The sequence below is a fragment of the Euprymna scolopes genome, chromosome 1, assembly GCF_053919585.1.
Source record: "Euprymna scolopes isolate OS-2025 chromosome 1, ASM5391958v1, whole genome shotgun sequence".
In the NCBI taxonomy this organism is placed as follows: Eukaryota; Metazoa; Mollusca; class Cephalopoda; order Sepiida; family Sepiolidae; genus Euprymna; species Euprymna scolopes.
The window spans coordinates 97,497,843-97,642,021 of NC_136482.1; the positions used below are offsets into that span (position 1 = coordinate 97,497,843).

At 34.7% G+C, this 144,179-nt stretch overlaps 5 protein-coding genes across 6 annotated transcripts in view; 2 read left to right on the forward strand and 3 right to left on the reverse strand.

The window, feature by feature from the left end:
- Window positions 1–23,840: 23,840 nt before the first annotated feature.
- On the forward strand, window positions 23,841–29,630 carry LOC145255554 (uncharacterized). Its single transcript, XM_080114038.1, has 2 exons — window positions 23,841–25,482; window positions 26,040–29,630. The coding sequence occupies exon 2, from the start codon at window positions 26,272–26,274 to the stop codon at window positions 27,958–27,960; it is 1,689 nt and encodes a 562-aa protein (XP_079970164.1). The 5' UTR covers window positions 23,841–25,482; window positions 26,040–26,271; the 3' UTR covers window positions 27,961–29,630.
- A 736-nt stretch (window positions 29,631–30,366) lies between these two features.
- On the forward strand, window positions 30,367–30,969 carry LOC145280884 (uncharacterized). Its single transcript, XM_080132183.1, has one exon. The coding sequence runs from the start codon at window positions 30,367–30,369 to the stop codon at window positions 30,967–30,969; it is 603 nt and encodes a 200-aa protein (XP_079988309.1).
- A 16,593-nt stretch (window positions 30,970–47,562) lies between these two features.
- Window positions 47,563–95,941, reverse strand: LOC145255615 (uncharacterized). 2 transcript variants are annotated; one of them, XM_080114241.1, is made up of 11 exons: window positions 95,815–95,941; window positions 85,301–85,439; window positions 82,176–82,331; window positions 79,609–79,760; window positions 71,256–71,350; window positions 65,491–65,716; window positions 63,843–63,928; window positions 59,911–60,103; window positions 57,467–57,542; window positions 55,873–56,250; window positions 47,563–48,327 (listed from the first exon to the last, which is right to left on the reverse strand). In XM_080114241.1, the coding sequence occupies exons 1-11, from the start codon at window positions 95,860–95,862 to the stop codon at window positions 48,116–48,118; spliced, it is 1,761 nt and encodes a 586-aa protein (XP_079970367.1). In that variant the 5' UTR covers window positions 95,863–95,941; the 3' UTR covers window positions 47,563–48,115. The 2 variants fall into 2 exon arrangements, with proteins under 2 accessions (XP_079970367.1, XP_079970293.1); XM_080114167.1 differs by having other exon boundaries at window positions 95,718–95,840.
- Window positions 95,942–108,063: 12,122 nt separating this feature from the next.
- Window positions 108,064–111,259, reverse strand: LOC145280900 (uncharacterized). Its single transcript, XM_080132185.1, has 2 exons — window positions 110,591–111,259; window positions 108,064–110,463 (listed from the first exon to the last, which is right to left on the reverse strand). The coding sequence occupies exons 1-2, from the start codon at window positions 111,257–111,259 to the stop codon at window positions 108,064–108,066; spliced, it is 3,069 nt and encodes a 1,022-aa protein (XP_079988311.1).
- Window positions 111,260–121,780: 10,521 nt separating this feature from the next.
- LOC145255820 (ileal sodium/bile acid cotransporter-like) overlaps window positions 121,781–144,179 on the reverse strand; it is a 65,919-nt gene continuing 43,520 nt past the window's right edge. The window contains exons 2-3 of the mRNA XM_080114573.1: window positions 141,524–141,695; window positions 121,781–131,962 (exon numbers count right to left, since the gene is read on the reverse strand). Coding sequence (XP_079970699.1) covers window positions 131,319–131,962; window positions 141,524–141,695 — 816 coding nt within the window. The 3' untranslated portion in view covers window positions 121,781–131,318. The remainder of the gene's footprint in view (window positions 131,963–141,523; window positions 141,696–144,179) is intronic.

Here is a 144,179-nt window from a genome sequence, read left to right on the forward strand (position 1 = left end):
CAGCTTGTTACGGACAGTTCCAGTTACGCTGTTGGAGCAGCACTTCATCAAATGATTGACAATCAACCAATTCCTATTGGATTCTTTTCAAAAAAGTTATCACAAACTCAACAAAAATATTCTACCTTTGACAGAGAATTGCTAGCTGCTTATTTAGCAGTCTTGTATTTTAAACATCAGGTGGAAGGCAGAAACTTGTTGTTATTAACAAATCATAAACCGCTCTGCAGCGCCTTTAAAAGGCAAACACCTTTAAAATCTGATAGACAACAGCGTCACCTTTGTTTCTTGAGTGAATATGTGACTGATATTTCACACATAAAAGGTTCACAGAACATTGTAGCTGATTGCTTATCGCGACCAGCGTATGCAATCACAATTGATATTTGTGACTTACAGGAGATGGCTAATCACCAAACCACTGATGAAGAAACGAAAACTCTATGTGATCAACTGAAGCCGTATCAGATTAATGAACATAATACAATCCTATGTGACGTGTCATTACCTTTTCCACAACCTTTTTTCACACAAAAGCTCCGAAAATCTGTTTTTGACAGTTTACACAACTTGTCACACCCTGGAATTGCTGCTTAAACTAAAATGATAACTTCCAGATATTTTTGGCCCAAAATGGCCAAGTCAATAAAGGAATGGTGCAAGGAATGTCAGCATTGCCAACAAGCAAAGATAAACAAACATACAAAAAGTGACGTGCATCCGTTTGAATTGCCATCCAGCAGATTTCAAACTGTGCACATTGACATTGTTGGCCCTCTACCAACAGTCAAGAGCAAAACAGACCCGTATTTCTCTCCCTATCGTTATTTATTAACATGCATCGATAGAAATACGAGATGGGTAGAGGCTTGTCCATTGACCGAAATAACTGCAGCGTCAGTATCATAGTCAGGTTCCTAATGTAATTTTGTGGGAACTTTTTGGAGATTTGCAAATCTATACATTTTTGGAAAGGTTTTGGTCTCAGGAATCAGAAAATCAATGTTTGCATTTGCCCAGATGCGTATATGGCGGCCATATTGGATTTACAAAATGGCCGCCATAAGATGTACATTTTTGAATATTGCGGCTGAAAAACTGATTTTAACTGCTAAACCTACATTTTCAGGGCCAGGGAAACCAATGGCGGTGGTTATAAAATTTTCCCAGATGTGTATATGGCAGCCATATTGGAATTTACAAAATGGCCGCTGTAAAATGTACGTTTTTTTAATATCTTCGCCTCTAAATAAGTCGGCACACTGATTTTAACTGCTAAACCTACATTTTCAGGGTCATAGAATCCAATGGTGGTAGTTATAAAGCAACAACATCTTTAACATTAACCTTTAGATGCATAACTGGGTTCAAACTGATGTGGTGTTGTTTTATTGCAATATCTTTGTAATAAAAAATATGTATCATTTATAAATTCATATTTCAGCTGTTCCTAAAAAATCTTGCTTTTATATCACTAATTCAAATTGTTAATTTACCTCTGATACTTTGAGAACTTGTAGTTTTTGTATTGCTATTCTAACATTACTGTAATTCTCTCTTTGTTTGTAGGTGAGGCATGAGTGATGAGTCGCAAAGTAGAGAGGAAGCATGTCAAACCAAGGAGTCCATTAACTGGAAGCAGTGCATTCTCTGCCAGTCTGATGATAAAAAGAAAGTCTTGGTGCAACATCCTCGATTAGAGTCCTATGGGCTCGTACTGCAAGTAATTCTAGAGAGGGCTAGTTTGAATGATGGGGACTATATCCAAATCCAAAGGCGATTGCAGAACTGCACACCAGAAACATTGTGTGAAGAGAGGGCGGTCTGGCATCGCTCATGTCATTTGAGTGCAACTAACAAAGTTGAAATACAACGTGCAAGAGATCGCATCGCACACGCTTTAGCTACAGGACACTACACTGCCAAAAAGCCTGGGCAGAAAAGAGGAATTACAGAAGAGGCTGTTCCAGACACCTCTACATCTGGTTCTGCATTGCCATTCACACGATCACATACAAGTCCACTGGATAAGAAAGAGTGCTTCTTCTGCCAACAGGACAATGGCCAACAACTGTGCCAGATCAGGACTGAGAATGCAGGTAAAACTCTCAAAGATGCTGTGGAAAGGTCCCATAATCCTGCACTGAAAACTAGGCTGAACACCTGCATATCACCAGGTGATGCACATGCAATTGATGCCCTGTACCACAAAGCTTGCTGGACCCAAAATGTGTTCCATGCTCTTCAAGATACTAACACTAGAAAAACTGCTGAAGAACCCTTTCTACAAAAGGCAAGTCTGCTTGAGCTGATAAATCTTATTGATGTAGAAACAAAAAACAAAGCATACCTTGGGATGGATGATATTGAAACGACTTATGTTAATATGCTTGGTTTGGAAGTTTTTGAAGGTCATGTACCTGTATTCAGTAGAAAATGGCTGAAAGAAAGGATCCTTACTTATTTGCCACACCTGAAGTCTGTTCGACCAAACATAAGGAAGCCAACTGTCCTCTACTCCCCAGATGCATGTGAAGAGGACATGGTTAATACCTCAATGACAACTGGTAAGGAGGACAACAGCATGAAGACATTCTACAAAGCAGCACAGGTGATAAGGAAAAGCATTGTAACCTTCAAAGAGCCCAAGGAAAGAAATGTCATGCAGGTATCTAGTGACAATAATGATGTTCCAGCTGAATTATACACCTTAATCCATTGGATAATGGTTGGGCCTGCTGAAAAGCTGGAAACTGTAAAGAGAACTAAAGATGTTGACCGAGCAACACTGACGGTGAGCCAGAATATCATGTACGTGTTCAAATCCAGTAAACAGGTAAGGTACAAGCCAAGCAATGAATCAGCACACACTACAAGCGAGCTCTCCATGCCCATATCTACTCATACATAGCACTCTATGAAATGGCTCTGGAGGTGTTCTTCAAGGACAACTCACAATTGAAAGATGTGTGCCTGACGGCAGCAGAAGGAGTAGAAGCTGCCTGCTCTGAGGATAAAGACACGAAGGCTGAATCCGTGAAGCAAGCAAACAGCACCCTTCAGGAAGCCTTGACCACTGCTGAGGTCATCACAGCATTTAAAAAATGGAAGGAACAGAAATCCCAGAATGCAATGTTCAAGGCCATGATGAGGTACCTAGATTGGGTGGAAGCAATTCTGTTCTTTGTAGCAGCAACTCGAAATGCTGACCTGGAACTCCATCTGCAAGCTGGAGAAGCACTTAGCAAACTGTTCTTTGCCATGGACCGCATCAAGTATAAGCGACTCTGGCCAAGATACATTGCAGATATGCATGACTTGAGAAGCAATCACCCTCATACATGGGAGGAATTACAAGCAGGCAATATATTAGTCACGGAAAGTGTCATTCCCTTCGTGTCTGTTGGGGCAGACCATGCATGTGAACACCTGAACAAACTGATGAAGACTAGCTCTGGCATAATAGGCATCTCCAACAATGCCAATGCCAGACAGAGATTTTTTCTGGCCACACCAGAACTTTCACGTCTGTCAAAAGAGTTCAAGAGTCAGTTTGGCATGGAAGCTGACAGAATCACAGAGCATCATGAGCTTGGACCAAGTGCAGTCAAGAGGGCACATGGTACAGTCGACAAGATCAAGGAAGCCTTGCTCAGCCATGGAAACCCCTTTACCACTAAAGTAGAAAAGCTGTACAATGTGATCACTAATGCCTACATCCCAGATGAGTATGTACCACATATCTTGAATATTGATGTCACTGGACAGAAGTTGTATAAGGATTACGTGTCAGAACGGATCAATGGAGATGTCAGCCTCTGGGCCCCTGTGAAGAAAGAGAACAACAAGATGTTCCTTTCTGGGAACAAGAAGATTACAGTGAAACTCAGAGACAATACTGTGGATCTGAAGGAGACCAAGGACCTGTTTGCAAAGCTGATGGTACTTGCCAGGTCAAGCCGAGACATCAACCAGAAAGAGGCCATAGGAAACCATGAATTCACTCTGACACCAAGAGCACTGTTTGCCCCTGATGGAACAATGCTGCCATGCTACAACAAGTCCAAGTTAATCCATCTACTTGAGAAGCTGACAAGAGAAGACATGACCCATGAAGACCAGTCACCTCAAGCTGGAAATTCTACCCACCAAGATGCAACGTATACAGGATTTACAGAGCCCACATCTACTGATCAGCCAAGTCGGAAGATAGCACTGGTGGATGGCATGGTGCTTGTGCAGAAGCTGAGCAAGAAACCAGCGACTCTAGTGACACTCAAGGATCTGAGTAGCTGCTTCAATGACAGACTGATGCAACTAACACGAGATTATGATGAAATCATCCTCGTTTTTGACACGTACCGAGCAGATTCTCTGAAAAGTGCAACCAGAGAAAAACGAAGACAAGGAAAAGCTTCTGTTCAGTATCAAGTCAGAGATGACACTAACATCAAACACATCCCAATGAGGAGGTTCCTCTCCCATGATAAGACGAAGGCTGATCTGACTGACTATCTTGCTGCCCAAACTCTAGAGTATAACAAGGGATCATCCAAGCTGATCATCATATCTGCTTTTGGATACACTAAGAGCAACAGAGACCTGGTCTTTGAAGTAAATAACCATGAGGAAGCAGACACGCTGCTTATCCACCAGGCTGTGCTGGCTTCACAGCGAAACCCACCTGATGCACAGTTAGTATTTTTCTCTCCAGATACGGACGTTTTAGTGCTAGTCACAGCAAACTATGACCTATTGCTGAAAAACACGTCCATTTCTATGTCCTCTTGTGTTATACAAATTGAACCACTGTGGCGAGCTCTAGGTAAAGAAAGAGCAAAGGCTTTGCCAGCCTTCCATGCGTTCACTGGGACCGACAACACAGGAAGGTTCTCTCGTATATGCAAGACAACCTGGCTACAGATCTACCTCAAAGCAGACTCAGATGTTGTCAATGCTCTGCAAATGCTTATGGATGAAGCAGAAGTGACAGATGGAATGCTGTCAAAACTGGAATCCTTTGTATGTGCAGCTTACTCGCCAAAAGGGATCAACATAAAAACAATCCCTGAACTGCGATGGCATCTGTTCTGCAAGCATAGGGCAGAAAGTGACAGGCTCCCTCCAACACCTGGAGCTCTAAAGCAGCATATTTTAAGAGTCCATGTCCAAGCAAGGGTATGGGCACAAGCAACCATTGCTCTGCAGATTTCACAACTGGATCCCCTGGAAAATGGGTACTTCAAAGATTTGGATGGCACCCTAAAATCAACGACCACAGAGGTCCTCCCAGCCCCTAAGGCCATTCTTGAGATGATCACATGCAAATGTATATTTGACTGTTCTTCTGGCAGATGCTCCTGCAGGTCTAAAGACTTAGCTTGTACTGATATGTGTCGGTGCAGCAGCCAGTGCGAAAACGATGAAGATTCCCAAGCTGTGATGTATGAAAGTGATGTTGATGATGATGTTGATTATTATACATAGACTATGATCAAACATCTAATTATGTTTAAGATGGTTGCACAAACATTCAAAGTTTACAGTTAAAAGGCATTTCAATAAAAATAATTTTCTGACTAACTGCCAGGGTTGTTAAGTTTTTACTCATATGTTGGATTATGTGTTTCAAAAGGGGGGTGGGGTATAAAAGATAAAATGATAACGTGGACCATTGACTTCCTTGACACTGAAAATGTAGGTTTAGCAGTTAAAATCATTGTTCCAACTTATTTAGAGGCCGCGGTATTACAAAACATACATTTGACGGCAGCCATTTTGTAAAATTCCAATATGGCTGCCATATATACATATGGGAAAATTTTATAACTACCACCAGTGGCTTCCTGGACCCTGAAAATGTAGGTTTAGCAGTTAAAATCAGTGTTCCAGCGTATTTAGAAGCCAAGATATTACAAAACGTACATTTTACGGCGGCCATTTTGTAAATCCAATATGGCCGCCATATAGGCATCTGGGCAAATGCAAACATTGGTTTTCTGATTCCTTAGACAATAACCTTTCCAAAAATGTATAGATTTGCAAATCTCCAAAAAGTTCCCACAAACGTTAAAATTGTGCCATTAGGAACCTGACTATCAACTGCTTTTGTTGATCTGTGGATATCGCGATTTGGTGTGCCCCCTCCATGTCGTTACAGACAGAGGTAGCCAATTCGAGTCTGAGCTGTTCTCAGAACTGTCTAAAATTATAGGGTTCCATAGGCTGAGAACGACTTCGTACCATCCTCAAGCAAACGGAATGATCGAGCGAGCACACAGAACATTAAAGACAGCAATCATTGCCAGAAGAGAATCTTGGTTGTCTGCTCTTCCTCTAGTTCTTCTAGGTATCAGGATTACACCCAACGATTCCAATTATTCACCATTTACTGCAGTTACGGGTGCTAATGCACAGATACCTAGATTGTTAATCGATGCGTACGAGGATGCAAACATTGATATAACAGATGCTCACATAAAAGCCCTAGCTGAGGAAATGCAGAAATTTGACACAGACGGCTTATCCAGTGGACACCTCCATTCTTTACCTACTGTGTACATTCCTAAGAATCTTCAAATTTGTGACAGCGTCTGGTTCAGAACTGACCTCAAGTATGTGAAGAATTTTAACTGCCTTGGTAGTAAAGTTAATTCAAGTAGAACTTTGGATGAGGAAATTGTCAATAGAATTGCAAAAGCATCTAGCGCATTTGGCAAATTACATCACCGTCTTTGGAATTACAGGGGTATTTGTATCGAGACCAAAATCCAAATGTACAAAGCTATCATCCTCACTACTTTTCTGTATGAATCAGAGTTCTGGACCCTGTATCGTAGACAGATTCAGCAGCTGGATGTCTTTCACAGGGGATGTCTCCGAGCAATCTATGGATCCAACGCTGACCTAATGATGTGTTACATTGATGGAATTGAGAGCTTCCTCATGAGGGCACAGTTACGATGGTTATGTTGTATGGATGCTAGATGTTTGAATTTCAAAAATTCTCATGTACAGTCAGCTTGAAGGTGGTCAACGGAATGTTGGCCGACCATTGCTTAGGTTTAAGGATAAGCTGAAATGTAATCTTGCAGCTGATTTTGAGAATGCTGCCTCAGACTGTAAGGTTTGAAAGAGTGCAATTTACACTGGAATAAAGAATTTCTCTGTATCCAACATCGTTAAGCTGTGAGAAACAAGAGAAAGGAATAGAGCTTCAGAGGGTGTCAGAGCAACATGCACTCTTCATCCACACTCTTGTCCAGTCTGTGGTTTTCGTTCCATTTCATTAGCAGGTCTTAAATGTCACTCTAGATTCAAACACAAGGTTCATTAAATGGTCATCGGAGCCTCATACGTCAAAACACGACGGGAGAATCCATCATATATATATAACAGGATTATTTGCCATAAAAACTTATTTTGAGAAATATGTATATGAATTTACTGTTGTGACTCGGTCTTTCTTTATTGCTCTCACCCTTCCCTTTCTTTAGAGCAGACAACTTGTGACCCTTCACCGCTAACACCGAGAACTGGCCTTTCTCGCTTTTGCCATGGGTTGACAGCCTCGACGGTTTAACTGCTATCGCCTCCACTTTTCTGTCCTCAACGTCAGACCTCCGCTGTAAGTTTTATCCTTTATTTCGTTTCTACATTGGGACTTTGATTAATTCCTTACTTTCTATTTCGTTAGTATTTCGGACTTATTCAATTTCATAAGTTGCCCAGGAGGACGTTTTTACCGAGGATCTAACACGAATAAGAGACAAGAGAGAACTTTTTCAAGGACAGCCCCTCAAAAGCCTCAGCCCCTTCTTGGATGACTGTGGCCCTCTGTGAGTTGGAGCCATTCGCGCAGCCGGATTTTGGATTATCGGCGGCAAGAGGTGCGTAAGTAAATCCATCAACCATTGTGTTATGTACTGAAAAAACCAAACCCAGAAGATGGCCGACCTTCCTACTGATCACTTCCTGATCAACCCTCCTTTTACTAGCATCGGCCTAGATGTTTCTGGCCTCAGGACAATTTCCACATGCTGAACAAGGGGTGGCTTTGTCAACAGCAAACGTTGGGCAGTGATATTCATATGCATGGGTAAGACTTAAAACACTCTAGACAATGGAACATGTGGTCTTTACAGGATGGAACATTTACCGTATATACTTGTGTATAAGTTGATGTGCATTTTAAGACCAAAAATAATGACATTTCAGGTATTATTTGTGTATAAGTCGACTGTAGATTTTAGACAAGTTAAATGGTCCATCTCATCGCTCTTTCTTGCACAAATAATTTCCTTTTTGGTGTTTTTTGTAAGACATATTATAAATTGTTTCTTGGCGTCTGTGAGCGATAATATGTGCATTTACGTAAGTGTGGTCTATTCAATTTCCATATACAGAACTAACCTGCTGCACAGTTACATGCAACGAACGCAAATGTTGCTAATCAGACATTCTGATAATGACATGCTCTACATTTCAGGCGCAGTTACTGTTTTTAGATATAATTTATGTCTTGTACCATTATAACGTAAATAAATGTATTGCACGAGCCGTAATATACGTAATACGATATGAACACATGTGTTCAGTGCCATTAATAAATAGTTGTCATTCAATTGTTAAAACTTGTTGAACTTAAGGGAGAACAACATACCATAAACACTACATTTCCTAACCTACTACGAAAAAAGTCATATCATCACTGAATACATCATATCAAACTTGGGTCTATAGAGAGCTATTCCAGTTATTATTAAGCCTCCCACTGAAAAATCACGCATGTGCTTATATGCTGGCAAACACATTGCAGTGAGGTTTGGAAGGAGTGCAATTAATTACTAGGATTACCAGTATATACCGAGTGTACAAACAAAATGGCATTTTCTATGTTATGATCGAGCGCTGAGTTACTCTTTACTCAAAAACATTACCTATGTATGTTGACCTCCAAAACAATCACCTTAAAATCATATACCAGGAAATTCGACTGATACACAAGTATATACGGTAAATATTTCTAAAAAATAACTTTTTAAAGCAAATAATCCTGTTTTTTCCTAGCAACAATTTAAAAAATATTGTATTTCAATTTTTTTTTGATTATGAAAATGAAGATTTTTCTTAATTAAATTCAGTAAAAAAATATAATTCTTCAACATAAATGAAGTGCATATTTTTTTTATAAGTAGATAAACATTTTACATTGACTAAATGAACAATTGAAATGAAAGTAATCACAATCACGTACATCTTATCGGTGGAGCTTTAGAATACACTGGCTGCCTCCATGTAGAGAATAAAAGTCCCTAAACGGGGTTACCTGTTGACCGTGGGTGGGTGGGTGCTCGTAATGCCTAAAGGTGAAATCCCGGTAGTTCAGCAGATCATGTTCAAGGTGATATAAGAGCAGGAGCTACAACACACTACTTTGGCCCTTACCTTGGCTAAGACAGGCGGTTGGATAGGCTCGATCCAATCAATAGGATGGTCATGTCTTGTTATGGATTACCGCAAATTAAACAACCATGTGGACGTATACATGGCACAGGCGGATGTGTGTTCACAAAAGCTCAGAGACTGGCAGGGGAAGGGGTCCAACGTGTCAGTTTGGACTTGAGAAAGGCCTACCTTCAGGTACATGTGCACTGTTCTTTATGGCCATTCCAAACCATAGTTGTAAAGGGGGAGAGATACTGCCTGACTAGGATAGGATTTGGACTTAACGTAGCACCATCCGTTATGCAAGCAATTGTGGAGGCTGTTTTGTCCAAAGATGTAACTGTTCAAAAAGCAGAAAAGAATAATGTAACATGGGTGAAAGACGCACTGCGCAGGGCCTTTGCACTTGACCCATGTGAGGCATACAAAGCTTTCCAGCCTGTTCGGAGGAGTTCTGAGCCAGACGCCGAAATAGCTTGAAGCAGAATGTTCTATTTTCAGTTCTTTCTTCTTACTGTCCCTTTCTTCCTGACCTCGATTCGCGATACTGAGTATTTCCCTTCTTCCCCCTCTTTCTGAAACGAGCAACATGAAATCTCTTTCACCAATCAAAGCAAATGAAAAAAATACTACTGCCACAAAGAAAATCCAATGTCTTTTATCTCCGTGGGGGCACAAACTAATGCAAATGAGTACAAACCGGATTTCCTGTACCATTACGCAGGTGGAGTGTCATTTGTGTATTAGATGTAATAGCGTTTGTCATACATTGTCTATATATCTAGAACTAAATTAAACAAACAGCAAGATTATACAATCATGCTCCCCACACATATATATATATATATACAATTTATAGGAGATTAGAACAATAGTCTAAAGAGCAAAGTGTATTTTAATGTAATAGTAAAATTACTAGTTTAATTAAAATACAGGGAAAGAAAAGGTGCTCGTTGTAATTTAGATATATAATAAGCTCGATAGGTAAATATCCTAGAGCTAATTTAATATTTAGTAATGTGATTGATAATTTAAAAATCAAATTATAATTGAATTAAAAATCCGTTTCATAAGAAGGAACAACAACAAAATCAATTATTTGTACGATCGTTTTGGAAAACAATGTTTTTATTGTGGTAGACATCAAGTTACGGACAATAATTATTACATACAGTTTTTTATTAAACAAGGTTTCCTCATCAGCAAATATTGGAAAGGGTTTTTATTAAATGTAAAAGACACCATAAATAAACTTAGCATTAAAGTAAGGCAGATGTATCTGGAAAAAATTAAAATAAAGGTATGGATTTAAAACTTGATAAGAAAATTAATATGTATAACCAGCTTAATTACAAGTATAAATATATTTATACAGAACTTGAGATGGAAAGCCTACCATTTCGATAATCACCAAAATGATGCCATAGAACTAATATATCACCAACCTGGAGAAATGGAAAAAACAACATCAGACAGGACGATGAACAGAGAAAAGCATCCAAATACTACAGACTAAAAACATATAAAAACCCTAAAAGGAACAAGGACACTGAGAAATTCTCTACCTATATAAGAGCCAGGTACGTCCAAGGATGGAATACTGTTGCCACATCTGGGCAGGAGCTGCTAGAAAGGACTTGTCCTGCCTTGATAGAGTTCAAAATAGACTTCGTAGCCTCGTAGGAGATGTCCTTTTCTCCTCCTTGCAACCTCTATCTCACAGAAGAGATGTTGCGAGTTTGTCTCTGATGTATCGTTATTTTCATGGAAAGTGTTCGACTGAGCTTCAATCTTTGGTCCCCCCTCGCCAAACTTTCACAAGAAACACTCGTCTAGCTGTAAACACTATCAATAATTTCCCCCACTCTTTATCTGTGCCTAAACCTAAACGTAGATTCCATGAACAAAGCTTCTTTCTTAGAACTGCACGCCTGTGGAATTGTCTTCCGTTTTCCTGCTTTCCGGCTGACTACAATATGGTTGTGTTCAAGTCTAAAGTAAATAAGTTCTTGATGAGCCGTTCCATATAAGTTATTAAATTTACCAAATTTTCATTACTAATGATTACTATATTGACCAATTTCTACTGTACACTCTTTAACCCTTATCCTTGAGTGGCCTCTGGGCCTTGATAATGTGGTGATGCCTTTGTAAAAAAAAAAAAAAAAAAAAAAAAATTTGAAAATGATTTGATCGACCTGATTAAAAGTATTAAATTTAAGAAAAACAAAAAATATGTCACTCCAACCCTTAAAAAAATAAATAAATTTTCAAAATCTATTTCTAAAAGCCACCAAAATAAACTGATAGTACCGGCGGATAAAACTAGGAATTTTTACACAATGGACTATATACAGTATAAAAATCTAATATATAAGGAACTTAATAAAAATTACAAAACAACAAATAAATCAGCACTAAATAGAATAAATAATAACGCAAAAAACATTTTAACTAAAGTTAAAATAGATAAATACACGGAAATAACGGTACCAGGTACCCCGAGATTTACTTTAAAAGACCACAAACACAGCTTTAATACTAACCCTACTATTAGACTCATTTGCCCCTCAAAATCAGATATAGGACTAGTTAGTAAAAACATATTAGATAGAATTATCCCCAAAATTAAATCTATAATAAAATACCCACTATGGCAATCTTCCAACCAAGTAATCGACTAGTTTTCTAACATTCAAAATAAGAATAACGTTACATTTCTTTCTTTTGATATTGAATCATATTACCAATCTATATCACCTATCCTACTAAATAAATCTCTATTAATGGCACGAAAATTAACTAACTCAAGACGAAATTAAAGTAATACTTGTAGCTAGAGAGTCTTTAATTACTTTTGATAATAAGTATTGGACCAGGAAAAATACCCCTAACCACTTCAACATTTTAATGGGCTCTACAGATTCGGCTCAGGTCACCGATCTAGTTGGCCTTTTCCTTTTAAATGAAATTCATTGTATACTCCACAAACAGTTCAAACTTGAAGGAGGACTATACAGAGATGATGCACTTTTTGTAACTAACTCTACAAATAATAATTACGAAAAAGCAATTAAAGCTCTACATAAATTATTTAAAAATTATGGACAGTATAAAAATCGACCCTAATAAAAAAATTGTTAATTTCTTAGACATAACCTTAAATCTTGAGAATTCTACCTTTGAATCCCATCATAAACCTAACCAAGCTCTACTATATATCCACAATGAATCGAACCACCCTAAATCAATATTAAAATCAATAGTTCCCCATATCGCTTTAAGAATTTCTAGACTGTCTTCTACTAAAACCATATTTATCAAAAATGAAAAATATTACAATGAAGCCCTTAAAAACTCGGGATACAATCCGCAAATTAAATTCATAAATAAAAATGATAGAAACATAAACTGCATAGAAAATAAACCTATTAAGAGCGTAATAACATATAATATGGCATATATCTATTTATAAAAGTGAACGTGCCTGAGTGTGTGCCTGTGTACATTTCCCGATGCAATAAGTGTCAATTTTAAGTCTACAGACTCAAAATTTGATATACGGGGTACTGAGATTTGGGAAAATCTTTGTAATTCGTTTTCAGCTAGAAATTTGGCTGTTAAGGGGTCAAAGTTCAATGATTTGACCTTTGAGAACTCTACCAAACTCCTCCGCTAATTTTGGGTATAAACAATTGAAATTTTAGATATAGATTCCTTGGACATGGATCTAACTTAATAACTTGATTTGAGCCCAAAGCAATAAATGTTAAGGGAGTCATAAAAGGGGTAAAAAAAAAAAATTGACCGTTTTTTTATTTTATTTGCTCAACATACACCTCCAAACACCCGGGCAATGCTGGGCTGAAATGCAAGTGTGTATATCAGGGGCAGCAGTTACTGGGGCACTATGTTGGGATCCAGGCAGCAAGATGTCAGTTCACGTCACACCTGAACCTCTGCACGCCAGTACAGCTGGGGAAGCAGGGACCCGGAATGGAATTCCAGAGTCTAGCGGTTCCGGGGAAGAAACTACCGGAGTAGAAAGATCTTCCACATCTAGGCATCTCCACCGTGCGGGGGCGGGATTCAGCTGCCTGTCGGGCCTGTCGAGGGTGTCTATGTCATGGGGACACAAGTGTCTTCAGTTCGTCAGAGCATTCACCATTAAAATACTTGTAGAACAGGCAGAGGGATGCAATGTTTCGTTGATGGGACAGAGGCTGAAGCTTAGATACCAGTTCAGGGCCCATCAAATTGGCGACTCCTTTGAACCCCGTCCAGTAACTGCTGCCCCTGATGGTGGCCCCCTGCACCACAGTGGCAATGTGCCTTGTTTGCAGTGAAAATGTAATTAAAAAAAAAAAAAAAATGTGTATATAGGTCATGTCATGGTACCATGTAACCCAGTACTACCAGCCTCATGGTTGGGTCACCGGCGACTAAACTGGTTCCCCCACCAAACTTGTTTGGTGAGAAGGGCGGCTAGTCTCCCTGAAGGATTAAAAACAAGACCTTCCAAAGGGTGAATGAACCCTTTTTCTGGGTCAGCGGCCAACTAGCACCATGCGCGTTTGTGTGTGTATGTATGTGTGTGTTGGGGTGGAGAAGGTTCCCGTAAGCCGTGGTGAAGGCAACCTTTTTAGGAGAAGCAAATCTCTGATATAAAAAAAAAAACAAAGTGGGAGACCAGTACCCGCATTAAGCTGGTCTGCAGTTTAACTTGTTGCTGGCTATCTTGCTCTTGCTTGTTGCTAGATCTCAACATTTTGAACCGAGAGAGAGACTTAGCTGTTGTACAAAGCTAAGATTCTGTAAAATCATCTGTGTATAGATACTCCCTCAAGCATTTGTCTATTAAAATGGTCCTGTGGCGATGGAAGTCATTTTTGGGTTCATGGACTTTAAGTGTCTGAGGGAGTGGCACTCGTCTGACAAGACGTTGCAATCATCATATATATATATATATATATATTGTAATACATTTATTAAAATGTATAATAAATTATTTTATTGATTTTTAGCCGAGAGGAGATATATTTTCAGTATATTTTATTCACTGTATCATTTTGGTACCGAGAGGAGATATATTTTCAGTATTTTTATTCACTATCATTTTCGCGCCGAGGATTCAATTCACGTCTGCTTGGTCACATTTTGTAAACAAAACAGAAGAAAAAAAAATGGGAGGAGGAGGCCTGCGAACAGGAGGAGAAGGGAGAGACAGATACTGTGAACGAAGAGTGTAAAAGGAAAGAGAAAAGAAAGATAGAGAGAAATAAACCGTATATAGAGAGAGAAACTGTGTAGAGAAAGAGAGAGATAGATTGTATATAGAGAGAGGGGCCTGAAAAAAGTTGTCAGCAGGCAGTGGAGCCTCGCGCTTCAAAGTGATAAGACGTAAGTCAGCGAAGGTCGGATTGGCGAAGCCAGCGAAAGGGAATGACGTGGTAGCGGGTCGCGGAGGTAAATATCAACGACGTCAACCGTTGATCAGCGGTCAAAGTTAGAATATTGACCGAATAAAAGAATGAACCCAATGAAGGAAGGAATCATAGATCAGTGAAACTGTTACTGTAAATCAAGGACTTGGATGAGCTTCGGAAAACAAATACTTGAAGTAGTTAACACGCACGCGCGTAATGAAACATAAATAATCCGAAGGACAAAAATATGAAAATTAACCTGCGCGCGCGTAATCAAACATAAACAATTTACAGGAAAAAAAATATATATATATATATATATATATAAATAAAAAAAAAAAAAAAGAGACGAAAGAAAGGTTGCATTTCCAAGGACACTTGTTACCCCCTTCAGCCGGTCGGTTGAGACGATCGTCGACCTCAGAACTCTTCCACTCCAATTACGGCAGCCTGAAAACGACCCGACTCTGGCGGTTTGCAGTTCACTATTTTCGTTCTTCCAGTGACCACTGCCGGTGATAATTCTTAGCCGTTTTAATGTTGCTGATATGGGGTAGTGACAGAATTATCAATTGATCGTCTAAATTTATACTCTGGACCTGTCGTTGTGTACTCACTTACCGGCGAACATCGCCGATAAGAGAGCCGTGGATTTTAGTGTGGTGAAAAAGGAAATTAAAATGATTCCACACACGAATAAACAATTAATCTGGGTTTATTCACAATAATAATGGTCTAATAATATTTCAGAGTTTGAAGGAAGTTGGCTGTAGCTATTTTAAAACGGTAGCTTGTGACTCGAGTTCGGATAAGTTTTTCGGCCATAGGAGATACGTGTTTTAAGTCAAAAGCCCTCTCTGCCCGACTTTAACACCATCTGAATTCGCCAAAATCGAATTCTCTCTTCTCTTCTCTTTTTTTTCTCTTCTCCCCTCTGTTTACTGTGTTCGAGGAATATATACATATCCATCAATGCCCTTTAAACATCACGAGTTTGTATTTGTTTACAACAAGAAAACCTGCCTGTCATCAGCTTTCAAACCTTGTTTTCTAAAATAAACAACCGCCTATCATTTCATCTCGAATTCTGTGTTTCAAAATAAACAGCCAGCTCACTCCAAACTCTGACCGTTACAACAATAAGTATCTCTTGACATACTTTTTCATTGTCTGTTCTAACCAAAGAGTCATTTGATCGTCCTTTTTTTTCGTTCTTTTGGCTCTTTCTCTATAACGGCATATCAACCCCATAACTTGGTTACACACTAATGTGTATATAGGTCATGTCATGGTACCATGAGTTTTCAATCAAAACTTTCATTCCTCCAACATCTCTCTTTCTCACCCTGTATCTAATTGAGGAGACGATTTCTTGTTTTATGTGAACATTGACTGTTGATATATTTTTCTCTCGGTAGAATTTGATTCATTAAATCATTTCATTTAGTTAGGCATATTTAATTTTCTTGAATTGAATTGAATTTTATTTTATTATATAAATAAAAGTTTGTTAATTTTTTGATGATATTTGTCCTCGTTATTTCTTATCTGATTTCGTTGTCCAGTACATTTCATTTTATTGTTGTCTTCGGGACGGTTGTTCCATTCCCTTAACGCATTATCAAGGAACCTGGGAAACTTTTTTTTTTTTATATATTTCGTTACGTCACCCATCTCTACCGTCCCCAGTAGGATTGGGATACGTCGTAACAATATATATATATGCGAGTCTGTTAATTTTATCTTCATGTGTTGCAAAAAAATGAGTTTGAAACAAACTTTATTTAAAAAAAAAAAAAAAGTGCAAGCGTCTTTAAATAACTTTCAGTTGGACTGTCTTGTCAATTCGTACGTTGTTTTGTTTGGAAAATTATATGCAAGTCTGTTAATTTTATCTTCATGTGTTGCAAAAAAATGAGTTTGAAACAAACTTTATTTAAAAAAAAAAAAAAAAAAAAATCCAAGCAGGGAGGAAAAGGGACAAAAATGGTCCAATCGCTGATCACTTACTTACTATTTGTGACTTTTGGACTATTTATTCGTGCGTATTTTGCATGTGTGTATGTGTGTGTATATACGTATATGTGTGCCTCTACGTGATTACATTTGTATGTCTGTGCGCATGCACATGTATGTTGGCGTACGTCTATGTACGCATGTGTTTATTTCCATGTGTATGCGGGGTGGAGGGGGCTCCCGTAAGCCGTGGTGAAGGCAACCCCTCTAGGAGAATCAAATCTCTGAGTTAAAAAGCATAAGGCGGGAGACCAGTACCCGCATTAAGCTGGTCTGCAGTTTGACTTGTTGCTGACTATCTTGCTCTTGCTTGTTGCTGGATGTCAACATTTTGAATCGAGAGAGATTTAGCTGTCGTACAAAGCTAAAACTCTGTAACACCATCAGCTACAAATACTCCCTCAGGCTATAAGAAAAAAAGAAACGGTCCTATTGCGACGGAAAAGTTGTGACGCGTGTAGGTCTGAAATACTGGAAGCATGTAGTAATTGATCTGCCATTATTATATGTATCTATGTATATATATATAGGTGTATGTATGTTTATGTACATGTGTATGTGTGTATATCTATGTTTATATGTATGTATATGTGTGTTTGTGTGTATGTGTGCATGTATGTATATGGGCGTGTGTATGTGTATTTATGCATTTGTGTATGTATGTGTGTATATGTATGTATGTGTGTATGAGTGCATATTTACGTACATGTATGTATATGTAGGTAAGTGTGTGTGTGTATATATGTATGTGCGTGTGTGTACGTATGGATGGATGTATGTATGTATATGTGTTTATGTATTTGTAGGTGTGTATGTATGAATATCTGTATGTATGAGTGCATATTTACATACGTGTACGTATATGTAGGTAAGTGTGTGTGTATATATGTATGTGCGTATGTGTACGTATGGATGTATGTATGTATATGTGTATGTATGCATGTGTATCTGTATACGTATGTATGTGTATTCATGGTGTATGTACATATATGTGTATGTTTACAGATATGTGTGTATCTGAATATATGTATATTTGCGTTTAAATATATATATATATATGTGTGTATGCATGCCAATGACCGTCTTGTGTATGTTTATGTATAAGTATATCTATGTATGCATATATGTAATGTGTATGTATGTATGCATATATGTGGGTTATTTGTATGTGTGTATGTGCATATGTGTATGCATGCATGCATGTATATATATATATATGTATATATACCAGTGACCGTCTTCAGTGTCATGTCTGCTTGTGAATTTTTTTTTTTCGGCAGGACTAAAGTTAAGGTTATCTTCGGGCTCATGGACTTTCAGTACCTGAGGGAGTGGCACTCGTCTGACAAGACGTTGCAATCATCATCATCATCATATATATATATATATATAGAGATACACACACACACACACACACACACACACACACACACACACACTTTCATACAACCCACAGCACTGGACTGATCATGACCGAACCTGACATGATGATGGTCTCCAACCAAGAGATGGTGCCCAATTATTTTTTTAAGTCAAGGTCAAAAGTTAAAATCATTATGTGCAACTCTTACAATATCTACTTATTGCAAGGGTGCCCACAAAGCAGGTACCCGAGTGTACAGCAAAGTCCTGCACAAAGCACTGGTATCTTTGCTAGTTATACAATAAACTGATTTAGTAAATGGTCAATCCACTTGACGGACAACGAACCGAACATGACTGTGAAACATTTTTGTAAAAAATGAAGTTTAGAAATAAATGAAGAAACATTAATGTTTTGGTCTGCCAAAGAGTGAAGTATACCATATCCCTCCTGTATCCCTGTTGTGTTAGAGCCCCCCCACTCCAACACCACTCTTATAGGGCTCCAACGTGAGTGGGGAGCAGGAGGAATGAAAGAAAATTAATATTAAAACGCGCAAAAACAAAGATTATACTCCGAAGTGTCGGATTCTTCCAATTCAGACTATGAAAGCAAAAATAATAATAATTCAAACTTCTCACTTTCATGGTGATGGAAATATCGAAATTTTGGCCCCAACGGTCAACTCTATCTAGCTGGTTTCCTGTATGGAGGGGCCCCCCAAAAAAAAGTGACATTTTAACGTTAAATACTATGTAATTCTTATAATTTAAAATAGATTTTAATGTTATTTATACATAATAGAAAAAACGCTTAGTCATGTCACGTGATGTGACGTCAGCTCGGTTTAATGGCGGCTGTTAATACATACATTAACCGCCTTCGAAGGGTAACTTGATATTATAACCCAGATTTAAATATTCATTTTCGAGTCAAAAAATTTGTACCAACCTAATTATCGCATTTCAAAACGTAAAATCCCAAATTTACACGAAAATTGAAAGGGGGTAGAAATAAAATTATGAGTGATTGAAATTTTTTACTGACGAGGATCGAGTTGCTATATACTGTCCTTACGTCAACATAATATTTACTGATAAGTTTTTTTTTTTTACTTTCATTTACAATATTTGTTTATATCACTTATTGATAAAATCAACTGCAACTTTTTTTTTTGCTTATGCAGAAATGCTATTTTATAATACATTTTTCATGCACTCGGTTTCACATCGCTTTTATGATCAAAATAATCTATTAATCAAAATACTTATTTTACTAATAAAACGGCCCTTACATTAAGTCATTCGCTAAAAGTTATTTTTTTTAGTTTTAGTTACTTTGTTAAAATCAGTTTTACATTTTTTTTTCGCTAAACATAACTCATTGGGTAACTCAAACATCGTTACTTGTTCGTAAGTATTTTTGTTGCTACGATATTTTCAATTTTTTTTATTTCTATTTATTTACATTTCTTATTTCTTACATAAACCGACCAATTTTGCTGGACACTTATGACGTAAAACCACATTGTTTGTTTTTTTATTGAAACAAAAAACTATCCTGTCCCTATTTCATTTTACATACATGTTAATTAGTTAAAAAAAAAAAAAAAGAAAAGAAAAAAAAGAAAGAAAAATAAAAAACACTTGACTTCTCTATGTAAACAATATCTCACTGAACGGTCTCACCTGCTTCAAATGCCTCACTTACTTGGAAACCAGACGGAGGTCCAGGTCAAAAAAAAAAAAAAAACAGGAATAACAATGACGAAATATTTACAGCGGAGGAACCACCACCACTCCTGTTACTAAACGCACCCATGGTAATAGAAGCTGAAGGATCAAAGCCAAACTTCTTCACTTTCAATATCACTTATGAAATGGACGTGCACTTACTATACGAACAATTTGAACATCCGCAGACAATAATAACATGCTCAAGTACTGCTCTTAAACAAACAATGACAATGAAAGACGAAAGAATACCAGTTAACCTATTGACCCAACCCAACCGACACTTAACAGGGACAACTGTCAAACCACGAGTACATGCCACGACAAACCACTTCCAAAAGGATGCTGGTATCATGTCAGACCAAATGACTTCACGATACATCAATGGATAAACAGATTGTAAATGGACAGTTCAAGACCTACTTGACCTTTATGACGCCGATCCCAACGAAAAGCTCAATATAAACCCACCAAATATTCAACCAGCACCAGACAGATTTCACTGCCGAACGAATCCACGTCCATCGAATCTCCAACGAACAAAACACATTTCCCGTACGAAAGACGATCACCAAAAAATGACAACCAAACTAGCCACGTTCAGATTTGCTGAAAACAGCGAAGAACCTAAGTATCAGCAGTTCAACCAGGTGTATGTAACAGCACTGCAGGAAACTTCATTAAAAGAATACAATTGGGTCTATAGATTTAGATACCATGACGAACATCACTGGGACGTCCCAAATCTAGAACTAAAACCTAGTGAAGTGTTACGTTGCAACAAGCCAGACAACAATAATGAACATTAGATAAACATTTTGAACGGACACCCATGTATGGTCATATACGACAACGGATGCAAGAAGATACAAGGAAGGCAACATTTTCATATTGCCTCTTTCCATGACCGCCACCCCGCAGAACTATACGCATTCAAAGAGTTAAAAAAAGGTTTAATGGAAGCTGGAGACCACAACGTGATCACGACATACATGAAAGCCGAACAGGCTAAAACTCTGTTCGGATACGCAAGTTACTTATCACAATCGAACCAGGGCAAACAACTAATATGTATCAACAACATAACCACAAAAAATGTGGTTTGATATAATTAACAATAATCAGCATGTTATTACTTGACGACCACACACAAATGGCCTAAAAACATTGATACAGTTCGGGCCAAAAAATATAAATTTATCAAGCAAATTTCCGAGCACTGTCCAGGAAGAGATATTTCAGACCTGGTACATTTCTGTGAAGGAGCGAGATCCCAATATCAACGGGATTTTCAGTACATCATAGAGAACACGCAGTCAATAAATAAACTCATACAAGGTCAACAATAAAGAAATCAACATCCCCCCTGGAGAAAGATTAAAAACAAAACTGAGTATTTTTGCAACCTAGAAGGCAACCTGTACTGGCCGTTAAAAGAATCCTTGGGTATTTACGAAACATGGTGTAATCACCACCGACTAGGACAAAAACAAATCGTAAATTACGGAGGAATGAGATGTCGAGATCAGGACGCGTTCACTTTTGCCAATTGCGTAGATCGAGCCTTGATTTACACCGATGAAATGCAGTTCTACAGTCATAATGTAGACCAGGAAAGAGTAATTCTAGAAGGCGGAACTACGCACGTGAACATAAAAAACAATCCGGAACGTCTCATGAGAAGAACGCCGTGTATAAACACATCAAATACGGATCCATGGTTGACGATACCAGCAGAAGAACCTAATCTAAAGGCGCATATATACTGTCAGTGTCTGAATGAACGCAGGGACTTTAACTCTTTGCTGTCCTCAGGGTTTGTGGAACTCTTCTATGAACTGGGGCTTACATAGCGTTTGTGTTTTCTTCTATTACTAATCTACTTTAACATATACTACCACAATTTACAAAATCCCATGGTAAAATTAAAATACTGGGGAGCAAAAAAGCTTACCCCACACATGTGGATAATACTCTGGAAAAGCTATATACAACAATGGGAAACAAAATCGTACGACATAGACCAAGAAGTGTCCAATACCATCACCAAAAAACCACGAACCGTTGGAGGACGATTTCAACTCACCAGTAAGAAAGATACACAAAATTTCCCCAACACCAACAACACCAACACAACCAGACATAATAACAATTGCAGACACACAGGACGATGAAGCAGCAGAAAAAGGCAACGATCCACCTAGTTAGAACCAGCCAGGAGGTTGTTACAGCAGACAAACACAACCAAGTCCATGTGTAGTAGAAGAATACGACGAAGACGGGCAAGAAATACACAACAACAAAGTTTTTAGCATGATGCATGCAAGCACGGTATTATGTGCATGAATATATAGTATATATTATTTCACCGGCGGCGATGAAAAGTGGAGAAATTAAAACATCGGTGGCGATGAAGTAGGCGAAACAATATCACAGTAAGTACAAACAGGCGAAACTATAACAACAGTAAGTGAATGTTTATAATATAAATGATTTCACCGGTCTATGTATATATATATATGTATGTATTTAGAAGCACCTTCTGGCTCCGGCGGTCCCACCTTATTCTATTATATTCTCAGTCTTTCTACCTATATAAATATATAAATTTATTATTCAAACAAAAAAACAAATGAAGGAAATAAAAATAATATATCTCCACCAATGACCCCACCCCACCCCATCCTGATCTGATGTTGTCTGTGACTGGACTCTCATTATGACTGTTTTATTATTTTCATTTCCTTGATTTGTTTTTTTGTTTGAATAATAAATTTATATATTTTAACGTTATTTATTTGGTGTCCGACCTTTTTCATTCCCTGCCATCTTTATTATTAAACGTGAATGTTATCGGATAGTCCATGACGATTCCACTGATTCGAAACTTGGGAAATGCCATGCGGTTGTGATATTATTACGGCCGGCAAAATTCCACACTTTTTCTTTTTCTTACGACGTGTATTTGGGTATAGAATTTCTTGCGAAATTCCTAACCCCTAGGCTAGACCCGGAATACGTCACATGGGGGCTCGCCGGTGAATCAGTACTTACCAAGCACATAGGGGACCACTGTAAGGTTAGTTACACAAGGAATAAGTGTAACCCACCACCCTTGCTTGAATAATTATCCTCATTGGAACTCCCAGACATTATACATGAAAAAAAAAAAAAGGCAGGATGGCGGACATCGATGAATTCATAGAAAACCCATCCCCAGATAAGTTACATAGGTTTAAGAAGGATGAGCTGATTATAATAGGGAAAAAGCTAGGCCTAGAGGTTAGAGGGGCTACGAGGAAAAACCACTTGATAAGAGTGATAGCTGAACACATGGTGGATAACGACATCTTCCAAGAAGAAACGTTGGAAGAATTACCAGCGGAGAAGATGACCATGACACCTGCCGAAGTCGAGTTAGAGAAAATAAGGATAATGGCGAAGATGGAGATAGAAAAAGCTCGAATCAAGCAGGAGCTGAGAATGAGCGAACTAAATATAGCTCATCAGCCACGAGGAGATAGAAATAAGTTCAACATGACGAAACAGGTGCGCCTAGTCCCAAAATTTGTAGAGAAAGAAGTCGATGATTACTTCGCACACTTTGAGAGGACCGCCCTAAACATGAACTGGCCGAGAGAATGCTGGGCAATGCTTTTACAGACAGCGTTGAGCGGTAAGGTCCAAAAGACATATGCAGCACTTCCAGCAGAAGACTGCGCCGACTATGAAATAGTAAAGGCAGCCATCTTAAAAGGATATGAGCTGGTCCCACAAGCTTATCAACAGAAGTTTAGAAACTTTAGAAAAAGCGAGAGACAAACATATGTAGAATTCACTAAGCTAAAAGAGAGAGGGTAACTTTGACAGACTGAAACAACTCATATTAATTGAGGAATTTCAGAACTGCATACCCGAGGACATGAGGATGCACCTAGCCGACAAAAAGGCTGAAACAGCGCTCGATATAGCCATGTCATCTGATGAGTATGTATTAATTCACAAGAGGAGCCGCGTGAAACCCCAGGGACTTACGCATTTACAGACCAGAGAGCGTTGTACGAGCAACGACAATCCACGGAACCCCGTTAGGAACTCTCCCTACCCAACCAACCGACCGGTACTAGGACGAGAAGCGAGACCCATAATATGCTTTAAATGTGGAAAGCCGGATCATGTAGCTATAAAATGCCAGGTAAAACGATTCAATGAAATGAATCAAAACATTTCAAGCAAACAACAAGGGGCGATATCCCAGGGAGTAGATAAAACATATAAACCTTTCATGTCTAGAGGACACATAGCCAGGGATAGCGAGAGTAGAAGGGAACCCATCGATATCCTCAGGGACACGGGTGCATCCCAATCCCTAGTGAAGAGAACACAGATGCCCAAGGGAGCAACGAGAGCGATAGGTAGATCAATCACATTAAAGGGTATAGGAAATAAAACATTGACAGTCCCGTTATTTAAGGTCCACATAATATCAGACTGGTATTCGGGAGAAGCTACAGCAGTCGAATGGTTACATTGAGAGAAAATGAAGACGAACAGGAAAGAGAAAATCGCTTAGTTGATAACAGAACACGACGAGAACGTTTGCTTGCAAACAGAAATCGCAATGCTTGACAAAGAGAGACTGAACATCCAGCTGATAAAACATCACGTTTGATTGCTAGTAGCAGTCGAATGGCTACATTGAGAGAAAATGAAGATGAACAGGAAAAAGAAAATCGCTTAGTTTCTAATAGGACACGTATGGCTACATCGAAAGAAAATGAAGACAAAGAGGAAAGAGAAAATCGCTTAGTTGCTATCAGGACACGAATGGGATAATAAGAGAAAATGAAAACAAACAGGAAAGAGAAAATCGATTACTTGCTAATAGAACTCGTATGGCTCCGTTGAGACAAACTGAAGATGAACAAGAAAGACAAACTCGATTAATGGCTAACAGGAGCCAGATGTCTACAATAAGATTGAATCAAAGTTTAGACGAATCTCAGGATCTTTCATTTAATATGCATATTGATATTGTTACACTAAGATCACAAGAAACAACAGAAAGAGAGCAAGATGTGACAATGGCTGCTGAAACCTCTCACTCAATAATCAGAAATTCAAGAAATATTAATTGGCTGATAGAAGCATTTTCATATGATTCACATAAAGAATACAGCTGTGATCCCAATGTTAGAATTGGACATATGAATATCATTTGTCAACATTGTTCTGCCAAGAAGTGGCCTGCTGAAAGACATGGACTATGTTGCTTGGGAGGGAAAATCCATCTTCCTAAAATACAAAATCCTCCAGAATTTTCCAGAAACCTACTCACACATGACACAGCAAAAGCAAAACAATTCCGACAAAATCTTCCAAAATACAATTCATCTTTTCAAATGACATCTTTTGGAGCTGGTAGAAACCTCACAGACTTTGGATTCTTAACAACTTACAAAATCCAAGGTCAATGTTATCATTTAATGGGTGATCTGTTTCCATTACCTGAACATTCGCATGAATTTGTACAAGTTTATTTTATGGGTGGTAATCAAACAGAAGCCGAACAAAGATGCACTAACGTTCAAGGTGGACTGGAATTGGACATTATTATGGAGTTACAGGACCTTTTGCATGGACACCATAAATATGTTAGGATTTTGAAATATGCTCTGGAATGCATGCAGCATATGGAAAATCCAAAAATCATCATAAGAGCAGACAAGCGCCCATCTGGAGAACATGAACGGAGATACAATGCACCTGTGATAGATGAAATTGCAATCTTAATGGTGGATGAGGAACATGAGCATAGAGACATTATTTTGCAATTACGAAGTGGACAATTGCGACGTATTGCTGAGACTCAGAGAGCCTATGATGCACTTCAATACCCACTTATTTTCTGGAATGGTCAAGATGGTTATCATTTTCAGCTATGTCAAAGAAACCCATTAACAGGTCTGAATACTAATCGATTAGCTACAGCAAAATGTTTTTATTCATTTCTTTTCATGGTTAGACGGCTGTAATCATATTTTATCTTTAAAGGAGGTGACCAGTCAATTCATGGTGGACATGTATGCGAAAATAGAAATGGAAAGATTACACTGGGCTGCATCAAAAATGCAACATCCATGACAATATCCTCTTCTAGACCAATTTTTCGTGCTGATCACGATGGTAGTAGTCATTTTGCTCATAAGGTTCTAGTTTATGTGTTACAGCGTCATATACTGCGTCGTATATTAATATACCTTTTTTGTTGCAGATCAATTAAAGAATGGCACGGACTTGCAAAAACCACCCCAACTCATTTTGCTACATCTGCGGAAATTACACACTTTCAAGACAGAAGCGCAAAATCACTTCTACAGTGAAACAACTCTATCGTGCCTACTTTGGCATCGAACTTGGACATCAGGATAAACCATGGGCGCCACACATTGCTTGTGTGAAGTGTTTCGCTGGTTTATGCCACTGGAATAAAGGAAACCGAAAATCAATGCCATTTGGAATACCAGTGGTTTGGCGGGAACCTACGAATCACCATGATGACTGCTATTTTTGTATGGTGAAACCACTGGGAAGGAATGGTATAAGTTTGAAATACATTAAATACCCAAACATTCCGTCAGTTATGCGACCAGTACCACATAGTGATGTTGTTCCTGTGCCAAGACCTCCTGAGATTCTAGAACGTACCAGTGCAAGTGACTCTACATGTGATGACAGTGAAAATCAGGATGTTTATGAAGATATCAGTGGGACCTCTGAGAAAAGCCCTCAGTTATTTGAACAGAGTGAGCTGGATGACCTTGTACGAAATCTTGGTCTGTCAAAAGAATCTGCACAGTTGTTAGGTTCAAGGTTAAAAGAGAAAAATCTTTTGGCACGTAATACACACTTTGCACAGTATCGGCATCGAGAGCAGGAATTCGTGCAGTACTTTACCAAGTCCGATGACATGGTATATTGCCACGATGTTTCAGGTCTTGTAGAACACATGGGTAAAGAATACCATCGTGAAGAATGGAGGCTCTTTATAGATTCCTCCACCAGAAGTCTAAAAGCTGTGCTACTTTTTAATGGTAAAAACGTAGCATCATTGCCCATTGCTCATTCTGTTACCCTGAAAGAAACCTATGATACCATGTCACTTCTTCTTAACAACATACAATATCAAGATCACAACTGGCTTCTCTGTGGTGACCTAAAAGTTCTGACCATTTTGTTAGGAATGCAGGGGGGCTACACAAAATACCCATGCTTTTTGTGCTTGTGGGACAGCCGTGCATATTCCGTACATTACCGACAAAGGGAATGGCCACAATGGACGGAATTTGTTCCTGGCCGCCATAACGCCAAAACACTACCACTTGTACCACCAGAGAAGGTGCTTCTGCCTCCCCTTCACATAAAGCTGGGGTTGATGAAATATTTTGTGAAATCACTTGCGAAAGATGGAGAAGGGTTTAAATACCTTTCCAATAAATTCCCTCTTGTCAGTGATGCTAAAGTACAAGCTGGCATATTTGTTGGACCACAGATTCGTGAACTTATGTCTGATACCGGATTTAATGAAGCACTGACACCTCGTGAAAGAAGAGCTTGGGAATGTTTTAAGTTAGTTGTGACAGGGTTTTTAGGAAACAGAAAATCTGATGACTACAAGGAACGGGTTGAGAATATGCTTCAAGCATACAAGACTGCTGGCACACGCATGAGCATCAAAATACATTTCCTGCACAGTCACCTTGACTACTTTCCTGCTAATTTGGGTGAATACAGTGAGGAACAGGGAGAGAGGTTCCATCAGGATCTATCCGATATGGAGCGCCGCTATCAAGGCAATTGGAGTGTGACCATGATGGCTGATTTCTGCTGGTCTCTTCAAAGAAGCTGGACAACATCTCCTGCAAGGCCAGCACACAAGAGAATATCGCGAAAGCGTGCATTTCAAGGGGAATAGCTGCTTTCTAACTTCAAATTGGATGCATTCTTTACAATGAATCTGATAAATATTGTGCTAACTGTTACAAAAAAATGAGAACCTCCTTAAAAAAATGGGTATGCTTTATGCGTTTACTATGCGAAACTGCAATGAAAAATGTTAATAACATTTCTGTTGCAAATTTTTTTTTTTCCAAATGCAGCCCAGTGTTAGGGTTCATACGAAGAAATAAAAAAAAAATTAAGAGTTGATGAATATATACACCTAAGAGATGCTATAAATTCTGATGGTGATCATACAAATATTGGGCAGCCAATTATCTTGCCTTCAACCTATACAAGAGGACCACGATGTATGCATCAACGAACTCAGGATGTAATGGCTTATATCAGAAAATTTGGTCGTGCTGATCTTTTCATTACATTTACCTGTAATCCCAAGTGGACTGAAATCAAAGATTAACTTTTTCAATGCCAAACAGCCAAAGATCGCCATGACTTAATTGCTCGGGTATTTCATGAAAAGCTAAAAAAGTTTCTCTGTGTTATATCACATATCCCTTCATATTTACGAATACTCCAGAAAGCAGCAGCAGCTGCGACAGTCAATAATGGTGACGCTAAGACAAAGATGTTTATCGAGTCAATACAAATGAACTCAATAAATACACACAATAATTTCAAAGCCCATTCTCTCACATACACACATCAATAGAATAGCTCGCACATCGCTTCAACCAAGAAAACCGCCAGATAAGACTGCACAACAAAAGAGAAAACCAAAATGTAAAACACAAGCATCACAGCAAACGCAACTTAGACAGCATATTAATGCAAATAAATATTACACAAAACACTGCAACAATTCAACACCAACTAGGTTACATTCATAACTTTTTCAGCTTTAAATAAATATAACACATGCATACATTCACCAAACAGACGATTCCCTACAACGCATCGAGACACAATAAACAAACAATTAAAAAAGCTAATTTTAAATTTGCCCTTTTGTCTTCAACTACATCCGTGCCACCATTATAAAAACATTAATCTTCTCAATAAGAGGACGGGAGGCTAATGTGTGCAACACTATCCGCTCGCGTTATCAACAACAAGCAGTCATCGCCGCCACCGTCACCACCAACTACTGTGAACCACATTGTAATCACCGCTCTATCAACAAGTAGTCACCACCAACTACTGTTAACCACGTTGTGAACACCGCTCTATCAACAACAAGTAGTCATCGCCGCCGCCGTCACCACCAACTACTGTGAACTGCGTCGTGAACACCGCTCTATCAACAACAAGTAGTCATCGCCGCCGCCGTCACTAACAACTACTGTGAACTGCGTCGTGAACACCGCTCTATCAACAAGTAGTCATTGCCGCCGCCGCCGTCACCAACAACTACTGTGAACCACGTCGTGAACACCGCTCTATCAACAACAAGTAGTCATCGCCGCCGCCACCAACAACTACTGTGAACCACGTCGTGAACACCGCTCTATCAACAACAAGTAGTCATCGCCGCCGCCGTCACCACCAACTACTGTGAACCACGTTGTGAACACTGCTCTATCAACAACAAGTAGTCATCGCCGCCGCCGTCACCACCAACTACTGTGAACTGCATCGTGAACACCGCTCTATCAGCAACAAGTAATCATCGCCCCTGCCGTCATCACCAACTACTGTGAACTGCGTTGTGAACACAGCTCTATCAACAACAACAACAACAAGCCGCCGCCGTCACCAACATCCTGACAAGCCAGCAGTATCTTTTCACGATCATTTAACTTAAATAAACGTTTAAACTTAACCCCATACGTTTGTCAATTTCTTGCTTCCATATGCTCAGTTCTGTTTATAACACCTGGCTTATCAAAGGAAAAATTTTTGGTGAATTAAATGCTTGCATGACCACAATTGAGTGGCAAAAGAGAGGACTTCCTCACTCCCACACCCTGATTTGGTGCAAAGAAAACATTAGAGGAGATGACATAGACAAAATTATTTCAGCTGAGCTGCTAGATGAAACTGCTGATCCAGATCTTTTTGATATCATCAAAACATAACTAACCCATGGACCATGTGGAGTACTCAAGCCATCATCACCATGTATGCAAGATCGCAAATGTTCTAAAAAGTATCTCAAGCCTTTCATTGCAGAAACACAGACGGATTACAATGGATATCCTCTTTATCGCAGGCGAACACCCGAACACGGAGGCCACTCAACGACCTTAGTTGTTAGAGGACAAGTAATAAATGTGGATAATCGATGGGTAGTGCCATATAATAGTTTACTATGTAAAACCATGACGGCACACATCAATGTGGAATATTGCAGTTCGATCAAAGCAAAGCATAACAAAATATATCAACAAGGGTAGTGATATGGCTACTTTTAGAATTGGTGATGGAGCTGAAAGAGATGAAATCAAAATTTATCAGACAGGCCGTTACATCTCCAGTAACGAAGCAAGCACATGCTTTAGCTCAGACACCACCACAAACTACACTTACTGCGTTTTTTTGCCTTTGCCAAGAAGATGATTTTGCCAGATCACTTTTATATATAGAAATCCCTACTTATTATACGTGGAGTAAGCAAAAACAATGGGTTCGTCGTAAGCAAGGACGTATTATTCCAGGACATGATATCAAAGCGTCCAATGCTATTAGTCGTGCTTATATTGTGCACCCAAATAATAGTTTTTATTTACGACTACTTCTCCATACTGTTCGTGGACCAACATCCTTTGAGGATCTCCGAACATTTCAAGGTGTACTGTGTTCAACATACCACGAAGTATGTGCATCACATGGACTTTTGAAAGATGATGAACATTGGCAAAAAACCTTACAAGAAACATCAGTTTCCCGAGTAGCCAGTCAAATTAGACAGTTATTCGCAATTATGCTGACAGCCTGTGAGATTGAGGCAACTATATTTGCTGTGGGAGAAATTCAAACCCGATATGTCCAAAGATTATCTTCATCAAACCCGACTGCAAAATGAAAATATGGCAATTGCATTTTCACCTGAAATTTATTATCTATATCTCAGTGACCTATCCTGTCGAGTCCAGGCACTTAACCGTACATTAACTACATGTGGAATGCGGAGCCTGACAGACTAATGAATGTAAATTACAGAATACAACAGGAGACCTCTTACGATCATGAAGCATGTGATCACTTCATCAACCAAAATGAACAGAGACTTGTGGACGAACAAAGAAATATTTACGAAAACATTTTGGAAAGTATCAATAATGATCAAAGTATAACATTCTTTATTGATGCTCCTGGTGGAACTGGCAAGAACTTCTTATTGAACTTGCTTCTTGCAAAAGTTCGCCTCACAAACAATATTGCACTTGCAGTCGCATCAAGTGGGATTGCAGCAACACTTTTAGATGGTGGTAGAACAGCATACTCTATGTTCTCTCTACCACTAGATGTTACACGAGAAGAAAAACCGGTTTAGAACATAAAAAAAAGAATCTTCAAAGGCCAGATTACTACAAAGTTGTAAGTTGATAATCTGGGATGAAGCAACAATGAGCCACAAAAAAGCAATGGAAGCAGTAGACTCTACGCTAAAGGACTTAAAAGGTAATACAAAAATCATGGGAGGAGTAACTTTGGTTTTGGCTGGTGACTTCAGACAAACCCTTCCACTTGTTCCCAGAGTTACTCAAGCCAATCAGATTAATCCATGTCTTAAAAAGTCCTATTTATGGCATCATGTTAGAACAATGAACCTAACCCTTAATATGCAAGTACATTTATATGCTGATTCTGCTGTTGGTGAATTTGCCACTAAACTTTTACAAGTGGGAAATGGCCTCCAGGAAAAGGATTCCTCTAATCAAATTCAGTTGCCCTTTCAAACACTTTAAACTGAAGAAGAATTGATAGCAAGAGTATTTGCAGACCTTGATAATCGACATACGGATATCCAATGGCTCTGTGAACGAGCTCTTTTAGCATCAAAAAATGAATCTGTGTATGAAATGAATATCAAACTTTTATACAGATTACCTGGAGAAATTAAATTATATACTTCAGTTGATACCATCTGTTCGCAGGAAGAGATTGTAAACTATCCGACAGAGTTTCTGAATAGTTTACAGCCAGCAGGGACTCCTCCACATGCCCTGTTGCTGAAGCCTGGTGCAACAATCATGCTACTTCGTAATGTTGATCCACTGAAACTCTGCAATGGCACAAGGCTCATCATAAAAAGTATGATGGCCCATGTCTTGGAAGCAACAATCATGCAAGAAAATATGCAGGAGTTAACTGCTTCATCCCAAGAATACCAATGAAACCAACAAACTTACCATTTGATTTTGAACGTCTACAATTTCCTGTAAAACTCAGCTTCGCTATGACTATAAATAAATCTTAAGGACAATGACTTAAAGTTGTTGGACTCAATTTATCAAACCCAGTCTTCTCACATGGACAGCTCTATGTTGGTCTTTCAAGAGTTGGAAACCCGGATGGTCTCTTTATTCTGGCACCATATGGAAAAACGAACAATATTGCTTATGCTGAGGCATTAATTTGAACATTTACATTGATAGGCGAATTTATAAATAGAATTCTCACTACACCAAATGTTCCTACATTTTAGAGATGAAAATTTTAGGGTGTTGCCTTACCATCTAAATATTTTATTGATTTTTATATTTGCATTTAGAAATCAACAAAAAAGAAAACCAATTCCATTAGAGTCCACCAAATTTCCTATCATGATCAACGCTTTAAAGTGACGATGGGAACGATTAATAGTAATTTTCACATTTCAATTAAGTCAAAAAGCTCATCTTTTGGTATTTAAAAATCAGTTTTTTGTATTACATTTTCATAATTAATTGGATGTTTTTGTGATTTTCAGATTTGAATTTAATAGACACAAGAAAAGAAAACCAATCCCATTAGAGTCCACCAAATTTCCTATCAAGATCTACGTTTTAAAGTGACGTTTTGAGGATTTGCAGAATTGAATGTAGTAACTCTGAGCAAATGAGAAGCTTTCTTACATAAGTATAACTTATAAAGATTATTCGTTTCGATGTATGAATGCTTAGATTTTACCTATTCTATGAAAGGATAATCAATTTGATATCTTTGAACATATTACTAAAATTCTTCAAGATAATTTTTCTATTTAAAAAGAAATTGCATATAAACCGGTTTCCTTTTAAACATTTATGCCATGTTTTTTTTATAAAATATCTTTATATTCTATATATCATATTCCATATGCTAATTTCCACTTTCTCTTCCAGCTTTTATATGATTAATAGAAAGTCATACTTCACTAACATTTATATATAATTATAGCATATGTAGTAAATAATAAAGGCTAAAGATTTCTAAAGTCATATGATGGTTATATTAATTTCAATATAATTTATTTTATGACTTTTCCCCCCCTTGTGTGTAGTGAGTGAAAACATTTTATAAAGTTTGTGGATGTTTTTATTTGACTTTTCTAATTTAAACCAATTATATTTAGTTATTTTTTTTTTCTAACCAAAGAGTGCTTCTTTAAATCCAGGAAAAAGCCTTTTACTTCACATATTTAAATCTTTCTCTCAGAATCCTCACTAAATAATATCAGATGAATGTTTAATGAAACAAATTGAAATTGTACTTTTTAGCAATGGCTGAGAACTGGTACTAATATTATAAATTTTAATTTTCACTAAACAATCTCGATGCTGGCATATGGTAAGTTCACTGAACAATCTACACAATACAAACTGAACCTTTTTTCATTGCTTTTTACACTAACACTAACACCCGATTAAGTTTTAGTTTTGTTTTGCAAAGCTGGTTTACTTCAGTTTATATTGTGTACTATAAACAGAAATTCAAAGTTAGGAGTGATTTCAACTCTATTACATCACTGGTTCAGATTTTGATTACAAAATAGTAATGAGATATTGCTGTAAACGTTTAATTTCTTTCATATTTTAAGCAGGAAAAACTTTGTTGGTAAGTATAACATTTTTGCCACAGCATTTTGGTTATTATCACTCTTGGATTGGAACAATGTATTCTCTAATTTCATCTTTAATTTCACTCCATTACAGAACTCTTTTTCTACTCAAACAAAAAAGTTTAGAATTATACTTCTTTTTAATTTAACATTGTTCAGCATGAACTTTTCTAATTTTACAAAGAGGAAATTTTCATAGTAAGCTTTTTACCTTGTATGAAATGCTTTTGAGATTATATTGATTTGCTATTTATTTACTAGCGTTTTCTCATTTACAATTTTGACTAGATTAATAAGAAGCAAACCAGATCATTGTACAGTCCACTGAAATTTCTATATGAGCAACATTTTTACATAGCTATAGGAAAATTTTAGGGTAAGTTTCTTACCTATTTCATCAAACAACCATTCTCTTATTTATATAAAAAAAAAATGAGGATCTTGGAATTACATTGATTTATTTACTATTTTTAAAATTTTTTTTTTCTATATATACCTTTGGTTTAATACATAATTCACTTTTATCTAATTTTATTATTTTATTTTTTTTGTACAGAAAATAACATTCTACCAAGAATTTATACTCAAACGGAAAACTTCTCTGAGCAGTGTTTTGACATGAGTAGTGGATTTCTTCATAAGTTAAAACAATGTGTGTGAAATTTTTGAAGAATAAAGTTTCTTTTTTGGTTTTTGTGTTTTTCTGTTAGGGTGGTGCAGGGGATCCAGGGAGTGCTTTTTGAAAAACAGAGATGTACTTTTTTGTAACGGGTATCAGAGAAAAGTCTGGTAATTATTCCATAAATTTCAATTTTCACTAAACAAACTCGATGCTGACATATGATGACTAATTCTATGGAACACAATACAAACTGAACTTTTTCTTTGCTTTTTACACTAACCCTAAATTTAGTTTTATTTTGCAACAACGTTGGTTTACTTCAGTTTATATTGGGCAGAATAAGCAGAAATTGCAATTGCTTTTACCATTTAAAGTTAAGTGATTTTAATACAATTACATTACTCGTGCAAATTTCTGGATACCTATTCCTAAGAAGCAAAACTAGAGCACTCTTCGGGGGTGGATTTTGACGATGACAATCACCAAGACATGACAAACCTTTCATTACTTTTATAGTTTGAAAAGAAAAAAAGCTCCACAACATTTTGGTTATCACAACTCGTGGATTTTAAAAACATTTTCTAATTTAATCTTCTATTTCAGACAATCTGATTCTGTTTTCCTAATTAAATAATTAAGTGACTTTTACTTCTTAATATAATCAGTGTACTTTGAATTTTGTTTTTAATTATTTTATATAACTATAGCCAAAATATTGTGTTAATCAAAATGAGGAATTTTGTTGTTTTTTTTACTAAAATGTCACATTTGAACAAAATGATTTTGTGATTGACATCATCAAGTGGTGCAGATCCTTTTTTTTTAGGCATTGTTAATTTTATGTCAAAAATCCTTCTTTAATATTATTAACATAATAAAAGTGCATTGAAATAAAATCTCTAATTCAAATATGACTTTGTTTATTTATTTATTTTTATTTTTTTTTTTCATTAGATTTTTCCTTGGAAGTGATAAATTCTGGATAAAAAATCAATTTTAGGGTATTGATAGACAAACAAGTTCATTACCCTTTTTGACGAATTCATGTTTCTGGCTTCAGTCAATTATTTGAAAAAACTCTGGTGCGATAAACTAGCTGAATCTCAGTAGTTGCTAAATTTGTATTCAATTCTCTAGATAGAGCAGATATGTTATAATTTAATAATGTAGAAACCAGTCTATAAGCTTGTAGGAGTGAACCTAAGTGACCTCAGGCCACATACTACTACCATGAAGAAAAGACATTGTTTCTTTAATCCTCTCTTTCTCTAAAAGAACTCAACTAACCAAGATACCCAAAAATCTATTCCCTTTTCTCTTCTGCTGTTGCTGCCCGCTCACCCACACTCTCTCTCTTTGACCGATGATTGACCTAAAAAGGATTGGACAGTCTCCAGGCTTCTACGTTGTCCTGCGAAGAGCAGACACAGAATTCTAAAAGTATGTAAAAACTAAGAAAATAAAATATTCCTCTCAATATTTGTATCAACTTTGTCAGTTATAACAACCAATAAACAAATATTACAAGCTATATATAGTAATACAATCCTTTTTAAGTGATTTAGGCAAAATCTTTTGTTGCTTATTACTTGATTGAGGAAGCTCACTGCAAATGGATTTCTAACATCTTTTTTAAATCAATGAATGAAGTGAAAGTAATTGCTCTAAGGGACATAACTATGTATCGAACCGGATACGAAACAATATATAAAAGAGCTACCATTTTAAGGTAGGATCGTCTTGTCTTGTTTGCAGTCTAGTCTTACATTTTAGTCTGGCAGTCTTGCCCTGCAGCCTTGCGTTCTACAAGTCTCGCATCTTATATTCTACAAGTGTACTCCGGTTAACCAAGCTTCCCAGAGACGAGCATTTAGCTCTCACACGCTAAGTTCCTTTTTCTTTATCTTCATTTACATTTATCTAACTTCAAAAACAAGTAGCCATTTTGTATTTGCATTATTGCGAAGTACTAATAAACCTTCTTTTTGTTACGCATCCCACTCGGCGTATTTTGTCATATTATTATATACCATTGAAACAGGATATAACAGTTTGCGAACGAAGACGATTCTTTATCTCTTAACAGAGATAAATTACCGTATTAAAAGGACTGTGTACTATTCAATGATTTTTTGACAAAAATTTACAAGGATTTTGTTACTGAACTATCATTAGGATCACGTGCAACAAAGAACTATTCGAGTTTTCCTACATAAAGTAGTGGACATTACAGATTTCTCCGATAAGAACTCACGGAAAGGTAATAAAATTGTACTTGAAAGATATTGTCATAACAAATTCAAGGTAAAGTGAACTTTATTTATATTTTTGACAAAAAAATATTTGGAAAACGCAAACTGAATTCGAACCTGGCACCATAGGATTACGAGTTTTTCGAAAGAAAAGAAAGAACTCTTACAATTCTTTTTCTCTAAACAAAACAGAGACTATTGTTATAATTTTTTTTTTTTCACGTGCAACCGTATTTTTGTTGAAAAACAGTTTGTAGAATCATTGTTGTAAATTTTGGAAAGACATTTTTTAAGCTAAAATGAAACAATTGGCTGAGTTGACGAAGGTGCTAACTCTTAGCATTCAGGAACAGTCAAAAATGACAACAATTCTTAGTGCAACAACAGCTACAACAACAGCAAGAAATGACACAAAATACTTTAGAGGCACAACAAGAACAAAAATACTTCACCGCCAAATGTTGACTCAACAAAAGAATTTGGAAAAATTAATTCAAACCTTGACAACTAAGAAACAAATGAATTTTTCTGCAGAGGGTATTTCAAACTCTTTGTCGGAATTTCACTACTCTCCCGATACTGGCGTTACATTTCCAGCATACTATAGAAGGTATGAAACATTTTTTATAAAGATATGTTCGGACTGGACCGACGAAGAAAAAGTTACGCTGTTACTTCAAAAACTGGGTACTGACGAAACACCAAATATGCTAACTTAATTTTACCCCAAAAACCAGAAGAAGTAACCTTTGAAGAGACAATTAATACTTTATCTAGAATATTTGATAAAAGATAGACTCTCAATATAAATGTTTAAATTTACAGAAATCAGAATCTGAAGATTATCTAGAGTATGATTGTACTGTAAATAGTTTATGTGAATCATTTAAATTAAATAAAATTTCTGCAGATTTATTTAAATGTTTAATCTTTGTGCAGGGACTCACAGCACCAAGGGACAAAGATATCAGATTCTGGATCCTGACAATTATGGAATCGGACCCAAATATAACTTTACAAAATGTTACCGAAGAATGTCAACGTCTCATTAATATCAAGAGAGACAACACCCGCATTGAAGAAAAAAGCGTTTACAAGGTATAACATGTAAAAAGGCAAAGGACCTGTAGAACGTACAAGACCCAAGAACAAAAGACCCCCAGAATGCACAAGGACCAAAATTGTGAATGCTGAGGAAGTACGAGACACACCAAAAAGACCTGCTGGTCCAGGAATAGGATATGTTACGAATGTGGATTCAGAGGCCACAAGGCAACGTACTGTGACCAGAAGAAAAAGCGAAGGACCGACAAAGTGAATGCGCAAGTATGTCGATGTTCACATAACTGGACATCCTGTAACATTACTCCTGGATAGTGGTGCGGACATCAGCATCATAGATGAAGATATCTGGAGAAGGATCGGTCGACCTGAACTAATGGAAACTAGCAAGATGGTGAAGAGCGTGTGCGGCAAAAAGTTGGAATTCAAAGGAGAACTGAGGTGCAACGTGAAATCTGGTGGTCAGACACACAAGTCCAAAGTGTACGTGGTACCAGGAAGGAACACAAGTCTATTTGGAGTGGATTGGTTTGTCCTGTTTAACTTATGGGAACGATCAGTTAGTTCTTTTTGTAATAGGTTGAATACAGAGAAATTGAACAAAGTGGAAGGCTTCCTGGCGATGTAAAAGCAGAATTCCCAAGAGTTTTTGCCAAAGGATTTGGACACTGTGTGAAAATAGAAGACAAATTTTGAAGTGCAGAAAGATGTACCCCAGTGTTCAGACCTAAAAGAGATGTACCTTTTTCATCGATGGACGCAATCGAGAAGGAGTTGAAGAGACTTCAACAGTTAGATGTCATTAAAAAAGTTGACCATACGGATTGGGCCAGCCCGACTGTATATGTGAAGAAAAAGAATAACAAAATCAGTCTGTGCTGATTTCTCAACAGGCCTGAATGATTGTTTAAAGGACCACAATTATCCCCCTTCCATCGGCAGAAGATCTATTCTCAAAACTAAACGGAGGAAAAAATTTTTCCCAAGATAGACCTCTCGGACACGTACTTGCAAATCAAGGTCAATGATGAATGCTCAAAGTACCTGTGCATTAACACGCATAAGGGTATCTTCAAGCTAAAGATGCTTCCTTTTGGCTTAAAGGTTGCCGCTGCTCTCTTCCAACAGATAATGGATATGATGCTCGCAGGGTTGGAATTTGCAATGGTATACCTTGACGATGTCTTAATAAAGAGCAGTAATTTGCAAGAGCACAAGAAGCACGTCAGCGAAGTACTTAAGAGAATAGAGGTTTTTGGTTTCAGATTGAGTCCAGAGAAATGCAATTTCTTCATGGAAAGGATCAAATACCTGGGTCAAATAATTGACGAAGGGCAGATCCACAACGGACCAAAGCAATCGAAAAGATGCCTGCCTCAGACTCACTACCAAAACTAATCATATTTGGGATTGGTACAATATTATGCGATATACATCCCTAATGTGCATAATTTGAGAGCTTCTCTTCAGCTACTAAAAAAAGGCAGTAGATAGAATTGGACAAAGGAATGTGAATCTGCTTTCCACAAAATTAAGAAATGTCTACTGTCAGATCTGGGATTAGCGCATTTGGATCCAGAAAAGGAGATGGTACTAGCAACAGACGCCAGTGATTACGGAGTTGGTGCTGCATTACTTCATAAGTATGAGGATGGAACAACAAAAGCAATCGCTCACACGTCAAGAACTTTGATTGCAGCTGAGAAAAACTACAGCCAGATTGAAAAGGAGGCTCTCTCGATAATATTTGGAGTCAAAAAGTTTAACAGTTTTCTTCATGGACGAAACTTCATATTACAGACGGATCATAAACCGTTAATCACAATATTTGGATCGAAGAAAGACATTCCTACGCATATTGCAAACCGACTACAGCAATGGGCTGTAACTCTCTTAAACTATCAGTTTAAGATGGAGCATGTGTCATCAAAAAAGCTAGGACATGCGGATGCACTGTCAAGGTTGATTCAAAAAAGAAATGAAAGTTTCGAAGAGACGGTAATTGCAGCTCTTAAAGATGAAAGCAAATGCTCAAATTCAATGTGCAATATGATCCGTGACCTCCCGGTAACTCTATAAGAGATTAAAAGAGAAGCTGAAAAAGATGTTTTCATAAAGAAAATGAAAAATCAAGTAGGACGGACGGAAAGAAATAAAAAAGTAGGACAAATTACACCTTTTTCCATTTACGAAGATGTACTCATGTATCCTGATAGAATCGTAATTCCACAGGTATTACGAAGAAAAATGCTAAAGGAATATCACACAGGTCATCCTGGCATTTCAAGGATGAAATCCCTACTTAGAGGTTACGTGTATTGGACTGGTATTGATAAAGAGGTGGAAAACTGTGTCAAAGTGTGCAAAGGATGTCAGTTAGCAGCCCAAGATCCTTCGGTAAAAACGGCTCCATGGCTGAAGATGGACTTGCCCTGGTCACGTCTGCATATTGATTATGCCGGACCCCTAAATGTTTTTTTTTTTACTTAATTGTAGTGGACTCTTTCTCCAAATGGCCAGAGATGTTCAAGATCCGACATCCAACATCAAGGAACACTGTAAGTGCACTTGACAAAATTTTCAGCCGGTTTGGTGTACCAAAGACCATAGTGAATGACAATGGTACAGCATTCACAGATTACGAATTTAAAGAATTCTGCAACTCACTGGATATACAACACATCAAGACACCTATTTACCATCCTAGGTCGAATGGGTTGGCATTAAAGAAAAACATGAACATTGACACAGATGAGCGAACAATACAAACATTTCTAGCGATTTACAGAGTAACCCCGAATCCAAACAATAATGTAAATTCATCCCCTGCAGAACTTATGTTCGCCAGAAAAATTAGATCTATTTTCGATAGACTCCTACCGGATAAAAAGAAAGTTGCTAGAAAAGAAAACTTTAATGTAAAGTGCTATTCCTCAGGAGATAAAGTTTATTTTAAAAATTTTCAAAATGGGAAAAATCATTGGGTGGACGGTATCATTAAGAAAAGAATTGGGAACATGGTCTATATTATTCAAGGCCCAAGTTTTATCGGTAAAAGACATATTAATCAAATCCGTTCCAGAATTTTGGAAAATACAGAGGAAATCCCAATGGAAACGTTGTGTGACACATTTGACATTCCAAAACCGGTGCGTATACACGGCCCATGCATGTATCCCCTGAGCCTACAATACGGGTTGGACGTAATTCTTTACCGCAGGAAACTCTGACCAAAAGGAAAAGCACACGTAAAAGGAAAGTAGTCAGGCGTTTAAGCCCTGATCCTAAACAGAAGCGGTATTAAAGCTAAAATTGGGAAGATTTGAGCTTCAGGGGGAGGTGTTATAAGGAACATACCTACGTATTGAACCGGATACAAAACAGTATATAAAAAAGCTACCATTTAAAGGTAGGATCGTCTTGTCTTGTTTGCAGTCTAGTCTTACGTTTTAGTCTTGCAGTCTTGCCCTGCAGCCTTGCGTCCTACCAGTCTCGCATCTTACACTCTACAAGTGTACTCCGGTTAACCAAGCTTCCCAGGGACGAGCGTTTAGCTCTCACACGCTAAGTTCCTTTTTCTTTATCTTCATTTACATTTATCTAACTTCAAAAGCAAGTAGCCATTTTGTATTTATATTATTGCGAAGTACTAATAAACCTTCTTTTTGTTACGCATCCCACTCGGCATATTCTGTCATATTATTATATACCGTTGAACCAGGATATAACAGTAATTGAGAATATAAAATAGATATACATTGTTACAATTTTCACCTGTTATAGTTCTGATGGTCCCAGGCAACACCGGGTACCTGTGTTATAAAGATAAATAGGAAAAACATAGAAATACAAAAAATGAAATCGCAAACATGTATCTAACCTAACCTTAATTTTTTTATTTCTTTCAATTTATAAAAACAAAACAAAAAAACAGAATAACTAAAAACAGTGTGTTTGTAAAAGAATTGAGGAATGCTTGACTAACCTTTCCTGATTTTCATCAGCTGTTGAGTGAGCCAGAGTGAACTTCAGACGACAAATATCGAAAAATTAGCCAGAAACATGAATTCATTCACCCTCAACTGGGCAGTTTTATAGAAGGAGTGGTCGGTTTTTGCAAGTCATCTTTTCTTTTCAAGTTTGCTTAATTTCAACGTTCTCAACTTCCAGTGGGGCGGTGGAGACATCGACAAATGCATCACGTTTTTTTTTCCTACTTCGTACCCCCCCGCTTTCTGTTTTCTTTTTTTACTTCAATTATTCTTAGGTTTTCATTAACAACCACACACCTACAAACACTTGGGCAACGCCGGGTACCCCGCCCCCCCAGTCTACATATATAAAAGCAAAAATGTGTATGTTTGTATGTCTCGCAAAAACTTTTGACAGAGGCGATGGATTTTCACAAGATCAGTATCATTTTGAAGCTTGACATCTTGGACGACAAATATCGAAAAATTGGCCAAAAACATTAATTCCTTCACCCTAAACTGGACCCTTTTCTACAAAGAGGGGTAGCAAAAAGATCGTTCCTTCATTTTCTCTCCTACTGCTACTACGACAATGACGTCATGTTTGACCTAGAAAACGTTGATGTTAGTCGAAACCACCTGTGGTCTTTTTAAAAGTTTAATTTTGTCTGTGCTCAGTTGTATGTCTCTTTGGGGTGGGGGTAACAGTGTCAGACTTTTTTTCCGCCTTAGCCTCGAGCCTACCTCCCTACCCAAACTTTTTTGTTCTCTTTTACACCTCCAAACACCCGGGCAACGTTTTTTTGTTTTTTTTTAAATTTAAACAGGGTTATTACTTCGCTTATTCTTTAGTTTACCCCCCCCCCCACCACCACAGACACACACACTTATAAATACGCTGTCATCAGTTGTTATCTTAAGATTGCAAGTTGAAAAGGGGTTATTTATGCCATTTTTTTCTGCTTTTCGCCATTCATTTTTTTTTTTTACGTTCGTTCGCTGTTTTTGGTTTTTCCAATTTTTTTAACATCATGTTTTTTTTATATATATAAAATTCCCTACTCAGATCTTAAAACCCACACGGATACATACACAACAGAAAAATGGGAAGATTACTAGAACGTATTTGTCAACAACAAATACAAAATAATGCAAAAAAATGAGAAAGCAAGGAACTAAACAGGAAAGAAGTCACTAGTCATACACATTTAACCCACTTATACCTTGAGAAAAGAAAATCATTTGGATACCAAACCACACTCACAATTAAACACATTGCAATAAGTTTACATTATATTCACATATTTTGCCCGCTAAACGCAGAAATTATAATAAGAGACTTGTTAGCACATGTTCTCCTATTTTGAGATTACATTATAAATTTCAAACAAAGAGTCAGAAGTTCCCAGACAGAGAGGAAAAGGCCAGTTTTTCAAACTAGTAAGCAGGGTAAACAATGGGTGAAAGAAAAAAACAGGCCCTTGCCAACACAGCAGTGGATTTCAACAATGAGAAAAAAGGGTTGATTATCATGTCTCACTACAGGCATCATAGTTTGCTTTAAATTTCAGAGAAGAAATTGTGTGAAAGACAAATAATTACAAGGTCATTTCTTTGGTGAAAAAGAGAACTGCATAGATGTAAGTCACCCAATTATGTCATGGACAAAATTAACTCAGGAACATTTACAGGATATCAATTTCTTGTTCACCTACATCTCTGTACATCTAAATTGGGACTATAGGGGGAGGGGTCATTAAAGCCTACACAAATGTAGCTTTCTTAAGGTAACGATACAACCAGTATTATTAAAAAACATCCCAGAACATTTTCTAGCTACATAAAAAAAAAAAAAAAAACTTGTGTAAACAATATAATCCCCAAACCAAATAAAAACTGCTGCTAGATGATAAGTTGATAAACATAAAGGGCACCAGAACCCTAAAACGCATTAGCCGTATGAAAACAAGTTAAGGCTTTAATCATCAAATTTTTTGAAACCATGAAAGCTTCTTGAAACTTGATCATATATCCTTCAGATATTTACCCCTAACTTGGAAAAAAGTATAACTTATTTTTAACCAACGTGTTCACAATATTTTTGTAAGTTTATTTTTGATAAGTGGGACAAAAATTAAAAACTGAGCCTAATATTAGAAGACAGAAAAAAAAAACAGCTTATTTATCCAGTCAATGAATAATAAATGAGATTATTTCATGACTTCATATTGTAGGTTTTCAAATTGTAATCTGAATCAACTAAAAATTTCTAATAAATTATGTTAATATTAATTAATTAGATCGCGTTTGTTATTTTGTGTGTCATGCTTACATACAAATGACTCGACTCGTTTAATTGTTATGGACTTCCATTTCTAGTAGTAATTTTATCAAGAATTCTTCATACATTTTGGTTTCGATTATCACTGAAGAAACTGAAGTATATATATATAAAAAGATAAATAAAATAATTAACCAATGAAAAAAAAAAAAAAAAAAAACTTTATAAATTGTTCAAAACCAGTTAGATTAATTAACTGATGATGAATCCTGAAGGATTGGAAAGTACTCAGACTTATGATAAATATGGTGATTACATCAGCCAGTTTCTGCCAGAAGTGAAGACTGTTATTCGGAAGTTGGAAAGGATCAAAAATAGAATTAATAGACAAAAACGTCTATTTTATTTAATGAAATATATATATGTATGTTTTTTTTTTCATAAGTTTTGGTTTCAGTTCAAGTTGATGCACCCAAGTCATATGGATATATTTTTTTTATTTTTGAAATTGCAACTTTATAAAATATAAAAATCAATAGAACATTAACTCTAATAATATATATGAAATCTGCAAGAATTAAAATATCATATTTAAGCATACTTTACGACCGGGCTATGCCAGGCATCCGTGCTAACTTATATAAATACTTTTGCAGTTTTAACAAAAGAGTTATATCAGAGCATCTCAATTTACGTTGAACATTTACAGAATGCCAATATTAATATGTTACATATGAAGGAGTCCCACTAGTTTAATTAATAGCAGACAAATAACATTTTTGGTAAAAGCTGTTATACTTTAAATATTGGTTTTGTACGAGTAAGTATATATATATATTTTTTGTGTCTGTAGACAATAAATTGTGTTTAACCCGTAGATGGAACGTTGACAGGTACAACTACTCCAGATCACAATGGACCAGAAAGTAACGGTAGCTATAAAGTGACTCCACGTTTTCCCAAATTAGGGTCTTAACACTGTATGACATTTTGTGTCACATCACAGACACTCGAGTAAAGAATGAGATAGTGTAGTTTATATGAATGAGCATTAGAAGATAAAAACAAAAAGAAAAAAAAAGAAAAAAAAGGGAGTCAGGGAAAATTGATTTTAAATAATACGGTAGAATGTAGTAAACAAATACCTTGGTCATAAATGTATGAGGCAGTCTAGTGTCATGTCCAAGATGATCAAAGATTATTTAGAGAGATTTGAGGAAAAAAAAAAAAAAAAAAGATCAAGTATGAATTCGGCACCCGGGTTCTGTAAACTCATAAAAGGAATGGGTTTAGCACAACACCATATGACATCACTCAAATCACAGACATTTTCAAACAAAGAGAAATGTGTATATTTTCAAATTGACAATTCCCTGAATAATATTTTTTCTATTAAAAAAAAATTTCAGAAAAACAACATACTTTCTTACAAAAAATTAACACTTAACTTTTTTAACTTCAAAAATTTAAAGTACAAAAATTATTTTTTTCTCAGCCTACCTCAACTATATTATATTCAAACTGATTTACGAACAATTTATAGCTTTTTAGGGATTAAAAAGTAAACTTGGTACTAGTACAGTTTGCGAACTGGACATATCTAAGCATCCACTCAGGTTTGTCCGGAACTTGACGGAAAAAGCCAGATTATGCCGAGCATCACCAAGCAAATCTTACAAATGCTACCAAAATAGAAAATAACAAAATTCATCAGATATTAATTACAATTTAAAAAAACAAAAAAAAAATAAGAAGAAATAGAAAATGTAGAAATAAAAAAAAAAACAACAAAGAAAAGTATTTTTAATATCTTTTTCATGCAATAAAAATATAAGAGGCTTCATTTTTTTTTTTTTTTAATAAAAGTTAATTACTAGAACATTTTTTCTATGTTTGTACAAGATTTTTGTACTAAATGGAAACACTTTTTTTTGTTTCAAGACTTTTGGGATGGGGTAAACAACCGGTTATTTCGGTGTTTCATTAAAGTAAACTGTCATAGGAGGGCAGGTAGACTGTAGCACATCAGCAGCAGATGATGGCAAAGAGGGCTGAGAAGAGTAAGCAGAAATGAAAGGAAACTCCCTAACCGGGTAGCTTTTTGTGATGCAGTTTAATATGAAGACAAATGGATTATTTCCAAATTTTTGTCTCAACATAGCTAAAAAAAAAAAAAAAAAATAGTTGTCAAAAAGCCCCCAGCTGGTTCTCCATTCTTTCCTGTTGGGTTGTTTGACCCCATTCCACATTTGCTCTACATAATTTGTGCTAGTCTTCACGTCTAGATGAACGCGATACAGACTGCGGTTCACCACTAGGTGGTTAAACCCTTTTACATCCATTTTGCTGTATGCCTTCCAACAGTTTGATATGACCATGGTTCCCAGCAGAATATATATTTTTTTTTTATAGGAAGGAAGGTTTTGGCATTGCAATTTCGTACAGTGATCAAGAAACCCTTCTCGATGGGGTTATATCTATCAAAGACCCAGAGCAGTGCAAAGAGTCTGCCGACATTATATTTTCGCTTGTTGAAGACAGATTCGTCTATCTCCACTGTATGGCCCAGGTCTTTGATCTACTGAGAATTCCTAAGGAAATAATCCTAGCAAATGTCTCTTATGAAGTTCTTCCAATCTGCAACAGTGTGTCCAGAGTCCACCCCCACATACTCTCATCATGTTTTTCTTTGTGATCATCTCTTGTACCTACAGGCGTATTATCTTTATGATTTGACCAACTTTCAGGCCAGACTGTTTGAAGAACATGCCCGTTCGCAACAAGGTCCATTTTTGGCATTCTGTGTTTGTGCACCGTCAGGCGAAATCATCGGTAAGAGAGGCTCGCTTTTCAAGGATGCATTTTACGCCACAAGTCCTGCAACTCATTTCATGTGCTAGTAACTTTTGTTAACAATAGTTTACAACTTGTCCAGGCATCTATAAGTGCTTGTCAAGGACGGTTAGATTTGTTGTAGTGTTATGGCATATGATTTACATGGAATAACAAATTTCCTGTTTTTTTTTTTAAATTATCTTCCAATATTTATCCAAAAGTTGTCTGGAACTTTCATGGCTTTTCATTGGGTATTTGCGTTTGCTGCCGCTTTCTGATTAGCTGATCTGGTTAACTATTGCTGATTTCTATTAGGTTCAAAGCAAACAAACCTAGGCAGACACCAAGATACATCCAAGTTTGCAAACTGCACTAGTACCGTAAACTTTTTGCTTGAAAATTTGTTTCTTTAAGGAAAGAATGTATGAAAGGGAATATAAATGTGTAAAATAATTAACAGAAAGCTACATTTTCAGTTTTGCCAATCAATTTAAATTTATTTTTGGTGCTAAAATACGAAAGTACTTGTCATGTTGCAGTGTTTTGTCCCATTATCTTTAAAAAAAATTGTTTTTTTATTTTTTTTTTTTAATACAAAAGATTACTTATTACTTGTTTAATATTTAGAATTAACTTCGTTAAATTTAAAAAGCATCATAATTCTCAGTTCCCGTATTTTGTCCTTTAGTTCTCACATTTCAGGAGCGATATTTTTGACAAAAGAGGAAAAATTACTTTTTTTCAGGGTCCGAATCTATGCATCAAAAACTTGTTAACTAGTTTTTGATCTTGAAATAACATTTTTTATCTTCTTATATTAGATAATGTCTTGCTTTGTCTGGGACGATTTCCATTTTAAAAAACAAAAAGGAGGTGTTTATATTTTGTGCAAAATAAAACTTAAAGGTTTTGGATGTTTTTTCTATAACAAAAATGTTATAGAGATTAAGTCAATTGAAATCTACATTTTTATTTTTCAATTGGCAACATTTGAGGGACTTTAAATATGGTGTCATGCTAAAATCATTCCCTTCAACTGCTAACATAAAAGGGTTCTGAAAATGCCCTAGGTCTAACAATTCCAAACATTTGAGGGGATAGTTAAAAATTATTTTCAAATTCATCATACATCATAACAGAGATCAAATTGTTGACTGTCTGCACAAACATTAGCGTGTAATTCTATCACATCAAGAGGAAATCTTTCTGCACATAAAGGACATGCTGCACTCTCATCTTCAAGTTCTAAATTAAATTGCACATCATTTTCTGTAGAACTACTCGGACTTGTTACCTGAGAGATTGTAGTTATATCCCTTGAATCAGCAGAGGGATCTGAAACAGACAAAACATTAACATTACATAAAAAAAAAAAAAAAGATTTTAAATGTTAATACTTAGCATTTTGTTTAGTATTTATCAATAAATTTTAGCCAATTTTCTGAAATTATTAAAATCATTTAAGGAATAATCAAGACAAACTTTAATATATCCATTTTTTTTGTTTTAGATTCATTTTTTATGTTTGAAATTATAAATTAGATTTCTAATATTATCAAAGTCAAGCTCACTCCATTGACCATAAGCAGCTAATTTCCTCTGGAATAAATGCAAGGCAAATCCATACTTAGATAATTTGTTTGATACACGTTTTAAAATCTTACAATACATATTTAAGATTTAATGGTTAGAAAAACCAAACGAGTGTGAAATTGTTTTTAATAAATATTGCTATTTATTAAAAACTAGCTGTACCCGGCCATGCTTTGCTGTGGCTCAGTCTGATTAATGCAGGTATCAGACCGATTTGTATTGCACACACACACACACACACACACACACACACACAACTGTTGTTGTCGCAAACTTACAGTACTTTGGTCTGCAATAATATTATATAGAAAATATAATTTTATTTTATTTATTTTTTTGTCAAAATTTTCGAATAATAAAATATTCATCTTCAGGAAATTAGAGAGTTGTTCTTTTGTTTTGTTCTTTTTTCCCTTCTTTTTTTCCTCTTGTATGCCATGGCATGACTTTAGATGTTTAAAGTTAAGTCAAAATGATGTTTATACGTTCAATTACAGTTTTTGGCATCCAATTTCCTGAAGATGCATATTTTATTATTGAGAAAATTTGAAAAAAAAAAAAATTTTCATTTATAATGAATAGCAATATTTATTAAAAAATAATTTCAATTTCACACCGTTAAATCCTTAAATTATTATTGAGTGTTTGAAACAGTGTATTTCCTTTTCTTACATGTTAATATATTTGCTACCAAAAGTATAATACTGCTGAAATTCTTGTTTCCTTTTTGTGTTTTAATTACCAATCAATCCTTTTTATTTCCAGATAATTTACCTAGTTGTTAGCACTGTAACAAAATTGACTTCTTCCACCTCCTTTTTCTTTTGTACTGTGCTACTTTCACTTATAGATACTTGTGCAGTTTGCAGATCATGCTATCCTTTAAATATGAATTTCAAGTTAAATTCAATTTTATGGTATCTTTTGTTTACATTACATTTTATACAATAATTAACAAAGCCCTTTCCTCCCCATGTTAAAAATGGCTTTCTAAGTAGCTATTATTTCAGTGCGGTCCATAAATGCACAAGTACTAACCTATGATCCTCTCCTCCTTTCTCTCTCCCTTAGCAAAAGGGCGCCATATCCTGCATGTCATAGACCTGGTAAACAGTCTTATGACATGCAGTATAGGTGGCCATTAGGAGCCATCTATAGTATCTGACCTAACTGAATAGTTAATTGTTGGTATTGACCGTTTTATACCCTCCAAGAAATTCTAGCAAAAGCCCAACAGTCAGCCGTGGTTCATCCCAGGGTGTGCTGCTGCCATTGCTCACAGAAATCATTATTTCCATTGTTTCCAACGTAATAGATGTTGTGAAACCAAAGACACTTTTAGGACTGCCAACAACCATTGTAAGAGAAAAATAAAAAATGAAAGAGATCCGTATGCTCAGTACATCAAGTTTAAAGTAGCTGAGCAGCGGCTTGGTTTCCACTAGCTTTGACAAATAACAAAGTCGTGGACAGAAATGTGTCCTCTATCCCTACCATCATCAATGGACCTGAAGTAATTTTGTCAGCATCTGACAAGGCAAAACTTTTTGTCAAGAACTTTTTTCTTTTTTTTTTTTTTTTTACATAGGCATCACCACTTATCAAGGCTAAGAGGCCACTCAAGGATAAGGGTTAAAGAGTGTACAGTAGAAATTGGACAATATAGTAATCATTAGTAATGAAAATTTGGTAAATTTGATAACTTATATAGAACGGCTCATCAAGAACTTATTTACTTTAGACTTAAACACAACCATATTGTAGTCAGCCGGAAAGCAGGAAAACGGAAGACAATTCCACAGGCGTGCAGTTCTAAGAAAGAAGCTTTGTTCATGGAATCTACGTTTAGGTTTAGCCACAGATAAAGAGTGGGGGGAATTATTGATAGTGTACAGCTAGACGAGTGTTTCTTGTGAAAGTTTGGCGAGGGGGGACCATAAATTGAAGCTCAGTTGAACACCTTCCATGAAAATAACGATACATCAGAGACAAACTCGCAACATCTCTTCTGTGAGATAGAGGTTGCAAGGAAGAGAAAAGGACATCTCCTACGAGGCCACGAAGTCTATTTTGAACTTTATCAAGGCAGGACAAGTCCTTTCTAGCAGCTCCTGCCCAGATGTGGCAACAATATTCCATCCTTAGACGTACCTGGCTCTTATATAGATAGAGAATAGCATCAGCAGTGAGATATTTACCGGATCGATAGAAAGATCCCACCATTTTTCCAGCGGCCTTGGCAACAGATTTGATGTACGTGTTGCATTTAAGATCAGGAGTAAAGGTCAAGCCCAGAAGCTTGTCAAAACTTGAGGCCTCCTGAAGACGAGAGCCATTCATTTTAATTGATGCCAGATGTGGATCAGAATGTTGATGATGTAAAGAGAGAAGCTTGGTTTTAGATGCATTAAAAGTAACCAGCCACTCCTTTCCCCTATTGTACTACGTGCTCAAGATCAGAGGAGAGAGAATTGGAGAGAACTTGGTCGTTTACTGTCTTAGATGTGCTACCATAAATGGTAGCGTCGTCAGCATAAATGTCTACAAATGATGTAAGGATGTGATTTGGAAGATCATTAATGTAGATCAGGAAAAGAGTTGGGCCCAGGATGGACCCTTGAGGGACACAGGCATTAATACTGTGAGCTTCTGATTTTTGCCCCTCAACTACTACTCTTATGAACCTATCAGAAAGAAATGATTTAATAATTGAGAAGACATTTCCAGCAATACCATAGCTAGAGATCTTATGAAGTAAACCTTTATGCCATACCCTATCAAAGGCCTTAGATATGTCAAGAGCAATTGCCCTAGAAAGGTGGCCTCCGTCGAGAGATTTGCTAATCCTATGAGATATAACTGTAAGCACATCTGCTGTAGATCTAGCAGAACGGAAACCATATTGAGTGTCACTAAGAAGGTTATTTTTGTTGAGATGGTTGATTACTTCTGTATTTAACACAGATTCCAACAACTTACTCATGACGCACAGGAGACTTATTGGCCTGTACTGAGAGGGGGATGAGTGATCACCTGAATTCTTAAATACAGGGCATACTGATGAAATTTTCCAGGGAGATGGGAAACTATTCTCCTTAAGACAACGTTTAAACAGTTTTGTAAGTATGGGCGCTAGTTCTGGTTGAAGTTTTTTGAGTACTATAATTGGAATACCGTCAGGGCCAGTTGCTTTACTGGACTCAAGGTTTCTGATTAGCTTGGCAACATCACGTACAGATATACGTATATCACATAGCGTGTTTTCTGATACAGGAGGAAATATTGGGGGTTGGTGGCCTTGGTCGCAAAGGGTAGAATTAGCTGCAAAATTCTTGACAAAGAGTTTGGCTTTGTCTGATGCTGACGAGATTACCTCAGGACCATTGATAATAGTTGGGATGGAGCACACGCTTCTGTTCAGGATTCTGTTTGCTATTTGCCAAAACTGGTGGGAACCAAGCCGCTGCTCAGCTACTTTGGACTTAACAGATTGAGCATACAACTCTCTAGCGTTCTTTATTACTTTCTTACAATGGTTGCTGGCAGTCCTGAAAGCGGCTTTAGTCTCAGTACATCTATTACGTTTTAAACAATGGAAAAAGTGATTTCTGTGCGCAATGGCAGCAGCACATTCTGGAGAGAACCATGGCTGGCTGTTAGGTTTTTGCTGAAACTTTTTCGAGGGTATGAAACGGTCAATACCTACAATTAACCATTCCGTCAGGTCTAATACTATAGAGGACACATCCTTTTTAAACATGGAATGCAGACGTAGATCAGATATAAATGTACGGAAGCTATCCCAGTCAGCCTTAGTGTATCGATATACTGTACGATGGAGCGGTACATCTGAGGACTTATTACATTTCATTTTTATCTTAATTGATACAACAGAGTGGTCGGAAGATCCAAGAGGCGACAGAACAGAAACTGAACATAGTTCAGGGCAAGTTGTGAGAAAAAGGTCTAGTAGGCTCGCATACTGGCCGTCATTGTCGGGCACACGGGTGGGTTCCTGAACAATCTGAGTGAGGTCATAGGCAATGGAGAAATCATGACAGAACCTCCCCTCATCATCGGTCTTGTTTGAGTGGGTCAACCATTCGACGTTGTGAACATTGAAGTCTCCACATACGTCGTGAATGTTAGCTGAAGGATAAGCAGATAGGACTTGGTCAATTTTCTCAGATATGCTTTGAAAGATAGTAACTCCGCTGTTGTGGGGGCGATAGAGAGTAAATATAAATGCAGTAGTGTGAGCTAAAGCAACCCGGAAACACATATAGGGTAAGTTAGGATCTTCTCTGGAGATGTCCCTACCATATGGAAAGCTATCTTTAATATAGACACATATTCCATGCCCATGGCGATCTTGGGGGTCAGATTTAGAAGTTAGAGTATCCTTTAATTGCGAACTCTTCTAGGGAAATAGCCTGTCCAATGCCAGTTTCACTTAAAAATAAAAGGTCTGGTTTAGTCTTCTGTAATTGGGTTTCAACCTCTGGAAGGTTAGAACGTAGACCCCTGATGTTGGAGAAGGAGACATGGTAGTAGGGGTCTACGTTGGAAGTTGGAGAACCGGGTTTAATCGGGTATTTTTTTGCAGCAAATTCTAACCGCTCGTATTTTGTCTGAAAACACACTATACAACATACAAATATCTCTACATGATGTTGCCAAGCTTATCAAAAACCTTGATCCCAGTAAATCAACTGGTCTCGATGGTATTCCTGTCATAGTGCTCAAAAAGCTTCAACTGGAACTAGCTCTCATACTTACAAAGCTGTTTAAACATTGCCTAAAGGAGAAATGCTTCCCAACACCCTGGAAAACTTCCTCAGTCTGCACCGTATTTATAAATTATGGAGATTGGTCATTTCTCTCTGAGTACAGACCAATCAGTCTACTGTGCATCTAAGTAAGTTGCTAGAATCTGTGATAAACAGAAAAGCCATTAACCACCTCAGCAAAAATAACATGCTGTGACATGCAATACGGTTTCCTTTCTGTGAGATCTACAGCTGATGTACTAACTGTTATATCACATAGGATTAGTGAATCTCTCAACAGGGGCTTCATTTTTAGAGCAATAGCTCTTGACATATCATGATAGAATATGATATAAAGGTCTACTTCACAAGATCACCAGTTATGGAATAGCTGGAAATGTCCTCTCCATTATTAAATCTTTTCTCTCTGATAGGCTTATAATAGTAGTTGTTGATAGGCAGAAATCAGAAGCTCATAGTATTAATGCTGGAGTCCCTCAAGGTTCCACCCTGGATCCAACTCTCTGATCTGCATCAATGATCTCCCGAATCACATTCATAGACATTTATGCAGATGACAATCTATGGCAACACTTCAAAGGCCAATAATGACCAAGATCTTTTTGATTCTATCTTTTTGATTGAGAACATGGTGCAATGGGGAAAAAGGTGTCAGGTTAATTTTAATACATCAAGCTTCTCTCCTTTCCTCATAATCGCTCTGACATCTATCATGCTCCAATTGAAATGAATGGATATCATTTTGAAAAAACCCATATCTTGATAAGCATGTGAGACCGACCTTCACTCCTGATCTGAAATGGAACACATGCATCAAATATGTTGCCAAGATCATTGGAAAAATGGTTGGATCACTACCGCTTCAGAAGGTATCTCACTACTGCCAATGCTTGTGTAAGAGCCAGGTGCCACAGCAGGGCAGGAGTTGCTTGGCGCACCCTATCCAGCCTTGATAGCGTTCAAAACCAGCTTCAAAACCTAGTAGGTGATGCCCTTTTCTCTTCTCTGCAACCTCTTTCCCCACAGAAGAGACTTGGCGAGCCTGTTTCTGGTCTATCATTATTTTTATAACAAGTGCTCAACTGAACTCCCATCTTACTAAACTTTCATAAAAAACAAACAAAACAAAAAAAAAACACCCTACTAGCTACAACAACTATATACGATTTTCCCCACTCTCTATCTGTGCCTAAATCTAAATCCAGACTCCATGAATAAAGCTCCTTTCCCAGAACTGACTGTCTGTGGAATACTGTTCCGCTGGCCTGCTTCCCGTTTGAATACAAAATAGTAACCTTCAAACCCAATGTAAACAAGTTTCTGTTGAGGCGTCCCTATAAATAATCAAATTCTACCTAATTTACACTATTAACAACCACCTTCTATTCATTAACCCCTATCCTTGTGGCCTTCAGGCCTTGATAAGTGGTGGCTCCCAAGTAAATATGAAAAAGAATTTACAAGTGGTATTATTGACATTTTTTTTTTTAATACTACAGCATTCTCCACTATGATCTACTTCTGATACACAGGATACTTCACACACACTTTGTATGATTTCAAGCAGGATATTGTTTGAAGCTTTTATCAACACTTTTCAAGAATTTCATGTCGGTGACCATTTTTCTCTGTAATTGGAGTTGATGTAGCAGTAAACAGCAAAATGCATCATTTTGAAATCTGAACAAAGTCAAGAGTATTGGCTAAACTCCAATGCCCTTTGCTCCATATTGATAATGGAGGTAGTCTAGCTATTCGAAACCTCACCCAAAACCAAATCAACTTATCATCCACAAGCATGTTATAAAAAATCTCCTTCCCACTAAATCCAAATCAACCTATCATCCATAAGCATATTATAAAAATCTCCTTCCCACCAAAATTACTGGGTGTTCATCCGAATCTCACCTCTACTTAATATAAAAGTTCGCTGGTGATATGAATTTTTTTCCACATATTTTGTTCATGTATATTTATCATCTTCCAATACTTGGTTTACATCCTGAGAAAGTTGAGTGCAGATCTCATCTCTATAGGTTTAAGGTGTCCCCCTACCTTTAGGTGGTTGTTTGAGAGTTTCTTTTATTTAGGAGAGAAGGTGAAAGCAAGATATAGCTATAAGAAACCTGAATATCATCTTTCTCAACCTCACCTGTTTTTCACAAACATATGAAAAAACTCTCCTTCCTACTATAATTACTGGGAGGTTATCTGGACCCCACCTCTAGGTAGTATTGAAGTATTCTAAAGGTTTTCTTTCAGTGGCCTTGGAGGTATACACTTTTTTCTCCATGTTATTATGTAACTTCATCTCACAATTCTTGCTCTATGTTCCAGGAATTTTGGGTGCAAATCTCATCTATTCACTGTTTTTCTAAATTTCCTTTTTTTTTTTTGTGCTGCAACATATTGTATCGTATCAAAGTTAAAATTGTGATATTGTGCCAACTCTAGACCACATAAGGTTTTAAATAAAAATTAAAAATAATAACATTACCTTTTAATATGTTCGTTTTGAAAAAGGTTGGATCAGACGGAGGAAAAGATTTATCATCATCAGCAGATTCGTCTGAAGTGTCATTAAAATAGTCAACAACATTTCTTTTCTTGCTTTCTTTTGCCGTGCATGATTGATTGTTATTATTAGGACATTTCTTGTCCTCGGATTTTTGGAAATGTCTGCCATGCGAGTCCATTGTTGGGGGTTCGACTCTTTTTCGTTTTGCTTGTTGTTGTTCATCTGAGATTTCCTCATGAGTTTGGGAAGTTCCAGAAAATATTTTGTTGATGTGATCGCTGACCTGACCAACAAATATTTTACGTTCTTCTTTACTGAGTTTCCGTTTTTTTTTCTTTTCAAATTTGTGCCGTAAATCTTAAAAATAAAAAAGATCAGTAAAATATAAGGAAAAAAATGTTATGATGATTAATACTTTTTAATTTGTATAGCGAAAAACTCAGAGTAGATAAATGTACTGTTTCACAACGGAATTGTTAAAATTTCTTACCTCATAAGTAATTAAAAAAGGACAAAAAAAAATTATTTTAAGTTTTAATAGAAGTAAACAAGTAGTTTGTTTTGTGGTAACAGTTTGGAGAGACAGAAAAATAAGTGACCATGATTAGCATGTGCCCACTGTAAGGAAATAGATGCATGCAAACCTAGAATAATTTAGATACAAGACAATGATGATTAGACAAATTTAGGCACTCTGGGAGTCCAAAATGGCAGAATAAAGAGAACATATTTTTTGCTTAAGAGATTTTTGTTTTGGACACTACATTGCTCATGCTTTGTCATTGATAAAAAGAGGAGCTGCTGCTTATGCGAAGAGCAAACATATTTGTTGTTAATAAAGAGAACAAAATAATCCAGTTCGAGTGTGTCTTTTAACTCTAAATAATTTACATAACTGAAGTAGGAATTAATTGCTGCATCATGTAAATTTTGTATCTTCCAGTCTTTTATTTAAGGTTTTCAACATTTTAGCACTTTTGAATTGAAGGAGTCAAACATCCATCTTAAAAAATAAATTGTCAAGGAAGATAACTCAATCTAACTAAATTTTAACTTTTCTTGCAAAATGTTTATATTCTCAAACTATTACTTCCTGTTGTTACGGTGCCAAGAGACAGAAAAATAAGCGACTACAATTAGCATCTGCCCACTGTAAGGAAACGCGAACCTAGAATCATTTGAGAAAAGGCGAGGGCAAATATGCCAATTTAGATGCTGTTGGAAGTCTGAAATAAACTATAAAAGAAAATGGATTTTGCTTTGCTTGAGGGACTTTTTATTTTGGACACCACATCGTTTACATATGTTTTGGTGTTGGTGAAAAACAAAGGACTGTTATTGCTTATGTAAAGAACAAACGGCGTTGGTGAAGAGATCAAAATAATCTAGCTTGTGTGTGTGTGTTTTCTTTCAACTCGAAATAATTTATGTGACTGAAATAGAAATTACTTATATATATCTTTCAATCAAATAAATTATAAAAATATCTTTCAATAACCTGCACAGCATACAATTAGAATTTTATTTATTGCAATTAGGGATTGTTATTTCGAGATGTAGTCATTTTTCTTACCTGCAACTGTAAGAGATTCTAAATCTTCAGGTTTAATGTCAAGTTTAAAGAGGAATGTATCAATTTCTTCTTGAATCTGGTAAAAAAGATTTAAAAAATAAAAGAAAATATGAGATTTCATACATAGTGTATAATCAAAAAACATTTAGTTACATGTTCATGAATCAAATGTTTAATAGCCAGTGTCTATCCATACGTGTCCAATTAAATCATAACAATGACATCGTCTGAATTTGAAGATTCTATCGTTGACATTGGTTTCCCTGATCTATTTCTATTCAGGATTCTTTTTAAAAAAAGACATCAAGTACTTACGGGAGGGACCACATGAAGGTTGCAAACATCCTAAATGAAAGCGTTTTTTGTGGAATGAACTGGATTCAAACTTGAGGACACCCAGGTCATTAGTCCATGTAGTTAAGTACTGACTAGAGACTAATTTGCAGTTGATATAATTTCCTATTTGAGGTTAGAATGTTATGTGTATACATCGGAAATAACCTAAAATAACCTTTGCAGCTGATAATAAAAAAAAACATTTTTATAGGAAGTAAACAAAGTTTTATGAAGGAACATTATGTTGAATTTTTTAAATGACGATTGATAATTTGTATTATTTGTAATGGTGTTCTCAACTTGAGTGTTATTTTCACATTTCAGACAACAAAGAAGGTTGGAGGTTACATCAATTAAATTGTTGTGAAAAACAAACAAACAAAAAATGAAAAGAAAAGAAAAGAAAACACGAGATGAGAATAGTATTCTGAATAATCCAATTCATGGAGTGACATTAAAAACACCTTAGTCTTAACACCTCCATCTCCAGGAGTATCATAGTTGTTTTTTTAACCAAATAACAGTGTAATTTCTCCTTGCAGATATTGAAATCTTTTGACTAATAATTTTATAACTTGAATCTCATATGTGTCACACTACAAATTATAAAATCAGGAAAAATTTCTTTTTACAGTTGATACTAAGTCTTCTACCTAATGACAAATCAAACTTTGATTCTTACTAGCCAAACTTTCATCAACCACATTATTTTTAATAGACTAATGTATTTCTCTACATTTTATGCAAAAAAAAAAGAAATAAAAGAAAAAAAGAAAAAAAAAAAGAAAAACTTAATTCGATCCAGAAATTTTCTAAATTCTTAAAATAGTCATCTAATAAGAATAAAAAAAAAAAGGAATCAATTCTTTTTTTTTCAGACATAGTGATAGAATGAATGTAAAAATATTTACAAAAAACATAATGGATCCTGGATATACCTAGTTTTTAATATAACAGAATCATTTGGGAATTATTCTTGGACACTCATGTTGGATTTCAATATAATTGATTTGCAATTTTATAAATTGAACACAAGTAAAAATTGATTCATTGAAAAATATAAGGAGACAACAGTTATTAAACAATAAACATCCTTTGGTTTTTCATTGCTAGAAAATGAATCAGAGCTGTATATTTAAGTTAATAGGTTTGTCTATCTGGATTTTCCGTGTGTGAACATTATTAATCTATTTCACAATAATCATTAGTTATTATTGCTTGTTCCTCAGATTTTATGTTACATGGTTTTCTTTTCTAAATGACTATTAGAAAGGTCCCTTAGGACTGAGTCCAGTGCTACCAGACTAGGCTGTCTGGATACTGGTTTTTCTGGCATAAAATGCACCGGACATTGCTGTTATCGGTTTTTTTCCCCCCTTTCCCTTTGCAATTATGCTCTGCAATTTTAAAAAGTTGAAAACCGTGTATCTTGAGTGTAGTACTAGAAATGCCATCATTATCTTTAATATAATTATTATTCATAATAATGCATATTGTCACATCTTCTGATTTATTAGTTTTATGTAAAGACTATTTAGTTTACAAAGATAATTATTTTTTTTTGTCAAAAATGAGATAGAAATGTTATATTTCTTTGAACAAAATCAAGCAATGAAAAAAATTGTCATATTTAACATCAGTTTAACATGTGTTTTGGATGCTGGCATGTAGAAACTGAATTCCAAACTAATCTATCTTTATCATTTCCACCATCTTACCCTTCTCCTGACTTTTGTGCCATCAGCTAGAATTGAAACCAAAACATTTAGCACTCTAGCCGCATTTGTTACCATTTAAGCTAACCTGACAGAAACCACTTTTAGCTATGATTAGTTTATGCAAACTAATAGAAATGTCGGTAAGTTGAAATGAACATTTTGCATTTCAACTTGCCGACAAAAAGATTTTACTTATTCTTGGTGTACAATTACTATTTCCTGTTTATTTCAGTGTTATATGACCAGTAGTTTAAGATTTTAGCAATTAAATATTTACACTCAGACAGACACACATACATACATACATACATACATACATACATACATACATACATACATACATGCATCTATTTACATCCAAACAATAAACTAAAAAAAATTCTAACTTACTGGTAGACTTTCTTTTTGGGCTTTCATTTCAGAAAAAAACATTGAATTCCGAGAAGACTTTGGACTAGGTTCATAGCGATTGATGGGAGCATACTTTCCAGCATTATCCTGGGCCATCATTAACATTTGAGCTGTCCTGGATAAACCTTCAAGTTGATCAGTGTTACCATACATGTGCTGACCACTGCCTGGACTGAATAGAAAAAAACAAAAAAACATTTTAACCATCCAAAAAAAAAAAATACGCTTGCAGCATTTCACAAAATTGGGTTAGGCAACAATGACAACTTGAAATAAACTAAATTTTTAATCGTACACAACTTTTCTAATTTGACTAAACTGTTTTTTATTTTTTCATAAATACTAAACTTTTATGTTTTTGTTGTATTGACAGTTTTATCACGTTTCATGTATATAATTTTCAAATTATTTAATGCTGAAACAAATTGATTTATTGAATTCGACTGGTTGAGAACAAGTAGACATTTTTCAAAGGCAGAGGGAATGCAGATCTGCTAGAATTTGAACTCTACATATTCGATTTTATAGGAATCGAATCGTTGAATGTTTGAGTTAAAGAAAAAGAAGAATGATTTTCAGATCATCACTTTTACCGTGTCGAAGCACACGTAACAAAAATCTGTTTTGTTCCCTTTTCAACGTTATCGCAAACAAGCTTCCTTTAATTAATACCAGATTGCAAAGTACACTGTACTGACGTCGAGTCGACAAAAAAGAATCATTCCCTACTGAAGAAATGCTGGCTTTTTATATTGTCAAACCCGACCGCATTTCAATTTGCATAAGACACGTTTTTATGTCTCGTGTCAGTCAGGTTTTAAGTTTAAGACTTTTTCTCTTTCTTTTCTTAAGCAAATGACACCCGTGCGAACCATGCACACTACAATTTTCCTTGCAGTGATGGTATTCATTGTCAAACATGAATTTATTTATAGATCATGGAAAGATGTCTAAACTACACTAGATAAAACTAACCAAGAACTTTCCTTTCTTAGAATGACAAATATCAAACTGAATTTCTGTGAACATAGTTTCTTTTTAAGAAATTTCTTTATGTGGAACATGTCTTCACATTTGATTTGCTGAGGCTTAACAATTTATCTGTCAACAAACACTTACAAATGATCCTGAGAAGTTATCAAGATTTATTCATTCTGTTACATTAGCTGGAGTGAGCCTTTACAACAATATTGTCATTGTCTTTATAGTGAGTTTGTTAACTTACGAGTGTTATGTGTTGTGATATGTGATTTGTCGGTTTATCGATAGGATTTAAGCAAGAGACGAACACTGTTGTTAGTGGGAATACTAGCCAAGACATAACTAATCTACCTTTCATGCATTCTGAAAGCAAATATGGATATTTCATTTATTCCTGCTGGGTTCCTTTTCAGATTTGGCACACTTTGTATATGACTACATTTGTTAAGTCGCCCATTTCTGATTTCCACGGATATCACTGTCCAAAAACCCTGTCTGTTCGCTAACGTGTTGCGTATCGAACTGATCTCTCTCGTAACTAAACTGTCATGTTTCAAAATCTCTTTTCCATTACGTCATCACTACACATAGCCTAAAGATCCTTGCCAGTTTTTTTTTTTTTTTTTTCCACATATTTTTGTTTATATTATCGTTAGCTTAAATTCCATCTATTAAGTTAACGTTCCTGGGAACTATTAAATGTAAAATATTTCAACTTCACCTTTTGCATCGATAACTTTTTTTCTTATCAACACAATTACTATCATAATAATAGACTGTTTTACTTTCCAATGTTTTCCAGTAGACTAACAACATAACATTTCTAATCATTTTAAATCTTCTCATAATATTCATCATTTAACTAACAATCTCATTAACCTTATCCTTGGGTAGCTTTTAGTCTTGATAAATAGCGACTCATTAGTAAAAGAAAAAAGTAGCATTGATTATATATAAGTGATCATGTCTATGTGTCTAAGTAATGGTCTCTACAAACTTCCTGTCAATTTTTGGTCTACAGACTTGAAACCTGATATATAGGGAAGTAAAAATAGCTACTAAGGGGGGGTCAAAATTGATAAAATTGGCAGCTATAAGTTAGCTTAAAGTGTTTCTTTACGCATGTGAAAATTAACATTTATACATATTATTTGGATTCATCAGACTACTGTTGAACTACTGAATCCAAATAATACAAATAACCAATCCTTATCTTAAAAATTCAGTAACGTAATACATTAATATCAGTAAATATTTAGAGTTTTGATATTCATCTGTTGCTGGCTCAGATGGTAAGAAATAAGGCTAGAAAGCTATATGTTTTGGTTTCAATTCTAGCTGATGGCACCCAAGTCTTATTACGACTATATATTGAGTACAATAATCAGTAGAATATTGATTCTGTAATAAGAAATATGAAATCTGCATAAATTAAAATATATTTAAGTGTTTTACAACCCCGCCATGCCAGGCGCCAACTACTATATATTGGATACAATATCATAATCCATAGAGAATTGGCTCTACAATAATACAAAATTTGCATAAATTAAAATATAATATTTAAGTGTATTTTGCAACCAGGCAACACTGGGTAGCCTGCTAGTTTACTTATATTTGTAATGGCTAATTTTAAAAACAAATCTTTGTATTTTAGCAACATATGCAAAATATAAAACCAATTATAGTAAGGATTTTGGGAAATGAATACTTAAGGTTGCTTGAGAAATGAATAGGTACTTATGCAGAGAATGAGGTTTTTCTTTGTTATTGTAATGAAATTCGAAAATTGAAACATTGAATTTCAAGTTAAACCAATGGTATCTACTGAATTGTCACAGTAATGAGAATATCCAAAAATTACGAAAAACTATACGATGGAAAATTAATTATTGATAAAAATGGTTTCTGAAGACAATTAACAAAAAAGTTAGTTTAGCAAAATTAAGAAACTGGAGAGTTCTAATTGCAACAAGGGAGGGGGGGGGGGGCGAGAGGAACATTTTCTGCAAACTGAAAATTTTTGGCCAATTAAGCAAAATTTAATTTTCATTGTCTTCGAAAACCGTTTTCATTAATAATTAATTTTCTACCTACATGATTTGTCGTAGGGTCTACGAAATGAATACCATGATTTACTGTTAGGTGCTAGAATCTTTCTCCTACTTTGCTGTAATGCCTTCTAGCAGTCAAGATATGATCATGGTCTATGACAGAATATACTTCTTTATTATGGGAAGGAGGGTTTCAGCATTACGGTTTGGTACTGTTACTAGGAAACACACCTAGGTGGGGGCATATCCTCTGAAGATCCAGAGTGGTTTGAGGAGCCTCTCAACATTATACTTTCTTCTGTTAAAGAACGATTCATCCATCTTTACAGTGTGTCTGGGCCTCTGATATGCCAGGGATTCCTAAGGAAGTTCTTTTTGTAAATGTCTTGTAGGAAATTTTTCCAATCAGTTACAGTGTGTATTGAATCAATGTCACACTCTCGCTGTAAATTTTGAATAGTTGCAATGTTGTGGGACCATATGTATTCATATTATTTTTATTATTTTTCCAATTTCAAGATGCAACTTGGGGGGGGGGGAGAAGAGAGGTGCATTGTCTACATTGCACATTTAAAACTAATATTTTTGTTCAAATTTATTTTTATTGGCTACACACATACACACACACAACACATTTGTATTGTCAGTTGGGGCAGTGATTTTCATTGGCTGAACATTTCACTGTATTCCAGCAGTTTACATAAGCTGACAGAATATACAAACGCAAAATCCAGTAAAAACAGGTCATCCTCCGAATAGGTATCAATGAATACTTTAATGTTGCCTGAGAAACAAATATGTAAATGTTTCATGAGAAACAAATATTAACATGCTGTATGAGGGAAGAGACAAAACTTTCCCAGAAGGAAAAAATACCTTTTTGCTTGGTTTCCTTTAGAAAGAGAATTCTTTGGTGTCTTTTGTTTTGATTTTATATTTTCTTCAATTTTTTCATCTTTAATCTAGAAAATACAAAATTGAATATGGATTTATATGAGAAAAACCAAAATTTTAAAACAAAATAAAATTGTGGCGGTGGGGGGGGGGGCACTGATAATCTGCAAATGGTTCACATTTGACCAAACACAAGTTTCCATTATTTAATGACAACACCAAAAATAATAATATTGCCAGCGTCTTCATCCAACTTTATTTTATTGTACTTATAACTTAAAAAAAAAAGACACCACCAATCTGACACCATCTATTATATATAGATGCTTATACAGAATTCCCCTAACGAAAAAAAAATAAGGAAAATCTATATTATACCATGTGATGAAAAGAAAATATCATACACCAAAAATCATGTAAACCAATCAACTAGTTATACTTTTAAATAAGAAAATACAAATTTTATGGATAAATTATAAATGATGATGTTGCAATGCCATCTTGAAAACAGTCTTAAGGAATCAAGATTTTAGAAAGCCAATCTTAATTTGTGGAGGGGGAGATCATTGGTAAAACTCATTCACTTAAAAATTGTAATCTTTATAAAAAATAAAACTATTTGATCCATTTATGTAACTTTTGGTAAAGTGATCCCCACTTTCCAGGCCATTAAAACTTTCTGAAGCAGTTAACAAAAAAAAATTTTATTATAGAAAATATAAGGGGGAGGGGGCATGCTCTTGAAAAAAATATACAAGTCCATATATCCTCCCTCCAACTATGAATTAAGTAGTAGGGTAGACTAGACTCAGGCATTGGTTGTGCAACTAGTCTAGAAGGAAAACTCAGAAATAAACATCAAATTTGTTTCCAGTCCTCCTGGATTTGTCTTTGCCCTTGGATTCAACCAATGCAGGCTTAGAAGAAATGTGATTGGGGGATTACATAAAAATCTTCACTATAAACTCCAAGTATATGTACCGTTATAGGTGAACAATATGTGAAACTTCTGAAACAAACTGTATTTACTTTTTCATTTATTTTAGATTTTACTGGCTAGCCTTAATAGGTCGCACTAAACACTACAATTCTTTTACTTTTCATTAATTATCATAAAATTTGTAAGGGTAAATTCTTGGAAGTGATTCTGACTCGAGTAGAACTACGTCTTCTTTTGAAACTCAGACATCATTGCACTAGGTACTAAATAGGTTCTTGATCTGGTCCTTCACATGTACGTATAAAAAGATTCCCCCAACACAAGTGCTTCACACTACCTCAGTCATGGCATTAATCCTGACTTTGGCGAATTTAAAGATGGGATGGGAGGAAGAAAATGGATTTTTTTTTATATTTATAGTAACTGAGAAAAAGATTCTATATTTTGATAAAAAAAAAATTACTTTTATAAAATCTTCCATAAAAAATATGTACATAAACATAAATTAAAAAAAAAACATATGAACAATCAGTAAAAAAAAAAAAAACATGAACAATCAGTAAAAAAAAAACAAAAAAAAACATATGAACAATCAGTAAAAAAAAACAAAAAACATATGAACAATCAGTAAAAAAAAAAAAAAAAAACATATGAACAATCAGTAAAAAAAAACAAAAAAAAAAAACATACCAATGGGCTTTGGTTGTTAGCTATCAATTCAGCAAAAAAGGATTTTTTTGCGGAGGATTTTGGACTCGATCTCAGATTTTTCCCAGGAGTATACTTTCCTATATTCTCCTGAGCAGCCTTAAGAATGTGAGCCGTCCTTGATAGACCTTCAATACAATAAGTGCCACTGTCTGAAGTTGAAGCTATTTTGAGCAGTTGAGTTTCTAAATGCTTGTCAGATACAGGACTGAAAAAAAAAAAAAGTATTAAAATTTAAAATATTTTTATCCTTATTAAACAGAAAAATTAAAAGTAGAATGTTTCTCAATCTGAGAACAAAAATATAAATACTCACTCTTTAAAAGTCAATCAATTTCTGAAACTGTGATATAAAATATATTAATACTTCAGATAGTTAAAAAAAAAAAAAATTAGAAAAAAAAAAAAAATCACAAGAAAATTTTTATATTTGAAATTAAGTTCAAAATTTAATCCCTCAGAATTTTTGAGATAAGAACTGATAGTTTGCATTATTCGAACTACTATTCTCATTTTAGTTGTATTTTTGTAACCACCAACTCTTCAGATACAAATTTGGGAAGCTTTGCGTCGAACTTAACTTGTATAGAATTTCTAATTAAAAGAAACAAAAAAGGAAAAATTCGAAGTTACACTGTTGAAACAGAATAAAAACACCAAAAATGAGATTAGCAGTTCGAATGATACAAAATTTCAGTTAGTGATAATTACACAACAAGGATAATGATAATTACATAACAAGGATAATTACATAACAAATTGATAAAAGCACTCAAAAACGATGCAAACACAAATAAAATATGAAATTGATCCTTAAAGCATGGTATATGAAAATTAAATCAGAGTACATAAACAAAAATACAAATACATAACAGTTAAGTAACAGAGCTGGAGTGTAAGTGAAAAAAAAAAATTAGAATTGGTCTCTTTGTTTTGCCTTAGTCTGAAAATAGACAGATAAACTTAGATACAATAAAAAAAATGTTTGATTTTTATAATACTGAGTTTAAATGATTCTTACACAAGATAAGCTATTTAGCACTACAACTTATTTGAAAAAAGTAATCAAATTACAAAATCTATATAAAAGGCAAAATGTGATCATTTCATGTATGTCTCGCAAAGGCTTTTTTCGCCGGCATTTTCGAGGGGGTTACTATATTTTAGAACTTTTTATATACCGTCTGAATAATAATATCTACGATTTGCGAACGTGCGTCACGTCTAGATTTATTTACATCGACTTTTATAAGATTCGCGCTATTTTGCTGTGTCACCTGTTTGTTCGGCTTTTTAGTATAAATACAGTGAAACTAAATTCAAACGGTTCGTGTTCTCGGCCTTCGCGCCGAAACGTCCAGAAAGCTTTTGATCAATGTGGAGTTTCTCCTTATATCAGACAATTGCTATTCGATTTGGACAATGCCCTTTAAATGGGATGGGGAGCTGCTTTCCCCCCCACCATCATCTTGGGGGAGCGAAAACTAAAAATATTGCCACGTCATCGTAACGCTCCTGCGATGACCTCATTAAGCGGCTACCTGTCAATCAAACCTATTTGACTCACTTTATAACCCTTAACTTAACACGCTCACCAATTTCTCTCACTCGTGGCCGAGATGGTTAAGTGGTTGGCTTTTGTTTTCCACCTCTGCGTCAAGGCTTCCGGGTTCAATCCCACCTCCCGACCAAAACTATTTCTTTTTCTTTTACACCTTTAAACACCCGAGCAACGTTTTTTTTTCTTTTAATTTAAACAGGGTTATTACTTCGCTTATTCTTTATTCCCCCCCCCCACACCATACACACAGCGTTGTTATCTTAAGATTTCCCCGTTGTGTTCATATAAATTATTATTGCTCAACACAGAATTGTTTTCATGCAAATTGTTTTTCCATATCCAATATCACTCACAAAAGATCTTTATTTCTCTTCATTTTTTTCTCTTTTTACTGTAAATAGTGATTTATAACATTAAAGAAAATGATTTTACTCAAATATATAATATTGAGTTAAATCGCCTGTTAAGTATCAAAGCTAACTCTAAAAAAGTCACAACTGGCTCCTTAGACCATCACTTGTTCATTCTGTGAGATTGTATTCATAAAATATCAAACACCAATCAAAATGTTTATTAAATAATTTATATATTTTGCTTATATTCGCTATTATGTTTAATCATAACACGAATAATAAACAGATTAACTAAATACAATAAAAAAGTTCTGGACCAGTTTTAGGATGAGTTAAACATGGACCACCATGTCTAATACTACCTATTCATAATTCATGTGCTGATCAAAATGCTATACAAAACAATATTTTTTCAAAAAAATATTCCAGAAATCATTATATACACACACACACATATATATATATATATATATATATATATATATATATCTTGATCAGAGAAAAAGTACTAGTTTAACAGGGAATTCTTATTGCCTATAAATAATATTTGTAGTAAATTAGTGTAATAAAGTGGCATTTGACTTAAGTCACTCTTTAATAAGATAAATATAAACGAGTCTCAAACTTCTTCTTACAGTAATTATTAAAACTGCCTTAATACACATACATACACACATCAATAATATAAATCTCATCTGTCTGTTTAAATGTATGCTTGCCTAAAACTTTTGACATAAGCGACAGATTTTCATGAAATCGGTATTGTTTTGAAGCTCAACCCTTCGGACAACAAATATAAAAACATTGACTAAAAACTAATTACTTCACCCATAACTGGGCACTTTTCTACAGGGAGATGTCGCTTTTTTAGCAGATATTTTCAAAAGTTATCCCCTCTTTTCGATTGACTAGCCTTAATTTAAACCTACATCTCACTTCCGGTTTGGCAATGGGCGCAACAGCAAAGACGTCATGTTTTTTTTTTTTGTGTGTGTGTGTGGGGGGGGGGTCACATTCTTTTCCTCCTTCACGTTACAGGTTCAAGCCTGCCTGCCTACTACCACATTTTTCTTTTTTTTTTTTGCTCAACACAAACCTCCAAACACCTGGGCAACCAGGCTAGTATATATATAAGGGCCTTTTGGATCCTTAAAAAAATACAGCAGTTGCTAATAATTTACCTGTAGCATGTAATAGAAACAAATTGTAATTGGAATTATTTCAATTACAATATACAATTAATTTTAAGAAATCGTTTATGGTTTTTTAGTTCTCTCCCACCGCAAGAACTAGACACCAAAGTCAGAAAGTGGGATTGAGAAATCAGCACCCCTCAAGGAGAGGCACAAAAAGTGCCTGGATAGCTTCGTCGGCATTCCCTTGGTAAGGGCGCCTCAGGCGCTTAGCAATAAACTAACCCCTTCTCAAAGAGAGATGGCAAGGCTTCGGAGGATGGACCTCCTAGAACTACACAAAACTAAACTCCCACCATAAAATCAACAGGAACTGGATCATTACAGGTATGGTCTAATCTGCATTGATTTTGAGGGCCCAAAGATTAAGAAATAGTTTAATGTTCATTGTAAACACATGTACTTGATTACACATTAGGCAAAATAGAGAAATGGCTAAACCTTATTTTTTATTAAGAACTTAAGTCCACACTTCTTTTTTAGAGTATTAAGGAGAAATGTCACCATAATAATCACATTCTTAGATGGAATTATTTGCAGAATGAATAAAGGGACCATGCATGGTCCCCTGTGAGTGCACACTGATTGAGGCATAAAAAATGACTAAGTTCAGCATCCCCCAACACCATACCCTATTTAGGCCGTCAAATCCTGGTGAAAATGAACAAACGGTGCAGTTTTAGGCCTTAACATATGTACACTTGAGTTCTGCACCATGCAAAAAAAAAAAGAAACGATTAAGTTCATCATTTGCCCCCAACCCCTATTTAGCTCCAAAAGTCCCCAAGGCCTTAATCTATTTAAATTTGAGTTTAGTACAATGCAAAACTGCTAAATAGACATACACAAAAATTTTTGGACAAGTATGGTAAAATAGTCCCAAAAATAGTGTTTTTATTAGCCCTAAAAGAGCCCCTGGGGCACACCCAAGAGTTATCACGAAGTATAGACAAGCAAAATTATATAGAAATCAGTCAGCAAGTTTTATAAAAATCTAAGGCATCAATTTTATTTTTAATAAGCACAAAAGTGTCAATTTTAGCCATTTTAACCCAAAAGGTACTGCTAGGGGGACAACCGGAGTTTTCCCCAGAAAATTTGTTCTGTTACTTTTTTTTTACTCATATCATGTTTAATGTTTGTGCAAAACTTTAAAAAAATTCCAAGGCATAGTTATTGAGAACAGTGCGGACAGGGCGAATTTATATATATATATATGTTAATAATACAATCTAGTATCAATTTGTCAGATGCTTTTCTATTTGAAAGACTAACACACACAAACACACATGCATATCTCTTATGTTAAAATGAGAAATTCTATTTGTTATTTTTTTTAAATACTAAGCCATGTGAGCAACTTTAAATTTACCTAAGTGGCCATAGACGTCACTAATGATCAAAAAGCTAAAGATTTTACTACTTATTAGAAATGAATAGTTTATTTTGTTTTTTATTTGTTTTGTCTGAGTAATATAAAAAAATGGAAAAAAAAAAAAAGAACATTATTATTTTTGAATACTGTTTTTTTTGTATGTGTAAGTTGAAAGAAAAAACTCAAAGTCCGTATTACCAAAGTAAAGTAACATTTTTATTGATTCCTTACGTTATATATAACAGCCCAATGTTAGCAGTTTTAGCTTAGATTCAAAAATGGGCTCCATTTTAGTTTGAAAAGTCATAGAGTTCAAAATCTGTAGCAAACAGATGGCTAATGTGACAAGAAAGAGATCAAAGGTTTAGTGAGTTGTTCGTTTTTTGGAAAGTTAGAACATATGACAGTTTTGTTCTTAGGGGCAAAGGAACAAGAATGCGTTTAAAGATGTAGCCCATCAAATTTTAAGACTTCTGCCTCCCCAACCTGACAAAGATGTAGAAGTTAGTGAAGAGACGCGGCAAGCATCTCCATAAACTGAACTGTATCAAAAAGCGCAGAATTACTTTGCATTTCCATTATTGTGGGTTACAAAAAAAAAAAATTCCTTTACAGAGAGAGAATTGGTAGAAAAGGCAACAGTGCAGCCACTAGTCAGCTCGAGAGACTCATAGCCACTAAGGTACATCACATGCATGCATATTTGTAATGAACATTGCTAGATGTGAAAATGCCACGCATATTCATAAAGAATATTTTTGTTGGTATGAAAATATAGTTGCTTGAATGAATATATAATAGGGTTAAAAAATATAGAACCCTAACATTGTGTAACTACATTTGTTGTAAAACCAAAAGAGTGTGAAGTAAACAACGTCCTGTTAAAAATTATAAACATTTATGTGTGAACACCAACCATTATATTATATTTATGTCTATCTTTGTTGGTTAGTGTCTCGCTAAGGGAGAACCAAGGGAGCATAGATTACGATAGCTGACCTGTCGAAAAGAACAGAGGCAGATTCTAACTTTTTTAATCTTATTTTCTTTCCATGCTTGCACATTGAACGTTTGGCCTTTACATTAGTTTGTTATTTTGTTTTTGTAACTTGTATGTTCATTTAGGGTCAATCATTTTTGTGTGCACCTGTACTCGTCTGGCAGAAGACTGACGGCCTCGCTCGATCCCTGTTCTGAATAAAACATAAGTTTGGAAAAAAATAAATAACTATATATTAGTGAATTATAAAACAGACAAAAAATACCTTTGCAATTTTTTTCCTTTAAAAAAGTGATCTTGAATTTTTTCATTCATTGATTTTGAATTCTCTTCGCATTTTATTTCTCTGTTGTTCAATAACTAAATTGGAGAAAAAATTTAAATAAACTTCCTTAAAAATGTTAAACAAAAAAAAAAATAGATGATAAAACAAGTCAATATATGTCAAACAGTTTTAAACTTTTGTATGTGTCATTAGTAGATGCAACTGATAAAATTATTTGAACAATCCATCCATTCATATTTCAATAGAGTTTAAACAATAACATAATACACATTAAAATATCAAATTGTTATTTGCAAACTAGTAGACACACCCAGCATTGTTTGAGAAGGAATAAGGACCCTGATGCAGACTCCTTTCTGACATTTCCTATAATTTTCAATTTTTAAACATTTTTGCTCAGTCAAATTAACTTTAAACTAATTTCTTGATTTTTTTGTTTGAATGAAAGAACAATTTTTCTGATCCCCTGTAGTGATCCCAAATAAATCATATTAGAGTTATTTTTTGTTTACCATAACCTACTCTGAAGAATACTAAATCAGAATATGTAAGGTTTACAAGTGTACCTTAGGTAGTTTTTATGTTTTAGCTGGACAGAGAAAAGGCAATGATCCTTTATATAATAGATACTATTAATATTGGAATAAACATTTAATTTTTCTCATCTCTAAAATAATAATGAAGTATAAATGTCAACCCTAAGTTTATGGCCATTGGTAATAATATTTGCTTCCCTACGAAAGCAAATTAGACACAAGGTCGTTTTTAATGTGGGGGAAAACCAGCTCCCCAAAAATGGAGGCACTCTGGCAGTGTCCAAATAAATAGTAATTGTCTCAGTATGAAGGGTTTCCCCTACATTGACCAAGGACCAATTACTGAAGTGAAGCATCAAAAAACATACTACACTTTGATCTTTGTGGGAAACAGGTAAGCTCCCCGAGGTCAATTTTTTCTTTTTTTAACACTGAGTTTGTATGACCAAAAAATTTATTTTCTTATTTAAAAATTAAAATGCATACCAAAAGTATAAATATTAAAACGTAAAATATTATTCCTCTTTCAAGGAAAAAACTATATATTTATTAGAATTATAATTTAAATATAAATTGAGTAAGCATAGCAAATAAAATAATTTTTAAACGAGAATTTAGAAAGATACAGACACGATCTCTGCGTTTATTTAAGTTTTGTAAAATAAAAAATAAATCTGTACCTACAGTAAAAAATAAATAAAACTCCTATAATTTGAACACCCGCTTCGTTCAAATTAGAGGATGCTGTTCAGGTTTCATGTAAAAAAATGTGCTGCAGTTAACTTTAATTTTCTAAGAATTAAGAAATAGTAAATGAAATTCATTGCTATATTATACTTCAAGTATATATTAAGTTGAGTTTACGATATATTGCAAGTAAGAATTGTTAAATATTATTACCAGGAAAAAAAAAAACATTGAAAATAAATCTACTCTTACTTCTTCGTATTTATTACCTAAGTTATCATCTACAGAAATCATACATTTATGTAAAATACTTTCTTTTTTAGTTATTCATTGAATGAGTCTTATTGCAGTTTCTATTTTGATTGATTGAGCTCTCGGGCGCTACCATTGTATTCCGTAAGTGATCACGAAAATCTACAATTTCTTGGTTCTGTAGCTTCTTTATGATTATATCTCTTCTGAGTGACATTGCTTGCAAAACATAGTTGTCACTAAAGTAAGGACTTTTTTCTAAAAATTTTATAACCGTCTCCATAGACTTTTCTGCATTATCCCATAATATTGCTTCATCAGAGTGTTCTTGGTTATTTACATTAGGGTCAAGAGAATGGGAGCTATCGCTATTTTCATCACTATTACTGCCTTTAGGATATTAATCATAGTTTCCTCATCTTATTGCACCCACATTTCAACATCATTTGCATTAAGTAGTAATACACACGGACGAAAAAACGCTTTGGATAATCACAGATTTCAAGGTAGTTCTACTAAAATAGCCATATTTTTTAAACCAAAGAACTTCAAGTCTTCAAATTACTACTGTTTTGTTCGGAAATGAATATACTTTCAAATGAATTAATAAATATGAATGTACATTATATATTTTAAGAGTTTTGAGCAAATAAAGTGATAAAAATGTGAACGTCATAAAATGGCGTTTTCGGTAAGGTTTTGTAATGACCCCCCCCTGTTTTCTAAAGGTCCGTACCGTGATTGTATGAAGAATTTCGTCATGAAATTTGGAAATCAATAAGAAGAGGTGTTAATCTTAATACTGCCAAGTGTCCGAAATATTTTTGACCATTTCTTTTTTTGTTGTGTTAAAAATAAGACTTTAATATGCTGAGTATCGAACATTTTGAAAAAAAAATTCTTCAGACACCCAGTAGTAAGTAAATCAATCTTTTTACTATCTTTATCAATTAAAAGTATTATTTTATGTTGAGTAGGACCGCGGTAATTGATAATTTAAAAGGACCTACCCAAAAAAAAAAAATTGTTTCTATTTCTCGAATTTGGTAAAATGAAGTTAATATTACTAGAAGCAGCAGCAGCAGCTACATCCTGTAGAATCAGCCATAGCACAGTGTATAAACAAACACGCGTTCTTTAATTTTTATTCAAGAACGAATTAAGAAAAACAAAATGAAACAATGAAAATAATTAAGAAAAACAAAATGAAACAAAATGAAAACATAATGAAATATGAATATAAATGTTCTTATGTTTAATTAGAGCTATTTTGTTATCAGAATAACATTAGTTTAGAACTATTCGGTTTTCAGAATGTATAATAACAACAATCCCAACCAATTCGGCATTATGAATCTGTTGCAATTTCTCACATTTTTCGTCAAATTTAAAAACATGGTTAAAAAAAAAACAAAATAAACTTTTGTAGATATATAGCTTGCATGCACTTTTATTCTTTAAATTAGTTTTGAACAGCGAATTAAAACAATGTTTTACTGCGAACAGCCACAAATGTTTTTTTTTCAAAATCAAAATAAGTATCAAAATCTCGTTTATACATAGATTCGAAAAAGTTGTCAAAAAACAAATATATAACAAATAAATGTTATCAAAGGCAAGATAAGTTACTTTTCTACCTAACTGGATAATTTTCTAGTGTTTTTATTTAATGTAACATGTTTATTCAGCTCGAAAAACGTACAGTGTTTACCGATGTATTGGAAAATTAAAAATGGCGCCCGGCCCGACTCTCTTTGACACGGTAAGTTTGAGAAAAGGAGTTAAAAATTAAAAAAAAAAAACTATACAAAATACTGTTAAAAACTCACCGAATATATGTCAGCCTATGTCACGGTAACATATATTGAGCGAGTTTCTAGCAGTATTTTGTCTACTTTTTTATTTTTAACTCTTTTCCTCAAACTTACCGTTTCAAGAGAGTCGGGCGGCGGGCGCCATTTAAAATTTTCCAAAACATCGGTAAACACTGTTTTCAAGCTGAATAAACATGTTACATTAAATAAAAACACTAAAAAATTATCCAGTTAGGTAGAAAAGTAACTTGCTTTTGATAACATTTATTTGTTATATATTTGTTTTTTTGACAACTTTTTCGAATCTATTTGTATAGTAATACAAACCCTCAAAATCTATATCAATATTCTTGAAATTTTAAAAGCAGTTAGAAAACACATCAAACTACAATTAGGAAGCTTTTTATTTCGTTAATTTTTTTTCTACTTATTAAGCGAAAGATATTTTTACAACCTGCTCCAGCGTAGTATAAACGGCCTATGGAATTAACACCTTCAACCTCGAAAATAGAAATCAACAAATTTATGGAATTTTCTTTGAAATTTCGCAACGCAGTTTCTTATTAAATTAAAACTAAATATATAATATAAAGCCAATAATTATGAACCGCTTAAAGAAAATACACATAAAAATAAATTGGTTAACTGTCCTAAAATGCTAGAATGGCCAGGAAATGGTGAATTATTTTACATTAAATTTTTGTGAAACTAACCGCTCCCCCCTCTAATATTGTTTTTGTTAGCTTTGTCTCTGTCAAGTTTTCAGTATGTTCACACATAATTTTCCTTAGCCCTACAATTAATTCAAAGTCCGAATGGCAACCCTCCACATATTCTCATTGCATAGAAACCCTCTTAAAACTACACATAATCATCTTAAAAAAAAAAAAAAGCATGCATATTTTCCCATAGAAAAAAAAAACAGTTAACTGCCCTAAAATGCTAGAATGATCTGTAATAGGAAATTATTTTACATTCAATTCTAAAATAATTTGTTTATCTTTCATTAAAGTTTTTCATGGCATTTTATACATAATTTCCTAAAAAGGTAGAATCACATTTTGGAGGGGTGGTCAGAAGGAGTTGAGTGGAGTTAAACAGAAGGTGTTAATCTACAATAATACCAAAGAAATATTGCAATATATTCATTTTTAAATGGTCTTATGTTTAGATTTAAGTTTTTTGTACATAAAGCACATTACAATTCAACTTTGAGTTCTCCAACTTCTTTTCTGTTTATGGATACATGGCATTTTTAAGGAATTGCTGCATATTTATGCACATTTACTGCAGATTATTTGGAAACCATAAACTTTGGGAGATTTTCAGTTGCATATTCTGATTCCTTGTACAAAAATACACTTATACAGTAAATTTCATTTCTTAGTCTTGTGTTTTAACAAAGATATGACATTTTTACTGAAAAAGTAGTGTAAAAAATGTGACGAAACGCATATGGTCTTAAAGAGGGGAAAATATCCAAACGTGTGAGGCACAAAAATAGCCATAACTTCCTTAATTTTAATCAGATTTTAAAAATTTAAAAAGATTCTTTCTTAGCTCATCAAGCTCTTTCTATGCATACCAATATTGAAATATTTCAAGCTATTTCAATTTTTTCATGTGTATTGCTACATTAAGTTATTTAAGAACAGCGTGGTTGGTCGGTAACCGCTTGGTTTCAAGAATTTTTTCTAGACCAGATGTATTCTCTGATTCTTTCAGTTCAGAAGCCTTTGGCACTGGGCATAATTTACCCCATGCTTTTGTTAATGTGCTTGCTCGAACTTGATTCCATGCACTTGCAAGAGAAAATATGGCATCTTTGATAGTAAAATGGCGCTGAAAATCGTTTATACTCATGGTACTATTTATCATATTCATCATAAAATAATTTCTGTAGAAACATTTTAAGTTTCAAATAATCCCTTGATCCATAGGTTGGATGAGAGAAGTCACATTAGGTGGTAAGTACGTAGCACACAAAACTATTCCTGCAAGATGACACTAGTTCTGACTCCGGAGGATGTGCTCTACAATTGTCCAACAGAAGCAAGCACTTTGAATCAGGTTTACCTAATTCAAGATAATGCCTCTGGACAACTGGCACAAATTCTTGCAAAAACCCATTTTTTAAACAACTGTTGATTCATCCATCCATTTCGTGAAGAATAATAGGATACTGGCAAAGGCGAAACTCCTTTCAATGCTCGGGGACACTTTGATTTGCCGATGACAAGAAGCTTAAATTTATGAGTTCCAGGAGCATTAGCGCATACCATCACTGTTAATCTTTCTTTATTTAATTTGAATCCTTTTATTTTCTGCTCCTCGGATCCAGCTAATGTTTTTATAGGTAAGCACTTCCGATTTACGCTACTTTCATCAGCGTTGTAAACATCCTCTGGTGTTAAACCATAATCGGCAATTATCATCTTGAATTTGTCACAATAATTTAATGCTGCATGTGTATCAGCAGACCGTTGTTCGCCTGACATTGTTAATTGTCTTATGCCATGTCTACTCTTAAAGCTCCCAAGTCAGCCTTCACTGAATTTCATATCTTCTGCGATATTCAACTCTTCCTTATGAGATTTTGCTTTAGCAATTAACATGGGCCTAGATATTGCTACACCTTCATTTTCTTTTTGATGTAAAACAGTGTACTTCTTCCAATCTTATCTCTCAATATAACATTATTTTCAACTCCAGCATCTAATTTTTCTATAATTTGACGTTTTTCGAATAAAGTCAGTGTCACTTGTTTTCTTTTAGAGTTGCAAGCCATTGTGATGGGTTGTTTTACACTATTTTAAATATAACAATCTGAAAAAAAAATTTAGAGTTAGTGTAAATTATCAATAGCTAATCTACATTAATTACATAGTTCCAATATTAACATTTCTGCACAATATCTGACTAAACCATGTAAACAGTTTTACTGCAACTCCGCATCAAATATGCTAATACAATTTCAATGACGTGATAGTTCAAGTTTAGAGAAAGTCCAGGTTTAGAAGAAGTCCAAATGAGAGGAAGTCCAACTTTAGAGAAAGTTCAAATTAAAGGAGTTTTAATGTACTTAATATCTTTTCTCCCCCTCTCTTTTCTTAAAATGAATCTTTCTCTATATTAAAAATCAACAAAATGTGATGAAAAATCAAATCACTGTTTTATTATGTTTGTTTATAGATAGATGCCATGTGTGTTGAAACCAGGGTTCATGGAAATTTTCAATGTCCCTTTTCGAAGCTTTTCAGAGTTTTTCAAGACCTTCTCCAGACAAAATTTAAGTTTTCAAAACAAAATCTGGGATTTGTTTTACAATCTACAGCAATTTGAAAGTGTTAAAAAATCACATATACAACAAATAAATGTTACCATAGCAAATAAAAAGTTACTTTAGACCCTATTTGCATAATTTTGGGGTGTTTTTAAGTAGTTTTAAATGCTTTTTATTTCATTTCAAATATTAACTCTCTCTATAGCTTTTAATTTCAAACAAAGATAGCTGCTGTCTTGTCTATTTTTTGGGGTCCCGGCCAACCTAATTTTAAATTATCACTATTTTTTTTTTTTTGGAGGGGATTCACCATTACATAATCTCGTCTGCACAAGGAAAGTATTTTTTTTTAGAGAGGGAGAGTTAATTTTATGTATGGTGATCCCTCCCCCAATTAAATTATGAGAATAAAAAAAAAAAAAAAGCAACAAAAAAATGTGATAATAGAAAACTAGGTCAGCCAGACCAAAAAAGATGGAGTTACATCCCTTTATCATGAAACTATTCTGGGTAGTTTTGTGATAAAGGGACATAACTCTTGTATCCACAATGCTACAATGCAATTTCAGAACAATGTATTTCGATTTTATTTTCAATATTTAAAAAAAGATTTTAAGGGTATTTTTATTAATGCTCATAAAAAATAATTTAATAGTATTTACTTGGGATTTTATTTTTAATATTTCGACAAATTTTTACTTGATGTAAAGAATACGATTTTCAAAACATTTTTCATATTTTCAAGGCAATGATAGAAATAAGGTCTTTTCAAGGCAAAAGTCAAAATTCAAGGATTTTTCAAGTCTGTACGAGCCCTGTGAAACTCAACCAGTGTCAAACTGAAGGCGTTCCTTCTGTTTTGTATATTTTGCTGGGGTCCTTATAACCTAATTGGTGTATGATAACATGTAGTCCCCTGATCAACAATGATCGGCAACCCCAATGTTGTGTGTTATGGATTTTTTTCTTTCATCTTCTCCTCTGGTTCTGGCCGTGTCATTATCTTTCACACAGATGCTGAACAAAAAAAAAAAAAGCAGACTTTGACACTTTCTGTAAATATTAACCCACTCTGGGAGTGACACTATTAATCCTGTGAACGCTAATGTCCCTATCTATGAATTCTGCGGATGGCCGTATTCGTCAATTGCCATAAGCTCATCTCAATCTACTGAGTCATAATCTGCATTCAACTGTCTTCAATTGGCAACTGTCCAATTCTCTGTCGTTGACTGTCACAAACATTATAGCCACTCCCCAAATGCCCTACAAACTAACTTTAAATATATCTGCATCCATTGTTCATCTCTTGTTACCATCACTGCCACGCTTTGATCAACAATCCCATGTCAGCTCCCTTTTGTGTGCCTTTGTGAACAACTTCTTACAGATTGTCTTTCCACGAACTTCATTTTGTATACCTTTGTTCACCTGACAAACTTATTTCCTCTTGCCTTTTGTCATGCTTCTTTTTCTCTTTCTTCCTCACTTCCAAACACTGGGGGGTGGGGGTGGGGGTGGGGAATAGTATCACAGTTTCATATTGCCCATTGGAGAAGGGAAAGGTGGAAGGTCTGAAATGCATGTCATTTGAAAGATTATAGTTATAACAACTAACCCAGTGGAAATGAATACCTAAGCTGGCTCAGAATACCATGTTTTTAGAATTTATATGAACAAATATAAAGTATGTTTTGTTTGACTAAAAAATACACAATGCCAGAAAAACAATTGAAGTTTTGTTAAAGTGCTTTAATTACCTTATCCATTGCACCAACGGACGAATCTTCTATTTTGCTTGCTTTAATACGGAGAAAAGTAAGTCCAAACTGGGCATTCTTCTGAAAATTCTGTTGACAAACAACACGAATACGATCCCACATGCTAGCAGCCGCACTGGAAGAAAAATCACCTAAAAATAAACAAAAAGGAATTCTATCCTTAGTTTTTATCAAAATAGTAAACGTTAAAATTTTATTTTTATTTTTTTGAACATTCATCTTCACTGTTATTTTCATGTTTCAGCCATTCTTCAGGTTTATTATTTTACATTTGGGAACTTATATATGGAATTTCTATGTATAGGATTCATTCCAAAACTAATGAACCAATTATTGTCAATTTTGAAACACAGCTGCTAAGCGTAAGGAGTGATAATGTGGGCGATATTTAGTTTTATACATAGAATGTAAAAAGAGTGGAAGCTCTTTGATACTTCAGATTTTTGTGAAATTACAACAAAAGGTATTAAACATGAATTACTATTCTCCAAATTTCAGTTTATTTAGAGTATTTTAGATTTTTTTTGTTGTTGCCAACACAATATAGGCTAAAACTCCCATTCAATAAAAAAAAAAAAAAAAAAATCATACAAAAGATTTGTATCAAATTTAATGCAGAGTTATTATCCACTAATTAAATAAGATTCTCTTAATTTTAATTTCTTAAGACATTGTGAGCTTTAAATTTAAATAGATTTTCTAGAATTAAAATCCTGTAACTGATTTTGATCAAAATCGGAATAAGGATTCTATATGTAAGTTCTGGTATCATATCTTGGTTTTTAATCTTCAACAAAGGGGAACAGAAAAGCAGTACAAAACTTATGATCAGGGATTAATTTTACTGTTCCTGGAACGGGTATTCTTCTCATTTGATTATACATTAAAAATCCATTGTAGACATATTTCAATTGCTATTTAATATTCATTCTTTCAAGGTTATCAAACCAAAAAAAGACTTCTGTTCTGCACACATCTCTGTAGATTGTCTGGCATCAATCTTCCTTAGATCATCAGATTTAAACCTGCTTTTAAGACTCACATTTCTCGTCGATCATATCATTCTCATATCATTTTTCTCCATGCAACACATGTTCTCAACCTTCTCTGGCCAAGTTTCACTTCCATAGATCATCACACTGCATGCACACGCCTTTGATCGACAGTGCGCATGCTCTGCTGTTTAGTAATGGCAAAAGTTCACAGAACTTACCTCATCAACTAAAACAGCAAATAAAAAAGAGTGATAAGTATAAAACATTAAAAATATTTATATAAAAAATCTTTTTAAGCTTTAATTTTTACATAAATAACAATTTCGATTAGAATTTAACAGCTACTTGATTTGTGCCCTATATATAAAAAAAAAAATTAATACAAACTCATTTTCACTTGTAAAGAAACCTGATCTAATTATATATTGGAATGAATTTTGGCAAAGGTTACATAGTACATGTGGATAAACTGACAACGAATGGAAATGGAAAGCTGCAACTGGCATGATTGAAGTGAAGGGGTTCAGGAGTTAGCTCCCTTGACAAAACCCACTAGAAATGCAGGTGTCAAATGATATTACAGAGAACAGTTAGAGTCAGGGAAATGAAAAAGGTGACTTGCATCTGAAAATGTAAAGAGAATTTAAGTGAGTGCTGCCTCGAGACTGCCCATGTGTCGCCCATGTTAAGACCAAGCCAGAAAAACAAGGAGTAATAAGAATTAGTTATTGGTTTCTCGTCCCATAAACAACCTTTTTCTAAATAAAACCTTTGAAAGCCAGTAAATTTCCATTGTGCCCATGCATGGAAAAGCGACGATCAGAGAATAAATACTAGCAATTGCATACAGGTTTTGTTTTATCTCTTGAGCAATCACTGACAAAAACACACATGCGCACCAATTGTGTTCGGTGGAAATGACATGTACAAACTGCTTGTGTTAACATGAAAATGTTACAATTATTTTACAAGGAAAATGTACAAAAGAACACTGTGTGTGTGTGTGTATATATATATATATATATATATATATATATATATATATATATATACATATATATTTAACCAATAAACTTTTAAACTACTTGTCACATAACACTGAAATTAACAGGAAATAGTAATCGTACACCAAACATGGTTTATAATGAATAAAATCTTTGTAAAGAAATATGTTGGCAATTTGAAATGCAAAATGTTCATTTTTAATTTGTTGACATTAGTTTTAAGGATGTGCAAATTCAACCATAACTAGAAGTGGTTTAATTTTATAACTTTCTTATCTATCTGTCGATAGCTGAAACGGTAGGGAACATGGCTCGAGCACTAAATGTCTTGATTTCAATTCTAGCTGATGTCTACCAAGTCATTTTTGTTTTAATATTTTGAAATCAGTATTATATATTAGATAAAATATATTCAATAGAAATTTGGTTCTTTAATACTAAATACGAAATGTGCATGGATTAAAACATATTTAAGCCTATTTTAGAACTGGGCGCCCCCGCTAGTCACAAAATAAAAATATTCAGAGTCAAATCGTAAGCGACTTACTGGTATTAAACATTTTAGTATTTGTAGTATTGCGTCCAAGCCTGACATCAGCCAAAGTCATAAGGCAAGTGTTACGTATGAGAGGTTCAAACTGACGGCTTTGAGCCCATTCAGATCTTCCAACTTGAACAGATATATTTGAACAGAAATGTGAACCTAAAAAGAAAAGAAAAAAAAAACACATAATTTGTAAAATAAAAAAAAGATAAAATATTAAATATTGGAACATCACAGAATTATAAGTGGGATCGATAACGATAACAAAAAAAAAATCCACAAATGTTTAATTCAAATAGAAAGTAACAGATCCTCTCGGAAGGAAATTCAAATAAAAAAAAAATGTTAGCAGAAGGACCACTAAAAAGAAAAAAATTTGTACACTAAAATCTGGCTTGAGGCAGTTGCTTGTCTCACTGCACTGAAGAGCTCTTATATAGCAAAACAGTTTGTGGATGACTAAAATATTCTCCTTTTCTTGGGTTGAGCATACTGGTAAGTGAAATAAATTACCATTAGCATATAAAATGTAATGCCCTTTGTGTAAATAAATGAAGCTTCCTATGTTTGATAATGTCTATTATTGTGCTTTCACCTAATGGCTTAGGGATTATGTGCCAACTGGTTTCTAGACAGTAGAGTTTCAATCCCAGCTAGAGACAGTTGCTTATCTAACCGTATTGAGGAGCGGTGATACAGTCTGCCTATGAATGACACAGACACATCTATATATATAAAAGGCAAAAAGGTGTGTGTGTATTTGTATATCTTGGAAAAACTTTCGACAGAAGCGACGGATTTTCGCCAGATCGGTATCATTTTGAAGCTCGAGCCTTCCAACGACAAATTGGCTAAAAACATTCATTTCTTCAACCTCAATGGGTCACTTTTCTACAAGGAGGGGTAGCAAAAAATCGTTCCTTCATGATAAGATAGCTTCTACGCATACAAAAGATGTCCCTTGAATTCGTTGAGATATTATAAAAATCGACCTACATTCGCCCACGTGGTCATAGCACAATGGTTAAAGTGACACCGTCGTTATCTTAAGATTGCAGGTTCGATCCTAGGTATCAGATAAATCTTTTTTTTCGATTTTTAAACTTTTAATATCGAAACTGGGTTATTCATGCCATTTTTTTTTTTTGCACCGTTTTTTTTTTTTTCTGAGCACGTTCATTTTTTTCTTCTTTTTTTTTCCGATTTTTAAAAAAGTTTTACTTCATTCGCCGTTTTTTTTTTAATTATTAAAGTTCAACACCTTTTTTTTTAATAATATTTAAACAAGGTTATTACTTTGCTTATTCTTTATTCAATAGAAATGGTAGCGAGTGTTGATAACATCTGGTTTTTTGTGTGCCATCATGAAGGAAATTTGTAACGAAACATCCGCGTACGTTTAAACTGTCTTACAACAAAGTATTCATTCTTTATTTTTATTTTTTTTAATTATTTAAAAAATAGGTTTTGGATTATGAAAACAAAAAGATTTTTAAAAATAAATTCTTTGAAAAAAAGTAAAATTTACCATCAATGAGTATTGGTGTATCTTTTTTTTTCTTCTTTTTTTTTCAAGGGCTGAATCAGAAAATTTTAATTGCATAATTCTGTAATGGATTTTGTAGTACTTATGCAAAGAAGATACCATGGTATTTTTTTTTATAGTATTTTCAAGTTAAATTCAAATTTTTTATGGTATCTTTTATTTATTAAATTATTAGATGAAAGTACAGAATAATCACAAAACATTCTCCTCATTAAGGAGAATGGGTTTCTAAATAATAACGTTATTATTTTAGCACAGTACCTTCTATGCATAAGTACAAATTTTGTTAAATGTTTTGGCTATCTTCAAGCTACATCGCCTGACACTTGCTGCAAGCCAGTTAGTTAACCGGTGAAGATTCTGAATAATCCCTTCTAAATAAGGATTGGGTGCACTCATTGATATGTTAAAAGCCATATTTTGTTAAAAATTTCTATGAATCTGTAGCAGTTAACAAACTATTTACTATAAGCGGATCAATGCCCGGTGCCAAAGTGATTTGGCCACACTGACCAATCGGTTGGCAGGGCACATTGTCCCCTTAAGGACTATTTTTAGCCCTTTGGGATCTCAGCTGCGATCGCCAGAGAGACGCCAGCAAGCGACCTATACAGACCTCTCTCACTCACCCCTCCCATTGCTACTTGTTGACGACTGCAGTCTGATGGCAGACAACACCTTCAAACAGACATTTACACTTTCTTTCTTTCTCTCCAGTTTTAGATATCATTTCGCCTTTTTTTAAATAAACCCTTTATTATTGTTTTGTTAAGAGCAATGTCGTTTGGCCTTGTGTTTATTTAAGTAATTATTATGAGAGAAATGCACAACATTTCCGTCCTATAAATCATGTTGGTATCTTGGATTTCCTGGTCGCCATCTTGGATTTTTCATGGTGTGTTAATAACAAATGGTAATGTTCATTAGAATAATATTTCACATGATGATAAAACCCCAACTACCATTTTTGTTAGCTGTTTTTTATGATATTTCTACTCAAATTCATGAAAATGAAACTTAAATATGTTAATTAGTATGCTAATTAGTCCATAAGTTACCAAGTGAAATGGTCATAAATACAGCTAGCTGAATCTTCATGGCGTTGTGATATGTTCAAAATTTCATCATATTTTAAAAAGATCTGAAGATACAGTTTCTTAAAAATGGGTAGTTCTGTAAATTGTACAAATTTACAATCATTTTCACAAGCTTATATGCATTTGAATAGACTTAAGAAAAAATTTCCAGTGAACTAGGCATTTTCCGATACTTTGAAGGTCTCTTATGAATAGATTTAAAAAAAAAATAAATAAAAATAAAAAACTAAAGATCATCTTTCTTTGATTTTGATGCTCTTTTCAATTATGCATGTTTGATTTGAGTTTTTTTGCAAAGAAAAGAATGGTCCAGTATTGCTAGTTACATCAATCGAAACGTTGTGAAAATAACATTCAAGATGAGAACAGTAGGCCAAAGAATCCAAATAGGAATAATCAATCCTCATCTCAAATTCAGTAAAGAAATATAAAAAATAAAATTAAAAGATAAATTTATTACAAGAAAATTAAACTTGATCACTCACCTATATCCAAGTAAGATATTACACAGGACTTCTCCAGTTGGAATACAGCCTCCATGGTGCCAGTTCGATTCTTTGGATCAGATAACCATTTCTTAAAAGAACCATCTTTTAGGAGATTTTGAACTGAATGTGTATCATCCTTAAAAAAGAAAATGTAGTAGACTAACTTTATTTACCTGAAAGTTTTATTTTAATTAAAAATTAGTACAAAACTTGGCAAACCAGAAGAATACGCGACTCAAAGTCAGCAGCATAAGGTATTTGGTAGGTGTGTGCAAAATGAATGCCAATGGTCAAAATGTATAAGTATTTTGACCCCTCCCTTTACTTAAAAATTCACCAAAAATCAGGAAATTTACCAATTTTACTGAAATTTTCAATATTTATGAAATAATGATCATGGAATATAATGAACCCATTATTTTTATTTTTGTTTAAATAAAAAATACCTTTACTAAAGTTATTGTTTTCTGTAGTAAAAAAAAAAAAAAAAAATTTATTTTTGCTTTTTTATGAAAATAATGCATCATAAATCATAACAATTAAAAAAATAATTCTTTAATTTTTACAGGAACATTACAAAAAAAGCCCCTAAAGTCCGTATTAATGAATTTGATATAACTTGAAGAAAAATTAATTTCTCAAACTACCAATATTACCATTGAATTAAGCATTGTTTATTTAATATTGTCACACAAAAAAATTAAAATAGCAAAAATATCTCAATTTTCTTTTTTAAATTACAGATTTCGTATAATTTTTATATGCAAGATTTTAATAACATCCTTGCTCGCATGAATGTGAAACTTTCGGCGTAACATAATTTTTATATAATTTTTAACAATAATTAAAAAAAAAAATTAATTTAAAAACGTGAACATAAAATAATTAAATTAAAAAATGATAAAAATGATACAAACATTCAGAATGGGAATGTACAGATGCACATCTGGGGGGGGGGGGAAGAAAACTGGCACCCCTACCTCCTTTTAATATCATGACTTCATTTTAAAACAGCGTTTCGATTGGCAGTAATTTTGGGCTTCCGTATAATTGTGTTTACAAAATTTCATTTGTTGCGATTTTGGAAACAGAAGAATTACTTGCTTTTTGGGGGCTAATTAAGCTATTTTTTGTACAAACAAGGCTTTTTTTGGGGAGGGGGAGGTTATTTAGTTCAATATCTTATGACTTTACTAATTATCTCTGAAATAGACCCAGCAGACTAATACTTATCTTTCAAAAGATTTTTACAATGAATTTATTTAACTTCAAAATTTAGCTGAATTTGATAGCTCCCCGTGAAAACATTTTTCATAACTTTTTTTTTTCATGTGTACAAACATTTTTTCCTTCTAGAAATTAACTTTAGCCCTTAATCTTTCAAATACAATCAAAAAGTAATCAGAAACCTACAAAAATTTTTTTGATAAATCAGTTTTCAAAACTAGGTCCCTCTATCTGTATTTGTCTATTTTTGCCCGTACCTAGTATTTGGTTAAATTTAGTTTCTTATATTAAAGACTGAATGTTTTGGGTCACTTACTTTTCTGGTTTGTCAAGTTTTATACTAATTTTTATTTATTAATTATTTATTAAATTTATTAATTTATTTATTAAGTTGTTAGGTGAAAGAATAGAATAGTTAACAATGCCCCCCTTCTCCATGTTAAGAATGGCTTTCCAAAGCTTCTGCAGTTTTCCGATCATGCTGATATAATAATGTTGTTTAGAAAGCTGTTGTTGATTATTCTGTACTTTCACCTAACAATTTAATGAATAAATAAATTTGGGAAACTGAAAATCATCGGAAGTTATATTACAGATGAAGTTTGATATCAGAAACTAAATCTGACCAAAAAAGCGTTTGCTGCTGACCAAATTATCTGAACAGTTATTGAATTAAAATAAAATTAAGATAATTCCTAAAGTGCCTTATTACAAAAGTTCAGATTTTGTTAAAAAAAAAAAGAAAAAAAAATTACACACATTTCAATAATGACCATTTAAAATGAATTAGATTTTAAGTCACACATTTTCACATAACATTCATTAATTTATTTATAAGAAAGATGAGGATAATAGTCCGCAATAAATAAATTAATAAATAATACCCATCTCAATAACGAATTCCAATGAAATAATATATATAACATTCATTTATTTCTGAATTTTATTTTAATTCAATAAATGTTCAGATAATTAATGTTTTATTTTGTGTTATTGTATTATTTTAGTATATTCATTGTTTTTAACTAAAAGTTACGTAAAACTGATATTTTAGGTAAGGTTTTCTTGATTTGTCTTCCATTGTTCTGACAATACAAAGCCAACCACCTACAGGAAGGTGTCCAACCAATTTGCCACACAACGAAAATATATTCTGTCGTGAGACAACACAAGGCATGTGGGATTTTGTTCCCTCTTCTCTAATACAGAGCATTATTTTGTCCCCGGACCTACAAACCAAGAACTTGTGGCCCATCCTGTAGCCTCCCTTATTCTTTGCTGAGGAGGCCAAAGCTGTAGAAACGCTCCTTCTTATAAACATCAATATAGTAGGATTACAAGTTGATTTTTTTCTTTTTAGATAATTGTTATTTTTATCAACTTGCCTGAAAAGAGCTCTGTAAAAGATGCTTAAAACCGTTTGAATTATGCAAATGCCATCAGTAGTTCAAAAGTTATGAGAATTTTAAGTGCCAAAATTCTCATAACTTTTGAACTACTGATGGTAAAGTGGGCTAAATTATGGACCTCAACATTTCAAGAAATTTAGTAATTTCGCCACCACTTATTTATTTTTCAAGCTATTCTCATGACACTTGGTACTCTTATGTAAAATTGTGTGCTCTTTCTGATTATGCAGTCAAATCTGATGTATCACTTTACCATAAGCCATGAATTATAAATTCAAATGTACAAATTTCAATTCTTTTTTAAACTGGCGCATGGTATCATACAGTGGGTGTTTATTTGTGCACAAAACTAAGTATTATAGTGGTATTTAAATATAGCTTTATTGAGAATAGGCATTTTCTGCCTCCTCACCAAAGGAGAGCTTAATCTTGGGTGTAGCCATTGATTGCCTAAAGAGCATTCATGACTGGTATTTACTACTCCTCTCAAAGAAAAAAAATTGAGTAGATATGAATTAACCTCAGAAATAAATTAATTTTTCATACAGATTTTGGATTTCTGTAAAAGATGGAAATTCCCAAAGTCAACCAGAACTTATGCATTTTGGGACCAGTCCAATTTTCAATTTTGTAAATCCTCTCTATCTGGCCCAAAATATACCCCTACTTCTGAGATGCAACCATAAATCGTACTCTACATGAATCCTCAATATAACTTTCACAGTACCAGAATACCAGGAATCCTGATAAGCAACAACTATATATTCACCAGTTGATATGTTTTGTCATTTCTATTGTTGTTTTACCTTGTTCCACCTTAACATTTTTCTTTAAAATGACTACCGTTTAAAGTTTTAGGGTATGCTGAAAACGAATATCGCATTTAAATTTTCTGCAAATAAGTAATTTTCCGGATATTAAGCAATGTCATTTCTTATGTTATCGCTGGTGGCCATCTTGGTACGCGCAACTGCGCAAACATAAACCCAAGAAACTATGCACAAACGCGCATACCAAAATGGCCACCAGCAATAACGTAAGAAATAACATTGCTTAATATCCGGAAAGCTACTTATTTGCTGAAAATTTAAATGTGATATTCATTTTCAACATACCCGAAAACCTTAAAAGATAGTCCTTTTAAAGAAAAATGTTAAGGTGGAAACAAGGTAAAAATTTACAAAATGCATCACAATGAAATTCTTTATTAAACCGTAAATTATTATTATTATTTAGATATCCTCAGTTAAAAAACGGGTTTGTTTTACAGATCCGAAAAAATGGTCTTGACAATGAGTTAAAAATACATTCAAGTTTCACGATATCTTTAATTGTTAGGTGAAGGTACAGAATAGTAAACAAAACACCCTTCCTTCCCCATGTTAAGAATGGGTTTCTAAATAATGTTATTATTTCAGCATGGTAACATAAGTGCACAAGTACCTTTTATTTGTTATGAGTTTTTTGTTTTTGACTACTAAGAAACACAATTCTACCTTAAGTACAAATAAGAAGTTAAACGCATGTACTTAGTACATTTTGTTGTTTTTTAACGCTTTTAGTGCATGTGTACTAAAAGCGTTAAAAACAACAAAATAGTATTGTTTGGAAATCAAATTTGAAAACTTGAAAATAATTTTTTTAAATTGACAAACTCAGAATAAAAAATGACTAGTCTAGTAAAACGAAAGCAGAAAAACAGTTTTCTATTTTTAATAGAATACTTTAGTCAACTCAGCGCATTAGTGACCCGTTTTTCTGTTAAACGGATTTGAATTTCTATAAAAGATAACATTTTAAAGAAATTTCCACACAATAATTATCAAATATTTATACATGCAAATAATTCTGAAACTATTATGTGAAAATGGATGATATATGCCGATTTATCTTATCAATTTTGAAATATTCTTCGTCAACTTTTCTCGGTCGTAACTTTGCTTCATGTGATCATAAAAATATAAATCAAAATCCAGTAGAGATGGACTTCTATGCTTATATAGCCTGTAAAATTTCAGCTATATCCAATCAAATTTAACCCCACGCATGTGTATCCAAACGTAATGCATAAAATGTAAACCTTGAAAAAACAGTTTCCCTTTCTGCTGTCATCATTTTTTACTGTTTTTTTTTTCCATTTTTAACTTGGAGCATAAAAACATTGAACACATAAAAGAAAAATAAATTAACATCATTGGAATGCTTATTCTATTCTCCTTCCATCAATGTAATTCTTTTAAAAATTGACCAACGCTATGACTTCATAAAAATAGCATAAACAATTGTTTGAATGGTGCCACATTGAGTTTGAACACAATTGCCCCTTAATTAGTAGTTTGATAGGGCCACAATGATTGGTGCATGTAGCCTTGAAGGTATGCCTTGCAAAAGTCTTACTCCGATACATTTGATCTTGCTTGCTGCTATTCTCTCAACTTTTTAGTGTATATGTCCGCACAAGCTATAAATGGATCCACATGTTCATTTAACTTCCAATAGTCAAACACCAGCCTTACCTTTTATTTGTTTTGATGGATGGCTGTCATTAATGCGATCAGGCTCTTCAAATGGGACATGGACCCAATTCCTTTTCTGGGTAAGAAACCAACCACTCATTATCAATCCAGACTTGTAGCTCTTTATTATATACTGCACAAGGGATGCTATACTCTGTTGCATAATTTTTCTGGTAGCTGATCACCGGACCACTTCCACAAGTTGATGCGTTGGTTGAACTCTGCACAAAGTCAGACTATTCCAACTCAAATGTTGAACCCAGAGCAAGAACCGCCTCAGCAAAGTGTATGTTGCCGCCTAGCAAATTTCTTGACATTCATTGCCAGCAGAAGGTCAAATCCCAATGGCTTGCTGTTTACTACCAATATGTTCGTCTTCAGGAACTTCCTGTTGGTCACTATTAAAGTTATGCTGACAATACCGTAGCTTAGAAGGCATTTCTCGCCTGCCATCAGAATTGTGGTACTTTTCTATACTTTGAGTTGACATAACTCACAACAGATGAGGAGCAGCCGAAACTCACCAATGCTATCCTATTTAGCTGATTGATTTTTTACATTTGTTACAGAAGCACTTCTAGTTTATGTTGGGAGAGAGTCGTGCTGGTCTCCTGCTCCTTGCCTCATTTCCAGGAGACTTCAATGCAACATGTACTTGCTACTGGCACCAATAACAAGGTGTGTGACCGGAAGCCTTCTTTTTGCTTTGCAACGGGGCAGTTTCTCACCAACTGATTGGGATCTCCACACTTCAGATACTGCACTGCAACAACTGTGTCGCTTGGCTGCTGCAGCAACAGACTCATCCATGTCTACCTCTTCTGTTATGAAAGCTCGAGCCCTAGCAAGAATCGGTTCTCAGGTCATGTGTTCCATCCTTATTGACCCACATAATTGTTGTCTCAGCGAACCGGGGAGTCCTGGCATGAAAAAGCAGAGGGGTTTTCTCCAATTAGACATGCCAGCTTCTGTATGTCACTCAAGTATTCAAGATAAACTTGTAAAATGCAATAAAAGAATCTGGCACAAAAGCCGTGTAATCAGTTCGAAAATCATTGTGTTTATTGATGTATTTGAAAAAGATAAATGGTGGGGAGTTCTTACTTGAACACGGTAAGTTTGGTAAAATGAGTTCAAACAAAAAAAATTATACAAAATACTTGGAAAACTTCAAAACCGACCGAATATATGTGCGCCAATGTCACATTAACATATATTGAGTTTCTAACAGTATTTTGTATAATTTTTTAGTTTAAACTCATCTCCCAACTTACTGTGTTCAAGTAAGAACTCACCGCCATTTGTCTTTTTCAAATATATCAATAAACACTGTATGATTTTCGAACTGATTACACATTTTAAAGTGAGTAAAACCACTAGAAACTTTTCCAGATAGGTAGAAGAGTAACTTATCTTGCCTTTGATAACATTTATTTGTTACATATATTTTTTTTTTTACCACTTTTTCGATTCTATGTGTATAGTAACCCAAACCCTGGTCAACTATTCCTCTGACCTTTGTCAGCTGGTAGCCACAACGGGATAGGAACTCCGAATCTCTACGGCTCCACGTGAGCATTGTCTGAAGATAGCGGTTTCGATCCTACCCAAAACCGACCAGAGGCTTAGTTGGCCAAAACGTGGTGAGACGGAAAACAACTATGGAAGTCAATAATTGCTGAGAATGCAGTTAGGAGATTTGGCATTCCTATCCCGTCACAGTTACCACCTGACGAAGGACAGAGGAACAGTTAGCCGAAACGTTGTGAAACAACTAAAAGATGAGGATAATAGTCTGCAATAGATAAATGAATTTGTCACTAATATAATTTCGGCGAGAGTTTTAACTTCCCAAGTTTATTTATTTATTAAATTGTTAGGTGAAAATAGTTAAAGAACCTTCATCTTCATGTTAAGGATGGTTTTCTAAATAATAATGTTATTATTTCAGCACAGTTAGGAAGATGCAGATTATTTAGAAAGCCATCCTTAAAATAGAGGGGGAGTTTTGTTAACTATTCTGCACTTTTATTCAACAATTTAAACAGGAAGTTTTGAAGATCAGGAACTGAATCTGACCAAACGCCGTTTGCTGTTTATTTTGTTGTCGAATACTCTTCTAAAATGCCTAAATATTCAGTATTTATAGATGTTTGCAAAACTTTCGTATGATATTGTGAAATGACGGACATTTTAGGAAATTAAAATAATGGCAGACGTTCAGGAAATTGATCCCATCTCTAAATTCCACAAAATTTACACTTTTTTCACGTTAATCTCATCGATTACAAACTTAACTTTCAGATTAAAAAAAAAATTGAAAGAAAATATTTTGATCAATTTTTACGATGTGCCCCAGCGTATTATAAACACCCCAACCTCCCCATGTTAAGAACAGCTTTCAGAATAACACCCCCCCCATGCTAAGAACGGCTTTCAAAGTTGGAGGTGTTTATTCTGAGAGTCGTTCTTAACATGGGGAGGTTGTGGTGCTTATAATACGTTGGGGTACGTCGTAAAAATTGACCAATATTTTTATGACTTATCGTCGGGGATCAGTTTTCAATTATAACGTTCTACTAAATTGAGCACATACTTTGTGACCATCACAGAGAAAAATATTGCGATTTTCTTATGCGACCGGTGTTTATTCCTGTCTAAAAAAAGGGGGGGGGGAGTAAATTTTTACTTTCTTTCAAACTTGACGTTAAATGGGCTGGTAAACAGCAAAACAAAATAAACCAAATACAATACGCAAAAGTCCAGCTAGAATTCATCACTGACAACTTTCTCAACTTCCAGCACGTCTCTCCCAACTGCCTCTGCCAACAGACATTTTATCAGAAAACTGACCCCATTCCATTTGCATACATCTGCAGTGGAAGATGAGATCTCGTGAGATTCCACGAGACTAAAATCCATGGCTGCCATCTTTAATTTCTCTTTCTCTCTGATCCCATCCGAAGGTAAGTTGTATGACCGCACGACACACACGGGGGCGCTTTCCTCTTTGATTATTACATTCAACTCTACACTCTCGCCTGGTCTCCAGACCACACATTTGGCATGGTGGATGCGGTCATTTGTTGCGGGCACTCCTACGAAGGGGGATTTGCTGGACTAATTCATCTTCATTGGAGCTCTCAGAAGATGTGTCAGAACCATTAGCATCAGCGTTAGGGTGTACAGTCATACCATCAGGCTGGACTTCTTCATCTTCATCGGAGCTCTCAGAAGGGGTGCTGGAACTATCGGCGTCAGCGTTGGAGTTCACAGTTGTACCATCGCGGGGAATAGGACGGATCCACAGGTCATCGTTGGACGATTCCCCATCACTGCTACTCACCAACTGGTTCGTATTCAGGGCAGGCCAGATATCCTTCACATGGCGGAGAGTACCATTGACTAGCACGGCTTGCTCACTGATGATGCCAGTGATTCGCCCTCTTTGAAAGCTGCTGGTGCATCGATTATTGGGAGGCTTCACCCAAACAGTGCCCCCTAACTCATACGGCCCTCGGGTTTCCTGCCGATCAGGCAAACAGGTGTCAATGTCCTTGATGCGCACTCGATAGCAATGGATCGCATTGGTGGGGGCGCTTGCAGCAGTCATGCCATCCTTTGGAGTTGCATTATATCTATAGACTGCCTCTGTGATCGAGCACGTTTTCTTGCTGCAATCCTCTTCACGCTTCGATGGCACTGCTCTGCTATGCCGTTGCCACTTGGTGCATATGCACATATGACTTTCACAGGTTTTCGAGTATTCTGTAAATGAATGGGTTATGAGTACAAACATCTGAAAATTCAACGGGGTATCTTTTTAGATTAGGTTCACCTCCACAATTTTCTTTTAAATGAGAACTTTTATGTGTTTTCGATTATGCTGAATACGAAAATCGCATTGAAATTTTGCAGAAATAATTAATTATCGAGATATAAAAAGTTATATTATGCATTGTATTCTTTGGCGGCCATCTTTTTTACGCGCGTGCAGTGTCAGTCATAGATGAGTAGCTTTGTTTATGGCGCGCGCACGCGCGTAAAAATATGGCCGCCAAAGAATACAATGCATAATACAACGTTTTATATCTCGATAACTACTTATTTCTACAAACTTTCAATGTGATTTTCGTATTCAGCATAGTTGAAAAACTTAAACAAGGTCACCAATCACCATTTAAAAGAAAATTCTGGAGGTGGACCTAATCTGAAAATTTACCTTCAACGGGTCTAAGCTTTAGCATTTTTTGATACAATAATATTTGTGTTTAGTTTACATTTATTGTTTTTCGTAACAATTATCGGTGCTAATGCAGAGAGTGATCCACGCTAGTTTTTAAATCGTATTTCCACGTTTAATTAAAGTTTTAGTGATCCGTGCTGAAATAACGTTATTATTTAAAAAGCCATTCTTAACATGTGAAGGGGAGGGTGTTTTGTACCTATTCCATACTTTAACCTTACAATTGAATAAAAACAAAAAACTTACATTAAAATTGGAAATACGATTTAAAAAAATAGCGCTGATCAGTAAGTGCACTAGCACCAATTTCGTAAACGTCCGCTATTATTTTAATTTTATTTAAAAAAGTATTTGCGTATGATGTTTTAGAGTTTATTTTACTATACACATAGATTCGAAAAGGTTTTCAAAAAACAAATATATGACCTAAAATTTGTCTTGGTACTGACTTATCGATCCGTGCTGAAATACTACTGTTGTTATTTAAAAAGCGGGTTTATATTACTGTACATTAGATTCGAAAAAGTTGTCAAAAAACAAATATATAACAAATAAATGTTATCCAAGGCAAGATAAGTTACTTTTCTACCAAACTGGACATATTTTTTGTGTTTTAAATTTTCCAATACATCGGTAAACACTGTATGCTTTTCCAGCTGAATAAACATGTTACATTGAATAAAAACACAAAAAATATATCCAGTTTGGTAGAAAAGTAACTTATCTTGCCTTGGATAACATTTATTGTTATATATTTGTTTTTTGACAACTTTTTCGAATCTATGTGTACAAACTCAAAAAATGTATCATAAAACTTTAATTAAACTTGGAAATACGATTTAAAAAAAATAGCGCGGATCACTAAGTGCATTAGCACCTTTATCTTGAAAAGGTTTGCACAAAACGAAAATAAAAAGTTTAATACGAAAGTTTGGTCTAAAAAGTAACTCGAAGAAATAACAAAACTTTTTTTTAAGTTAAAGTCATAAACGTAAAAATGCGGATAACAAACTCACAATTATTCTCAAACCAAAAATAAATACTGCCATGAGAAATGTCGACTTGGTCATTTGAAAAATTTAGTAATTAGAAATAAATTAAAAGATTAAATACCTGTGAACTAAAACTCACAACATATTTAAGTGCAACGGGTCGCGCCATATTTAATTTCCGCGCTAACTAGGGAGCGGTCAGTTATTGACACACTGAAATAGTAAGAGGGAGCAACCCGTTTTTTGTTGTTTTTTTTTTTTTTTTCATTTTCATTTAAAAGCGTAGGAAATAATATTAAAAGAAAAATTGGGCCTTTTAATGATAAAAAGACTAATAAATGGAACGAATTTCAGATTATAGTACTACAATAAAAATATGATAAATTTAAGAATACTTATACAGTTTAATCAAGACATTAAAAAATGAAAATATTTTTTTAAAAAAGTTAGAGGTACTGGTCGCGGTAAGAGTTCCCTGCCGAACACCCTCAAAAAACAATAATTTCTCCCCGCGCAGCCGCAAAGGACATGTTTTAGGTGCCATAGTAACAACACTTTTTATCGACATTGTTTTACTGTTTATGAATATTGAAATAAAAGACATTACTACACATTTATTAATAATATCTCACTTTTAATCACTTTTATCGACTTTTTAAAACTTTTTTTTTTACTCTTTTTAAATGACAACGTTAATGTTTATGAATATTGAAATAAAACATATTACTACACATTTATTAATATCTTCTTTTTTTTTACTGTTCATGTGTCAATTTTATCGACTTTTTTTTTTACTGTTTATGTGTCAATTTTGAAATTATTCTTATATTGAATATTGAAATAAAAGACATTACTACACATTTATTAATAATATCTTTTTTTTTTTTTTTTTTACTGTTTTACTGTTTGTGTCACTTTTATCGACTTTTTCTTTTTTAATAGCATTTTCTTAAAATGAATATTAAAATAATTTCCCAACTTTTTTCATTTCTATGTGTTTTTAGTTTTGTGTGTTGAATGAAACTTATTTTGCATTACAACAATAGTTATCGACCCCGGTTCTTTGGCTGACAAACGACATCTGTCGGCGACTCGGCGGTTCTTGAAACTAAATTACAAGCAGTCGCTTCATGTTACTGACATGCAGAAGTGCCATAGGTGTTATTGTAAATTAACACTCTTAGCTAATTCCATAAAATGAGATTCTACTTTTTTAGGGGAATTTGCACCCTCCCCATGTTAAGAATGGCTTTTTAAATAATAACGTTATTTCAGCACGGACTGCACCGCACCGACTGCACTAGTACCACAAAATGGTGATAGAATAATAAATTTACTTACGTTTAATCAATGTCATTTTCGCACCATTCATTCACTTTTATCGACTTTTTCTTTTTTTTTTAATAGCATTTTCTTTTTTAAATGACTACGTTTTACTGTTTATGTCTCACTTTTATCGACTTTTTCGTTTTTAATAGCATTTTCTTAAAATGAATATTAAAATAATTTCCAACTTGTACAAACATTTTTACATGCGCATATAAACAACTAATTTTTTAACAGTAAAAAAAAAGATATTATTAATAAATGTGTAGTAATGTCTTTTATTTCAATATTCAATATAAGAAAAGAAAAAGTCGATAAAATTGACACATAAACAGTAAAAAAAAAGTCGATAAAATTGACACAAACAGTAAAAAAAAAAAGATATTAATAAATGTGTAGTAATATGTTTTATTTCAATATTCATAAACATTAACGTTGTCATTTAAAAAGAGTTAAAAAAAAGTTTTAAAAAGTCGATAAAAGTGATTAAAAGTGAGATATTATTAATAAATGTGTAGTAATGTCTTTTATTTCAATATTCATAAACAGTAAAACAATGTCGATAAAAAGTGTTGTTACTATGGCAACTAAAACATGTCCTTTGCGGCTGCGCGGGGAGAAATTATTGTTTTTTGAGAGTGTTCGGCAGTGAACTCTTACCGCGACCAGTACCAAGTTAGATTCTAGGTACAATGGAATGAAGTTCTCCGAAAAAAAAAATCATTTAATTTGTTTTGGTTTTTTTTTTTTACAGAGGAAAATCAAATTTTAATGAGATATCGTGTCGTCGCCATTTGCCTATTTACAGACATGAGGAGGGGGTGCCTTTAAACGAAAAATTGATTAACTGACTAAATGAAAAAAGGATTAATAAAGGACATATGGAAAATATAGGGATACGCTACAATAGGTGTATCACTGTATCAGAATTTTTGTAGTAAGTTTGGGAAAAGGTGTTATAAATAAAAAACTATACAAAATACTATTAAAAACCCACCGAATATATGTCAACCTATGTCACAGTAACATATATTGAGCGAGTTTTTAACAGTATTTTATCCGGTTTTTTATTTATAACACCTTTTCCCAAACTTACCGTGTTAAAGAGAGAATGAGACGTCATCTTGAATGTTCCAATACATCGGTAAACACTGTATGGTTTTCGAGCTGAATAAACATGTTACACTGAATAAAAACACGAAAAATATATCCAGTTTGGTAGAAAAGTAACTTTTTTTTTTCTTTTTTTTTACATAGGCATCACCACATTATCAAGGCCAAGAGGCCACTCAAGGATAAGGGTTAAAGAGTGTACAGTAGAAATTGGACAATATAGTAATCATTAGTAATGAAAATTTGGTAAATTTGATAACTTATATGGAATGGCTCATCAAGAACTTATTTACGTTAGACTTGAACACAACCATATTGTACTCAGCCGGAAAGTAGGAAAACGGAAGACAATTCCACAGGCGTGCAGTTCTAAGAAAGAAGCTTTGTTCATGGAATCTACGTTTAGGTTTAGGCACAGATAAAGAGTGGGGGGAATTATTGATAGTGTTTACAGCTAGACGAGTGTTTCTTGTGAAAGTTTGGCGAGGGAGGACCATAGACTGAACCTCAGTCGAACACTTTCCATGAAAATAACGATACATCAGAGACAAACTCGCAACATCTCTTCTGTGAGATAGAGGTTGCAGTGAAGAGAAAAGGACATCTCCTACGAGGCTACGAAGTCTATTTTGAACTCTATCAAGGCAGGACAAGTCCTTTCTAGCAGCTCCTGCCCAGATGTGGCAACAGTATTCCATCCTTGGACGTACCTGGCTCTTATATAGATAGAGAATAGCATCAGCAGTGAGATATTTACCGGATCGATAGAAAGATCCCACCATTTTTCCAGCGGCCTTGGCAACAGATTTGATGTACGTGTTCCATTTAAGATTAGGAGTAAAGGTCAAGCCCAGAAGCTTGTCAAAACTTGAGGCCTGCTGAAGACGAGAGCCATTCATTTCAATGATGCCAGATGTGGATCAGAATGTTGATGATGTAAAGAGAGAAGCTTGGTTTTAGATGCATTAAAAGTAACCAGCCACTCCTTTCCCCATTGTACTACATGCTCAAGATCAGAGGAGAGAGAATTGGAGAGAACTTGGTCGTTTACTGTCTTAGATGTGGTACCATAAATGGTAGTGTCGTCAGCATAAATGTCTACAAATGATGTAAGGATGTGATTTGGAAGATCATTAATGTAGATCAGGAAAAGAGTCAGGCCCAGGATGGACCCCTGAGGGACACGGGCATTAATACTGTGAGCTTCTGATTTTTGCCCCTCAACTACTACTCTTATGAATCTATCAGAAAGAAATGATTTAATGATTGAGAAGACTTTTCCAGCTATACCATAGCTAGCGATCTTATGAAGTAAACCTTTATGCCATACCCTATCAAAGGCTTTAGATATGTCAAGAGCAATTGCCCTAGAAAGATTGCCACCGTCGAGAGATTTGTTAATCCTATGCGATATAACTGTAAGCACATCTGCTGTAGATCTAGCAGAACGGAAACCATATTGAGTGTCACTAAGAAGGTTATTTTTGTTGAGATGGTTGATTACTTCTGTATTTAACACAGATTCCAACAACTTACTCATGACGCACAGGAGACTTATTGGCCTGTACTGAGAGGGGGATGAGCGATCACCTGAATTCTTAAATACAGGGCATACTGATGAAATTTTCCAGGGAGATGGGAAACTATTCTCCTTAAGACAACGTTTAAACAGTTTTGTAAGTATGGGCGCTAGTTCAGGTTGAAGTTTTTTGAGTACTATAATTGGAATACCGCCAGGGCCAGTTGCTTTACTGGACTCAAGGTTTTTGATTAGCTTGGCAACATCACGTACAGATATACGTATATCACATAGCATGTTTTCTGATACAGGAGGAAATATTGGGGGTTGGCGGCCTTGGTCGCAAAGGGTAGAATTAGCTGCAAAGTTCTTGACAAAGAGTTTGGCTTTGTCTGATGCTGACGAGATTACCTCAGGTCCATTGATAATAGTTGGGATGGAGCACACGCTTCTGTTCAGGATTCTGTTTGCTATTTGCCAAAACTGGTGGGAACAAGCCGCTGCTCAGCTACTTTGGACTTAAGAGATTGAGCATACAACTCTCTTGCGTTCTTTATTACTTTCTTACAATGGTTGCTGGAAGTCCTGAAAGCGGCTTTAGTTTCCATACATCTATTACGTTTGAAGCAGTGGAAAAAGTGATTTCTGTGCGCAATGGCAGCAGCACATTCTGGAGAGAACCATGGCTGGCTGTTAGGTTTTTGCTGAAACTTTTTCGAGGGTATGAAACGGTCAATACCTACAATTAACCATTCCGTCAGGTCTGATACTATAGAGGACACATCCTTTTTAAACATGGAATGCAGAGGTAGATCAGATATAAATGTACGGAAGCTATCCTAGTCAGCCTTAGTGTATCGATATACTGTACGATGGAGAGGTACGTCTAGGGACTTATTACATTTCATTTTTATCTTAATTGATACAACAGAGTGGTCGGAAGATCCAAGAGGCGACAGAACAGAAACTGAACATAGTTCAGGGCAAGTTGTGAGAAAAAGGTCTAGTAGGCTCGCATACTGGCCGTCATTGTCGGGCACACGGGTGGGTTCCTGAACAATCTGAGTGAGGTCATAGGCAATGGAGAAATCATGACAGAACCTCCCCTCATCATCGGTCTTGTTTGAGTGGGTCAACCATTCGACGTTGTGAACATTGAAGTCTCCACATACGTGAATGTTAGCTGAAGGATAAGCAGATAGGACTTGGTCAATTTTCTCAGATATGCTTAGAAAGATAGTAACTCCGCTGTTGTGGGGGCGATAGAGAGTAAATATAAATGCAGTAGTGTGAGCTAAAGCAACCCGGAAGCACATATAGGGTAAGTTAGAATCTTCCCTGGAGATGTCCCTACCACATGGAAAGCTATCTTTAATATAGGCACATATCTTGCCTTTGATAACATTTATTTGTTATATATTTGTTTCTTGACAACTTTTTCAAATCTATGTGTACAGTAATACAAACCCAGAATTTTTGACACCCCTAACACGAAACTACGAATAAAATATAAAAATCTGGTAATTTCTCTGTTAAAAGTGGGTTATTTATTTTCCTTATGGATTATACTTCCAAAATAAACTATTAAAGTTGTTTTAAAAGTAATAGAAATATTTTTTTTTTAAACAGTAATGAATTTTCCGAACTCAATATTTTTCAATTTTTAAACTTTAAAAATCTATCAAAATTTTTCTATTGATTCTATTTTTACGATATTTTCAGGGTCAATGTGAAATTTTATGTTCTTTCCAATAAACCGAATATAATATTTTAGACAAACGGTTTTTTTTTTAATTCACGCCCCCCATTTTCAAGTGTTTATTAAACAGTAAATAATTAATTTACTCACCGAAAAGTAAATAATTTACCACGTTATTTGTTTTTTCTTTTTTCTTTTTTTTTAATGGAACCTTGGTCCTTGCTCCTTTAATTGAAAAAAAAATTAGAGCTTGAATTACATTGTTCGAGGAGTTATAAACTTGGAAAGACAGGGGGTCGAATAATTCACGCCTCCCATTTTGAAATGTCTATTAAAAAGTAAATAATTAATTTATGTACCAAAGTCTTATATATCACAAATTGAAGAGAAAATGTCAATAAATAATATATTAAAATTTAAAATTAAAAAAAAAGAACTGTTTTTTAGAAATTTACCTGTAAAGTCTGAAGTTTAAAACCTTTTTAAAAAAACAAAAACCCACGTTGTTTTTTTTGTTTGTTTTTTTTTTAATGAAACCTTGGTCCTTGCTCCTTTAATTGAAAAAAAATTAGAGCTTGAATTATATTTTTCGAGGAGTTATAAGCTTGGAAAGATTGGGTGGAATTATTCACTATTTTCACGAAATTTCTGACACCTAACACTACAACAGAACACCGATCACTAATTTATTTTTTTATAGGTAATTGAGGTCGCTGACAACGAATCTGATAATCAAACCCGTCGCAAATTTACCGTTTGCGTGGTATTAACCCCTGAACCAAGAGACTATTTTCCGCCATTTTACAGTCCGTTTTCGCTATGCGCGAGCGCGCGATAACATAACCAGTTGTTGTAGGTTTGCCTACAAGCGAACAACACATCTTCATTACCATAAACGTCGATGCTATAAAGGATACAACACAACGACCATGTCCTACACCCATCCATGATGTTGAGCAAGCTAAGAATGCATATCCAGAACAGTTCAACAGAATCGGAAACTTTAGTGGAACTGCAAAACTCTTGCTAAAAAAAGATGCAGAGCCATTCATTGACCCTCCTCACAAATGTAGCATCCACCTTAAGGATAAGATCAAACAAGGAATCGAAAGATTAATACAAGAGGATGTGCTAAGGAAGGTAGAAGAGCACACAGACTGGTGCTCAAGTTTGGCTTTCAGCACAAAAAGGGATCGATCTCTCAGGATATGCATTGATCCTCACAAACTAAACTCCAGTTTGAAGAGATGTCCCTACAAAATACCCATAGTAGAAGAATGGCAAAAGTATTCAGTAAGCGCAATGCCTTGATGGGCACCAATGTCGTTGAACTGGATGAAAGAACCGATGGCATAAACACAAAAGTTGATGATGGACATCATACCATCGCAACCATCGATTTCTCAATGGAAAAAAGAACTTTGCTATGCAAAGAAACAACAAGAGACAGAACACTGAATCTCCTGAAAGAAATTGTATTTCAAGGATGGCCAGAAACTGTTTGAGATCTACCAACTGACATCCGAGTATATTGGTCATTCCGTGATGAACTAGCTGGAATACTTTTCAAATGACGACAAGTTCTGATTTCAGAAACTATGAGAGATGACATTATACGTCAACTCCATGAGCCCATCAAGGCATTGAGAAAACGCACCGCCTTGCAAGAGAGAGTATCTACTGGCCAAACATCAACAAGGATATCAAAAAAATGTGCCAATCATGTTTGCTCTGCCAGGAACACCAGGATGCAAACAAATGTGAACCACTTGGACAACACAACATTCCATCACAACCGTGGCAACACATTGCATCGGAAATAAATGGATGGCAGTACCTCCTTACTGTTGACATACTCGAAATACCCAGTGATTGATAAAATGCCTACATCTGTAATGAGCAGGGCAGTAGCTGACAAAATCAAGAGCTACTCATCCCTCTTCGGGCGACCAGATCAGATCATGATGGACAATGGCCCACAATTCACCGGACAAGCTTTCCAGAACTTTACCACATCATGGGGTATTAAACATACCACCAGCTCACCACACTTTGCTAGAAGCAACATTTATTGAGAGACATGTACAAAGGCAAAGGGGACATACAGTTAGCACTACTGCAGATCAGAGCAACCCCGATAGACAGCAAGTTACTATCACCTGCTGAACTGCTATTTGGACGAGTTATACCCACAACACTACCCAGCCGAGTAGAGCCAGGAAAAGAAAAACATAAGACTCCGCCGCAACAGAGCCCACTTCCGTGCTGTGCCAATACCGATCACAAAGAAGAAAGTCCACTTTGCCAACCCAACACCAACAACAGCACAGAACGTGGAACAGCCCTATGTACATAACAGCCAAAAACAAACTATCACACCCTACAACAATACAAAAAACACACTAGAAGACGACCAAGTCCATGAAAGCCCAACTCGTACTCGATCTGGACAAGTCATAAAAACCCAACAAGACTCAAGAACTAAATCTAAACAACTTGCACACTAAACACACACAACACTGGCCAACATAACAGACTAACCACTTTACATCCATGAACCCTATCTAGCACCTTCTTAGTAGAACTTTAATTAACTTAGAACTGAGTCTTACACACACAAATACATAACTAAACAGGGAGGATTTTGTAATATGAAACATCATATGCTGCGGGTGCACTTATACGTGCGAGACTACCGGAAGTTTTGGCTTCTGTACCTTAGAAAATAAACACGCTGCTCTGGCCCTTCCTCAATCAGGCTTTGTCTTCATTCCTTATTATAGATATCACTTCAGCTGTTGAATGTCCTTTCACGTAGTAAACTGCCTTTTCACATGGTATATAAATCTTTTGTGGAACATTTAAAATTATATGAAAAGAAGAAAAGTGGGGGTGGGAGTGGGTGTTGGAAAGTTCAATTTTTTTTTTTTCAATTGCAGACAATTCAAAATTCGAAGAAAAGGTTGTCTAAAAAAAATTTTTTTAATACATTATAAAACGCCAAGATTTACCAATTAGAATACCATTAAATAATTTTAGGAAATTTTACTGTTTTCTGTTTACATTGAGGGAGGAGTCGGGGGTGCCACCCCTGACTCCTTCCCCCAATACAGTAATATCTCTTAAAAATGTTAAATGGTATTCTAATCGGTAAATATCGGCACATTATTTATGGAAAAACGGTTAATTAAACTGCAGAAGCACTTGTTAAGCCACACAAGTTCTATAATTGAACCTCCCCCCACCATAAAAGAATGAAAAACATAAAAATGTTTGGTGCTTATATTTTTGTAAACCACTCGAAAAAACTTTGTTTAAAATGCATTAAAAACTACGTAAGACAAAAAGAAAATCTCAAAAAGTGCTATAATGTATTTTTTTAAAATTTTGTTTTAGACAACGTTTTCTTCGAATTTTAAATTATCCACCAATGAAAAAAAAAAAAATTTGAAAATTCTATGTTCTCAAAAAAAAAAAAAAAAGAAAGAAAGTCTTTCCGACATTATTCCCCCCCCCTACCCCACTTGGAGCACTTGTCTTCTTTTCTTTTTCATATAATTTTAACTGTTCCACAAAAGATTCGTATACCATGTGAAAAGGCGGTTTTCTACGTGAAGGTACACTCAACAGCCGTCATTTATGTTACTGCGTGCTCACACGTAGTGTAAATAGAAGCTGTAAAATGGTGGAAAATAATCCCTGGGTTTAGAGATTAATACCAATGCAAGCGATAAATTTGCGACGGGTTTGATTATCAGATTCGTTGTCAGAGACCTCGATTACCTCTAAAAAGCAAATTAGAGTGGTCGGTGTTCTGTTGTGGTATATCGCTATATTTACCGGACATATAAACTCTTTAAAAAAAAAAAAAAAAAAAAATGAAATATTTATCTATTTATTTTTTCTGCCTATGTTTCAGAATAATCTCGTCAAATTTTAACAAACTTTAAGCAGTGATTGAAGTTATCTCCCCTGGCGCTTCCTTCTCATCAGCGAAAAATCAAGATGGACGCTACTCGATCGATTTCATTAAAATTTGATTTTCCTCTGTAAAAAATAAAAAAACTACTTGATCAAATTAGGTGATTTTTTTTGTATGAAAACTTTATTCCATAACGAGTGCGTACACTATAAGTTCATTTTTAATATTTTCATTTTTTAATGTCTTGATTAAACTGTACAAGTACCAGTTTGACTATTCTCTTTTATGAAAGAATTTTTAGCAGAACTGAACGAGAATCACCCTCCTCCTATAATTTTTATAGTATGTTTTAATATGTAGTATAGTTTTTATTCCGAAAGCTGTTTTTAACATGGGAGGCTGGGGGGGGGGGTTATAAGACGCTGGGTTAGGTCGTAAAAAATACCAAAGGCAGAATACCGGTTAAAATTATAGGGGTATGATTCTCATTCAGGTTGGCTGAATTTTTTTTAATGCAATTTATCTTGTGATACTGTGTGATTAAATGCTTTCAAAATTGGTGAAAACCTGATTTTGTGCAGCATGTAGTGTCCAATGGCAGACAAAAAGAATAAATAAAATTTTTAAAAATGACTTGTGCTTCTCTTTATATGCTTGATATGCAAATATGAGAAAAAATTTGACTTGGTCATCAATTTTCCTCTTCTGGGAAACAAAAGATGGAAGAAAAAAATGAAAAAGGCAAGGTCACAATAAAAAGGGAAGCAAATAAAAAAAACGAAAACTAAACACGAAAAGTATACTCTGTCCAAATTTTATTCAAGGAATGGTTAAAAAGTTAACCTCAAGTAAACAATTACAAAAACAAAAATAAAAACATGTAAAAAGGGCATCTACTTAAGAGACAGTTTAAGAATTAGTTGCATTGACTGGAGCAATAAAGGTAGATTTATCTTACACACGATAACAAAATATAGGGAAAAAATGGAAAAATTCTCGTTTCCTACTAAAAATAAAAAACAATCTTTGTTGGAATTTTATTCTTGCTTAATCTTCCTTTCTTTCTTTTTCCTCTTCTTCCTTCTACCCCTTTTTACTTATTTCTGATGATGATGATGATGATGATGATGATGATGATTGCTGTATCACATGACTGAATGGTACTTGCTGATTGGTTTGGAAAGTTCCTGCTTGTTTTGTTTGAAGATTTGCGACATTATCATTAGTTAGAGATTTGCGGGCGATGATACGTACGTGTAAACTTTGTCTCCATCAATAAAGACGTAAAAATGGACTTAAAACCAGTTGGAAATCTGGAAATTTGGAAAAGCTAACCAAGTGACAGTTATGCTTATCCTGATCGTGCGAAGAAGACGCTGAAGAAGAAGAAATGTCAGTAAAGACATAAAAATCGGAAATGTTAGTAATGTGGGAAAAAGCCACTCGAACTTCTCAAAGTAAATCAGGAAATAAATTGCAACGAAGGTATGTTGCGACCTTTCGCTTTAGGTAATGTATTACCTTGGTCTTGTAAAAGATTATCAAAGATCAATTCCACTGGAAAAATAAGTCAACTCAACTACAACAATCTGTTCATCAACTGAAATTGGCGCCAAAAAGCCCTGATGATCGTTCCCAGAAGACCCTATTATATGCTTGCACATCCAATCAGAACAATCGTACGACAACACCTATTGCTATAAAATTGGCGGGAATTTCTGGGGTAAACTTTCCATCTCTCCCTAGCCAACAGCCGGTAAGTCCTGTTCTTGTATTTCCAACACACTCCCCCCCCACCAGCCAAAATGAAAATCAACTTCCATTTGATTTTTATAGATGTCCTATGCTTTGAATGTTAATCCCCCCTTAAACAACTGCGACAGAACCATTCATCCTCTTCTGGTGGTGGCCCGCTTATCCCTACACACCCAAAATGGAAACATAAATTGCACCGGTCACAACATATCATCGCCGACCCATCATCTGGAAGGTCACATTCAGGGCAAATCCAAAGTCGTTCGTTATTTTGATCTGGGTCCTCTTCCTCCTGATTGTCTTCTGGTTCCAAGAGTTCCTCATTAACATCCAAGGTTTGTACAGTGGATTATAGTGTGATTGTGCATGATTCCATCACCTTGCATTACTTGAGCCGAACGCAACAGTCCATCATCTCCATAGAACAGTTTAATGACTCTTCCTAATGCCCAGAAGGGTCTTGCTTTGTTAGGTAATTTGATAGACACAATATCTCCAACTTGGATAGTATTACTGGTTGAAGTTTTCATTTCTAGATGTTGCTCTCTAAGAGAAAGCAGGTAGTCTTCCTTCCAAATTCTCTTAAATTCCTTTAGTAGCCCATCTCTATTTCTAAGAGAAGCTATTAATCTTTGTTTAAAATGTTTGAAACAAAAATGTAGTAGGCAAAAAAAAAATAAATAAATAAATGTTCTGTCAGCAACAGTACAACTTCAAAATAGTCAATATCGCCCACCTCCAGAAGAGAGGGAATTCCTGTCCGTGATAACCGTGGTAAAAGAAGACACACTCCAATCGCCAGAAACACCCACACACACAGTTTGCAGGACACTGCCGACTCGTCTCTGGCCTCCTGCTTTTATAGTGGCCGGGAATTATCCATTTGCATAATCACATGAGACAGAAACGTGATTTTCCGAGAGTTGCATGGGGTAAATGCTAATAAAAAACCCCGGACGCCATCTTGGAATTCTCTTTTTCCCCCCAACTGGTGACACAACAGACATACCCGAGGTAAGCTCTTTTTCCCCTCATTTTAGTTATTGCTGCTTCTGCTACAGGTGGGTACTTCAAATTGATTAATATCGGTGTTCTCCAAACGCACCAGAAAGTTGGGATTCAAATCTGGGTGCAGGAAGTGAGTGGGCGTGATTACCTCCCAGACGGATTGGTCAGAGCTTATGTAAGTTAGAGGTCTATCGTTTACTGCACGTTGTATGTCTGAGACTGTGGTAAGAAGTTCAGTCTGAGAGCACACTGATCTTCCTATAGACTTATAAAGGCATTTCTTCAACGTCTTAATCAGCCTTTCCCACACACCTCCATACCAAGGAGAATGTAGTGGTATCCTCACATGTTTTAAATTGTAGATCTTGTATTTATTTTGAAACTCTTCTGCAGTGAGCGCCTGTTGAAGTAGGTTTCCTTCTGCAATGAAGGACTTAGCATTATCGCTATATAGGTGTGATGGTAAACCCCACATATTGGCAAATCTGGTGAAGGCCAGAACAAAGGAACGAATTGTCATTTCCTCCACCAATTCCATATGCACTGCTCTTATCTCCATACATGTAAAAATTAATATATAAACTTTAGACCGCTGACTAAGATTGTCAACCCACAGGTGCCCAGTGTAATCCATACCAGTGTGCAAAAATGGTCTGACTAGATTGACTCGACACCTGCGTAAATTCGTTAATCTTGGATAAGTGAAACGGATAGCGTTAAACTTGCGACACAGTCTGCACTCCCTTAAGATTTTTTTGACTGCTTGCCTTCCTTGATGGATCCAAAATCCAGCCAAACGAGTCTTACTGAGAGTAGTGGGTACTCCAAGATGTTTGACTTCTTCATGCGTGTCCGTTATGATCAGAGCTGTCAATCGATGATTCTTCCCCAAAATCAATGGATTCAATACTTCGTATTTGTGTGTGAGATTTCTTCTAATCCTACCCCTTGAACGAATCAATCCGGCTTCATCCAAAAATAAGTTTAGTTGCCCTACTTTGGTCGGAATCGGTTTTCCTTCGGGACAGCGCAAGAAATCCAGTTCCAAAGGGAATGTTTGCTCCTGCATTGATTTAAACAGATAGTTCGTTGCTAACTGTGTAAAATCCTGCAGTTTGCCTCTAATTTTGTAGACAAATTCATATACCATGGCCATTACACCCAATAGTTTTTTATAGTTGGAAAATCTATTCAAACAAATGATAGGTTCGTTGTTCCCACCCTCTAGAGTACAAAAGAGACCCGCGCAGAGCACTTGTTTGTTATCAGCACTCAAACAGCCAAGGTCACTGTTTGGCCAGGAAATGGTCTTGTCTGCCAACCAAACCGGTCCGGAACACCAAAAGGAAAAATCTTCTGTAAACTTGGTTGTTGTTAATCCTCTGGTTATCAAGTCCGCTGGGTTCTGTTTCGAGGGGACATATCTATAGTTTATGGTCAAATTATGTTTTTTCTTAATCAGTTCCTCCATACACATAATATCCTTTAATCTGTTTTTTACAAAGACACTCTTGTTGTTGGTTACCTTCGTCATTAACCAAGTCAATACAATTTGTGAGTCAACGGCGAGATTCAATTCCACAGTTCTCATCCTTCCATAGATCTCCAATATCTTACCAATGCACTTTATAGCGAGGAAGGCAGCTAACAGTTCAAGGGGTGGCAGAGTCTTTGTTTTTAATGGCGCAACCTTAGCCTTGGCGAAGAGCAACGAACTCACCCCTCCTTGGATGACATAAATGGTAAATCCATAGGCCTTTCTTGATGCATCCGAGAAGATGCATAAAGAGGCATCTTCATTTTCATTAAACGCTCTTCTTTTGAATGACAGTGAGTGCAGTTGAGACAGTTCATAAGAAAGAGATCTCCAAGCAGATTTCATTTCTTCAGGTAGTATCTCATCCCAGTCCAAACCTGCCTTCCACATGTCTGCTACCAAAATTCGGCTCTGAATTGTGACTGGGAGGCAAAGGGATAAGGGGTCAAATACTCCCGAAGCTGCAGAAAGTACAAGTCTCTTTGTAGTCAGGTCAGGGCTACAAAATCTCTGAGCGATACTGATAGTGTCATTAGTGGGGTCGTATCTGTACCCTAAGACCTTTTCCCATGTGCAACCGTGGGAGGTTAGTGTTTCTTCAAGTAACATTGATTTCCGTAACTCGGAACAATTTGTGTTGCAAGAACGAAGTTCAAACCCGCCCCTTTGCAACCTTTTTCTCACTTGTTGGTATGTGCTACACAATTCGCTCTTAGAATCGCAGGTAGTAACGACATTGTCCACGTAAAATCTTGATTTTAGTACACTGGAACACTCGTCGGCTGGAAATTTGTTTGCATGAAATTTTAAAATGCAGTTCCATATAAATGGACTAGCGTTGAATCCAAATATAAGCGTGGTATAACGGTAACACCTCAAGTAGCCTCCCTGCTTCAAGAAAAAACAAAATCTGTTTTTGTCTGATGTTTATAAGCGCCTTTCTGATGTCCCCCAACAGAGTATATTGGTTCGTTCTAAACAGCAAGGTTAAATTCAACATATTTCCAGTCAAGTTTACTCCTGGATAAGCCGCCTCATTTAAGGAAACTCCTCCTTTAGTCTTCAATGAACAATTGAAGACTGGTCTGATCTTGGTCGTAGTGGTTGTGTCAAACTTAAACACCGGATGGTGAGGAATCCAAATATATTTATGGTATGAGTTTGGCAGGCATTCAAAAGGCTCAATGATGTTTTCCGTTTCCTGGTCTGCAAACACTTGCAAATAATTTTCATACAAATTCCTTCTTTCTAAATCGCTTACAACTCTGTCAAGCACTTTGAGGGCTACATGATAGTTAGAGTTAACCTTGGCTAGTTTATCAGTATGCCGTGGCAGTTGTACCCAATAACAATTTTCTTTAAACTCTATGTGACTCATAAAAGTTTCCACCTTTTTGGCATCATAGTCATACAGTTCCTCCTCCGCAGATATTCCCAAGGATTCGACACTGTATATCCACTCTAATCCCCTTTCCACCGCACTTTTAGTAAATACATCTGCATATGGGTCCGGATAAGTGGAGACAGCTTCAAGGACACTGTTCACAAGAGAAGCAGAGCATCTTACAGAGTTTATAGTTTCTTGATACGCAGTCATCACAGGAGAGTCAATTATCCTATGCTGCTCATGAGGAAAATTTCTCGGATCACCAAATGGTATGATTCCCTCGGGAGTCGACCAGACCATTCCATTCATACATCTAATCATTTCCCATGGCCCATAATTGCAAAAGATCTTCCTAATAGTCCATCGAGTAATATCTCGGGAGAATCGTCTAGATCAGTGTCTAGTTTAAAGTTTAATCCTTCAGAGTTTTGATTATACTAGGAAGTTGATCAACCCTGTGACGTAGATCCAATTCCTCATCTATTAACACCGGCAGTTGCCGGGAGATTCCTGGCGGAAACAACACCGTTGTAGTTATTTGTTGGAATCTGCAGCGTCTTTTCCCCAAAAACGTGACTATTTCCAGATCTTTGTTAAGTACTGACCTACGGTCACATTGAAGGTTACGCAGAACTCTTCCACTAAAATATGAATTCTGGCTCCCAGTGTCCACCATACATCTAGCTAGAACCGTTTTATTCCCCCTCTTGAGAATAATTTTGGAAATAGGGAGAAGACATTGTCGGTCACTCACACCCGTATTAATACAACCGTTCAAGATAGAAGGAGACATGGGTGTTGTAGGATTATACTCAGAACACCTAAGACCGGGGTTCTTAAAGGGGTTTTTCATTAGACATCTATCTCCAAAATGGTCGGAGCTGGTACACCTGAAACAAAGTCCTAATTCTCTGCATCGCTGCTGTCTTTGTTCAAAGCTAGAATAATTTTTGCAGTCTGAAGCCTTGTGTCCGTCTTGTAAACAAAGGTTACAGGATTTGTGTTTTTCTTTGACATGGAAGTTTTCCAATGTTGATGGTGTCAATCTGTCTCTAGGCGGGCGGGTAATAAGCCGAGTGTCATTCCTTCTGTATGTATTCGGTCCTGTTCTGGTTTGATTGTTCTCCAGGATTTTAAAATTCTAGTTCCACCATCAAGAATGGAGATGAGAGAAGGGTAAGGAGTCTCTTCTACTCGCACTAATTCCTCCCTAAGGCGAGCCGGCAATCGTTGAAAAAGAATGTGAGCAACTAATGCCCCACTACCAGACCCCTTTTTCAATAATCTATAATGCATGGATGAATCGAGTTCAGCCAATTCATATTTCAACTGCGATAGGTAGTCTTTAAGAATATTGGAATCATAACGGTTTCCAGGTTCCAGAAAAAACAGTTTAGAGAATATTTCTTCCCTTATAGCTTCTTCATCCCAGTAATCATCCTTGAGGATCTGTAGATCAACCTCATAATTGATGGAGATTTCATGCAAATGGTGTATCAGTCTAAAGAGTCGTCCAGATAAACATGTTTTTAGAAACGTCAATTTTTCTCTTTTGGACTTCAGTTCAGAAGTACAATACTCAAATCGAGTTAAAAAATCTCTGAAAGTAAACTTATTATCTGCATCAAGTCCGTCAAATTCAGGACACTTAACGATAGGTCTAGCTGCCGAAGGCAGTCCTTGAGCAAGATTCTCCATATCCCTTATAGGGTAAGGGGGAGGCAGCACATCCTCATATACGGGGTGGCAGAGTCTTTTATATCAAGGCATCCAGATTTTTCTTGACTTCTTTCGTAAACTCTAAAGTATCTTCACTGACAGATATCACCTCTCCCCGGGGCAGTAACACTGTCAATTTGGTCTGTATTTTCTTAATTTCTGTCAGACGCATATCAATATCATCCTTGTAATTCTCAAAGATACAGGCATTTAAAATATCACAATTATTCAATTTTTTCAAAGAGTTTTTGATCACTAGTTTGTGTTTTTCCACATGATCCAATAACTCTGTTAGTTTATCCTTTTGTTCAGAATCCATTGTTAAGTGAAGGTCGAATTTAGTATTGTAAAGAATCTGCTTTGTTGCAAAATTGTGGGAAAAAGCCACTCGAACTTCTCAAAGTAAATCAGGAAATAAATTGCAACAAAGGTATGTTGCGACCTTTTGCTTTAGGTAATGTATTACCTTGGTTTTGTAAAAGATTATCAAAGATCAATTCCACTGGAAAAATAAGTCAACTCAACTACAACAATCTGTTCATCAACTGAAATTGGCGCCAAAAAGCCCTGATGATCGTTCCCAGAAGACCCTATTATATGCTTGCACATCCAATCAGAACAATCGTACAACAACACCTATTGCTATAAAATTGGGGGGGAATTTCTGGGGTAAACTTTCCATCTCTCCCTAGCCAACAACCGGTAAGTCCTGTTCTTGTATTTCCAACAGTAAAGACATAAAAATCCAAAATATTTCTGTATTGGAACATAGCTACAGTACATTTCTTCTAGGAATGGAGAAATTGGTTTTTGGCCTTAATACGAGGTTGAGACTCTGGATGACTTAGTGGCTGAATTGCAATGGAGAATTGTTTACAGTGTGAACGATTAAGGAAAACATTTTACCAAGTTAAGTGGAGAGGAACCAGCTGTTGAAGAGACAATTCTACAGGAATGACCAAAAGAACCTTGAATGACTAGTCGTGGTTATTTTTCATCATCTACAAGACCTTTCAAGGATTTTTATCATGATAAAAAAGATATCTAAGACAGTTGAGGGGAAGTAACTCTGTTTTCTCCACGTTAAAAAACGACCCTGGTGTCTAACTCTGTCCCGTGGGGAGGCATAGTAAATAGGTACACAAGTAAAAAAGATAAAAATGGTCGACCATTATAAGAAGTATCTCAGTGTTTTCTCTCTCTCTCTCTCTCTCTCTCTCTCTCTCTCTCTCTCTCTCTCTCTCTCTCCTCCTCCTCCTCCTTCTATTTTGCACTCTCTCTATATCTTTATCACTTTTTTTTTTACCTAAGGTCTGCTAAAGGGACAAATTTGACAGTTGCAGACACAAGTGAACATTTTACTTCTTATTTTTTTAACCTCTTCTTCTTTTACTTTTTTCCCCAATAAATTATTTTATCTTCTAGACGGTCATTTCTTGCTTCTTTCTTGTTTTTGTAGTTGCATTTTTTTAAGTACCTTGGTAACTATGACCCGTGGATAACCATCGTTGGACATAGCCGCAAATTTCCGCATATCTTACTTGAAATAAAAAACTGAAAGACAATAAACATACAAACATATGAACAAAAAATGTATTTAAAATGTCCTCTTCTTTCTTTTAAAAATAGCAACTTCACAGTTACAAAGTGTCTTGCTCAAAAGGTAATATAAAAAAACTTTTTTGAATAATCATTTTACTTCACTGGGAATTCTTTTTCAAATCACTTTGGATTAAATTATTTTCTCAGACTCTGTCTCTTCTTTGAAGTTTCTTGAATTTCTTTTCCCTACAGTCGCTGGAGTCGCATGGGGACAGCTGAAAACTTGCTTGTCTTCATCTTTTCTGGCTGGTTGGTAAATTTAACTTCTGAATCTCTTACAGAAAAAATTAAAAAAACAAAAAACAATCCGTTTCTTCTGCTGGTCTTCTTGAAACAAATAATTTCACCGTTGGTAGGGCTTTTTTTTTTTTTGCCCTGTAATGATTGTAGAATGAAACAAAGTATGTTGAAAGTTTGGCTACTATCAACGGAGCTACTCCAAAGCCTTATCAGAGCAATCATCATATTTTAACGTCTATTTTACATGCTACCATATGTTGCCCTGTTTATAAAATTGACTTCCAAACTAATTTATCTCTATTCAGGCCTTTATTTATCTCTCTTTCTTTCAAATCCATCTTTATTAATTCTTCCCATCTTTTCCTTGGCCGTCTTCTGCCAATTAACCATGCTACCTCAACTGTTGTACATCTGCTAACCCAAGAACTCTTATCTACTTTTTCAATGTGACCAAACTAATGAAGGTTTTTATTCTACACACATATCCACATATCTAGGCATATAATGTCCAGATTTTATCTTCCTTTTATCAGATCTAAACCTGTCTTAAAGACCCGCATTACATTAAACATGCATTGTATCATTCTTAAATTATTTCTTTCCATGCAACACATATCCTCAACCCTTACTGACAAGGTTTAACTTCTATACATCATCACAATGTGCACACATGCCTAATAGATCCTAACCTTAGTTGACAGTGCAAACGCTGTAATTGTAGAAATTCCCTGTAATTAACTTGAACATCGATTACACTGAGCAACAATTTTTTACTTTTTGAATGTTGTCTAAATTTCTACAACTGATTTAGTGTATTTTTGCAATGTTGAATCAGGAAATGGCATCTGTTTCTCTCTATCAGATCAGGTTCTTGTCCTAAGTTGATTTGAAAAAAAAAGAGAGCTTGTGACAAAATCGATTACATTTTTATGGTATTATCAGCTGATTTTTGTCAACACATATCATCCTAAATATGTTTTTAAGAGAAAAAAAATGTTTTACCAACAGCATATATTGATTACCTGATAAAAACACCAATTACTTTGAACTAAATGGTTGGCATTGATAAAGGTACCAGAACAAAATGCCTTCCATGCTTCCAGTTCCACTTCATTCACTGAGTTTTCAAACTCTGGATCTCTGATGAGCTGCCAGATTTGAGAATCGTTAAAGATGCCAGCTTTTAATTTCTCTATGGTCAATCCTGAAAAGCTAAGCACAAGTAAGTGAAGCAATCACCATCCTTTTCCAGAACTTTAATGAATAGCTTGATTAAGCCGAGCTTGATGTGCAGTGGTGGGAAGAGTATTCTGTCTCTGTCCACCAGATGATGTTCCTTTCTTTGCAAAGCACTAATTCCTTCTGAAGAGGCCAGTCCTTCTTCGTGTATTCTAAGCATCAATTTTTGGAAGATTTCGAGGTTTTATGACTTTAAACTGATCCTTTTCAAAATAATCACCCAGAACTATTGTCCCTGAATACTTCTTGTTATTAAAATAATTTCCAATCAAAACATGGTATTTTACCCCCACTAACTTCTCCACAAATGCTCCACACACATGTACATGTGAACAAAAACGTAAAAATAAGAATAACATGTGGCCGTAGTTCCAACACTTGACCTGATTAAGTAAAATCAATGTGACTTTTGGATTTAGCACATCAGATTCGTCCTAAATCAGCTGAAAAAAAAAACGCAGCCAACAAATTTGGTGTTGACTAGTGTTATTGTTTGAATGTTCCACTCAAATTCTTATTCCCTTCAGAACCTTCTGTGAATTTTTGTTAATGTGGAAGTATTGATTATTAGTCTTCCTTAAATAAATGCTACATATATGGTCCACCTTCCCAGGCTTTACCTTCTCTGATGTAAAATACTGTATAGTAGTCCATTTAAATCTGGTGTCACATAGTTGGAAAGATTGCCTCTCATGGAAAATTGTGTTTCTCAAACTTTGTGAATCATATTTGAATTTATGAAACACATGTAAATTTCATTGCTGCTTCCTTAAGGGTTTCATGGAATGGCAAAAATGTAAATCCAATAGCTGTTTTCTTCGGTGTCCTATGTGAAGCGACCTGTTACCGGTGATGGAGATAAAGTGGCAACAAGTCACTTACAAATCTTTCTTGAAAAAATAAATAAAAAATACTGTCAGATTGACGTAAAAAAAATAATGATGTAGATTTATTTATCGGAGAGTTACATGGAGTAGAAGTTTATTATCTAGTGAGTTCTTAGGGTAGAACTCCTTCTGACTGAGGAAATTGTTTTTTTATAGCTGGTTTAAGGAGTAAAGGTTATTAAAAAGAGGAGCTCATAGAATAGTTAAAATCCACATGGGTTTAGAGTTCATGGTAAGAGCATGTGTTGAAAACACGTGTTTTTTTTAAATAAGAGTTCATGGGAGTAGTTAAAAGTTTGTTTGTTATGAATTGCAACAAGAAAATGCCACGGGGCTTTCCTTACGTTAGCTGTAAGCGTTGCCATTTTTTTAGGGTCCTTTTTCTGGGCGTCTTAGTCCTGGAGAATTACATATTTTGTACACACGTGGTGAAGGCTTTGCTTAGTGCCGCGAAGGGAAAACCCGTCCTACCACGTCGAACTCTAGCCTTCTAAAGAGGAAGGGAGAAGTCCCTTATTTCCTGTCATGTGATTTTTTTGAGAACCGTAAACGGTGACTTCTAAAAAATGTTCCTTGTCAAGTTTGGTTCCGGCGTAGTTGCTACATATGAAAAGGCCTAAATCCTGATACAAAACAGTCTCTGTTATTATTTGTGAACCTTATGATCAACAACAGTCTTTTTGTTGAACTACCTAATAGTTATTTATAAATTGAACGATCAATCAAATCAAAACATACCTTGTATTAAGTGGATTTGATATTTCAGACTGGAGGCTCAAGTCAATAAAACCACATGGACATGTTTTTTTTCCTCAACACGTGCATGAGGCGGTAATTTCATTCACATTAAGGAGACTAGCCAAAAGTAATCGCCTACAGTAATTTACAACAGAGAAAAAGGAACTAAAAGCAGATAACTTTAATTCCTTTCTATATAGAACAAGGAATATATGATAACAAGGGAGATAACTGTTAGCAATCTGTCAATTATTGATACTGCTAACTGCGTCTTGAACCAACACCGAAGATGGCATGTGTAAGAAAACCTTTCACACATGCAGAGAACCTGAAACATTAAAAACTAAAACCTGCAAATTCTAAAGAAAATAAATACCACTATTACTTTGATTTTAGGTCAGCCATGGAGTGCCATACAGAGTTATGAGAATGTATCTTCATCACTAAGCTAAGTCTACAAATCCACTTGTTTGTAACCCAATTTTTATGTATTCTTTTTTATTATCTGCATTAATAAAATTATTTAATTAACAAAAGTTTGTTGCATTTTCGTTTCTTCAAAAACTGTTGTTTCAATTCATCTTGTGCACTTAGTTACTGAGCACAATTTTTTTTAACTTTGAATTTTCTACTAAACTTCTTTTGTGGATAAAATCCTCACAGTAAAATTTGAGTCCTTCTCAAATATGTATAGCATACAATTGCTTATTCTTTCTATTGGGGGTTTAAAAACTGTTTCAAACACCCCAGAAAATCCAGCAGCATTTACTCTGATCCGGAAGTAGGATGTTATGATATGATCTTTATATTGATGTGACCTCCAAATTTAAATCTGAACTACTAGACAAAGAGTATTTTCAAAAAAGAGACTAATTTAACATCCTAACAATATATCAATTGGTAGATGATTGATCTGGAAGAAAAGGATGAAGAATGTAACTTGGTAAAGTTAGTTGTATCTGATTGCATCTGACTGAAATAGAACATGTGATCAGAAAAGAGTCATCATTTTCCATGAATAACTACAAATTACTCCACTAAAATATGAATCAATTTTATTCAGAGGGAACAAGGGAACAAAACAGCTGGTTTTTGTTGATAAACGAATACTGTAACCTGGAGTTCCACATCTCGTCCATATGCTTCTGGCACAAGACAAGACCAGGATCATATGTCCTTATATTACAAACTATGATAATCCATATTTCTTCTTACTCAACAAGGCCTAGAGGATGAATATCTTGCAACAACTCTTTTCCCATACAGTTCAGGACTTTTCTTCATTTCCTATATATCTGACTAAAAATTCAATATATTTTCTTATGCTAACTAGTACATGTTATTAAATGGCTGTATTATGGCTTGATTGTATGTGAACTAAAAGAAATAAACAAACTGATGGGAATGGATTGAAGCAAGAGATTTATTCAACAAATGTGCCTTCTAGCACAGTAGAAACATCAATAACCAAGATGGCAGAAAGCATACGTCACCAGAGAGTAGTTTGAAAAGATCACATTAAAATTTTGTGCAAAGGGAAGTAACCAATGAAGGTTTTTATTCTACACACATATCCACATATCTGAACATCTAATGTCCAGATTTTATCTTCTTCTTTATCAGATCAATTGGTGCCCTGCTCTGATGAAATCTACTTAGAAACTGATTTTTATCTGGTGCCAAATCCTCTGGGTGGAAATCAGCAAGCTTGCAGTGCAGATATCAGTGGTGTGCTAATTGCCAATAGACTGACCAAATTCTAACTTGATATAATGCAAGATATCGTGTGTACACACAAACAAAAATAGATCTCTCATGTAACTGCTGCAATGCAAATAATTCATTAAATCATCGTCAAGATGATCCTTATATAAGTAAGGACCATTGACCTGTACATGTAAATGTTTTTGGTTTTACATTGAAATGGGCATTAATTTGGAAAGTGATTCTTTTTCTGATTTTATTCATTTAATGTCACTTTTCCATCTTTTGATATTTTGCAAGATACAGCCTGGAACTGTGTGTGCTATGCCTAGGCAAGGATCACGTACTCGTACTTGACTCCTTTTCTCACACACAAGTTGCCACACTTATCCATTGTCTTTAAAACTGAGGAATGTAATTTTTTTCTATCACATCTAATCTTGACCTTCAGCTGGTGCTTGAAGAATGTGATCAGATCCTGATCCACAAAAGATTCAATCCCCTGGTCTACTCTCAGGCATGACATCCATATCACCATCTGTGTTACAGCCAAGATTGCAAGGAACACCATTCGTCTCTCTCTGTCCCATGGCGGGCTGATGTTGTTGATACCATAGGAAACATTCAGCGGACGAAGATGGTCAGGATCGATATGAGCTGTCATCTCGCTGAAATACCCCAAGTACTGTCAGAGCTTTGGGTATTCAAAGAAAGCATTCTCAGTTGTGTTGTTTTCAAACGAACCATAGAGGGGACAATAGGGTGTCTCCACTATTCCGACACTGTATTGCATGGCATCAAGGGGCGATGCATTCCAGACCAGTTGCCAGGTGAACAAGAACTCAGATTTGTTGAGATGACTCGACCTTGGCAAAGACCAAGAAAGTGTACTTTAGTTTGAGTTTCAAATTTGACACAACAGTGGCATCGAATGAAACTTTTAAAAATTAAAATTTAAATTTGTAGGTTAAGATGCAATGCAGAATTTTTAAAAAAGAAACATTTTTTTATAAAAATTTTAAATCAACTTGGTTTCGATGCTATACATTTTCATCAGACATGGATACAGATTATTATTTTATTTCTCTTTCCTTTTCTTTCCTTGTGGCATGATGTCATTAGAAAAGCAAAGTCCATGTTGTCTTAAACAGTGTTTTTTGTTTTTATTTTTCAGATGTCCCAATCATGTATGTCGTGCATGAAATGAATTAGATGATGATGTAAGTGTTGAGTGGATTTCAATTAAAATTTGTAAAAAACAAAACAATGCATAATTTTTTTTTTAAATAAAAATTTATTTATTTAAAAATTTAAAATCAACTTGGTTTTAACTAGCTTGGGTGTTCAGCGTTGCTCAGGTGTTTGGAGGTGTGTCTTGAACAAAAAAAAATTATTTTGTAGGCAGGCAGGCTTGAACCCATGCTGCGAAGGAGGAAAAGAATGTGAAAAAAAAAAACATGACATCTTTGCTGTTGCATCCATCGCCAAACCAGAAGTGACGAATGCTTAAAAATTAAGGCTAGTCAATCGAAAAGAAGGGATAACTTTCGAAAATATCGGCGCAAAAAAGTGACCCCTCCCTGTAGAAAAGTGCCCAGTTGAGGATAAATGAATTAATGTTTTAAGGCAATTTTTCGATATTTGTCATCCGAAGGGTTGTGCTTAAAAATGATACCAATCTCAGAAAAATATGTCGCCTCTGTCAGAAGTTTTAGGTAGACCGGGGTTACCCGGGTGTTTGGAGGTGTGTGTTGAGCAAAAAAAAAAAAAAGAAAAAAGGTTGTAGTAGGCAGGCAGGCAGAAAAGAAAGTGGAGGTGTCTGTGATGGTGTTGGTTGAGCAAAAAAAATAAAAAAATAAAAAGGAAATTACAAGTGCAGAAAAAATAAATTTTTAAATAAGAGTAGTAAGCAGGCTCGAATCTGTAACACACCAGAGGAAAAAGAGGTGAAAAAAAAAAACTGTTTTACTGATGTACCTACTGTGGTTGTGACGTCACGGGCAGTCAAAATAACACCTTTTAAGCAACGTCATGAATGTGAAGGTTGAATGAATTGAAGAAAATGTCAGCGAAAAAATCAACGCTCTCTGTACAAAAGTGCCCAGTTGAGGGTCAAGGAATTAATATTTTTGGCCAATTTTTCGATATTTGTCGTCCGAAGGGTCGAGCTTCAAATTGATACCAACCTCATGAAAATCCTCATCTACGTCGAAAGTTTTAGGCATACATACATACATACATACATACATACATTTAAACAGACAGGTGAGATTTATATTATAGATGATATACTTTATTTTTCTAGTGACATTACCATACCATAAGAAAAAAGAAAAAAATAGAAAAACCCAAACTCTTCCCACGCCTGATGAAGACGTATATCATCCAAACTAAGTTGATTTTAAATTTTAAAATAAATAAATGCTTATTAAGAAAATATCTGTGTTTCATTGGATTCCTAACTTACAAAGTCAAAATTACACAACGCTTATATCCAGGTAAAATAAAATCCCTAATTTCAAAAAGTAATTTTTATTATTTGTATTGCATTATTGGTGATTGGACGATCCCATTTAATAAAAAAAAATGGGGAGTAGAAGGTGATAATGTACATACAAAGATGACATTGCCTTAACATATTATCATATGGGTGTTATTTTTCTCTTTATTCAGCAAAGAAAGCAAAACACCATTACCTTGAAATACACATCAGCTTTATTTACACAATTACATTATATGTTGAGATATAAAAAATTCTTTTTCAGTTGTACAAGATTTTTTTTTAATTGCCTTTATACGGACAACCAAGAATGTGCACAGACCTTTAACAAGAACCGTTTTAAAATTATTAAGATTAACTGATCTTCCTTTCACTTCAGTTTTTTAGGTGATATTTGCATAAAAAAACCTTAAACTAATCTTATGTAAACAAAAATAATTAATTTTGTGTTCAAGTCGTAGATATTTAGTTCTCTCCCACTGTAAGAATTTAGACACCAGGATCAGAAAGTGGGATTCAGAGGCACTCTGACCTGCATAAAGTGGTCAGCCCCGTCGGTATTCCCCGGTGAGGGCGGCTCAGGCGATTAGCAATAAAACTAACTCCTTCTCAAAGAGTGAAGGCAAAGCCTGGGAGGGTAGCCCTCCTAAAACTGCACAGAACTAAACTCCCACCGCAAAATCATCAGGGACCGGACCATTACAGGAATGGTCTAATCTCTGTTGATATTGGAGGCCTAGGATAAAGTTCTTTAGCCACGCTTTGTGTTCAAGTTGTTCAACTAACGTGTTCGTATATTCTCAATGTTTTTGACATCACTTTTTTTATTCTTCAAATTAAATTTTTTTTAAAAGTTATCACATGAAAATAGTTATTAACGATTTCTTTTCTATTTTTTCTTTTTTTTTAACTTTTAATTAAAAAATATTTTTCTTGTAAAATATATATGTATAACATATTCACATATAAAGGCAATTTTAACATGTGGACATACTCTCCAGTAGCCTTGAGCTTTAGAATGACAATTTCTATCTGCAAAATTGCTGAAAACAAAAAGTAGGTTTTTGAAACCCTTTTAATTTTCACATTTATACAAACATTAATATCACAGTTGAACTTTTAAATAATCATACCGAACCTTCAAAGCTCAGTATTAGCACGAAGGTAGCTTGTTATAAAAGAAAGGGTTTAAATTTCCAATGGTTACAAATGATAATATGGAAGAAGCTAAAGTTGTTTAAAACAATGTATAGTATTAATTTTTGTATTCATAATCTAATGGTTTATTTCATCGTACTCATATTATTTTAACACAATCCGACCTTATATCAGAACTGGGTTGAGTCAGCAGAGAGTAGCTATACATTATCAGAAGTTTGTGTCTGTTGGGGTCAAACAGGTAAAAATCCATACTATATGAAAAAGGAAATCATAGATAGTCATTCACAAGTACATAGGCATAACTTTCTTATATGAGGGATAACACAATAGGGGTTAATTAGAGAAATGATAATAAGAGATAAAGAGATATAGCTGACAGTGATAGTTACATTTGTGGTCTGAAAAGTAGGAAGTGAAATTGCGTTTATAATCTCTCTCTCTCTCTCTCTCTCTCTCTCTCTCTCTCTCTCTCTCTCTCTCTCTCTCTCTCTCTCTCTCAGCAAAAGTATCTTCTATATAAATAAAGTCAAGTCGACATATGTTTTTATTTTTCTTATCGATTGCTTTCTCCTAACAAAATTTATATTTCAATTTGAATAGCCAATTTGTTTTGTGGATCGTGTTACCATGTTCTTAAACGTAATAAAATGTAACTCAAGTTAATTCCTTTTAAAAATATTTTATTTGACTCAGAATATTTTTCTTTCTTCTTGGCAGCAAATTTAAATTAAAATTGATACCATTTTTGTTCTCACTAGTAAATATAACTACTAATAGTTAATACTAATATTACTGTATTTATCTATATAAATAAAGCAATAGATGCATGTATGTATGTATGTGTGTGTGAAAATATTTAATCGATAAAATCTTAAACTACTGGTCACATAACACTGAAATTAACAGGAAATAGTATTCATACACCAAGGATGGTTTATAACAAGTAAAATCTTTGTTTGGATGGATGAATACCATGTAAAGAAATATGTTGGCAAGCTGAAATGCAAAATGATCATTTTAAATTACCGACATATTTCTATTATTTTTGTGCATGTGCAAATTCATTCATAGCTTGAAGTAGTTTAATTTTAGACCTTTTTTTTATTTATCTGTCGATAGCTCAAATGGTAGGGAACGTGGCTGGAGTGCTAAATGTTTTGGTTTCAATTCTAGCTGATAGCACCCAAGCTATTTTTTTACAAAACTTTTTAAATCAGTAATATATATTAGGTAGAATATAATATTTAATAAAGAATTGACTCTAATAATAAATATGAAATCAGCATGAATTAAAATATATTTAAGTGCATTTTCCAACCAGGTAAGCCCCCACCTTGGCTAGTTATTAATAAATAATAGTAAAATAATACAGGGTAGGGCAAAGCAACTTGTTTATTTGTGTACCAATTAAAACACAAAAATGCAAGTTGCTCTGCCCTCACCCTGTATAATCGTATTATTCATAAAGAAACAGAGGTGTCAAAATATAGTAAATCTCTGGAAGCTTTGAAAATTCACTACCACATCATGTGACATCACATGTCAGTTACAACCAATGTTAAAAAAATATATACTTAATATCTGAAAGCACTGTGTTTGATTCCATCAAGTGCATGTGACCGGTGAGATTAATTTGAGTAAGAAATGTGTATTAAATAAATGTACAGTTTTATACTACTGGCTTCACATGTTTAAATAGGTTTATGATAAAGTTACTGCTGGAAAAATCAAACTTATAACACAATAACTCACAGAATGAAGTATATCTACTGCCATTATCTACACAAGATAATTCCTGACCAGAAAGTGGAGATCCACAAAAGAGAAACAAACCTATTATACAGGATGGCCCACTTAAAAGTAGCCCAGAAAAGTAGAGAGGAGGAACATCCTTTTATTGTTTAAATTACCCGTAGCATTGTTTAAAGTACCTGTAGATGCTGGAAGTGCTCCCCGTTGACATCTATGCATTTCTGAGCACGTTTAACAACGTTTGCAGATATTGCCTGTAAATCTTCTCTGGTGATTCTCCTGATAGCGTTGGTAATGTTCTCCTTTAGTTGGTCTAGATTGTGAGAATTATTTGCATAAAGTTTTTGTTTTAAAGTTCCCCAAAGATAAAAATCACATGATGACAAGTCCGGGGAATGTGACAGCCATAACCCTATGCTTATTGTTCTCTCTTCCGTAAACATGTCATGAACTCATGTCAGTGATCTGTGAGACATGTGGCATGTAGCGCCACCTTGTTGGAAAAAGAATTGCATTTTTTGTCTTGTGGTGTCAGTTGGTTGTTAAGAGAAAGATTAGAGAGATCGCGCTACTTTTAAATGGGCCAACCTATACAACAATATCCACTATTGTTAATTAATAACAACAATTATAATAAAAAAAAACAATAGGAATAAATATCATAAGTTGTTATAATATGACACAACAATATATTATATTAAATAAAAAATAAAACAATGGCAGAGTAAATATGAGTACAATAAAATAAACCTTTAAATTATAATTTAAAAATAAACATAAAATAGGGAAGTTTTTATTTTTAAATGAAAAGAACACAGCAATAATTTGTAACATTGGCATAATTATTTATAAGAAAGTGTTGTAGTTTGCTTTAAGCATTGTGGCTATATTCAATAATATTTCATTTGGAGGCTGACACAATCCGTTGTTTTGACATTAGATATAGATGTAAATTGCTTTTATTTCTTTTTTTGCTTACATCTTATAAATGACCGATATTTCGAGATCAATCTTTTCTTCAAAGGAAAATTAAGAATTGTTAGCAGAGTTTGTTTATTTTTTATGTGTGTGTATCTGTTGTTATTGGATACATCATTTTACATCAACATATTTTTTAATGGGAGACACTGTATGTATTATTACTAGAATTATATTTATATGAACCAAGCATAATTGTTTATTGATAGTTCATTAGAAGGCTGTAACAATGTTGGAATATACCAGGTTATAAGAAAAAAATATTGAATGTTAATTAACAAGGATATTTGAATTTTACTTGCTGCCATATTTTCTCCTCAATTACTATAGTCATATAATATGACTGGAAGGTCATGATATTTCAAGAATATAACCCTTTTGTCAAGTGCTTCTTTTTTTTCCATATCAGGAAGAAAACTGGAATGAAGTAAGATTTCATTTAAAAAGAAAAAGAAAATCGCCTTGTTATTCAATATCCACTTTCATTTTTCTTTCTTACAACCTGGTATAATCTTACATTGTTATAATTTTCTAATAAACTATTTATATATTACATACAATGCTGCAAGTAAACTACATCACGCTCTTATAATTATTTATGTTTAAACTATAAAATCATTCAGTAGAATTCCCACCACAATTGAAATCATTTTAACAATGACAATGTTTTATGACCACCATTTTATTTACTATTGCTCCCAGGTAATTTATATACAACTTAAAATATGGGAAAAAAAGTTATGCATCTATAATGATTAATATGATTTGATTCATAAAAACATTTAGCTTTGATGAGTTTAATAAAATAGTTATAAGGCTCTTCTGAAGCTTTTTATTATTGGTCATGATTTTCATGTTATTTTAACTTAAAATTTCATAACTTAAAAAAAAAAGGGGTATACAAATGTTGAATAAGTGACTGTATGCCAAAACGTTGATATACTTTTTTGTTTAATGAAATTCATACAGAAATAATTGTCATTTTCCAATTTAAAATTCTTCTCTTTAAAAGAAGTTCACTTTAATATTGTAACTTTTCATTTTTTCCCCATTTGCACTTGCAAATAAAAATTTTATTTTATTAAAAACAAATGAAAAAAACAAACAAACAATGCATGTATATTTGTAATTAATTATGTTTTAAAAATAAATTAAAATGAATACTTTTAGAGTTTATAAGAAATTCTTCTTTTTTATGTTTTTGAAGAATGTTGTTATGCAATAGTTTCAAATTTCTTTATGCAATCCTTTATATTTTTATTGAATTCTTTGAGATTTTTTAAAGCTGATTATGTAGAAGAGGACAAATAAGAAAGTGCTGCATTGCATCGTCCTTGTTTGGACATTTTCAAGACCTATCTGACAATAGCAGATTTTGGGCGCCCAATTCATGTCTACAGGTATGTGAATATATTCTATTGACAAACAGTGCTTCTGAGCTAGAAGGGAGAGCATGACAATAAGAAGAGGCCATTCTCTAGCCTACTGGTTCACAACCGTGACCTGGTTTCTTCCTAAGATGTTGTTAGGGGTTGGACATGGACTGAAGAAGGTTCTCCTTGACCAGTTATTGAACCGAGGAGTTTACATCTGTGAAGGAGATGTCCTTTATCACTGGTAATCTTTATAATTTAATATGAAATAATCTAGCTAAATATAAAATAATATAACTTAATCTCACATATTGAATTCAAATTTTATATTATTGTTTATTTCATATAAGTATGCATTTGAAAAATAGTCACAATGTCTTAAATTAAAAAAAGAATTTACAAAAGAGAAATAACAGTGAAAAAGAATCATACTATTTAATCATATATTCTTAGAATTTTATGAATTACTTGTATTAGTTGAACTAATATTTTCATCTTGGTTGTTATTTTCAACAAAATAAGTGATAAAATAGCAACCAAGATGAGAACAGTAGTCAAAATAAGCCAAATAATGCAAATAATTTTTCACAGCGTATGTAATCACTAAACTTTTACAAGTGCATTTTTTCGAACTCGCAAAACCTATACAAAATTTTTAATTTGCCGAGTTCAACATTAAGATTCCCAAGTTTGAAAAGATTGACCCGATGTTACATGGGCTAAAATGTGGAAATAACAATGAAGATTAGAATAGTAGACTAAATGATCCACATTATCAATCATCATCTCAATGATCTTAGAATCTTATTGCATTTCAATAGCATATAAACATTTTTTTAAATTTAAATTTTATATATTACATGTCACTATTATAAGTGTTGCCATTTTGCCTACCTCTCTATGAAACTATGGAGGCATAGAACAATCAATATTTTAACATTTGGTTGCATTGTTAAACTCATGCTTCATGCACCTAAATATCAAATATAGTGTGTATTTGTTATTGCCATAGTTTAATAAATAGACAAGCAAAATGGCGTTACTTATAATGATATCATCAAAAAAATAAAATTTTAAATAATAGCAACAAAAACCTACTTATTTGTTATAGAAATATACCACTATTTTGAGAGTTTATGACTTTTGAAGTATCTACCTCAAAAGTTGACCAATTTAAAAAAAATAATGCAACACGTTTTACCATTTGTTTTTTACACTTTTTTTTTTTACTTGTAAAGAAGAACTAAAATAACATAAAAAAAATTGTAAATTAAATTTGATGGACGAAGTCAATATCGTATTATCTTTTCTTTTTGTTTTCATTTTTTTTCTTTCAATCAACAATTTTACACAGTGAGATCATATGTGTATCTGTTGTTTTTTTTTCTTCTTTGCATTGATTTTCCACTTTTAAAAAAATAATTTATTTTTATATTAATCGATCAAAATAAAATATATAATTATTTTCTTTTTTTTTTATTTGTAAATTTTAGTTTTTCATTGTTCATGAATCTGTGCATGTGGATCATATCTTTTATCAGACATCTTAATTACCCTTTTGTTTTAGTGGTTTAATATTTATCAGTTTCCACAAGAAATATGCATTTTCATGCATCTTTCAACACATCTTTTTATCACCAAATATAATTCGGAATGTTATTCTATGTATTTTTTTTAATGAAGTTGATTTGTCGTAGTTACAAATAAAATAGATTTATTTTCTCTCACAAATCAATGTCCATGCTAAACGATTTGGCCACACAATGACCAATCAGCTGGTAGGGCGTATTGATTTCATCTGCCCCCAAAGGAACTTTTTTGGCATCCTTGGGTACCACAATTGGCAGAGAGAACCTGGCAAGCATCGAACAAAGACTTCTCTCTTTCCTGTTCCTGTCAACTGGATGCTTCAGTGTCAAAGATCTTTGCTGGAAGATAACTGCTGGCTGATCTACAACACCCAGAGAACCTTGAATTCTTCTATTTTTTTCACTGTCCAACTTTCTGCCACCAAAATAAACCTTTCGTTGTTTTGTATTAAAAGTGGTTTTGTTTTTCATTTCGTGCTACATATTAGAATACTAATTAATTTATAGAGGTGAAAACTCACACTTTTTTTTTTTTTTTTTACACAGTGATCACCACTTATCAAGGCCTGGAAGCCACTCAGGGATAAGGATTATTGCAAGTCCATTACGTTAGTGTGGAGATTTGATGAAGTGTTTAATTAAGGGGGGGCGGTTCATTAGGAATTTGTTAACATTGGACTTGAAGACATCCAAGTTGTAGTCCGGAGGGAAGCAGGCAGACGGAACAGAGTTCCACAGGCATGCAGTTCTAAGTGCTTCTAAAGATTTAATTTCTTTAAAAATCTCTGAAAATAAATTTTTTTTTCTAATAGGGCTCAAGTCATGCTTCTCAAATGTGTCATAAAGTGGCCACTATTATAAAGTGGCCACTATTATAAAGCACCATGGTATTCTCTAAATGTCCTATCCTAGTTTTTCACTCATTCTTTTCCATACTGGTTTTTTTTTCATCATCTCTACTGGTTTCTACTTGACCCACATTTTTTTTTTTTTTTTTTTTTATCTAATACCTTAGCATCATTTTTGGCACTTGTGCACTTTAGATTGTCACTGATAATCATTTGTTTCCAGTTTTACAAGAGTTCTACGCAGGAAAAGGGGAGACAATCTATAAATTTAATGATTTTTTAGTGAAACTTTATAGGTAAATTAAAACAAGTACATAAAATTAACACTCTAACACAACAGAAAATATTAATTATCAGAACATTTATTCAATTAAATTAATTTAAACTTATCATTTAAAAAAAGAAAATTCATATATTTCAAAGTATACTAAAGTGACTGTTATATTTCATGTCAAAATAAATTAATTTTTTTAAAATAAAGTTATCGTTTTCAAAAAAAAAAAAGAAAAGAAAAACATATATTAATTTTTTTTTTAAATGATCTAAACTGACTTTTATATTTTATTTCAAAATTTTTAAAATATCCCAAACTGACTGGTTTACTTTATTCAAAAATATTGATTAATAAAATAAATTGTTCGCTTTATAAATATTAAATTTTAGAAAAAGAAAAAAAAAAGAAATCGTTCATGATAAAAATAGTAAAATAAAAAAAAATCATTTAAATGTTCCGGTATTTAATGTTTGCTGTTGTGTTAATTTATTAATTTGATGTAAAAAGTTTCACTTAAAATCATTAAAATTCTGGATCGTCTCCCCTTTTCCTGTTCTTAAACTGAAAACAAATAATTATCTGTGGCAATCTAAAGTGTGTCATTTTCTTATATCAAGAGAATGTGGAGAGGAGTGCTAGACTAGAAAAAGACTTGCATACTTTTGCTTTGTTAAAAGAAGAAAAATAAACATTCTATTGACCTAAATAAAACGGGAGTGAACCCGTAGCAGTAGCCAAAACAGGACAGAGAAGAAATAAATAAGATGTGGATGCAAACAAACCATAACGGGCCTCTTTTCCTTTGTATCAGCAACAAGTCAATTCTTAGAAGGAATTAATCCAACGAGAGTAAGGTTATGAGGAAGTGGGAGATAAAATAAAAAATGTTATTTTTCCCAAATTCTCAACACGTGATCTTTTTTAGCAAAATCTGAGCATCAGCATATTCATTCATCATCATCATATTTGGTTTAACATCTGTTTTACATGTTGGAATATGTTGGACAGCTTCTAGAAATTAACTTCCAAATCAACCCATCTCTGGCCAGATCTTTATTGAGCTCTCTTTTTCTCAGGTTCATCTTTATTACATCCTCCCATGTTTTCCTTTGTCTTAAAACAATTTATTTAAATCTATAAATGTATATTCTAGACCTACACCCTCATTTTTACTGCTGGTTTAATATTATTAGACTGGGATAGTGTTCAGGAGATATGGAGAAAAAGTATAGGCTATTCGGGCCATCCGGAACCATAAAAGTTTAATTTGCATAAATAGATACTTAATGGTAAACGTGAAGTTTCCCCAATGAGATAATTTTATCAGAAAAGAGGTATGAAGTAGCTCAAAAATTGTATTTTTTGAAGAGTATGACATGCTGAATGTATAGACGTTAAAATCAATTGAGTATTACATATAAAATAGGGGAAAAAACACTTTTTTAAATTAGTAAATTAGCAGACATACTGGCATATGTCCAACATGACTGGTCTGTATTAACTAGTTTTACAGACTGACCATATTGGAAATATGCCAGTATGTCTAATTTAAAAAGTGTTTTGTTTTGCTATTTAATATGTAATACTAAATTGATTTTAATGGCAGTATCTTCATTGTGTAATAATAGTTTAAAAAATACCATTTTTGAGCTACTGCATAAAGTCTTTCTGATAAAATTATCATATCAAGAAACTTCACATTTTACTGTTTTTGGAGTGTGGGAGAAGGTTCTCTTTTTAAAATGGGTGTTCTTACTATGTCGGATGGCTATCAATAAAATTGTTATTCTGCAAAGGATCATTTGATATTTTATTATTTTTATTATTCACATTCTCACTGATCATTAATGTATTTTCCTTCTTTGTACCACTGCATCTTCCATGGACATACGAACCAATTAAAACTGCTAACAATGGTAACGGTGTAAATATGGAACCAATAACCGGCATGATAGCGGCAATATCCCCATCAGGCTTAGGCAGAGTAGCCAACATCATCACAAAAGCGATGCCTGTATTCTGTATGGCTGTTTCGATAGCAATGGTTATGCCAGATTTGTACGAGAGCCCACACATCCTCGCTACAAGGGCCCCTAAACTGAATGTACAACAAGGCATCACAAGGCCAGCAACAACGATTTTCCAGTCAATAAGCTTGAACATGAACGCATTAACGTACATACCAAATGTGCATACATACACAAGGAACAATACGCTGGCTGGCTTCACCAGTCTTCTAAGGAATCTTGAAGTTTTGGGCAGCCAGCGGTGAATTATCACTCCAATCAGAACTGGTACAATCAAAGACACCAGAGAAATCATAATGTTTGTATAAGGAATTTTTATGGTATCCTTAACCAATGTCTTCCCCAGGGTAAACAACCAGAGAGGCATCATACCTGAAAATGAAATGAAAGAAGTCCAATTCAATTTACATCATTAAGCAAAATAATTTTTTTTTAAAGTGTGTTGTAGTTTGCTTGAACCATTGTGTATAGTGTGTAAAAAGTTTGGTATGTGAAAGCAGTGACAATGCAATATCAGATTTAAGACATGATTTGATAGAAAATCATATGAGGCAAAGGTAGATAAAATGATAATATTAAAGAATTCAATAATTAATGATTAAATATTTACCAGCTTATTGTATCAAATTGAAGATGATATTTTTATTAAAAACTTCTTTTATAATATTTCAAGACAAAATCTCCTTTTCCAGAAAGGATTTTAAATTGTAAGATTTAATGGTACTGAATCGGATGAGCAGGAAGACTGTTGCAAATTTTCCATTCTCATCAGTATTCCCACATAAGTAAGGGTGCCTTGAGCAATAGATAATGAATCTACCCACTTCCACTTTGGTAAAATAGGGGAGATACTGCCTGTTTTAGAAAACCGAGTATAGAATCTTTCATTCCATTTATAAAAATGAAACATTTATCTACAGTATATCTAATATTTATAAATGCCACAATTCTAAGGTTATCTTTTTAATTACAACAAGTTAGAGGAGCTGATGCTAGTGTGATTTAGATGTGGTTGAAGTAAGTTTAGGGAATTTGCAGCAGAGCATTACCACTGCAAACCAAGAGAAGAGTCTATTGGATGTGTACACTAATTTTGATGATGCATGGAAGTGAAATCAGGACATTGAAGGTTGAGGACATGCATTGTATGGAAAGACATAATATGAAAATAATATGGTAGATGTGTAATGTTACTCTTAAGGCAGGTTTATATTTGATAATATCAAAGGGTGATTAAATCTGGACAGTATAGAGAGATGGTATGGCCATGTTGAAAGAATCTATGAAAGTTTCTGGGTTAGTAGATGTAGAAGAGATGAGGTAGCAGGATGAGTTTGGCAGAAATAGGCCAAGGAAAATATAGGAGGAAGAATGGGTTTGATGGAAAAAGAGATAAATAAAGATTTGGCTAAAAAAACTGTCCAACACATGTAAAATAAACCTTAAGCAGATGATGATGAGGATACTATTGTTTGTCAAAAATATGAATAAATAAAACAATTATGTTTCAGAATTTTTGAGATGAGAATTTATGATTTGTGTTATTCTTGTCTTGGCTGTTATATTCAACAAAATAAACACAAAAATAATAACCAAGATGAGAATATTATTTAATTATTGGAATTCTATTTGAGATGAGTAATTTGTATATTTTATTTATTTATTTATGGATTATTATCCTCATCTATTATAGTTGTAGTTTCACATCGTTTCGGCCAACTATTTCTCTGGCCTTCGTCAGGTGGTTAACCGCGACGGGATAGGAATGCTGACTCTCTTAACTTTATCTGCAGTAATTAATGCTTGCTATGGAAGGCAGAAATTACTGAAGATACAGTTGAAGATTCAGCATTCCTATTTCGTCACGGTTAACAACCTGATGAAGGCCAGAGGAATAGTTGGCCGAAACGTTGTGAAACAACAACTATAAAGATGAGGATAATAGTCCGCAAATAAATAAATAAAATATGAGAATAAGTAGTCTTAATAATAAAAATAATACAAATAACACGATTGTTTGTCAAAAATATAAACATTCATATTGCTTTATTATATAACTTGGCCTTCAGATAAACTCGGAACTTAAATTTGGAGCTAGAAAACCAAAACCAAGAATGGTTGACAAAGAGTCAAAATGTTAAAAGTGAGATTTATGGAAAATGAGAAGATTAAGGGTTTTCATTGATTGAAATGCTTGTAAGCTGGAGTTGTCTATAAGGATGGTTTGGTGAATCAGTTAGAGGAAATAGACAACTGGGATGAAATAACGATGTAAGGATTTGTAGTGTAAGAGGTAAATTGATAGAATCGTCAGCAGTGTACACTATATCCATACCCCCCTCTCTTTCTCTCTTTCTCTCTCTCTCTGTTAATCACAGCTGGAGAAAGTGTATCAAATATAATAAACACTATATGCTTTATACAAATGTTTTCCTGTGTTCATCAATTATGACACCCCATGAGAAAGAATCTTAACCCGACAAAAGATATGTGTCCAGACAAGAAGCAATAGCAAAAAATAAAAAAGTTAACCCAAGAAGTTTTCATTTCATTAGATTATTGCAAGAAAACGAAAATCATAATGCAACAATATTAAGTTTCTGTCTATATAAAGTTAGGTATTTTTATATGTTTATATATTTGGATGTACAGAATTTACTCTTAAACTAATTAACTAATCATTATGAATTTTGGAACACAACTGCTAGGCAAAGAGGGGTCCAAATATGAACTATATTTGGTTTGATTTAGTTTTATATAAAGGGAGTAAAAGAGGGGTGGAAGCCGTTCATGAAAATTTAGATACTTTCAATTTTTGTGAAATTTTAACAGTAACTATTAGACATCAATTAATGAATATGCACTAAATTTCAGTTTCCTTGAAGTCTTAGAGCTTATAATACAGACACAACCTCCCATTTGAAAATATTTATATTAGATTTGCATTGAATTTTATCCATAGTCAAAAAGAAACCAATTCAGCAAGATTACCTGAATTTCAATTTTTCTTCACATTCCTTAAGCTGAATATAACATTCAAGTCTAATGTAAACAAATTCTTGTTGAGCCGCCCTCTTAAGTAATCGATTTCTGACCAGTTACAGCCATTATTACTACTCCCTTCAATGTTTCACCATCCACTCAGCAAACTCAAAAATTCTTATCCTCGAGTGGCTTTTGGGCCTTAATATATGGTGCCCCCATAAATAAAATAAATTTCAGTCATTTTCTAAGATTAAAATCATATGGATTTTGATTAAAATGAGAATAAGGTTTCTACAAATATAGTTTAACATTATTATATCTTCTTTGTTTTAAGAAACATTAAAGTGGTGAAAACTTGCCCATTAGAAGATTTAATTTTTTCCGTCCTGGTACAAGTATTCTTCTATTCGCATTATTTGGCTTCATCAGACTACTGTTCCCATCTTGAGTGCAGTTTTTCACAACGTTTCGGTCGATGTAACCACCGACCTTCTTCAGGTGTATTTTGTTGAACTCGGAAATGTTTCTGTTGAACTCGGGAATTTGGATGGAATTTCAAACAGAATCCTTTATTTATTTAACTGGGGTAGCATGCTCTTGTTCCGTCAGTCATGACTGGATAGATAATCTAAGTAATTTGTCGACAAGATATACCTGAAGAAGGTCGGAGGTTACATGAACCAAAACGTTGCGGAGATGACACTCAAGAAGAGAACAGTAGTCTGATGAATTCAAATAATGCGGATAACCAATCCTCATCTAAAAAATTCAGAAAAGTATTCTGCTTGTTTGATATGTAGATCAGTGAGCCTAACCCTAATGTCAACTTGTATAACTTGTGAGATTAAAGTTGATATTTTCCCACACAGAAGATGCATAAAAATAAAAATAAAGATATTTGTTTTTATTCTTTCTCTCTCTGTCTGACATTTCTACAGAATTTTCCCAGAAGATGAAATTTAAAAATAAATTTCACTGCATAAAAAGAAGAGAAAATAAAAATAAAAATAAAAATGTAAAATAAAAAGGCAGTTCTACTGCATTTCAAGCAGCTGGTGGTACTAAGAAAGAAAAGAGAATGATAAAGCTATGCATAGTGACAAATCACACCAATGTTGTCAAGGCATTATCACACACAACCACACCCTCTCATTCTGACAGGGAAATTAGCCTTAGCGTAGATGGTGTTAAAAATGGAGGACAGCCCGAGAGAGAGAGGAAGGGAGCCGAAGTAACATAACAGTTTCTGAACATAGAATATGTTTTTTTTTTTTGGCCCATACCCTGAGAACCATCTTTAAAGTTTGTCACATAGTTGTTTTAGCAATTATGTTGCATTTTTTAAAACAAAATAAAAGAGCCCTGAAAGTAAAATTCAGTTAGATTTGATGCATGGGGAAAAAGTGAAAATTTCAGAGTAAAAAAAAAGAGTACACTTATATGTGATTGATAGTATATATATATATATATATATATATATATATATATATATATATATATATATATATATATATATATATATATATATATAAATAAACAAATTTACATGATCATGACACTGAATATATTAATGTTTGGGACAAATGGTCGGTTAAAACCAGAAGTCCTCGTCTGGCGATTTAATAAATGGTTTCTGTTCACAGAAGAAACCAGTCCTCAAAATAGTTTTCTTCTGTGGAAACGGTTTTTTTCTGTGGAAGAATTAAATCGTTTGACTAGGACTTCTGGTTTTAACTGACCATTTGTTCGAAACATTACCATGTCCAGTGTCGCAACTATGTAAATTTATTTATATTAATAAAAATATATCCCGCTCTTCTTTTATTGAGCACTCTTAATAACTTCATTAAATTTATGAGTGATCACTCTTGAATACCTTTAACCTGGTATATATATACATATATATATATATATATATATATATATATATATATATATATATATATATATATATATATATATATATATATAAAGCTTTACATCTGCATAGATTCACACATAAGTATGTGACTATGACTATGCAATTCCTACAGCTATGTACCTAGAAAACTGAGCTGTTAAACCTGACATAGTGAGATAGGATAAGGAGAAAGAAGCAACCCTACTAGAAGTCAGTGTCCCCAATGATGCTAGGTTAAACAGAGCTTAGTGGGAGAAAATAATGAAATACCAACGTCTTATGAATGACATAAAAAGAAACTGGAATGTTAGGAAGATCTCCATTATTCTAATGATCATAGGAGCAACCGGACTCATGAAAAAGAATTCCAAAAACTACCTGACGAATATACCCGGTGAACCAAGTACAAAAAAAATACAAACAATTGCACTTAAAAGGACAGTTAGAATCTTAAAGAGACCTATAGGTTGGAATGTCTGAAATAGAAGGTGAATGTCTAGCATACAGTAAGATATCCCATCTTCAGATAAAGCAAAATGATAAGAAAATTGAAAAAAATATTTGAATTACTTATTAGACAATTTTTTAGTATTTTTGCTCTCTTTGTACACTGGTTTGTCAGAACTTCACTCTACAAATGAATTCTGACCAAATATCTACCTCTGCGTTCCATGTTTAAAAAGGATGTGTCCTCTATAGTATCAGACCTGACGGAATGGTTAACTGTAGGTATAGACCGTTTCATACCCTCAAAAAAGTTCCAGCAAAAACCTAACAGCCAGCCATGGTTCTCTTCAGAATGTGCTGCTGCCATTGCGCACAGAAATCACTTTTTCCACTGCTTCCAACGTAATAGATGTATGGAACCTAAAGCCGCTTTCAGGACTGCCAGCAACCATTGTAAGAAAGTAATAAAGAACGTAAGAGAGTTGTATGCTCAATCTGTTAAGTCCAAAGTAGCTGAGCAGCGACTTGGTTCCCACCAGTTCTGGCAAATGGCAAACAGAATCCTGAACAGAAGCGTGTGCTCTATCCCAACTATCATCAATGGACCTGAGGTAATCTCGTCAGCATCAGACAAGGCCAAACTCTTTGCGAAGAACTTTGAAGCTAATTCTACCCTTTGCAACCAAGGCCGCCAACCCCCAATATTTCCGCCTGTATTAGAAAACACACTATGTGATATACGTATATCTGTACGTGATGTTGCCAAGCTAATCAAAAACCTTGATTCCAGTAAAGCAACTGGCCCTGGCGGTATTCCAATTATAGTACTCAAAAAACTTTAACCTGAACTAGCGCCCATACTTACAAAACTGTTTAAACGTTGTCTTAAGGAGAATAGCTTCCCATCACCCTGGAAAATTTCATCAGTACGCCCTGTATTTAAGAATTCAGGTGATCGCTCATCCCCCTCTCAGTACAGGCCAATAAGTCTCCTGTGCATCATGAGTAAATTGCTGGAACCTGTGTTAAATACAGAAATAATCAACCATCTCAACAAAAATAACCTTCTTTGTGACACTCAATATGGTTTCCGTTCTGCTAGATCTACAGCCGATGTGCTTACAGTTATATCTCATAGGATTAGCAAATCTCTTGATGGAGACAACCTTTCTAGGGCAATTGCTCTTGACATATCAAAGGCTTTTGATAACGTATGGCATAAAGGTTTACTTCACAAGATCTCCAACTATGGTACAGCTGGAAATGTCTTCTCAATTAATTAAATCATTTCTCTCTGATAGGTTCATAAGAGTAGTGGTTGATGGGCAGAAATAAGAAGTTCACAGTATTAATGCTGGAGTCCCTCAGGGGTCCATCCTGAGCCCAACTCTCTTCCTGATCTACATTAATGATCTTCCAAATCACATCCTTACATCATTCATAGACATTTATGCTGCCGACACTACCATTTATGGTAGCACATCTAAGACAGTAAATGACCAAGTTCTCTCCGATTCTCTCTCCTTTGATCTTGAGCACGTAGTACAATGGGGAAAGGAGTGGCTGGTTACTTTTAATGCATCTAAAACACCAAGCTTCTCTCTTTACATCATCAACATTCTGATCCACATCTGGCATCAATTAAAATGAATGGCTCTCGTCTTCAGGAGGCCTCAAGTTTTGACAAGCTTCTTGGCTTGACCATTACTTCTGATCTTAAATGGAACATGTACATCAAATCTGTTGCCAAGGCCGCTGGAAAAATGGTGGGATCTTTCTATCGATCCAGTAGATATCTCACTGCTGATGCAATTGTCTATCTATATAAGAGCCAGGTACGTCCAAGGATGGAATACTGTTGCCACATCTGGGCAGGAGCTGCTAGAAAGGACTTGTCCTGTCTTGATAGAGTTCAAAATAGACTTTGTAGCCTCGTAGGAGATGTCCTTTTCTCTTCCCTGCAACCTCTATCTCACAGAAGAGATGTTGCAAGCTTGTCTCTGATGTATCGTTATTTTCATGGAAAGTGTTCGACTGAGCTTCAGTCTATGGGCCCCCCTTCGCCAAGCTTTCACAAGAAACACCCGTCTAGCTGAAAACACTATCAATAATTCCCCCCCCCACTCTTTATCTGTGCCTAAACCTAAACGTAGATTCCATGAACAAAGCTTCTTTCTTAGAACTGCACGCCTGTGGAATTGTCTTCCTTTTTCCTGCTTTCCGGCTGAGTACAATATGGTTGTGTTCAAGTCTAACGTAAATAAGTTCTTGATGAGCCGTTTCATATAAGTTATCAAATTTACCGAATTTTCATTGCTAATGATTACTATATTGTCCAATGTCTACTGTACACTCTTTAACCCTTATCCTTAAGTGGCCTCTTGGCCTTGATAATGTGGTGATGCCTGTGTAAAAAAAAAAAAAAATTAAAAATAACATTAGTATTCAAAGCCCAAATAAGATCCCCTTGAAAATTATTTTCCAGCATCAAAAATATACTTCAACTGGCAGAAATTCAGTCCAATCAAATATAGATTTTTAATAAACTTGTTTAGAAATGTCATAATTAAGTACATTTAATAAAATGTGCAAAAATCTGTCCATTTCTTTCTCTATCCTAATTCAGTAAGTTCTCAAAAGTCAAGGGGACCCTTTCTGGGGCCAACACTTGATTTCTGTATGAGACACATAAAAATTTGGGCATTCAATCATGATTCTTCTCTACCTCTCAAACACTGAGTTAGTAAAACAGTTAGGAATATCAATTTTCCTCTCCCTATTTGAGGAAAATTGATATTCCTAACTGTTTTACTAACTCAGTGTTTGAGAGGTAGAGAAGAATCATGATTGAATGCTCAAATTTTTATGTGTCTCATACAGAAATCAAGTGTTGGCCCCAGAAAGGGTCCCCTTGACTTTTGAGAACTTACTGAATTAGGATGGAGAAAGAAATGGACAGATTTTTGCACATTTTATTAAATGTACTTAATTATGACATTTCTAAACAAGTTTATTAAAAATCTATATTTGATTGGACTGAATTTCTGCTAGTTGAAGTATATTTTTGATGCTGGAAAATAATTTTTTTTAAATTACTTATTTTCACAGGCAACAAATATTTATGTATCTCATACAGAAATCAAGCGTTAGCCCCAGAAAGGGGTTTCCTTGATTTTTGAGAATTTACTGAAGTAAAATGAAAAGAAAGGGAGAATTTATACAAGTAGATAGAGAATTTGAATGCTAGCTAGACATTATCCTCAAATGTTTTCAATTTCTCTGTATAAGGTTTGTCAAGGCAATCTAGCATGAGGATATCTCTCTCTGCAAGTACACTCTGACCAAATATTCAAAATAACATTGTAATTTGAAGCCCAAATGAGATCCTTTCAGCATATCTACACATTGGCTTATACAAGAAATAGTGCACTTTTCTCAAGAGATCTTGCCTCAAGTAACAGCACTAAGTCAGATATTCCACCAGAATAGATGAATTATTGTCCTGGAATTTCCTAAGAATAAGAGACCAAAAGAAAGACATACTATAACAGTTAATTGGTCAATTGGGGAGAAGCAAATTAATGTTCATAGTTCTTACTAACTCTACGTTTGAAAGATAAAGGAGAACTCTAATGAAACACGTGGATGTCTATATATATATCATACAGAGATCAAGTGTTAGCCTCAGGAATGAGGTGGGGGAGGGCTTTTGGTTTCTAGAATCGAAGTTGTGAAATGAAAAGAAAGTGTATACAAACACATTATAAATGAGTAAATATGAAATGACAGATTTCAAACTAAATGAAAAATCAGATTAGTGGAATATTGGATAAGCATGACAACAGACTAATAGAAATAAGGACACAAACGCAGCATTAAAGCTGAACAAAGATATTTTTCTCGATGTGTTCCACCATATTCATTTGGTATAAATAAGCAGAATTCAATATTTTATACTGTATAAAATATGAAGTTCAGCTTTAATCTTGTGTTTGCATCCTTATTTCTAATACTAGTCTGTTACCATGCCTATCCACTATTCATTCACGTCCTCCATTCAGTCTTGAGAGACAATAGATATACCCTATAAGGATAGATGCACATGTAATTATGAAGCAAGGGTTGCGCTATTCTCCAGAATAGACACTGCTGGATTCCAGTAGCAAGGAAAAATCCAGAACGATTGGAAACAATGCTGAGATAAGTGGAGAGCATATACAGCACTTGGTATTCTGAAATAGTCACCAATTTAGTACTGATCAGGCTTTACGTTGCTTAACTTCCGTGATCTAACAAGCAATAAATATAACAAATATATATATATACATTTGTGTTTTCATTCTTTTGTGGACTGTTATTCTCATCTTCATAATTGTTGTTGTTTTACCATGTTTTCTGTCATGGTTAATCACCTGAAGAAGGCCAGAGGATGAGTTGGCCGAAACGTGATGTAACAACAACAACTATGAAGATGAGGATAACAGTCCACCAAAAAATATGAATACACAAATTATGAAGCTTCATCTCAAAGGATTAAAAAAAAAATAATAACAAAATAAATAATATATATACATATATAGAAATATGGGTAATCGACTTACCTAGAGCAGCGATTGTGCTAACAAATGTAATAAAAAGACTGAGGTCCAAATCCCCTTTTAAAATCACAGTCCATGCGTTACTCGCACTTCCACTGGGGCTGCAACCAAAGGCAAACATGCCAAAGGCAAATGACGTGTTTAATGACAAAACTTTCAGCAAACCATAGGCTATCTAGAATAAAATAAAAAAAATAAAAAAAATTAAACAAACGAAAAAGAAAAGAAAAATTATACAGTTTTTATTTTGTATTATTTGGATTATTCAGACTACTGTTCTCATCTTCAGAGTTATTTTCATAACGTTTCGGTTGATGTAACCTCTGACCTTCTTCAAGTGTCTCTTGCCGAGTTTGAGAATCTTTTTGTTGAATTCAAGAATATATATGGAACCCTTTATTTAATCGATGGGGGTAGCATGTTCTTGTTCCATCAGCCATGACCAGGTAAAAATCTCAAGTAATTTGCAACTGTGGTCTGAGTGTCGACCTCACTGAGGATTGAACCTTCAAACTCCAGAAGAGTGCCTGATAGCATGCGAGCATACTACCCAAATAATACAAATTATAAATCTTCATCTCGATAATTCAGAAGTTTTTTTTTATTTTATTTTGAAGTATTCATTGGTATATTGGTATGATTAAACTTAGTATTTATATTACTCGTGATTTTTTGTTTTCTTTTCCATTCAATGTTTAAAAATATCTTATTTCCGTTGATTGGACTAAATGCATGCGTTTATGATTTCCTCAGAAGATGACTACAGTTAGTCAAAAGCTTGAGAAATAATGGCAGAATAAATAAAGTTCAAAACAACAACACAACATTTGGAAAATTATTATTTAGTCTGATTTACATAAATTTATAATGTTTGAATGAATGGTAAACAGATGAAATAGACACACAGTGTCTATTTTGTTAAATGAAATATGCTTGACTACCAAGTTATCTATAATATATAATATACTAGTTGCACAACCCGGCATTGCCAGAATGTGTTAAATAGAGAAGTAGTCAACCATCTCAGCAAAAATAACCTTCTTAGTGACACGCAATATGGTTTCCGTTCTGCTAGATCTACAGCAGATGTGCTTACAGTTATATCTCATAGAATTAGCGAATCTCTCGACGGAGTCTACCTTTCTAGGGCAATTGCTCTTGACATATCAAAGGCTTTTGATAACGTATGGCATAAAGGTTTACTTCACAAGATCTCCAACTATGGTACAGCTGGAAATGTCTTCTCAATTAATTAAATCATTTCTCTCTGATAGGTTCATAAGAGTAGTGGTTGATGGGCAGAAATAAGAAGCTCACAGTATTAATGCTGGAGTCCCTCAGGGGTCCATCCTGAGCCCAACTCTCTTCCTGATCTACATTAATGATCTTCCAAATCACATCCTTACATCATTCATAGACATTTATGCTGATGACACCACAATCTATGGTATCACATCTAAGACGGTAAATGACCAAGTTCTCTCCGATTCTCTCTCCTCTGATCTTGAGCAAGTGGTACAATGGGGAAAGAGGTGGCTTGTTACTTTTAATGCATCTAAAACCAAACTTCTATCTTTACATCATCAACGCTCTGATCCCCATCTGGCATCAGTTGAAATGAATGGCTCTCGTCTTGGGGAAGCCTCAAGTTTTGACAAGCTTCTTGGCTTAACCTTTACTCCTGATCTTAAATGGAACACATACATTAAATCCGTTGCCAAGGCCGCTGGTAAAACGGTGGGATCCTTCTATCGATCCAGTAGATATCTTACTGCTGATGCAATTCTCTATCTATATAAGAGCCAGGTACATCCAAGGATGGAGTACTGTTGCCACATCTGAGCAGGTGCTAGAAAGTATAGAATTCAAAATAGACTTGTAGCCTCGTAGGAGATGTCCTTTTCTCTTCCCTGTAACCTCTTTCTCACAGAAGAAATGTTGTGAGTTTGTCTCTGATGTATCGTTATTTTCATGGCAAGTGCTCGACTGAGCTCCAATCTATGGTCCCCCCATGACAAACTTTCACAAGAAACACCTGTCTAGCAGGAAAGACTATCAACAATTTCCCCCACTCTTTATCGGTGCCTAAACCTAAACGTAGATTCCATGAACAAAGCTTCTTTCTTAGAACTACACGCCTATGGAATTGTCTTCCGATTTCCTGCTTTCCAGCTGACTACAATATGGTCGTCTTCAAGTCTAATGTAAATAAGTTTTTGATGAGCCATTCCATATAAGTTAACAAATTTACCGAATTTCCATTACTAACAATTACTATATTGTCCAATTTCTACTATACACTCTTTAACCCTTATCCTCGAGTGGCTTCTTGGCCTTGATAAGTAGTGATGCCTAAGTAAAAAATAAATTCATTTGTTTCAAGATGTGTTTTGTAAATATGTCAATGTGAAAAGCAAATAAGGAACACTAATAAGATTTACCGGTCACAAGTGCTCTTTGGAAAATAATGTGTACAAAAATAGAACTTCCTTGTCTAAATATTACTATGAACTAGTAGAGCAAGGTTATTCCCCAATAGTAAATTGGAAAATTTTAAAGAAAGCTAAAACCTGTTCATCTTTAAACTCACCTTGCTACCTATGTCTTTATGAGAAATTATTTATACTTACTTTTAGAGAAAGAGATAAATTATTAAATA

What these genes read in the sequence shown, in the direction of transcription:
- LOC145255554 (XM_080114038.1), top strand. Translation starts at nt 26,272, where the DNA reads ATGGCACGGACTTGCAAAAACCACCCCAACTCATTTTGCTACATCTGC.
- LOC145280884 (XM_080132183.1), top strand. Translation starts at nt 30,367, where the DNA reads ATGGAGCTGAAAGAGATGAAATCAAAATTTATCAGACAGGCCGTTACA.
- LOC145255615 (XM_080114167.1), bottom strand. Translation starts at nt 95,771, where the DNA reads ATGACCAAGTCGACATTTCTCATGGCAGTATTTATTTTTGGTTTGAGA. An exon ending in AAAGGAAAAAAATTGCAAAG is followed by an intron (nt 65,717 to 71,255) that starts GTATTTTTTGTC and finishes TTTTTTTTTCAG; the next exon opens with TCCTGTATCTGACAAGCATT. An exon ending in AGAATCTCTTACAGTTGCAG is followed by an intron (nt 56,251 to 57,466) that starts GTAAGAAAAATG and finishes TTTATTTTTAAG; the next exon opens with ATTTACGGCACAAATTTGAA.
- LOC145280900 (XM_080132185.1), bottom strand. Translation starts at nt 111,259, where the DNA reads ATGGTCTGGTCGACTCCCGAGGGAATCATACCATTTGGTGATCCGAGA. An exon ending in ATGAGGCGGCTTATCCAGGA is followed by an intron (nt 110,464 to 110,590) that starts GTAAACTTGACT and finishes TTTTTCTTGAAG; the next exon opens with CAGGGAGGCTACTTGAGGTG.